We start from the raw sequence: 144179 nt of genomic DNA, 5'->3' as shown, positions 1-144179 counted from the left end.
AGTAATATAGGCCGTGGGTTTAGCTGAAAAACATGAAAATCATCACCAACTCCCCACATAATAATCCTAGATGTATTTCACCACTCAAAGTAACAAACCTTGCACAGTGCTGTATGTAGGTGGTGTTTGTATAGTGTCCCCTCATTGTATTGTGCCAAAGTAGTCTTTGGTTCAGTACTTTAAGCAAAATAAATGAATTATTCATTCATTATTGCTAATGACTTTATAAGTATATCTCACAGCTTTGCCAAGTCCTATCAGAGGCTAATCAAAGCGTAGTCTATATCCTTGACTAGACTATCTGTCCAATCTGAGTTTTCTGTTGCACAACTAAAACAACCTTTTGAATGTACACGTTCCACCAAAACAAGTTCCTTCCCGAGGCTATTTTGCAGCGGCAATGTTGCTTAGCGTCGTCCAAGACGATTGGGATTGGTTTAAAGAAATGCCAATGAACCAGAGCATGTTTTTCTTCCATCTAGGAATGATGTGTGGGCTAGCCAGACTCTCCTCTCCAGACATGGATGCAATGAGATCACAAACACAGGCGGTTCAATGTATGCGTTAAACTGCCTGAGCTCCTGGTCTATTACAGGATGAAGCGCTCAGTGAACAGAGTGGACCTCTGAGTTGAATCTTGAATGGCTTATTTTCCTTGGTCTTAAAGGAATAGAACAGATTTTCAGTTATATAATGCCTTGTAAGTGTTGCATCAGATGATTTGTGTCCTGTCAGACTGAATATCTGTCCTATGATGACCCTTTCTTTGCTCTGTGATTCAGTCAGCATCTGTGCTCCGGGGATCGACCATTGGTGACCCTGCATTCCCCCGACAAGATTATTTTAAGATACACAAAGAAACTATTTCTATTTAGTCAGCTTTTGAAAACATACTCGCAAAAACAATGTTTTATTTTAAAGCATACAAGGGTGGACTAAAATGCAGTAGACTAATCTACAATTCCATGGCCATACAGTAGCTTTTATGTGTAGATATTTGAGGTGCAGAGAGTGCTGCCTGTTGAAGTTTGCTCTTTGAAATATTATGCATGCCAGATAACTTACTGTACATTGATTGATTTTATTCTTTTTATATTTTATGTGCTGTTGGCTTTAATTGAATGTACCTGCACTGTAAATCCTGTGTTGTTGAGATACAGGTGAATTTATTTCTAGTTATAGTGCTGCTGGCTTTGGGTGTTCCTGTGCTGTAAATCCGGTTGAGATGCAGGTGAATGTATGTCCCTTTGCGTTACTGCACCCACATGCACCAAAAATACCGATGCTGGTATGCTTGGAGACACCCAAACAGTCTACGTACCAAAAACCTATCACTTTTCTCTTGTCATTGCGCTTGTGCAATTAGGGCCCTTAGTCTTAAAGGAAAAGAAAAAAGGCAAGAAACATAAAATAAAAAAAAAAGTTTTGCACACATCCAAATGAAAAACTAAATCTGAATGAAATGTGAGCAAAAGTTAATTTATTTCTACAAATCTGGCAAGAAAGTGACATAGCACACACCGTTTTAATTCTTAAAAGCCTTTGTTAAGTAAATGATTGTACAAAGGAACTAATTTTATAACACAGGAGTGTCTGATTTTACATAGGCTACTGTTGCTGTTTGTCCTCTACTGTATTTGTCATTGTGTTCCTGTCCTGCCAAATCTGGGTACGTGCACAAACACACAGATGCTCACAGATGCAAAAACACAGAGTGAAAAGAAACAGTTGACTCATCTCATTCCTAATTCCCTGCTGGCGATGGAGGCAGCTCTCAAGTCACTGAATTTGTTGCTAGAATGTGTTGTCTTTTCAGTTTGGATTAAGGTGAGAGTGAAGGCAGGAGGACGTGCCGGAGCCTGGGAGCTGTCCAACACCTCCTCTGTCACTGACAGTGTTTCTGCTGCTTTTAATCGCAACTCTTTTACATATTCAACACAACCGCCTGTAAAGGAAAGCAGACGCCAGGGCCCTTTTTCTTTAAATGTAGCTTAACTAATTCAGGCTAACAAGCATAGATACGAGGCTAAACAATTCTCATCCAGCTATTTTGGTTCTTTAAAGGCAGGTGGGAGATTGATTTGTAAATCCTGGATGGAGCAGTATTCATATGATTGGCTGAGTGCTGATCATGTGATTGTGGTTCTATGAGGTAGCACACAGGAGAAGCTTTCTGCCAGAAAGGGTTATTTAAACCCAAAGCACAATACTTAACTGAGTAGTTTTGTTGAGAGAATCTATGGCAGAAAGCCCTGAAGGCTAACTTATCCTGTGTGCCATTATGGGTGTATTGAGAACCATCCCAGCATGCATTCGGGCAAAAGATTAATTGATAAAGTCATTTTATGTTCTTGTGTTGTTACTGGTGTCATATATTTGTGCTCCACAATGTTTCCACTGTTTCCACCCTTTTCATCACTGTTTAATACATTTGAGTGTTTAAATGAAAAATTCCCATTTTAATGTCAAATTAAATAGATATTTTCTGGCTTCATTTGTCTTTTTAAGTTCAATTTTTTTTTTTTACTTTTCGCTCACGACCTTCTTAAACTGAATTTGGTTTAGTTTGGTTTCTTTTTTTTCTTTTTTAATTTTGTTGTATGTATAAGTATAGGTGAGTTTTCATTGGGAAAATGTAATTGCAATAATTACAGATTATGTTCTCATCTAAAATCATTATTATATCAACAATCTTTTATTATGAATCTAAGAAAACACGCTATTTGTATTTGTAAGTATCATAAGTACTTTATGTAAGCGGTTCACAGTAAACGGTCTGAGTAACTGTCAATAGGCCTGCCCTTTTGTAGGTTTGGGCTTAAAGGTCCCATGACATGGTGCTCTTTGTATGTTTTTTTTTTACAATATTATTATAAAGGCCTTAGTGGTCCCCTAATACTGTATCTGAAGTCTCTTTCCCATAATTCAGCCTTGGTGCAGAATTACAGCCACTAGAGCCAGTCCCACAATGAGCTTTCCTTAGTATGTGCCATTTCTGTCTTTAGCTGTTGAGGAGGAGGGGGGGGCAAGGTGGAGGGTGGGGGTGTGGCCTTGAACAACTGCCACTTTGCTCGTTTGAAAGCCATGATGACTCTCTTTCTCATGGGTGGGCCAAATTCTCTGGGCGGGCAAAGCAGAGAAAGGGGAGGTAACCTCGCTCCTTATGACCTCATAAGGAGCAAGATTCCTTATCGGCCCATCTGAGCTTTCATTTTCTCAAAGGCAGAGCAGGATACCCAGAGCTCGGTTTACACCTTTCGCCATTTCTAGCCACTGGGGGACCATAGGCAAGTTGGGGGAACTCATATTAATGTTAAAAAACCTCATAAAGGGACATTTTCATGCCATGGGACCTTTTAAGGACGTGTTACTCTGACAACAGTTCCAGATATAAATAGCCAGCTTCAATAAAAATACAGACCATGTCAAATTCAAAATTAACCAAAACATACAAATAACAGACTCATGATAAATTGCCAAAATCACACAAACACACACAAACAATCTGGAGCCTGTAAAGACTATTTTGTTATCCACAGTCTTTTACAGCCCAAAGTTGGGACCCAGATGAATGGGAACAGTGCCACCATGCACACATGAAAGATAACACTAGATGACAAGAACAATGAATTGTTTGTGTAAAAATGCTTCCCTATGACAATTAGTTTCCCCACTGTTGCATGGACATTTGTTACAAACACCTCTAGCTAGCCGAATGTAAATACTACAAGGGGGAAAAAAAGTTTGATCACCATTGTTTTGCACTTGCTTTTTGAGTTTCTCCCAACAGAGTTGAAGATATTACGTTAGATTACTGAGCCCCTCTAAAGTCCAATAGATACACTTAGGGGATAAACAGTAACTTAAAAGGTATCATGATAGGTTTTTTTTCTTGTGACATCTTCAAAGTGAATGTTAGCCCCCCTGAGCCCTTGTATTATCACATTGATGATAGAAATGAGTGATAAACAAATTGCTTGGTAAGCTGTTCATATGATGGCATCAATCCGATGCTTTTCAGTCATAATTGTACTTTATTTCACATTATAAATTGTATCATATCTATATATCATATCAATCAATGCATACATTGTGTTAAAACAAAATTGTTTGTGTAAAATGCATGATTTTTTGCAATTAGTTTCTTCCTTTTTAATTATGGACATTTGGATGCTTGTATTTTGGACCTGGTATTAATGACACCAATGTCTTTAATACACAGGCAGAAAACAGAGTTATAATGGACCTGGTCTGATGTGTGCAAAGGTGTGTGTGTGGTTATTTTCTCGCAGTCTCGCATGGTACAATTTGCAAGTGATTTAATGAAAGTAAAAGACAGTGGACTCAAATCAGAGACTGCAGATTTATCAACATATGTGTTCTGCTGCCTTCAGGTGGCTGCAGGGATTTGATCAACTGAAGGGGAAACTTTTCATACGGTATAAAGCAGCTTTTATACACATCTACTGGCTGGGGAGTGTTTAAAAAAAAAAATGTTTATTTACGTTTTAAGTATTATTGTGTTATTGCTGCTCATTTGCTCCAAGCAGTTTGTTTAAGACTTAAACCTCCCACCCAGGGCCGGATTGGAACTCATTTTCAGCCCTGGATTTTCATGCCTTAGACCAGCCCACTTTACTTGACGAATGACTATATTAAAAAAATGTAATCAAAACCTTAGTATATAAGTCTGCAATAGCGCCCTGTTCTCTACATCCTTGTAATTCGGTGTATTTTGTAAAATATCACTATTTCCAAGTGTTGCTTCACAATGTAGATTTATTAGAAAAGTTAACATCTTAACAACAACCCAATGATGTTGAACAATATCAGAATCTGTTTCTGTGCACTTAAGTAATCAGAGATTAAATAAAGAACAAGATACATTGTATTGCACTTTCTAATGACATCTATTTTTTCCTTTGAATATTTCATAAAACTTTCATAATGGGTCACAAGTAATATTTGGGCATAAAAAGTGATTGTAGCTAATCTGATCATGTTTGCTTGATCACACACTGTGATACAACAGCTTACAGTAGATGTGCCATTCACACTGACAGCAGCTATCCCTAATGCACACTACTGGCTCTGCTTCTGACACTAAATCACATTTTATAAATTGTCATAATTCTCAGCACAAATCTCTCCTTTTTACAAAGCTTTCTGATCAAGTCAAGTCAGTGTCATTATGGTAGTGCCAAATCATCTGGCATCATTAATTATCCCAGGGCATTTTTCATATAGAGCAGATCTACACCACACTCTTATTAAAAAAATTAAGTACCACACCTGAACACCGGCCCTCACAACCAAACAACCAGACCGGCCCACCGGGAATTCTCCCGGTGCTCCCGATTAGCCAATCCGGGCCTGCTCCCACCTGTTTGTGCCTCTCCTCCTACCTGTGCGTCAGGTTCTCTTCGCTGGGCACCAAAATACCACACTGATGGGACAAAGGGAAATTCAAGGCCATGAAAATACCAAATGGTCAAAGTGCGGCCAGAAACAATTAGCCCTAAAAATTGCAAACTTAATTTTGTTGCACACCACTATATTTTAGTCTGTCTATTTATTTTGTATTTGCAAAAAACATGGTACCACTGCATATAATCTTTGTTTGAGGTATGATTTTAGATGCTTCCGACACAGGAACCATAGCTGACTTAATCTAAAATTCCAATAGTGACATCTTAAAGGTACTCTGAGCGATGTCACGCATTTTGTAGGCTACAACATTTTTTCTCCTCACTATCCGTGAGCTGTCGGTCCCCTGAACACACTGTAAAAAAATGCGGTCTTTGTAGATAGCCCAGGGTCCACTAACTCCAACAAAAACAAAGTGGCCAACCTGGACCACAAAAACATAACAAACCGTGTTCCAGCGTTCAGCCAATAACCGACAAGAAGGATTTGGGGGGGGGGTTAGTGTGCTGAAGCACGGAAGGGATCGAGGGGGAGGGGACGGGATGAGGAGGAGGGAGGGGCAAGCTAGTCTCGTTTTATTTGAAAATACTTTGAACGTCAACAAGAATAACGTCACCCAACATTGCTTAGAGCACCTTTAAATAATGCTATAAGTCTAAACAAGACGTGGTTAAAACCAAAAAAATTGAATTTGTTGATGGTCAACCAAGTCGACTTGATTCCTGGCCATATAATTGCTTTATTATGAGGTATAGAGACTGATTGACTCTGACAACAACAATGTTGACAGAGAGTGTGTCCACATTTCACTTTAGGGACAGCGTGTAGGGCCGGGGAGTCTAATTGAATTCCGCATTAGGGTCACACTAAAATTAAAGAACTTGTATCTTATTATCACTCTTGTATTGACACTTTTTTAATGACATCTATTTTTTCAGATTTGAATATTTCATAAAACTTTAACCCAGTGAGCACTGTGTGTCAGGCAGGATAACACAATCCTGTCACAAGTAATATTTGGGCATTAAAACTGTGTGTCAGGCAGGATAACACATTTCACCTCCTGTTCACAGCAATGACCCTCTATGGCGTTATAATCCAGGCTTCAGAGGTTTGATCAGAGTAAGAGCATTATAAACTATGGGAGGTCAGATGGACGTCTGAAAGCAATGATGGCAAGGACACATTAGCAGAGGATTAAACACAGTCTAATCAGTCATATGGTGACAAGAAGAGGAGTACTCCCCTCACACACCATCGTCTCAGGATGTCACCTTTGATAGCTAATTATTGTGTCACACTATTCCCCATGAAATCTCCTTTGCTTTTGTTGTAACAAGTAAAGAAAGTAAATGCTAACCTTTTGTAGGATTTTCTCTCAGACACTGGTATATTACTAACACCGTCCTGACACCTAGACATGCCAAACCTGCCCCCTTATGTGTGAGGTAAAATAAGATTTTTTTTTTTCAGGGAGACAGCCCCAGACCAGACTTAAAAGACAGCTAAGAATCCTCACCTCAACAAACCTCTAGCTCTCGCTTCAAAATGAAAACATACAATTGTGGGTCACATCTCTCGCTCTATTACGAAACGCTCATTGTCACAGCAATTGTCTAAAATTGTAGACTCAAAGAACAGCGTAGATGTTTCATTCTGTCTTGCCGCAGCAGGGGAAATGGACTGCAGCCAATGCTGATATATATATGCTTATTATTTACACCACCTGTGTTTAAGAAGTCAAAACATCCAGTGTGAAAAAGTCCAGAGTGGCAGGTTACTTTGAATAGATCAAGTCATTACTGTGAAATGTAGTAAATTGAACTTATTTGATGTAACATTTGATGTAACATTTCACATTTAAAATGGACCATTTCACACACAATTGTTGTCATTCAGTACTCAGCACCAACTATTCACCTTCAGTTTAGCCAAAGCCCATCTGGCCGTAACGTGAGAGCGGCATTAGTTGTGTTACTGTGACACCTAGTAATCAGCAGACAAACCTTTTCTCAAAAAGTTGACTTGTTCCTGGGAAGTTTAAGTGTGCCTAGAGAGCCTGAGGATTGTGAATAAGGTACCTAAAGCAATCTGTATTTTGCTTTTTGGGTGTTTCATTTGAGAACAGCAAAACATCAGCTTTTGACATCAGCTGCCTGTTAGGAATCGGCATTCCCAATTTTACATACAGGAATTGTTAACAATGTCTGTGATGATTTCAGGTAGGCTACATTTGCATGTCATAAAAAAGTGCTAAAAGTTGCCAGACCTACAACAGCTGATCATTTTGCCTATTAAATAGAACTCGATAGGGTAAAAATTAGAATCATCATCACCACAGTAGAGAATACATGTGCCTCTTCAAATATGGGGTAGTTCATGCAGATATTTTGAACCATGAGCTAAAAGACCTCAAATTACAGTCAGTGTTCACTTTACAAACAAACAAAACAAAAATAGTCTGAATGATGCATTTAGCAAAATGTTTTAATAGTGAAATTAATACTCACTACTCTGTGAATGAAATTATTTCACATACACAATCATTCACAAGGTTTTCACAAGGTTAACACTAGTCTAAATCCACGATGTTCCACTTCCGGGATTGGTCCGTTGCCGTCGGAAATTCCGCCTGGATGTCCCTCTTTTCAGCCGGATGTCCCTCCCCTTCAGCTTTCTTTGTGTTGGCATTTTAAACTCCGGTGGATTTCTGAGGACTATTGTTGACTGCTCCTCAGATCTTTACAGGGTAAATCCAGACAGCTAGCTAGACTATCTGTCCAATCTGAGTTTTCTGTCACATGACTGAAACAACTTTTGAACATACACACGTTCCACCAAAACAAGTTCCTTCCTGAGGCTATTTTACAGCGGCACAGAGGCTTCAACCAGCGCTTAGCGCCGACCATGACAATTGTGATTGGTTTAAAGAAATAACAATAAACCAGAGCACGTTTTTCTTCCATCCCGGAATGCTGTGTGGAATAGCCAGACCCTCCTCCGCAGCGCTGTGGAGGACGGTCTGGCAATGCAAGTCTACTGTAGGTTAATAGTGACTGAAGTTTTAAACAATTGAGTAAAAATTGCACATACTGTATATACATCTACTTTACGCCACAGTGTACAGCAGGACCCATTGGCATGTTTAACAAGATTGATTCCCAGCCAGTGGAGTGGCTCAGTGGGAATAATCCCCTCCGGAGTGCAATTAACTTATCATTGTTAGCCAGAACAACTTGTATAACATATATCCGGGGTGTGTTTGTTTTGGAGTCTTTCACAAGTGTTTGCACTCATGTTGCCTAATTAGACCTCTTGTCAACAGTGGGGGCTTGGTTGACAGCTCTCCTGTTAGCCTTGTTTTACCTGTTAAGTCGGGACAATTTACATCATAATCATGGTTTTAGAGTTTGGTGACATCGTGTACTAATTCCCAGTATAGTTCAACATGACTCGAGGTCTAACTTGCCGGAGGAATTGAAATACAACAAATACAACCAACATTGAAAATGACCATGTAACTTAAAGAAATAACATGAAAAGAACCGTTGAGGTCCTTTTTGTTGGACATAAGGTGGACATTAAGTTCAGTCCATGACACTTTCTCAGATTGCGTTTGCTCTGTGCACATGTGCTGCAATGGGCAGAAAAGAGTGACTTTGAGCTGCAGGCGATTGGGTGTCCATGTGAGTTTTTGTCTATGAGAGTGAAGAGAGTGAATAAGTGAGTGGACTGAGATATCCGAGGGTGAGAAAGAGGTTGTGGAGGGAGGCGCTGGACCGTGAACAAGCCATGAAGCGGAAAGGGAGGGTGATGACTGTATTAGGAGTGAAGGTGCAATCTGTCTAAATGAGTGACTCTTGTCTAAAGTGCTATCGGCAAGGTCCATGTGATCCTGGTCAACAACACAGACCATCCAGTTTGGAGGCATCAATGTGGAGCCAGACCTCATGACCTACCACAAAGGGAAGCCTCTGTGTGGCAACAAGTCGCCCTATTCAGCAACAATCGTCAAGATCAGCTAATGAGCATAACTAGAAACATTCTGATACATCACAAGATGCCTGGAAACCACACACAGTGCCACACAGGACCAAAAATGCTGTGTTAAATTACAACAGGACACTTGTCACATAGATAAAATAATAATGAAAGTCCTTTCATCATTGATTTTTAGTCTGGAAAAGTCCAAGAAGAGTCCAATGTTTTACAAGAGTACAAATACATGGAATAATTTTTTATGATGAAAACCGTATTTGATCCCGATCCTGCATGCCTTCTTTGAGTCAGAGCGAGGGAAGAAAAGGAGGGCACGTCACCTCCCATCATCCGGAGACGTCTTTCTCCTCATAGCACTTACTCTAGAGCCTCCCATGAGTGGCAGAGGGCGAGCCATTAAAGGCCTGCCGAAACACTACTGATAGACAGGAGACAAGGAAAGGCAGGCTCCACCAAAGCCTGTGACACTCTCACACTCACAGCTCTCACTGCTCCTGTCTATACAAAGTGTGTTAAGGTGTAATTTAATGATCTACATTTCATGGGACGCAAGGTATGAAGTTATATAATACATTTCTGTTGTTTGGGTTATAGAGACAGAAGAAAGTGTGAGGGTAGCAGTCAGAACAAGTGAGTGAGTGAGTGATTTACAAATCAAAGGGTAAGACAACATAAAGTGAGTAAGTAAAGGGCACAGCCAGACATTGTAAACATTTAGGATTAGCCCAAACCTAGGTGGGTCCAGGGGCATGCTCCAGCATGAGATCTGACCTTTCCAAAGGTACAAATGCACTATTTTTCAAGCCATTTGAGATAATAGAATAGAAAGGGGGAAACAATATCCTGCCTATTTTACATCTAAGTAGAGAACAAGATGAACAAGAACATGATTTTTGAACTATCTTCATCATTCTGAAACCATAACACAAATTTAGTTAAGGTTGGCTAATTGTCACTTTCCACATAAGGAGGAGCAAAAACTGTCTGATGCAACTATTTTTAAGTTACATCACATATAGGGTAGGAATTTGGCTTAAAACAGCATTACTAAACTTGAAACCTCTTTCTGTTATACTATGCTGGAGTAGTGTTCACAGAAGGACAAGCTGACAAATCTAAATTTGAATCCATGCCATAATAATCTGGGCTGCTCTTATTGCAAATAAAGGAATCTTTATCAGTGTCAAGTAAATGTGGTCTTCAATGAGCTGAAACCATTGGGTATTCAGTGGTGGGGGGAAAAAAAGGTTAGACCCACTAACCTGTGTTCGGATCAGGAGTCTGTCACATTAAACTATCTTCCCATTGAATCCACAATACTTTTGTGAATATCGGGTAAAGACAAGTGTTCCACTGTTGACAATGTAAGGAATGGGGTGTCAGAATTGTATTTGCACTCTGTGTCCCTCCTAGCTTGCTGGGATGATGCTTATTTGTAGGAAATACGAGGAGGGGGAGGGAAAGGTGGTGGACAATGATACGCTTCACTGGCTGATGTACAGTGACAAACTGTCTGCAGTAAGAGGGGAATGTTGCATGTTAGGCAGGTCAACAGATGCTAGGCTGACAGTCAATTAAATATTAAAATCAAGACACTGCTATCATGGATCTGATGTATGTAATGTCTCAGAAACAGATCCTGGGTATGAACAAGAAATATGTTCCTAAAATACAGTATGTCACAGGGACGAGAGATGGCCCGATACCATTTTTGGCTTCCCGATACCGATTCCGATACCTGAACTTGCGTATCGGCCGATACCGAGTACTGATCCCATACCAGTGTGTCATATATTTTATTATGTTTACTAACTGTATACTACTATCCCTACATGGATGTGATATTATTTCTATCTCTGTTGTCAGTCTGACTCAGGTTAAACTTTTTGTGAAACATAAACAATGAATGCCACAGAACTTTCTTTTATTATGCAGTTTGACAGTCATTTATAACGGAAAAAGAACAAAAATAAACTACTTTAACGTAGATTTTCTTTAGGACTTTATTACGTGGTATCGGATCAGTGCATAAACTGCAGTACTTCCCGATACCGATACCAGCGTTTTAGGCAGTATCAGAGCATCTATAACAGGTACAAGAACAAAATGACATGGGGTGTTTTTAATCTACCTTTTATGTGAGTCACGTTTTCAAGCCCACCGTACTGTAGGGATGGAAAGGCTGAGGTACAATCTTATTAGCACAGGCCTCATTTCTTACCTACAGTATAATATCCAATGACAAAACATTTCTCTTTTGAGAGAGTAAAGCTTGAAATGATTACAACGGACATTGAAGTGTCCCAGGAGCTCCTTATGCACTTGTAGAAAGGTGGAAAACCGATAAAATCAATATTTGTTGCCAAAATTGCAATTGATACTGGGTATTCAGCATAAGTCAAATGCAATGTGGTCTTTTTTCTTATTTAAGTGGCTATACTTAAATAGTCTAGTGACCCAATAATAGTTGTCATTTATGCCAGCAACTATTTAATATTTGGCTGTATGTCTTCTTTAAAAAGGGTAAACGAAATACAGGAAGTGCAAAACATTCGCAAACTCAACTCAAGGTGCGCTTACTCACTTGTTCTGGAGCTTTTGACCTTATCACTTCAGCAGATGGAGTTTGCTCAGTTGTCAAATAACTGTAGCAGTTAACTTTCCATTTTCTGAGCATGTTCAAAATAAATTACAACCAAAATCCAAATTTCTTTCATGAAATAAGCTATATTGACTCAAACTTTTTAAAGTGGTCCCCACCTAAATAATCGGCCATTTTCAACCACATTTTTTATATATATATATATATATATACACAAAGCCAAGATGTTATGTACTATGTACAGTGTTACTGACACAGACGTGAAATTTAAATTGTAAACATCAGGTTTTCTGATCAACAACACACTGGGTGTAAAAAGATACTGGAGAGACTAGTTACTGTAGGGACACAACTGTTTAATCCCTTTACATTACCACCATCTACTGGAACATTACAGCAGTGCACCCTGTAAAAACGTGAGCCTAAATATATATTTCAACGGATATTTCACCGTTGGAAAGATGAATAGTGGCCATGATAACAGTTCCACACTGGACTAGATACTGTCCTTTGAACAACATAGACACTGCAACAAACATAACAGCACCAATTGGAAAATGAGAACTTTATTACAACACACAGACACTGTATATCCAGTCACTTTCAACACATGTAGCTTACACAGTTAGTCCTGAAAACCGGTTGCAGTAAATATGAAGCCAGACCCAAGTATCATCAAAAACAAACCACATGCCCATTAACATCTATTACTTCTGGACACTCCACAACATACACAGTAGATCTGAGCATGCCAGACTCCTGAAATAAACAACTTTGCATAATAATGTACTGTACAAACTTCTATTGCATATTGACGTACTGTACAAAACCCAAAAAACTGCCCTGTAATATAACTGAAAAACATTAACCAGGTTTAGGATGCTGTAATTCAGATGGTAAAATGACAGTGGCGTGGAACTGAAAAGTGCATGACACATGGTTGAAGCTGGGCCACAGCCATACTTACATTGACATATTCTAGAGATTCTCACCCGTTTGAGTGCTAAATATGAAAACCTGTGAAAAGCACCTCTGACTCATTTGTGCTAAGGCAACCATGACACTTTTATGGAGAAGGAAGGCAAACAAATCAGCTTTAACAGTAACTGAGCTGACATGTTAACACAAGTTAGAACTTTAAATTTATTATATACACACCATGAAACGGGACCTTCCTGCATTCGTACCATATGGTATTTTATGTGCAGATTAAAACACAAGTTATGGGAGCAAACCACATACAAGGATACCATATATGAAAACAAAGACAAAGGCCTACTGAAATGGTGTTAGTGCCTAATAGCGGATACTTACCCCAAACAAAAGTCAAGGGCAAAGTAAACTCCTAACCACCTTCCAGCGAGGCACAGGTTTTGATCTTGGCTTTTACATCAGCAGCCAATACAGTACAAATACTCATTGGCCACATCATCAATGACAATGCTTGGAATGGATCGACTCTCCAGCAAAGAAATGGGCAAAAGGGTCAATTCACTAAAACCACACATGTACATCGGTAGGAAAAGTGAGAGAATATACTTCAGTTTTTTTTGTTTTTTTATTCCTGCTTTGGGTGAACTGACCCTTTAACACCTCCTCACACACTATGCATAAGATACAACAATTAGCTGAGTAGCAATTGTGATCATAACAGTACATAATTAGCCACTGGTAAAGACACAAAACTAATAATATAAGTTTTAAAAAAATCAGTACCTACATAATTACCTCAGACCATTGCTTGCACAATTTTCCATTATTTTGCATGCTACAGTATTACCACTACCAGGTACTTTGATTGCACCCATTAAACAATAAAAGAAACCCCCAACAGTGGCATAGTAGCACATTTGATCTAAGAGGGAAGATTCCAAACAATTGGTCTGAGGTATTGACCCCAACGAAGGAAAGACTGGCATGTTATAGCATCCAACAAGTAAAAACATACAAATCTGAACTGGAAGATCGCTTGTGTCACAATTTTGGTGAGCTGATGTTATCATAGATTGTAGTGATCCATCTTCTTTAAAATATGTCTTTTGGATATACTAAACATACTTAGAAGTATGAAAATAGATTGTGTAGATTAAATGGATCTAAACTTTTTCCGTGAACACTCAAATTTAAGGAGGGGGCAGGAGAGCAAGAAGAAAAGGTTAAAACAGCAACACATTTACAATCTCAAATTTCATATTTACCAAAAAAACAAAAAGACTTTGTATAAAAAGTATACATCCAGGACTAGGCCTGTGGCAACACCTGATACATGAGCAAAGTTGAAACGATGCAGCTTATCTTTCTATCCTCAGGGCAAAAACACTGTTCCTATGAAACAAGATTCAACACACGCACAAGGCAGCGTTGTGGTGCTGGGGTGCAGGGGAGCTTCTCTGTTTGGAGCGCGAGTTTGACGGGATTCTTCAATATGTACGTTGCTGTGAGGCGTCTTCTGGGGGAAACTTTTGTTGGAAGACCGGCCAAGCAGACGGGGAGGACCTCTAAGTTCGGGGGAGATGTGCGGAGAACAGCAAGACCTTTTTAACGGAGGAGTTGCACAGTCCATTTGGGTTGTAGAGTCATGCTTTTCGATAACATTCACGGAACCCTCTGAGAGGGGAGGGGGAGGGAAGGGGGGGGGCAGTGTGGCCCTCACAGAGTCAACATCAGGTAAGAGCTGTGCTGTGGCACAGAAAGCTGCTTCATACAGCCCAAATGCCTGCTCCGCAGCAGTGGAAGCATTTGCTGCATCAATCTGCTGACATAAAAAAGAAAAGAAAAATGCAAATAAGATGTTATAATTTAATATCATACATTATAATATACATGTATTTATACATTTAAATTAATTCAAATTATGTCTGTCAAAAGCTCTGAAACACAACTTGCTATTGATCAATCTAAAATAAATAAATGAAACACCGATGAAAGCGGTTACAAATGGACAAAGACTAAAATCATGGAAATAAACATAGTTTGACAAACAATATTGAGTTAAGATGTGTTCAAATGGTTCTGAGAAGATTGTAGAGAATCTAGGCAGTGAAAAAAGATCAGTGACTTTCAATTAAAAACGCTGAAGCTGGGTAATATGGGAGGTAGAAGCATTCCAAGTGCTCTCCATCTTGTAGCTATTCACTTTGAAAATATGTGTGTATATATATATATATATATATATATATATATATATACACACACACACACACACACACACAGTGGGGGAAATAAGTATTTGACCCCTTGCTGATTTTGCAGGTTTGCCCACTTACAAAGAATGCAAAAATCTACAATTTTAATCATATGTACATTCTAACAGTGAAAGACAGAATCCCAAAAGAAAATTCCAGAAAATCACATCATATGAATTTATTAAAATTGATAACCATCTGATGAGGAAAAACAAGTATTTGAGTTCTATTTTGGTCTTATCTGACCACATCACCTTCTTCCAGGCCTCTTCTGAGTCGTCCAGGTGGTGAATGGCGAACTTCATGCGGGCCTGTACATGTTTCTTCTTGAGCAGGGGGACCTTGCGTGCGCTGCAGGATTTCAATCCATGACGGTGTAGTGTGTTACCAACCGTTTCTTTTGTAACTGTGGTCCCAGCTGCCTTCAGTTGATTCATCAGTTCCCCCCTTGTGGTTTTGGGATGATTCCTCACCGTTCCATTTCCTGATAACTGCACCGACAGTTGATCTTTTCTCTCCAAGTTGCTTTCCGATTCTCTTGTAGCCCATCCCAGCCTTGTGCAGATCAACAATCTTGTCCCTGATGTCCGTAGAAAGCTCTTTGGTCTTGCCCATGGTGGTGATGTTGGATGCTGGTTGTTTGGGTGTTGACAGGTGTCTTTTATACAGGTAACGAGGTGAGGCAGGTGTATTTGATGTAGATAATTGGTTCGGATTGGGGCTGTGTCTTAAAGAAAGACTAACTGGCTTGTAGGAGCCAGAATACTTGCTGTTTGTCCAGTGGGTCAAATACTTGTTTTTCCTCATCAGATGGTTATCTATTTTAATAAATTCATATGATGTGATTTTCTGGAATTTTCTTTGGGATTCTGTCTTTCACTGTTAGAATGTACATATGATTAAAATTGTAGATTTTTGCATTCTTTGTAAGTGGGCAAACCTGCAAAATCAGCAAGGGGTCAAATACTTATGTCCCCTGTTCTCGCTGTTCACATTACCTTTTAAAATGGGGCCCTATATCAGATTCCAGTGTGAACTGTTTGCGGTTTCGAACTGACCCACATGCGCAAAAGAACAATAAACAATAACACAATCAGACGCAGCACGCTGTTGCACTAACGTTAGGGAGGTTATGGAAGAAGTCAGCATTTTCGCTTTTATTTCAAAAGGTTTGTGTAATGGCAGCCGTAATATTAATGAGCAGGTGCTGAGGAGGAGAAGAATGAAGAGAAAGAGAGCCAAGTTGGCTATTTTGGCCTTTTGTGGGGTTATGGCTGCAAATTCACTACAGGAGGTCGGTGTGACCGGACGACCGATTTGCACGTCAGGACCACTACGGGCCTCCACCACAGTTTCCTCGGGCTCCGCCCTGCCCAGGCATAGTTCACCTAGCCTCCTGAGACCGTCCTGCAGTTTTCCACTTGCAGATCAGTCTGGCATCTTGAGATAGAGAAAATTTGGAGCCGTTTGCCAAACGACCGACCAATCAGCGTTGGTTTTGAGGCGGGTTTAGGTGTGACGCAACGAGAAGAGTCTAAACAACATGGCAGCTTCCACGGATGAGATGAGAGTAGCTATTGCACAAGTTTTATCCAAATTAGAAAGTAGTCCTTCATTGAAAGAAACAAAAAAACGGTACTGGAGGCTTTTCTCGGAGGAAAAGATGTTTTTGCTCTCCTCCCAACTGGTTTCGGCAAGAGATTGATCTGATTGGTTGAGTTGGCCCGTCTATCACCAACATAGGTGGTGACAGACAGATGGTTCATCCAATCAGCTAACCAGTATCTTCGCCCCTTCCCAAAAGTTCTCCAACGGAAAGTTCCCAGATGGATATGCCGAGCAAATGCGAAGCGATCCGTCTGGCGGAGTCAGGTTATAGTTCACCATCTTTCGGGTCCTATCGCACGCGCTCACGCTCCACCTCCCCGACGGTGCGGGCGAGACGGGCCGGTGGTGCCCAACCCTTTCATTTCGCCACGGGGCGACCCTCTAACTCGCGCGCACGTTAGACTCCTTGGTCCGTGTTTCAAGACGGGTCGGGTGGGTTGCTGACATCGCTGCAGACCCGTGACACCTTTTTTTCTGAGCCGATCCCCACCACGGCGACGCGGTTGGGGCGCACGGAGGACAGTCCACCCCGTTTGACAGACGCACTGGGAGCAGGGGGCCCCGCCCCTTGCCCTCCCTGCGGGGAAAGAGGGCGCAGCAAGGTTTATTGAGGTAGAAGTCGCATCAAATCCGCCTTGATCGTTCACACAGGCTGCATTGAAAACAATCAGATCTGGGTCTGATTCAGGACCACATATGGAAGTGGTCTAAATCTGATTTGAAAAAAATCTGATCTGGGCCAGATTTGAGTGTTCACACTACTATATTTGGGCCACTTTTGCCTGCAGTCTGAACGTAGCCTAAGTGCTGACACTTTGAATTGTCTCTTCAAAATGTTGACAATATATTTTAATAAGCCCTTTTAATTCCACAGTCTCCCTCTACTGGCTAAAGTGGGAAGAAGGTTTAAGGTGGTGCTGGTGATGGAAATGAACCATTTTTAATTAACAATGCCATATCATGATTTTTAATTGGTTTTATCTCACTTTCATGAATGGACTTGGTTAATACTGAGCAGCACATTCAAAGAAATAAATTCTCTACAGCTCTCTTATAGCAGTGCAATATCAATACAGCTGTAGCTTATCAATTCTCACCAGCAAAGAGGACCAACCAACCAAATAGCTGAATTTTAGCCACCAGGTTCAACAAGGCAAGCTTGGCTATTCTGCTAATAGATCATATAATTCATTGGCACGTTGATACATTTTTATAACAGTCACCTCACTACCACTCCAGGCATGGCCATCCCTCATGGTCTTCTCCATATATCCCATCTTCTTCAAAAAACATGTCATCATCAGGCTCCTCCTGTTGGCCCCGAAAACAAAGAGTGATTTGTTAAAACCAATGGTCCAATGATAGAAACTGATGGTATGACCTTACATCAACAGCCATCAGCGACTACAAACTTTAATATTTTAAAAAGGACAATTCCGGTCGATTTCAACACGTAGCTCTGTCGTTTGTGGTCACGGAGTGCTGTCAGTAGCGAGAAAAACTAAAATAATCGGTGTTGCCTACACCGAGTTATGCTCCTGCTACAGTTCGCACCCAGGCGGCTGAAATAGGGCAAGTTTTAAACATGCTTTTGGCCTCTTAACATGTTCGAGGTGTCATTACAAGTGCCTAGCCATGTGAACGGATTCCTTCCGAGTGAACACAGTGAATATGACTGCAGTAGATGTGAAAGAAATGCATACAAGTTGTGCTAATTCAGCCAGTGCACACACACCTCCGTTTAGTTCTGGTGAAGTCCACACAAGTTGATTGTCGAACTCATACAATCTAATATTCCAAAACTTATTTTTTTCCACCAAAAAACGATGGTCATGAATTGCCGTGGTTATGTCACTGTCCCAATCTCGTCATCATCCCAAAGCTCCGTCTTCGTCTGTCAGCTGACAGTCTCCACTGTAGCGTAGTTACCCATGAGCACGTGCGAGAACTCAAGCCTTGTTGGAGCTGTACAGGCTCAGTTGTGATGTCAGGCTCCGGCCTATCTATGTTGCTACATAGTCATTACTATGGACATCTCCACGGCAATTCGTGACCATTGGTTTTTTTGGTGGAAAAAATACGTTTTGGAACATTGGATTGTAGGAGTTCGACAATTGACTCGTGTGGACTTCACCAGAACTAAACAGAGTTGTGTGCACTGGCTGAATTAGCACAACTTTTATACATTTCTTTCACATCTGCTGCAGTCATATTCACAGAGTTCACTCGGAAGGAATCAAATCACATGGCTAGGCACTTGTAATGACATCTCGAACATGTTAAGAGGCCAAAAGCACGTTTAAAACTTGCCCCGTTTCAGCTGCCTGGGTGCAAACTGTAGCAGGAGCATAACTCGGTGTAGGCAACACAGATTTTCATTTTTCTTGCTACTGACAGCACTCCGTGACCACAAACAACAGAGCTACGTGTTAAAATCGACCGGAATTCTCCGTTAACAGGAGAAAGTATTAGTACAAAATGACAATTAAAAAAAAATGGACTGGAATATATAAAGCACGATACAGTGAAGAGCAAACAACACACAAATATAATTCAGGATATTTTTCCACTGTCAGAGTAGTCCTGAGGTACTTTCTCCAGCAAGCGACCGACTCCGATTTTGGAAAATATCCAAACTGCTGGATGATTTATATGGTTCATCCTAATGAAACCTTACATATGGAGGATGCAACGATGCTCTGGCACTCACCTGTGGGACCCGACACATTGTGTTATAAGTAGTTCCTGGGAATGGAAGATGGTCCATTCCTGTAGACATGTCAACAACGATCTCATCTTGATGCATAGGGATGGGTGGGTCCCCGCGCACCTGTAGGGCCAGGACAATAACTGTTGTGTTGTCTGCACGGAGCATGCGCTCTTTCCAAAACAGTAGGGCCGTGCATCCCAGCCGGCAGGCGCAAGACATTCCCTTTGGTCCCTGGAAGCAAAAAAAAAAAAAAAAAAAAAAAAAAAAAAAAGAAGGAGAAAGAAAATGAATGATTTCATAAAATACGGTAAATTCTAAAGCTTCCAGGCTTCAACAATACTATTACTTGGGATTAATAGTAAACCACTTCTCATAAGAAGCTGCTGCGGTGTTATTTCTCAGTCCCTCCAGAAAAACGGGATTATGCAATTGCATAATTCAATGCATAATCAGCCAAAGTCCGCATATTTATGCGGGGGCTGCATTTTTTCAAATATGCCGCACCTTCGCCTCATAAATTGCAGATTTCCGCGCAAAATATGCGGGGCTTGCATGATTTCATAATCTCTGCATTTCCGCTGCAAAAAAGTGCCACATATCTTAGCAGAAAGTTAAAAAATGTTGCGTTTATTTCACGCAAGAGCAGCCAGTTTTCCCTGTTGCCATGGGTAACGTTATGAAGTGACGTAATTACGCGACGTGAACATCATCGAAAAGCAGGGTGTTGGGGGAATCACTTTTTATTACTCTTTTTCATCAAACCGCCATTTTTGCAAGTTCCCGCAATTTCATCACATAAAATTGCACAAATATCCCACATATTCCATCGCATTTTTTAAGAAAACGTGCCGCATAATCAAGGATTTTTGCCCGCAACAATCACACAAAAACGCCGCATTTTTCTGGAAGGACCGATTTCTTAATTACAGTACGTACCACCATTTTGTCGTGGCTAGAACACATATTGACCGCATTACTGGGTGGCATCATATTCCACAGTCCGTCACTGCCGAGGATGATGTAGCGATGCCGCTTGGGGTCAAGCGTCATCACGGTGGTGTCGGGCTCTGGGGAAACCACAAACTCCCCGCTGTAGAAATCGTAGCTCCACAGATCCCCTTTCAACAGATACGGAAATATATATTATCACTTTTGGAGCAATAACTAAAGAAAAATGATTCATTACAAAACGCCCAATATAACTGTATGGACACTAATCCTGACAAACAAGAGGGTTATCTTTACCGAGGGACCGGGCCACAGCAAGGAAGGGGATCTGGTCAATGACTGTACTCCTCCTCACAGGGCCGTTATGGGTCAGCCTGGGTCTCTTCCACACAACACGGTTCACCCCAGATTTCTTCATTACACTACAGTCATACGAATAACACAGCGTACGTCAACACAAAGGCAAGTTTTCAAGCTCGACAGGAAATACAGCGACGATGAAAGGGACAAGTGCAAGAAACTATCTGCCCCTCCGTGTGATGTGCTTTGGCTGTTTGACATAGCCACCCTGACCTTATAATAAAACTCAATCTTGAAAAAAATGTCCCGTTCACCAACTCACCTGCCACCCAGTCGTTCAATCCTTTGTTTTTCTTTAGGAAGTTCAGGTTTATGGTCTTGTGTTATTTCAAGTGCCTGGAGCTTGATATCAGAGTCATTTTCTTGCACTCCAACCACTACTGCCGAATCCCCTACATGGGCCACGTACATGTGAACTCCGCGGATCACAATCACGCTAGCTGTGGTGCCTGATGTGCTGGGCAGGCCAGTAACAGTCTTTGGCCACTCCGCTGTTAAGGGCAAAAGATCGATAAAAAAGGAAAAATGATTGTTACTCACTGATCATTATGGTAAATGTTTTTGAGGGAAACACTGTTGGTAGTATCAGCAAGGGCAGTAACACAATGCCAAAGTGTTGATACATTATCCATTATGAAAAACTAGCTATGATTCATCACTTGATACTGAAACCGCAACATGCAGGCTATCAAATACTACAGGATTAGTTTTATTTTTTACAAGGCATATGGTTAGATTTAAGACAAAATTAACACTTATCACAAGTATCACTGGCAGCAACTAGTAAAGAGGGAATCTCTCTCTCTTGCTGGAATGATGTCTGATTTCCACAATACACCAATGGAGGCATAAGAGGGTTATGAATAAGGACTATGATAATTTAGAAGCCTTTCTATCCGGCATTAAGGTGTTAATATTGTCTAGGTCAGGAAGCCTTTCCTCGTCTTTAAAACCATCTACCGCAAGATATGATAGCACGCAGCTTCTTTCTGCATAAACAGGAGTTCAATACATGTAAAAACATTTGCCCACAAAGAGGTTTAGACTCAAACACAGGAGGAATTAAAAGAAGGAGCTTCATTTTATGAAAACTCTGCAAATCTGCAAAACTGGAAGAATGATGAAAATAGATTCCAATAGCCACCGGTCAGAGAGCAGTTTCATAAAGCATGACGACCACATAATCCAGACTTACTTGAGTACATCTGACATTTTTTTTTTGGGAGAAATTTATTTTCATTTTTCATAAAGCAGGATTAAATAGGTTTTGACCCACGTTGCCATAGAAATGTATCGTTGTAGGGCAGTCTCATGCTAGTTTTAAGTCTTCAGCTGAGGCTTAACAAGTATTACATTCTACTAACCAAACTGAAACACCCCAATTTTCTCCCAAATTACAGCACACAGTTCCTCTATACTTGTGTCAGGATCAAGGTCACTGGTGCTCTTCCAACAAGCTGCCAAAGCTTCTCTTTGGGCATTTCGGTTTTGTCCATTTTCCCTTTAATATTGGATCGTTAATATCATTAGATGTGCTGCTGTTTGCTTTACTTGTCTCTTTTCTTCATAGTGAAATAATGTGATCTGGGCATCATGTCGCCGGTTAGTTTTACTGTTGTTACTCCAGAAGACTTTTTACAAGAAGTCCTGCTTCTTCTAGCTAGGTTCCTTTATAAACATGTCCTGATCCAGCGCCACTTTCTACAAACCTTTCTGCAGAAAGATGTGTACAGTATTTCATATGAGAGGAAAATACACTGTGTTTCTGTCATATTAAGAGAAGGATGAACAAAATTCACATTTTCAATAACAGCAGGTTTCAAAAAACCTGAACATCATATTACATTCATACTACCACTGCACTGTTGGAGGAGCAACTTGTGTTGCACAGGGTGAACACAAGTGCAAAGTCATCACCAAAATCAAAAACAAACATTGGAACCTGATATTACTCCCACATTTACAGAAATAATAGGATTTTATAATGCACATACTAGGACTGCACAGCTAAATTAAGTTATTTACGATTGCAAGTTAGCAAAACGTTTGTTTCCTTTTGAACCCTTGATCCACTTATATCTATGCATCTGTGTAGCTAGTGTTGTGATGAAAACATCCCAGTAGGGGTTATGTCAACTCTGAAAGCTTTGTTATGGTCAGATGACGGCTCATTGTGTTCATTTGTAATAGGATGGCTCATTTGGCAGAGGAATGGACATCCCCACACCAGCTGAGTAGGACACTGCGAGATGATCGTAACGATTACGAACAATAGGCAGCAATCAATATGAGGGGGGACATACAAGTAGGCTAACGTTAACTTTGATGACTTACGTAGCTCTTTCCACATTGCATGGTGACAGGCGATGAACCCTTTCTTTAGAGCAGCACACACTTCACTGTGATCCTTCGACCAAAACCCCCGCTGCCTTTTCAATAACTCCCACAGATTCTCTCTTGCGAAATGTGCTGCTTCTCGACCCCCGTGGCCATCAAAAACAGCGAAAAACGCCACAGACCTCCGAGTGTCGACTGCTTGCACTGCGACTTTTTCCTCCGATACCGGTGCACTGTTGTTGCCACTGTCCTCATTTGATAGACTCTCTACCCACACTGCAGAAACTGGGGCAGATTCGGCAGCTACGTTCTGATCGTGTGTCTCATTTTCAGTCTGTTTTGTAGGTTCACTCTCCGCTTTCCCCTGTCCTCCATGTCCCTGCGACTTTGGATAATCTTCCCCTGACGACAGCGACTGCGTCGGCTCGTACTCGATTCTTATATCGACAACATCCTCCATGTATTTCCTCCCACCTTGCTCGGAATATGCACTCATACGAAATATTATCCCCTCGTCCATGATTGTTAACGCCAAACGGTAACTATCTAAGCAATATAAGGGCACATGTAGTTGTTAACCGTAGCTTGCAAGCTAAATTTTCGAACCGATTTTGCCGCGAACGTATGGCCGAAGGCTTCCTTCCTTTTTGTTTATCTTCTCCGAGACGTCCAGCTGTACGTAATGACGTCCTGTTTTTCCACCTATCGACTTTGCAACTACGCATGACACGCATGACTATGCTGCCTTTACTGTCGCTCGGAGAAGTTGGAATTACATGTAGCGATCACATTACAGACCAGTAACAACTGCAAATTGTTGTGAATATGACCCTTCTCATGACTCACTTGATGATATCATCTTCAATTTGTCATAGACGAATCCCAGCTGCTGTGCTATCGCAGTATGGTAACTCAAGAGAACTTTCTAAAATACGCTTAAAAAATGAGAAATTTAGCCCATAACCCCCACCTCCCCTCCCCCAGTATGGCAGAAGGACAGCCAAAGTAAGCAAACTATATTTAAACTTTTTTTTTTTCTGTTGTGGCCATAGACTGTATGGTTGTGACAGCAAAATGAGTCTATGCTCCACAAATATTTATAGACGCAATAGTACAGCTTGCATGCAGCTTTTAAATGTTTGGGAAATGGCCATTAAATTAATTGTATAACCCTAAATTAAGCTAATAATTCAAAACTAAGCTAATGTCAAACCTAACGTTAAGTTACTCAGACATAGTGCAACGGCATGCTTGATAGAAAAGTATAAACACGTGTTTCTTTCTTTACCAAATATTGCCTTAACGTTATTTAAAAAAAATATTTTGGCTAATTTGAAAAGCTGTGGACTTTTAATTGTCAACATATAGTTATGCATTTAAAAAAACTAGCATTTTTTTTTTGCAGTTTAGTTGCCTCAAAGGACTTATTCTGACCTGCTCATACATGACTTGGAATGGCCTCAGGCTTAAACTTGCACCACAAGTGTTTTTACACCTAAACTTGGGTGAAGGTGAGGATAAAGGCCTTCAGGAGGACACGTTGGCATGTCACAGCAGGTAAAGCACTAACAGGTGTAACTGGTTCAATTAAAGGTCCCATGACATGATGCTCTTTGGATGCTTTTATATAGACCTTAGTGGTCCCATAATACTGTATCTGAAGTCTCTTTCCCGAATTTCAGCCTTGGTGCAGAATTACAGCCACTAGAGCCAGTCCCACAATGAGCTTTCCTTAGTATGTGCCATTTCTGTGTCTGTAGCTATTGCGGAGAGAGGGGGCAAAGTGGAGGGTGGGGGTGTGGCCTTGACCAACTGCCACTTTGCTTGTTTGAAAGCCATGATGTCTCTTGCTGCGTTCATGCTACCTCGGAATAACAGGCACCGCCCCCACTGGTTACGTTGTTTTTTTGCCTGGCAGCGTTCACATGGTCGGGATGCGTGTTCTTCTTCTTCTGTTATATTGGCGTTTGGCATAACAACTTTTTGCATGACTGCCACCAACGGTTGGCTGTAGCCTAGAGCATCAGGTGTGTGAAAACATGGAGGCCACAATAACAGAAGATTCTCTGCTGTTTTCTAATGCAAGCATCCAAACAGCACATCGACAGGTGTTTTTTTGTGTTATCTGCAGGACAACGAACGGGAAAAGACACAGATAATGTGTTGTTTTTTTATACATAGGCCTATTTATGAATAATTTTAAACATATTATGTCTGTGTATGTTTATTGGCAGAGGAATTTGTCCACAATAAACAGTTTATTATCATTGAAATATGTTCAGTGAACCAAAGTCGCCTCCATCAAACGTCAGTTGTAAACAACGTGTCACCAACTGGGGAACTCGGTTATCAAAATCCAGCCCGAGTTTCCCACCTCTGATTCCCACAGGACGTTACGTGAATGGTGACGTTTTTCCGATGTCCATGAACGCACGGTCTTTCTCATGGGTGGGCCAAATTCTCTGGGCGGGCAAAGCAGAGAAAGGGGAGGTAATCTTGCTCCTTATGACCTCATAAGGAGGAGATTCCAGATCGGCCCATTTGAGCTTTCATTTTCTCAAAGGCAGAGCAGGATACCCAGGGCTCGGTTTACACCTATCGCCATTTGTAGCCACTGGGGGACCATAGGCAGGCTGGGGGAATGCATATTAATGTTAAAAAAAACCTCATAAAGTGAAATTTTCATGCCATGGGACCTTTAGTGAATGAATTCCATTTAGCTGCTTTGTTTTCAGGGTCCCTGTTGTGAATGCTGGCTCACTGTCACAGCTTACTGGAGCACTGAAACACAATGAGGCCATTGTTAGTGTTATTAGCATGGTTATTAGTAACACCTGTTCTTTTTCTGCAATGCCAAGTCCAAACTCTGCTGTGGAAAGGCCTATCCTGCTCCACAGCCAGTGTCAGAACAGCAATCTCCACCACACCCCGCTGTTGTGGAGGTGTGTCGGCATGTCAGCTTTGCTCTTACTCTTACTCTATATTAGTTTATTTAATGTGGCTTATAAATATATTTTTAATTTGCTTGTATCATGAAACATTTTACACCCCGTTTCCAAAAATGCTTTTAATGTAAGCTTCTAGTCCAGCATTCATCTTAGATCTGGGTTGGGTTTGTGTCTTTTGGGAACTTGTGGCAGGTGTTTGCGTGTGTGCATTTGACATGTTTGATAAAATATCCCATCTCACAGGGGAGGTGCATGGAACTCATTACAGTCTGACCTAATGAACCCTATGGTGACAACCTAAGATACTTTACCCCAAAATTATTTGGAAAGCCTATAAGTGTTTTCAGCCTGATGATTGTAAAAATTAACTCCAAATCAATCTAATTAATTTGACTATGTCATACAAAGCATTCACTAAACACCATGCTTGTTGCTCTATGAATACAATTTAAATTGTGCATGCGATGCACTGTACCTGCGTTGCGCAAGCTGAATGAATGTAAAGCTACGTCTAGTGGAAATTTTAAAAAGAAAAGGACATGGATCATGTTGTGTTGCAGTGTTTAAAAAATACAACACATTTCATAAAAAAACACAAAAAAGAACAAAAATCATATTTTAAGCTGTATTTCTGCAGTGTGTTTGCATGAGCTCTTTATTAATTAGTAGAGTAATGCCTGGTGGAGGCAGTGTCAATCCAATCACATTACCTTAATTCTCCACCATTTCCTCCACTCTTTCAAACAAATTGGACACACATAGTTTAAAAAAGGAATTATCACAAAAGGCATGATGATCACCACATGCATCTATTTTATCACAAGTACAATACAAGGGCTCTCATATGTTGATGTATTGTCTTTATATAAAAACTACTTTCACATTCATTATCATACGACACACATTGATTCATGACTTGACAAGGTAATCATACCTCACAAGTGACAGTGTGCAAGTAGTACAAGTGTGTGCAGTGTGTATGGAGATACACAGTATGTGTGTAATGCATTACAGACATGCCTTTTTGGACTTGAGAGATGTGGTTGTTGAGACTGCACTGAAATATTGCTGTTTGTATTACATAAACGCAGGTGTTGAAGTTCAGAGACATTTATGATCACTACCACAGATAAATGATTGATGTAAATTTACAAGCTAAAATAGATGCATGGTAATAATCAGATGTCTTTCCAAAACTTAAAGTTTTGGTTACACTTTACTTGAAGTTTTCTACATAAGAGTGACATGACACTGTCATGAATGTGTCATAAAACATTATAAACAAGTCATAAATGTTTATGACATAACACTTCTTTTAGTAAGTGTCATTCGGTTTTGTCATGACAAGTTATGGTTATGGTTATGATTATGGTTATGGTTCATGTGCCATGACTGTGTCATGACAGTGTCATGACACTGTCATGTCACTCTTATGTACTACAAAACTTCAAGTAAAGTGTTTTTCTTATTGCAACCTAACAAAATTCCAAAACCTATATGCATTCCTCTCAAGACCTACTCAACTGTGAGCTTTGATGGTGGTTTTCCCTTCTTCTTTCAGGGAAAATCTTTACATCTCTCTCTTGTGTATGAGATAGGTAGAAAGTGAGTAAGAAAGGGAGCGAGAAGATACATCTGCTTTAGGGGAGAAATAGGAATTTCCCACATTATACTTTCCCTCAGCGTCTTCATTCCTTCTCCATCCCTTAATACCCTAAGCTCTGTCCTTGACTTTAACCCTGAAAAGCTCATGTTTAAGTATCCACCCTCTTCTTCATTTTTGTTCGTTCGTTCTTTCTTTCTTTCCTTCTTTTCTTCTTCCTTTCTTTCTTCATTCTCTTTACTGTTTATGTCCATTAATAGTCTAGCCCTCTGAGAGGCCCTGTCTGCACACAGGCCACTATTACAGATGAAGAGGCAAAGTGATTTCCATGTAAATGGTGTCAGAATGTCATTTTCAAGTGAAGCTGCTGAGAAAATGAATTCCTGAAGACGAGAGAGATTACCAAGGGGCAATGACACCTGGATTGCATTCTCACAGATTCCCCATGCAGCTCTTGAATAATGGTCCATCCACAAAAATAGCTTTGTTTGGCTCCCTGCCTGCTGAAGTGTCAGTCAGCCCAACCAAAGAGGAGAAAGCTAATGGCACTCAAATATTACCATATAAATATATGGTAATTTAACCATTTTTTGATATGAGCAAATCACAGTTAAACTCTGTGTGTGTGTATTTGTGTGTCTGTGTGCGTGTGTGTTTTTGTGTGTGTGTGTCTTATCGAAGGCATTTGTTTCCCTAATCAGCATATAGGCTGTTCAAAGTGTAATGATTAATTGGTGATGTAACAAGGTAAATATATCATATTAGGACCTCAGTCGACCTCCGGGCTGGCCATTAGTCTATGTGACAGGTTCATCATACAGCTAAAAAGACCAAGACCATAGAACAGGGCAAAGAGAGAATAGAATCAAGGGTCAACAGGTTTCAACCTAAATCTCTCTCTTTTTTTATTTTTCTAACAGAGAGAAGACACAACAGGAAAAGGCCAATTTCCAACACTTTCAAAGAGGTTAGTGCAGACTCATCATCTCATGCATGTAAGAATTGAAATACATTTGAGATTCTATAGGTTGATTACTCAACTAACTAAAACATTTCAACACATATTAAGCTGGAAACCATCAATACAATTAACTAATTCACCCTGAAAGTTGTATCTCTTATCTGTATAAATATGAAAGTTATATGTTAAGGTGATCTCTGCATATATCAAACCTTTTATCTATCATGCTATTTATGTTCATAAAAGGTCATGGATGGTGGAAAACAAATGATTATGGGTTGATTTTGCAGATGAATGAGTGCAACGAGGTATATTACCACTACATTGTTGAAAACACCCGAACGGAACATCTGTAAAATGCTCTGACTTTACAGATGTTGTAGGATTGAAATAGCAATTATCTTACATTGTGATTGTCCAATGTTTTCTGTGCAAACTCACTAGCACCAGCAATCAACTTTTCCTTTATTTATTAGCTTTAAATTAATAAATTAGATGGGAAATGGGAAAACACAGTCACTTAATAACATTGATAGCAACATGTTTTTTCTACTTCCAGAGTTTGATGTTAATGTACAGCTATCATTCACGGGGCATAGTGTAACAAGTTATTGCAGTAATCATGACAATTACATGATGATGATGAGGTTGAGAAAGTACATGTCAAAGGTGACAAAGAGCATAGATAAATGTAATAAGATACAAAGATAATGTTGCTTCTAAGTTTGCTTTATCAACCTATAATGTTTTATTGTTTGAACACTGAAAGGGAGAACGGGACGTCCATAGAAATTGAGGTAATTTGCTTCACAACAAAACATTCAAGAGATATCCTGCATCCTCCAATGACAAAACATAGTTTTTTTTATGATTGGCTGTCACACACTGTCCGTCTTTGTGTAGCCTATTTCACCTCAGGTTCAAACCGCAAGTGACTTGATCTGCTGAGCAACATTTTTGCTAGAGAAGACCACGTTTCCTCTTGAGATGATTATCTTTCCAATGTCACACTCACCAGTCTGCTCCTGTCAGGGTGATAGATGACCATGATATTGACTTGAGGTTAATTCAAAACCGCACTGCTGGGTTAGATGAAGGATCTGGATAAGAGTGCTGTTGATAAGAGTGCAGTTGAAAAGAAAATTGTTGTGGGTTATATGCCCTGATGCCCCTCTATTGCAGCATCAGACCCTATACATTTCCCCTTCTTTACTTTATACAGAATAATTATAGGTAAGAGTAGCCTACCTAAAGGCCAAACAGCTAAATATGAAAGCTTAACCTCACTGATATGTGTTTGGGTCTACGGTATACTGTGCAGATCTGAGGGTTGCATTGAGTCCCCTGATTTACTGTCAGTAAGGAATGAACATTTGACTCTGGAGGTGAATATGCCTGAACATGAACTAATCTTTCCATAAATACAAGAGTATTTAGTAGACAGGCTTTTGAATGCTTTTTGTAACAATGTCAATGAACATAAAATGGTGCTGTTTGGCTGACATGAATGCAACACAAAATTATAACCAAAGCACCTGCGTATTTGGCTGATGTGTGCAATCCACTGAAACCCTCACACTGCTGGATGGTAGACGGAATTGAATAAATAGCTGCTGAACAGTGTTGCGGATCAATTCTCCTTTTGTTACACACATCATTACACAGAAGAAGATGCATTCATCAGTCATTGTGGACATTGTTTCCAATACAATAAAATAAAAAAAAATAAATCAATTTTTGTAAACAACTATTCATTGGACGTTTGCACAGGTGATCTGGTCATGAAAAATACACAGATGGGTGTAAAGTGGGAGACTTCACACAATGGCAGAGTGGACTGAATAATCTAATATTTATTTTGGTTTATATGTGTTTGTCTTTGCTATCTCTGATAGTGGTGTTGGGTATTTTCCTGCCTTGGTGCCTATGCATGCTAAAGCTCCAGCACCCCCAACTGTATATACCTGAATAGGAATAAGCAGGTAGCAAAAAGAAATGGGCGAAACCCATTTCAATTTCACTCAGTGAAAGAGACAGAGGCTTGTTTTGCTGCAGGTTAACATAGACCCTGTGGGATGCTTTTCTGCAGATTGTGAACCACGATGCAGGGATGTGTCCCTGTATTGCAACAACACACATTGTGATTCTCTACCTAGTGCTGCAGTTAGCTTGAGCTGTGATGCTTCATTTGGAAAACCATTAAAAATATTCAGTACAAATTGTGACAAACCATATCAGCTCACTTTGCAATACAAAGTATTATTAAGACAGACACAATAGAAATGTTCAAAATACATTCCGAATTTTCTCAGAATATACACAACACTGGTTTACCAGTACAGCATTCAGAATAGTCTTGAACTTTCCACATATTAATTATATTAATATATAAATATTAATTATTATTAAAAAAATGACTGAATATTGGAAAATGACGAAAAACATTTTCTGAGAAAATAAAATCGAAATGCTAATCTTTTTGTTGAAATTCACCATGTTCTAACGTCCTTGAGTGTGTGAGATGTCAGGCAATCTGTAAGAGTAAATTGTCTGAGTGCAGCCTTAGGACCCTGAGGATATTGGACCTAGGTTGCTGCAGAGGTAGCTTTGTGATTTGTATGCACCCCATCTGATAGCGTCTCCTGGATCACAGATGGATTATTTAGGCTTTTCCTTCGGCATAGGCTCATTCGTTTGATTTTTTTCTCCTTCTTTTACAGGTCCGCATTGTATCTTCTTTTTTCTTTCTGTCTCTGCTGTTCACTTGGATGCCTCTAAAACACACACTGGCAGCGATTTGGCTTTGCCAGAGAAAAATGGAGCAATAATGCTGGAGGAATAACCTGGAGGGGTAAGTTGTAAAGTTGTACTCTTTCATTGAGGCTTGGTTAGTATCTTTAGTAATGTCACTATTGCAAGTTCACATGTTTCTGGCATAGGTGGCTTCAGAGGGAATTTAATTATTTTACCTGCCCATTGATTCATACAGGAGCAGATGCTGTCCACGTGGTGTGGTGCTGAAAGTTATTTGTGGCTAATACAAATTTGTAGTGAATGTTATTTGTATTTAGATGATTGCATGTTGCCAAACGAACAATAATTGCCGAGTATACCTCTGATGTTTTAGCATTTCTCCTTCCATATATTTACTTTGACTGAAGAAAATTTTAATTTCAAGTCTATTGTATAAAATTATCATATCATTTGTTTTACTGTACTTACGTAGGTTCCAACAAGCCAAAACACTTTAAAGAATCAAAGCTCAGTCATCCATATTGCTGATTAATCAGAATGTAGTGGGATGGGATAGGGTGGCATGCATATACTGAATTACATATACGAAGAATGGATTACACATTTACTTTGAAAATAGGTAAAATGCTTCACAATTTGCAAGGTCTTCAGCTTTCTCTATGTTCTCTGGTTTTAGTTCTAAAAATCCTTTAGTGGTTTTGAAAACCCTAAAGGGATTAAGCTACGGCTGTGTACAAGTAACTATTGCTAAAATTACATTCCAGCAAATCCAAACTCATATCTTAAAGGATCACTTAATCTGGTGGATTTAGTTTATTTGGCTGTACTATCAACTCAAACAAAATGTTGCCCTTAACTGACTTTCCTGGCCAAAAAAGGGAAGCTCTGAAGTTTGTATGGGAACAGTGTGGAGGTATGAATAGCATTAAAGTTGAGTGTTGACAGAGCATTCCCTATTCCCTAATCTGTAAATGCCTTCAAGTGGGCCTGTGGGGGTTTATCAAGGAGAGATAAAACAATGGTTAGCTGCAGTAGGCACCTTGCTGTTCTCATTTGGGTGGTCATCATCAATATTTCCTCCTTTCCTCTTAACACCTACATTCTTTATTAAATGTTTATACAACACCAAACATACTGTTTATTTTCTTCATTATTTGCAAATGCAGCTAACGGCATGTTTAGTGGTCTAAGGTCTTTAATCTGACATGACATCAGGGTCATTTATCCTCTGGGGTCAAAGGTCACTGTCCCTTGTGGCTAGGCCATGGGATCATCTTTTACTAAGACTAGTTTTTCTCCTCCACAATGCCGACTCAGCCGACTATGACTTGTCACCATGAGCCCTGACAGGTGCCTCAGACATTGCCTCTCATACTTTTAATATCCTTTGTTTTGCTCTGATAGCTCCCGTAATGCATTGTAGTGGCAGTGATGAAAGCCTGTATGTGTCTCCCCATCCATTTCCCCAAAGACACAGTCATATGTCAGCGATAACTGCCAGGTGATGATAAGAACTCTTCAGTCTAACATGAGGAGACACTGAGCCTTGTAAAATGTTAAAGTGTGTAATGCATGGCCTTACTGGATTGACAGTAATATATGCAGGTGGTTTGTGTGTTGTGTGTACATCAAAACCGGAATCTGTCTCAGAAGCACAAACCTCTATTCCACATGTACCTCCCTCTGTGGTCTTGATTTAGACTCCAGTTATTGTGCAGAAGACAGTCAGTGAACCATACTTCCTGGCTGTGCCCCCCACTTTCTCTGGTGGTGTTTTACTACAGAGCTGTTGATTACCCATCACATCTGAGTCTACAATGTGTGTACATATTTAAATATGTTTGGCCTTATATCAAAATAACCAATACAATATTCCATTTACAATAGGTGTTTTAGTCATATATTCCTGCAAATGCTACAGGTGCCATGAAATATGTCTGCTTTTCCTTGTGATTTGTGTCCAATGTAAATATGTCTGTTGAATTTAAGTATTTCCCATGTACCTTTTAACATGGCATCCCTGGTATAACATATTGCATTGCCTGTATCTGTCTCTATGAGTACAGGGGATTGCATTTAGGAGGGAAAAAACATGGGAAGGGGGATGCTGAAAGCTGATTCTGTTCACGCTCCAGTGCTTTCTGCAGTATGCAATCTGTCTGCTGTGGTATAGGGGGAGCTCCTGTTCTGTCTTATTGACAATATGTTAGATGGTAAGCTGTGATTATTCCCCAGTAGGCAGAAGAAGGAAAGGGGAATCAGCAGTCCAGTCTCCTTCAATCCGCAGACTCTCCCTATTAGCTCACAGCAGATGACAGATATTGTGCCATTTCTTTGAGTACGGGCATTTGCATGTGCATGTACATGTGTGCGTGCGCATGTTTCAGTTATGAGGATAGCATCAGGTGTATATGACACATTATGTTGTACTTACAGGGTGTGTGCTTATTTCCATTATACTAATACTAATAGGACCAACAAAAAGTTATTTGGAAATGCTGAATTCACTGTACATTTTCTGTCATGTGTTGACTGCTTATCTTTACATAGTGCACCCCTGACTTGGGTTTTGTTGTTTTCACTAGATCCATTCTTTTTTTCTTTTCTTTTCATACCAGCTTTACACATCCTGGTGTGAAAGTTACATTTTTCCACTGCAGTTATCAACATATTACACATACACTTAGGGGCTTTTTTTCTGGTTCACTCATATCTTTTTCCTCCCACTGGCATATTTTTAAATTACATCTTGGATTTATTATGTTTTTTCCCTCTACACCCACTTTCTGCCATTCTCCTTTCTGTATTCACCATAAGATAAGTTAGATAAAACTAAACAATGCAATTTTTATTATTACCACCCACATTTAATATTCAGCACTCCACAAAATGCAATCTTCCTTCCTTATTATGTTAGTGCTACATCCTTGTGTAGATGATGTACAGCATATTTCAATATGAATATTATTCATATTGCATATTATATTACAATGTTAGATTATTATTTCTGGCTTTCACAGCTTTTGAAACCTCAGCATCTTTACTATATTGGCCAAACACTGTAGAATCTCAGTAGAGGTTATTTTACTTAATCACGTTTTTATTGCTGTGTCATGCATACAAATGAGCCAAGCCCACATAATAGAATTAAAATAGAATATATATGTTGAAGATATCACAATTTAAAATTTATCATCTGTAGAACAAAATATTTTAGTATCTCCTTTTAGCCATTTCATGAAAGATTGATACCCAAAATCTAAGCCAAAAAAATTAAACATGTACAATAACTCCTTTTTCTAGTTCATATACAGAAAAGGTAGTTCTCCTTAACTGACAACATATCACTAGTTAGTAGATCTCAATCACAAGTTATTGGCATATTCACAATGTTGGCCATTGGTGTGCATTTCACAAAACAATTAAAGTTGGAGTGGAGTCTGTGGAGTCGGTGGGCACAGGGTGCCAAGACATCCCAGAGAATCTGGCTGTCCATCAGACAGCTAGGATGAGTTGCAAAGCGGTTTGTACCACAGATGGCTGATCAGTACAACTGATTTCCTATTTCTCCCGCCTGGCGCTGTCACCGTGTTTCATTACGATTCCCACTTGAGAGCAAGGGTGTGTTTTATGTTGCGTGTGTGTGTGTGTGTGTGTGTGTGTTTGTAAGGGTGTGTATTTGTTTGGGCGCTACTGGTTTGGAATGTGCAGCAGGTAAATGTGAGCATGTTTGTATGCTGTTTGACTGGGATTATGTATGAGCACATGACATTTTGATGGAACACAAAGCGTACACACAGTTTTGCCGAAAGCACACAGAGAGCATGTTTAAGAAGTACTGTAGAAGCTCACTCGTGTGTTGGAATATAATAGGAAAGCAACGGTGAAGCCTAGTGATCTGCATTCCCTCGGTATGTGTGGATGGATCAGACTGAAACAGACTCTGCGTTTGGCTGCATGCTAGATGGGTTTCAGAGGAAAGTCCATCTGTTTTCCTCTCTTCTTTATAGTGGAATTTCACACAGGAACGTGGCTGTATATAGTTTGTGTGATTTCACTTTGTGAGAGGATCTTAAGAAAGGAGTCTTAACTGATTTGACCATACTAGGACTTTATTAGGCTAATGAAAGTGTGCTCAAAGTCCAATGTTATTTCACTTCCTTATTCCCTACTCACTGTAGAATGACACACAGATTAGTTAATTGTATTGTAAAACAGAAAACCCTTTACAAAAGGGGCTTAATGGGTCTTACATTTATAAGTAATAGAAGCATGAAGCCAAAATAAAAGCAAAGGATGCTGCTGTCTGACTAATGTTGGAGCACAGTGTATACTGATCTTTTCATTCATTCAGCATGTCTCAAGCTCAGCTCACATTTCAACCAAAGTCTATGTGATGTACCAATAAATTATACAGCTGCACCTGTCTCTTGGTTCCAGGTTTATTAAGGCCTTCTGAAAGGCCGGCCAGGCCCATTGGGGATCATGCTGGCTGTACAATCACCCATCACATTCCTTCTCATCAGCCTGCTCTGTGTCAACCAGCTGCAGCCGGGCCACGCATCAGGTGAGAATCTCTTCAATGACCAGACACACATGCCACAGCAATGTCAAGAGTATTTATTCTTTCTCTTCTCTGACTGACTTGATGTGTTGTTGTATTCATTTATTGTTTATCAATAATACATATTAATTGTTTTAAGATTAGATGGTGTTTAGATGACTGAGCCTTAATCTGTCATTAAAACGTGTTGCAAACATATTGTAAAATAATTGCATTAATTCAAAAAGCCTATTTTGAGCTCCAGTTACAAGAGTAGTTTGCACACTGCAGACTTTTTTTCAGTAATACAAAGATGGAAGGACCTAAACAGTTTTTTTTCCCATGCTGTGGAAAAGGATATTTTTAAACAGAATACCATCTCCCTTACGGCAGCCATTCTGTGTGTGGATGAAAGAAAAATGAAAAATATATTTACCAATACAATTTTAATAGCAAGACTTCAGCAGCTCCTAGGTGCAGTTATGCTGTCCTCTTGTGGCTGAAAAAAAAGACACTGAACTCACAATATGTATTTATTTATTTTTGTGTGAAAAGTCCATAAAACAGGGCGTCCCCAACATGCTTTCTGCCTTTAGTTGTTTTTCCTCCAATAGGTTTATTTGTTTTGGATCAAATTGATTTCAGTGTTACAACAGTGTGTGTGATGATGAGACTCACAGGGTAAATAAAGGTCAGGTGAAATCTCCATGGATGATGTTTTAAGAAGATTAATGTCTCATTTAATAAGATTATTAACAACATTCCGCGTCATGTTTGGTTTTAAGTGAAATATAGACATGGCCAGTGTCATAGCTTTGTTAAAGTACTTCTGAAATTGTTGCCAGTACACTAAACATATATATAAATGGTACAGTTATTTTGTCATTATAGTTGTATATGGCTTTTCCATTTGAACACATTTTTAAAAACCTGCACTCCAACATGACAAGAACAAAAAAAAGTTTGAAACTTGCCTTTGTTGCTGCCAATGCTGTGATGAAGTGGTGGCACCCTCTAGTGGTATATATGTAGATAACATGCATGACTATAAGCCACAGCCAGTGTATAAAGCATGGGTAAATCAGGGGAAACTTTACGGTTGGTGCATATAAGCATTTGACTTGTGAATATTGTGCATAATTCACATCTTTCCGATTGTGTTCATCAATGATATGACAATTTTAGTTCTAAACTGTACAAATGTATTAGTTGCTCAGCTACATTTCCATGAGATGTCTGTGATTTCAATCACATTAGATTTTGTTTCTGCCTACACAGAAGCGATCATATTCTTCTTGCGACTAAGACGTTAATGTGTTCATACACTTCACCTCTCTGTGACTGCGTGATTAAATCTGATCACACCTCACGGTGTTGGCGCTCCTAAACTGTGCTTCCAGAGCAACAGAATGCTTTCATCTAGTGGCAAGGGAAACATCATGTATTTTTTTAAACGATCACAAACTAACTTTAACTTCATGAGTCATCGTCTGAATCAATTTAAGTAAAGTGGTTTGTTTTTACAATGTCGAAAAAAAAGTCCATAACTGCTCTGCTGACACAAAGGGTAATCATACACTGGAGAGTAATACAATGTATTCAGGCAACTTAATTAATTAGTTGTTGTGACTTCAAAATCTGCTTGCAGGTAATGGGTGCATTGTTTTTTCGTTTTATTTTAAGTTTGATTACTCTATTCCTCTCTACTCTATAGATTAATGAATAAATAAATAAAAGAACAATCCTGGAAAATGTTCTTCTTTAGTATAGTATAGTATAGTATAGTAAGGTTACCATACAAGCAGGCCTGTTGTAGCCTAAATTGTCCCTTTTCTTCAGCATGGCTGCCCCTTTAGAAGTTCCACAACAATACTCTATCGGTGAGATTTATTGACTTAGGTTCCTGTTCATGGTTAAACTTAAGCCACTTGTGCGACATGTTCATGTCGCACAAGGATAAGTTAAGCAATTTTGTCCATTTTCTGTTTAATTGTATTACCCTCTTGTCATTGTGCCCATGCTAACAGATACAGATAAACACAGAGGGAACCGTGAGGTCATCACCCAAACACCTGCATCTGAGCCAGCGTCTGAACAAGACAACAGCCTCGGATACAAAGGTACAGTCCAAGTGCTAAATGTGATTTGTGCAATCATTTGACACAGTAATCATGCTTCCCTTTAACCAACCAATGGAGAGCTTTGATGTATTGAGGAAGTTTAGATCTTACTGCCCAGCTTTCTACACAACATATCCCCCGCCATTCTTCGGTTTCTTGTCGTACACCATGCTGTTGCAGCCTAATCTAGTGTCAGCAATTCAGCAGAAAGTGTTTTTTTCTTCTGATTTTGTCATTAATCAAAATAACATCTGTGTTATCCAAATATTTATTTATACTTCTAAGCGGCCGGCTTTTTTCCTGGACTTATCTTGTGAAACATTTTTAAAGAAATGTCTGAAATAAGCCTGGACAAAGCCAGCAGTTGTTTAAGTGGTGCTCCAGGTTGTGCTGATTCTGTATTTGTCCTTTGAAAGATACAATGTTGAACCCAATTCCCAGGAAGAGGCCTATGTTTCCTTTTGCTGACTAAGACTCTAATACCACTTAATGCCAGTTCAGCAGCTGCAGACCTCAAGTGCTGTGTCCAAAGCCAACCCAGTTCAATCCCCTCTCCCTTTGCTTTGACATTTTATGGTGAGGGCTCTGACTGGGATGTACTGAGATAGAACAAAGCTAAACATTTAGCAGTTCTCTCCCTATAGCCTCTATGATTTTGGAAGATGACAAAACAAGACTTTCTGCACAGTCTTCCTGACGCCTGGAGCAAAATTAAGTTAAGAAGAAGAAAATGAGATGCTAAAATAATGATGTTATTGGCCTTTTATCTTTAATGGGCAGCAAGAACAATGTGTCTTCTTTTTCTTTTGTGGAATCTCAATCGGAGCTCTTACTGGCTTCCATCTGATGGAGTTTATGTGGAACTAATGGCTGTAAGAGGGATTCTTTATCTTTATCTGATTTCTAAGAAGCATATTTTTTTTCATACCTAAAATCTTTATGGCCCAGAAGGAAAAAAAAGATGACAGTGAGATTGTGAGAAGTTGAAAAGGATGTCCTAGTCTTAACGACTAATAAAACCATCCGGGTAGCTGCCTGTTTGCCAATTTGGAGGGAGATCGAGAAGAGCAGAGGCATGGCTATTGCATCAGCTTTTCTTACTGTGTGATCGTCAAGGTGAAGGCTGTCTCATATTTTGCCTCAACACTTTGTATAACCCTGAGCAACTATATTGATGTACAGTGAGAGGCTCACAAATATGCAAAGATATAAACAAGTGGAGGGAAATGAAAAACCCAAAGAGCTGTCACAGTTAATAGGAAATAGTGGGAGTGGAGAATCAGCATTGGACATAAAAGCAAGAACGGGACACTAACGTAGTGACAGTCACAGCTAATGGCAGCAATGTGTTGCATACACAAAAATCCATACATATGTCTAAACAGCTCATACAATTCACTTGCTCGTGTCATTAAAATCTGCATTTCACCCCTGATATCAGCTACGTTCTGTATTTTTTAACGGACAAAACAGTCAACAGTGACTACTGTAATAAAGGACTAGCCGAGGCCAAGTCTGTGGAGGTTCCAAATTATTTATTCCTTCATAAATATTTTTGGGATTTGGCTTTGTGCTTTTTGGAGATATTTTCTCCCCTGGCTCAGAACCAACTGGAGAGCTACTTTGGAGTGAAATAAATCAATAAAAATAGGTTTCAGTACTTGGCACTGTCTCCTCAAAATCCTAGCCATTTTATGTGCTGTGCTGCCATGAAGACGTGCATGTCTTTGTGTCCATTTTTCACCATCTGTTCCTAGAAATATTGGAGATGCTTTGAATTGTGACCAACTGTGAAATGTACGATAGAACCCAGAACTCACAAACCCTGCAATTAGCTGTGTGCGCTGATCCTGTTGTTATGTTGAAGCCACCCACACATAAAGCAAGAGCCCCACTGTTGAACCTCTATCCTCTTGTTATTTGTGCTTTAGCCCTACTGTGATGACAGCTAGTTTATAACCGTCCATGTTTATAATGAAACTAATTATACAGTCATTACAGGACCAAGACAATATTGTCCTCTACAGTAGGCTACTATGGTACTAATGCAGTAATTCAGTCTCAGCCCTCTGAGCACCCAGAGAATCATATATGGGGATACTATTCGCTTGGAGGAAATGGCAGAGACCCTTGTTGATTGTCTGTAGGGAAAAGTAACACAATAGCAATGTGCGGCAAAGAATACGGACTGAATATTAGGAGACATTGCAGGAAATATAGTATTTCGGTGCCATTGTGTTGCTGCAAACATGTTGAATATGGCATGGGAGAAAAACAAATGCAAGAAGGTAAAGAAAGGAGAGTGGAAGGTGTTCTTCAATGAAAACAAGCAAACAAATAGAGTGCATGTTTTATAAAGGCAGAAATTTGCTCGTGGTGAGACTGTAATTTCCCATATTTTACTGGTTGTTTTCCAACCGTGATGGCTCAGCCTATAGCGCAGGCTCCATTCAGCAGAGCCACCAGTCGTTCACAATGGGCAATTAAAGGATTTGAGGCGAGAGGTCAGGGAGGGCCGGGTAAGTCAACTTTTTTCAGTCTAAATGTGACTTGAAAGACCAGAAGCATCACTGCTTTTTTCTATGCTGTGTTAGAAAGACAGAGCGATTGAAGTTTGTCTAACTGCATAATTATGTATCTTCTCTTTTGTTACTAATTTTGGTTGGACATGTGAAGGGATTTTAAAGTATAGCCTTTTGAATGTAGGAATGATGCATGCACTTAACTTGGCATATTTTTGTAGTGTCATGCAACCTGCCTGCCTATTCCACTGTGGGCTTTGGGATCTCAGTGTAGTGGGCAAAATTAGGACTGCCCAGACTGTGCTGCAGCCCTGCAGCCAGCAGAGGGAGTGCTGACCTGTTTAGACAACACAGGACATTTCTGAGTTTCATATAGACACACTGTATATTGTAACTATTCACTTTAAAGGAGTAGTCTTTCTCAGTTGTAAAAATGTATTTTGTGGAAGTAGACTAGTTCACTCAGGCTATGTGGTTATTACTTCCACATGTTTCATATCAAGACATAATATGTTATGTTAGTCATTTCGTTTCTAATGCCCTCAAAATGTCATTTAATTTCCCAGTGGTATGTTGAGAGGTCAGAGGGTGAACACTTCATTGATTTTTGTCATGGAAAGAAGAGGCACAATGTGTGGATGAAGGGACATTTCACTGGCTCATTAGGAATACAGTATGTTTCCCATATGTGCTGCCTGAGCTGGTCCCTTTAGGTTTTAATAAGGACACAGTAAAAGTGTACATCCCTCCGTCTTGATGAGAGGATGAAAATAGTATAAATCATTCAGCAAGGTAAAATTTTGTTTCACTTTCAACAGTAGACACACTTTAAAAAATTAAGTACACTTTTGGTTTGGGAATTCTGCCGTTTATAAACGACTCTTGTGAAAGTGATGTGGCTTAAAACAAAGCGTTTGATTGTTGCAACCAACTGGATCCATAATAGAAACGGCTTGACTTAGGCCTATGGGACTTGATATTATTCTATTGGGTAACTATAACATCCACATTCCGTAGTTTGCAATAATTATGATGTGTATCAGGCTGCTGTAGACTGGATCTTTTTCACAAGGGACGTGCTTGATGCAAAGCCCAGTGGAGCCTCGTGTTGTGAATGTATCCGTATGCGGTTAAATGGTGCCTGACTCGCAGGAATCTCCTCTGCACAACAGAAAAGCCTCTGACTGGTTAGGAAAACCAAACCAGCACTGAGCGCAGAGACGCGCGGCGCCTCATCCAACCAGCGCCAGTCCCACGAAACCGGGGTAAAACTACACGTTTAAACCATTTAAAGTGGCTGCAACTGGACGCTTCTACTCTTCGGATTCTTGCTCTCCATTCAGCCGCAGAAAGCTTCTCCCGAAGTGGAACTAATAGCGTATCTGATCACAGATGAATTCCGCGAAGTTATCAGCATTTGGAAGTGAGGAGTTTGATAGGAGTGGAGAAAATCCAAGTGGTGTTGAGTGGATTACTTCTCGAGTAGCCCGCAACGATGCCTCCGACTGATCCCAACTCTGATTCTAATAGAAATTCACTCTCCGAGGAGCAGTTCTGAACAGTATTATCTGTATTATTGCGGAGTTCGGGAACTCTCCTCCACACGGATCCCCATCATCGGCTCCGCAGTAGAAGTTGTGATTTAGATGAAATAGACCACAAAGCGCAATCTAACTGGATTTACACCGTTTCCAGTTTCTCTTGAATGATGCCTGCCTGTCTGACGGGGATTTACTGTCTACTGGCATTTCTACAGATTTGTTCAGGTATGAGTTGCTTATTGCCAAGCCAAGCTTTCCTTATGTTTTCAGTATGGTCACTTTCAGAATAATGGCTAATGTCCTGTATAGAAAGAGACCTGGTTTAAATAGCGATGGTGGAACAGAGAGAGAAGTTAGAGGGGGTGATGAATTGGCTAAATTTGATCAGTCATGGCACCCTGCGGGTATTCCGGTCACCTTTTCTCTGTGTAGCCAGCAGTATCTGTATGTGGCCCCTGACCCATGCTGCGTGCTGAAAGTGACCCATTTATCTATGCTCTGCTGCAGTACAGTAAAACACAGCCTTTTAGCAGCTCTTATCACACTGGTGGAAATTAATTGCCACACTTAGTGTCATAAGAAAAAGAGAGAGAAATAGAGTCACGTTTATGTGAGGGCATGTTGTTTAATGTATAACGTTAAAGTCAATAGCATTCCAGCATGCATGCAATGAGTCAAAGTAGGCCATATCGGTACTAGGTTATCATCCTCAGTCCTCAGCGGGTGCATACATTACATGAATTGAAGGTTAATGAGGAACAGAGACACGTTTGCACCAAGGTTCCATGCACTGACAATGTCATGCATTCTGGAAGAAATATTTAGGCTAAATATGTTCAGACTTACAGTACTTATCTTCAGTTTTGAATGTGCCAACTCCAGAATACAGTCCAGGGTGACATTTATGTTGGGGAATTAGGCATTGTCAGACATCATCTGAGACCAGTGACGGACTGGGATCAAAAAACGGCCCTGGCATTTGCAACACACAGGCCCTATTTTTGTTAACAACCTAGCTTGTAAATTAGTAACTCTGCCTTCCGAGTTAATCTTTCCACGCACCTTGCAGCTGCATGCATAAAATAACTTTATCAGTAGTGGCCCATAGGGGTCCATAGGGGTGCGGCCCTTCTGGCATTTGCCCAAATTCCAGATGGCCAGTCCGTCACTGTCTGAGACAAAGAAAAAAAAGCTTTGGATTATGCATGTTGTGTACTAGCTGGATGCTGTGTTTTTGTTAGAGGGTCAAGGTTCATTATGGGAAAATGGCCTAGCATAACATTAATCTAACACTGATATTGCAGGTGGAGGTTGTGGTGCACATCAGCAAAGACAACGTTTTTGTTGGAGTGCCGACAAGATACTTACTTTCCACTAGACCTTGTTGGCTCACACATTTTTCTTTTGCCTCAATCCCAGCTGATGTTAGCCGCTGTGTCCCAGTCAAGCAGCAAAAGGTTGAGGTTTGAAGGAGCATCACAGACATCACCTCCTCCACCCACTAGGACTGAAAAGGCACACTAATATTATGCAGAATATAGTAGCAACTACAGTCACATAGACTAATACTGTAATACTGTAGGTAGCTTCAGTCCAGATATTATATTAGAACAAAATCTTTTATCTACAGTATACACCTGCTGTGGGGCACAAGCTGTTTAAGCCTGGAGGACAGAACCCCCAATAGAGAAATAAATAAAATCTCTCTACCTTATACATGAAAAAAAGTATTTTCTTTTACATATTTTAAGCTGTGGAGTGAATTTTAGACTAAAGCTTCAGCCTAGAGTAGGCTAACAGTGGTTAAGTAGCAATTTTTGTTCATTTTCCAGTAATATTACAAAATGTCAATGCATATTTTCATGAAACCACAGGAAAGGGCACATGAGAAATCTGAATTTTTAAAATTTTTATTTATTTCAAGAGTCCCTCAAATTCCCTACTGGCGCCAGTTTTGTTCACTCTGTAAGACAAAGACAGCTGTCAGTAACATTAGCAATGACCACAGACTGAAAAAAAGAACAATATATTTTCAACACTAGGGCTTTCATAAGTGTCTGTCACTGAGTGATGGCTTTATGTGGCACTGGACTTCTTTTCTTTGACATTGTAGAGGCAGTTTTTTTTCCCCCAAGGTTTTTACTTCTACAAGAGCTGAAAATCATTTTGCCCACTTCAGAATACATTTGGGTTAAATCTTATTCTTGGGTGTGACGCCGTTCTTTAAATTCAACATATTATGACTGTTATTTATGTAACGTTTTCCAAACCAAAAATAATGCACCAAATGTTCTTTCTGTGACCCTTGCAGAGAAGCTGTCAACATGTGGATATAATACAGCCTTTTACCAACTATTTTCTCACATTTCAGTGGTGACTCAAAAAAGGAAACATACTTAGGCTTATCTGTCTACATCAAGAGCAAAAAAATGCGTGACACTAATTTTCCAGTTTGTTGTCACTAAATTTCCTAACTTGGTAACCACACAATCCTGTGCGTTTCAATAGTACTCAAGGATATTTGTGCTGTTCTATACTTTTAAGGAAGTTTTCTGAACCTTCAACATGAATTGAATGTTTATTTGCAATCTGAAATGCACACCTGCCATGAAACACACCCCATTATTTGAAGCCCAGATACAAAGATATTTATTCAATGCTCTTGACCACTCACTGATGGCCCCAGCACTGCAGTTTTTAGCCAACATATGTGAGTTGAAAGAGGCAATAAGGTTTACAGTAAATGTACATGGCACTGGCCAGGCTGAGCCTGCGAGTAGTGTGTTTACCACACCCCCACCCCCCACCATAGATTACAGGGATTTTTAGACATTATATCTGGGATAGCTGCCAGGTTTACATGCCTGTCCTTGAAAACGATCCATGCGTAACAAATTGCAATCAGAATGATTACATGTCTTTTATCCATCCTTCTTTTGTTTAATGTATACCAACTCATCCCTTTCTATGGTATCTTGACTGTAGCATAAACACGTACAATGGTCCATCATTAAAACATCGAGCTCTTGAAGCTCGGCTGTTAAGTGACTTCATCGCACTCACAACTTGGAAACCTGGAACTCCCCTTTGTTGAGAGTTTGCATAATAAATCTGTCAACGATAATTGGATGATACATAATAATCTAAATGATGGCCATTAAAAGCATACACTCATGTCGAGATGGCTTTGTCCCTTTCATCCCCCAGATCTAAATTATACATCCCCAGAGTGATGCTGTGACTTGCAGCGCCAGTCTACCTGCTTTGTTTGATGGTCTGTAAACACTGTCTAAAAAGGAACCATGGGAAAATAAAACAATGGCTCATCCTTTTATGATGGTTGTCTCAACTGTGCTTTCAAACAACAGTACAGGATTTGAAACCCAACCGCTTTGGCTGGGACTGATAGGATTATTATCTTCATCATAACTGTACTAGCTCAGCTAATAACTAGGCTAATTACTTTAGTAATAAGTGACCAAGGCCCTCTGAGGCTTGTTTTACCTTTTTATAGGCCGCCTCGTCCATGTGTTATCACTGGAGAAGTAAGTACAAGAGGTGCTCAGAGACCAGCAGAACACAGCCTAATTCCATCACTGGTGTTGCAGCAGCCCCACAGGGACCAGTTTGATTGAGACATCTGGCTGGCCTGCTGGAGTTAGTTGCACACAGGTCAGAGTTCACATGTACCTACTCATGCTGCTTTGGCGACTGACACTCAATGGCTGCAAGAGGTTGACTGGTGTGACCCAAAATACTGCACAGCACTTGTTACAGAACACTGGACTTTAAGTAATGATGGCTTGATTGGGGGAAACTGGCCTGCTGTGTTAGTCCCTTCAGCTAACAAGACTCCCTGAAGTCTTTGTGGTGGTGACAATGATGAGTGGAGTCCCACCACTAATGATGACCTCTTCGCTATGGATGACGGGGCTGATAGGACATCTTTGCACGTAGGCGATAATTCCTTTGTTTGTTGCATGAAATTGTCAAAGTCCTTCGTTTTTCTTCCTTAGAAATAATGCATCTAATCGGCTTCACTAAATATAAATGGTTGGTTGGAGAGCATCTTCATTATTGTTGTTTATTTCTTGGAAGATGCCAGTGTGAAGGATAGAAATAAGGACTTATTTTTTTTTAATGCATTGAGGGTGTGGCCCATCCTTGCTTCATTCATATTGACTGATAATCTGCAGAAACTACTCTGTTTTTTAAGAAAGGTGCACTGGTTGCTTGCTAATTTAGCATATGTTCTTTAATTCTTTACTGCTGTCAACGCCTCTGGCATATCGTGCTTTTTAGCTTTGAATGGCTTTAAGGCTTTCAAGCCATTATATTTTTCTCACCCATCCTTGGGATCCATTAAACCTGGTTTTAGGGCTATTTCTGGACTTCTTAAGCAGTTTTTGTGTTTATATTTTGAAAGAACACACCTTTACACCTTAAATTATATTCTCATTGTTATACAGAGCATCCACAGAGTCAGATTATGTAAAGATGAGGTCAGGCCAAAGGCATGTTGCTTGACACTGGTGTTTTTGAGGTCATCATTACCGTATACATGCTCATGTGAACTCTGTCCCTCAGGAACTATTCTGGCATTGAAACTGAGAGTGTATCCCTCTTGTCTCTCAAACCCCTGCAGACCTTGCTGCAATTGTTTGCTTCTGACTGAATGTGCATACATGCATATGTAATGGTGTTGGCGCAAGCTTGTTTTAATGTGTGTTTTTGGATTGTGTGCTGAAAGCTGTGATTTGTGATTGCTTCCCTTGTTTACTCACTGGTGTCCTGCGGTGCAATGAGGCCGAACGTGGTTGCCAACGCTGGGGAAGGGAAGCTACTGAGAGCTTTAACAAGCGCCTGCAGGCCTGGAGTTCACAGGTCATCACACCTTCTCAAAGGGAAGCACATATACGTACACACCCCCACACACACACACAAACTCTATATCTATCTATATCTATACTATATCTGCCTGCCCCAAAAAGGTTGCAGGTTCCTTGCCTGAAGGGTCCTCACACCCATACCATTTCCTTTAACCTTTTCTACTCATCTGTGTAAAAATAGAATCACAGCACAGTTCATTTTCACAACCTCTTATTAAAGCACAACAATGTCTTACTTAGGTGCAACAACAACTCAAGCATGAGCTGAGACAAACAATTTAGCAACAAAATGATAAAAACAACTTTAAATTAACCATGCAAGTATAAAATTATGAGGCTGAGCTTAAAATAAAATATTAAACATCAAGTTTCAGGGTCACTGGCACTTCAGTAATGTAATAAATCAAGCAGACACAAATTGCACTAACCAATTAATTTTGTCATTTAAGTATGTGCTTTTTTAAGCTGATAAAATGTGGTTGTGTCCACTGTGTCACAGATCACATCATACTACTGTGAAAACAAAATTAATAAGTAAGAATAATAAATAAGCCTAACACGGACGTAATATGGATCTGCTAAATTAATTTTGTGTCTTGTGCTTGTCACCCAGAGGTGCTGCTCGTAGTTCCTCACAAGAAACCATCCTAAAGAGTGAACCAATTGCCACGCTTATCTGGACAGACTAGCTTCTAAGCTCAGAAATTCCCGCCGGTTTGTGGTTTTCTCTGGGCTGTTTGTACTCCTTAAGGCCGGGACACACAGGGACGAAAATTGTCCGTTGGACACTCTGGCGAGGTCAGTGACTCAAATCTGTTCGGTGTGTCCCGTGCCGTCGTCAGTCTGGGGGGCTGTCGGCCTTCATTTTGGCCGACCTGACATGTTCAGTCGGAGGCAGGGCAGTCGGGACTCACCCGGAAATGGCGAGCGGAATGAGGTGACTACAGTCTCTCAAAATCTGATGAAAATCTTTTAAACTGACCTTTGTTGAGCTGAAATGAAGACAGATTCAGCAACTGCATGGCCTATTTCTCGCTTAAAATGTTTTCAGAAACATGTTTCAGTGAATTATTTTAGTACAATATGAGATAGTATTCTGAACAAGCCGCCATGATAGTCTAGCTTTGAATTTCCGGAGAAAACAAACCCATGTGACGCGTTCGTGCAATCAGCTGCCGGTTTTCATTTATTGGGCAACAATACAGAGTAGCGCCGCCTGCTGCTATGGAGATGTATTACGTTTCTCAAGTCAGAGTCGCCTCAGTGTGTTCCGAGGCAGTTTTTTGGACCTCGGGGACCCGACTGATCATTTCGACTGGCTTATCTGCCGAGGGTCGGCCATCTGGTTGGTGTGTACCGGCTATGAGTCTCCTGTTCTTTATAGTTTTGAGATTTTACAAGTAATTGTGAAGACATCCCACACCTGTGTTTTTGAATCCATCTAGTTTCTTACTCTTGATAATCAAGATATATATGATAGGCATTTTTCTTTCTTACACAATCTCTGAAACAAGTGGTTGGTTATATATGGTCCTACAACTTGTGCATCCATCCTAGCAATGATTGAAGTGCTACATTATTGCTTTCAGAGTGATGCGGTATTCCTTAAGGATTTCGGGTTCGAGAGTAATTGGGAGCATGCATATTTTGAAAGGACAGCTTTAAAGGTTATAATAGTATAACCTCAGAGATGCTTCTTAAGGTCGCCTCTGTTTGTGTCTCCTCTCCAGTCAGGCAGTTAATAATCAATAGAATCAATATGCTCCCAGTTATTTGGCTTGGTAAGCCATGTAACTGGGAGCTACAGATAAAAAAAAGTAATAAAATAATTTTTTTTGACACATTCAGCTGGTTGGATTTTATGACATTTATTTGAAATTCTAATATTATAATTTATTCTGACAGCCTTGATCAGAACACATCTAAACCAAACCCAGTCCTTCACTTGGTTCATTAGATCCCGGTTAGCCTTCCGTGATGATGAAGAGAGTGGCTGGAATCAGCAGGCCAGTGTGAGCATGATGCCCTCAGGACTGGCCGTGTTATTACAGGGAGAGGACCTGCCTAATGTTACCCTCATTAACCAGAGGTGGACGTTGGAATGTCTCTCAAACCATCTAGCATTTTGACATACAGTCTCATTAGCTAGTGGGAGAGCAAGTGGGAGATGTTTGTATTATGTAGGAATGGCATGGTATTGCACAATGAAGATTTAAATGGATATATTTGCCAAGACAGATATTTGTTTACTGGTTTATTCTTAGTATCTAAAGTGAATTTCTTCCATTCAGCATGAAGAGATTTCAATTCCATAGAAGAGACTGTGTTTAGTTTGTTTGATACAGGGATTAACCGCATCCAACAAGTAATATGTTGTAAGAATTAATCATACAGTATGTAACAAGATTATGATATGCCGTTATCTATTCCTTTGTGATAATGGCAATCATTTCAATATCCTACGCTTTTTTGATTGTATTTCACCTACCGTATCACAGTGCTTTTATTAATTTTACTTGCTACTTTTGATGTCTCGCTGACCAGTTCACAAGAACAAATTATCTTTTTTTTTCATCAAGAACTGACACATTTACCATCTGCTAATTCAACTCTAGAGTTTGTGTAAATAAGACACTTCTATGATTAAAAAAAGAAAAAAAAAATGTGCCTTGGATCTGGTTTGTACTTTCTTACATTCCATTTCTCCCATTTCCGTGCTGGGTTACAATGTAGCCGGTGGCCTTCTTTTCCAAGTGCATATTACTAGGAGTTGCAGAGTGGAATGATAGCAAATGACATCTTATCATGTTTTAAAAAAAAAAAAATGCCTCAGGTTAATGAGGGAGAAAGAAGGCAAACAAGTGTGGACAGGGCTAGTGTCCAAGTGTTGAAGAGGGAAATGATGCCACATCTGCAGTCTTTTGTGGCTATGTTATGAAATACAGTCAGTAATTAAGTTATGTTCAGAATATGTATGTATGAACACGGAGATAAAAGGAAACTCCAGACAGTCGTGAATCTTACAGACATTTTATTCCCATAGCCTGGGATTTTCCGCTGCAGTAAGAACTCCTTCCAATCAACCAAATTACCTGCACGTTTTGCTCACTTCAAAATGCGGCTTTACTGTGACACGCAAGATTGGTATCAAGTGTGGAATGTAGCCAGATTGGTAAAGCTGCTTTGTTCCTAACAGTGCTGGTTTGGCAGTGAGAGGTATGACAAATTGTTGCGTTCAGTTTTTTTTTTCCACAAATCATTGCAATTACATTAAATGGTCGAGTGGAACCTCTCTTCAACCAGCAGATCATTATAACTGTTGCCAAGATTTTCAGATTGTACGCTAAGTTTTGCACTCTTAAAGCAATTTATTAAAACACCCAAAGTAACGCTTTACCTCAGAAACACCTCGTACCCTCAAACTCAAGCCACGCAATGTAGCAAACCAAGCTGGAAAGCTGGGCTTTAACTGTATTCCTCACGTCAACAACCAAACCCAGAGCCCCGTGCCAACATGAGATCAAGAGCACCACCACGAATGGAGCCAAATAAAAAGCTGTTCATACAGATACATTCTGGAATTACTACAAGATGAGCAGTTTTAATCACCTTTTTAAAAAAATCTGTTGGAAAAGCGTATTAAAGGTTAAGCTTTTAACTTGTCATAGAAAAAAAAACACTTCAATCCTTCATAGCAAAAACGAAGTGAAAAGCAATTTGTCAAGACGCCCTTAAAATGATATCTGCCCAGTGGAAGTGATTGACACAAGCAGGTTTGCTGTGGAAAAAAAAAAAAGAGGTCAGTATATTATGGATTTCTTACAGCCGATTTTCTTCCGTGCTGAACTCTGACTTCTTGGCTGCTCCCAAGTGTCAATAAAGCGGTGCTTTATTGACACTTGTAGTATTGCTGCTCCCTGCAGGTACTGTTGATAGACTGAAAAAGTATACACATAGTATATACTGTCATACAATGCGTTTATAAACAAAAATCCTGGCTTTATGTATTCAGTAAGTGATTGATATTCCCATCATCAATTTAAGACATTCATCTTTGGAATGGGTGATGTCAAGAGGTAGATTTTGTGCAAGTGCAAGATCTAATATTTTAAATGAAGACAGTATGTCCACCATGGTAGCAATGTGGCACCACTACCAGCTGCAGCAGCAGCTGTGCTTTGATAAGATTTGTATTTGGCTCCTTGGCTTGACTGCTGCCGATGTGAAAGACACCCGTTGCTGTTCTTGTAACAGTCGGACTGCTGCTTTACGATTTGAAACCGTTTTGAGAAACAACAAAAACACAGTCAAATCTTTAAATATATATATATATATATATATATATATATATATATATATATATATATATATATATATATATATATATTATGGTACGCCGTTTAGGAAATTATTATATATATATGTAAAGTTTGTTCATTCAGTATATTCTGACGTTCATTCAAAATATTCTGGCATTCAATCAATATATTCAGACTTCCATTCAATATATTCAGAATAAGATTCATTCAATATATTCAAACTTCACATATATATATAATAATGTCCTAAACGGCATGCCATATATATATATATATATATATATATATATATATATATATATATATATATATATATATATATATATATATATATATATATATATATATATATATATATATATATATATATATATATATATATATATATATATATATACACAATTAGGGATTACCAGAAAATAGCATTAACGAATATATATATATATATATGTATATATATATATATATGTGTATGTTTATATACTTTCAACCTGTTTCTGGTTAATAGGCCTACATTTTATTTGCTTATTAGTCACAGAGTCTGATTGCAAGGAAACACAGACACCAAAAGTAGACTAAGTCAGCAGACTACCTCACACCGAAAGACATTTGTATATGCATTTGTAAAAGATCTTTATTCTGAATAATTTTTTTTGCACAGATGTTACCAAGAAGCACACACAAGTGAACCAGGTGGCAGGCAGCCCAGATAGCTGGACATCAGTTTCACCAGAGGGTGTGATGTGCTTTGCAATTTGCATTTTGAACCAGAAAGAGGAGGCTATTTTTATTATGTCAACCAGAGATGCATTTTAAAGGAATATTTTGACAATTTGGGAAGTTCACTTGCAAAGCTAAGCTAATTGTCTCCTGGCTCTGGCTTCAGTGGTATCAATCTTCTTACTTAACTCTCAGCAAGACAGTGGACATGCTTTCCAAAGTGTGGTAGTATTCTTTCATATGTAAATGTAAATCAACTAGAAGGGTAATACTATGGAGCGGGTATTCGCCTACTCAGACACAGTGGGGCGTATGGCAGAGCTAAGTGCGTTCCATCAAACTCTTTTACTACACAGGTTATTAACAATACCAGCAAAATGTAATGGCTGCCATGTACACAGCACTAACCTATAATCTCCTGTGGCTGAATGCACCCTCGTATTAATGTCTCCTTGGACTATTAAGCTAATACTATGATCGTTTTAGTATCAATGCAATCTAAAGACATCCAGGGGTCTGGGCACTCATTCTGCCACTTCATTAAAGAGAAAGTAATTGAGAGTCAGACGAGTGGTTTAGAAGCAAATCTGAACTTGTTTCTGTGTTAAAATGTCTGTGTGTTTGTTGGTATTGAGATATTGTCTAATACAGTACATGCATATGTCTGTGTCTGCATGCACATTCATGAAGTGGGACTCCAGATTAGACAAAGTCCTGTGAGAGGGCTTCAGTTTTTTCAGATGGGTTTGGTGCTCAGGGCAAAGTCTCTCTCCCTTCACAGTATGCCAGTCAGTTCACATCTGGGCTGCCACTACCAGGGGCGCAATTAAGACTGAAAATAAATGTAGGTCATGCAGACATGCACTTGTGACATGCAATGACGCAGCATGAAGCTAATGTCATATTAATGTATTAACTCAGTGTAATAAGTTGCAAGCCTCAAAGGAGATGAAGGAAACATGATAAAGTACAGATGGTCAAACACACATTATGCAGTCTATTTAACTGAGTATACTTAATACTGTAGACTACATTGTAACTGTTAACTGATGAGAAGATAAGGCATCCGTATTAAATCAGTAAATGCAAGATTAACCCAACGTGGATTTTTTTTTTCTTTAATAATAACCAACTTCATCTTATCCACTTCAGGGACTGTCTCTTTTCATGGCCAAGTTTGACTTTGCACTCAAGCTCCGCCTGAGTGATAATCAATGGCCTATACCGCTGCTTTACTTTCCACTGAACATTTAATGGAGTGAGGATAAGCCTCTCAGATGGGCTGCTGCTGGCCTTTCCAGGCACTTGTGCTTAAGGTGTTTCTCATCACCAATACCGGAGCTAAACTCATCTTAACTGGGCCTATGTCAAAGCAATATACCATATAGAAAAAGCTAAATGTGAAAGGAATGCGGACAGTTATCACACAATTAGGGATTACCAGAAAATAGCATTAACGAAGCTAAGGATATGTCATGCGCACTTGACCAGCAAGCCAGTATAATGTCATGTGTGAGCAAAAAAAAAATTTCAATGAACTGAAGCAACAAATGTTATTGGATTCTTACAAACTGCAGGAATATGGGATTGAATATGCAGTTTGGTTTTGGTTTGAAAAAAGCAAGCCAATACCACAGCTTGTGTCATTGACAGCCTGATGGATTTGTTCTCCAGTTAAAGTGTCCAGCTCGGATGTTTATCGTGTACCAGCAATGTTCTGCTTTGTGTCTGCCCTGCGGACTTCATTGCTCCATTACCTTCCAACTGAGCATTTAACAGCTGACAACCCAAACCAGATTTTCTTTTCACAATATTGTATTATTGCACAGTAAAAAAAAAAAAAAAAAATCAATTTAGAACCTGTCTTCATGAAATTAATATACAAGTAAATATTTGCACACAATTCTGAATGAAGGAGCGTCAAAAAGTAATTTAATGTAAACTGTTAATCAATTATTCGATCAAGAGATAAATAATTGTCAACAATTTATCATTTGAGTCTTTTTTTGTTTAGGGGAAAAAATGTGGATGTGGATTTGCTGCTTTTCTCTGTTTCATGTAATTAAAAATTATTTGAAGACGTGAACTTGGACTTTGGAAAATTGTAATGCCCATTTTTGACTATTTCCTGAGATTTTTAGGACTAAATGATTAATCACAAAAATTATTCACAGATTCATTGCTATCGAAAGCAATCAGTTCTTTTTCTAATTATTTCCTATCTACCTCTGCATCTTGTAATATGCATTCTTAAGCTGCTCGTGTGTTAAGCTTGCAAGCCTATTCCTCCCCACACAGTATCTTGCCCTAAACATCTGGGTGCTGCAGTTGTGGAGGTGTTATCATGTACATGACCTTCACTCTCCTCTCTGCAGACTGCGTCATTGTGTTGTTAGAAAGCTGCCAGAGGAAAGAAACTCGCAGTATTGTAATTAAAGTTTTTCGTAACGTCCATGTGATTAAAATCACATGTACAAAATACAATTTAAGAAGATCAAATGCGTCAGCACAATGTGAGAGAGAATGTGATTGCACACACCTTGTCCTGGCCACACACAGACATAGAAACACACTCACATTCCTTCCCCCACATACTTGAGTGAATGACAGTGTTCAACTGTTCCACTTAATTGTAGTTTATACAGCCTGAGAAAGAATGTCTGGCATTTATTGGTTGCCTGTGTTTTACTTTTCAAATGAATGAGTGTGTATGTTTGGAATATGTGTCTCCAAGGTATGAGCAACACAAATGGTTTCTTTTCCATCAAGTTTGGATTTCTTTTCTTTCCAAAAATGGTAAAAAGTCGCTTTCATGCCAAAAGATAATGAAGAAGATCGATATCACTCTTTCGTTATGATATATATATATATATATATATATATATATATATATATATATATATATATATATATATATATATATATGTAGCCAGGAGCGATTCTAGGATCAGACCTTTATGGGGGCTCAGCCCTTAATGAGAATGTGACACGGGATACAGTGTTTTGCAAAAGTGTTAACCCCCCCACTTGCTAAATCAGTCATTTCATTAGCCGATCATCTCTGAGCTAGCTACTGAACAACAACGTTTTTTGACACTGTTAACAATATGATGGAATTAAACCTGATACAATAATAAAACAGTAATAACGACCAATTTTACACAATTTTCTAACATTCAGAAATTTTAGTTGCTTACGTTTCAATTTGGGTTCTAATCTGCGCCATGAAATGACCAACTTCTTCTTTGGGGACTACCAACGTTAAACTTCACAACTGCACTCCTGCTCTCTCTCTGACAGATTAGATAGAGATTCAGAGCCAAAGGCGGTAGTCTGGCATAACCTCCTCTGATCGGCCAACACTGATTGTTAAAGGAGAATTCCGGTCGATTTCAACCCGTAGCTCTGTTGTTTGTAAATCAAGAGTACTGTCAGTAGCGAGAAAAACGAAAACAAACGGTGCTGCCTACACCGAGTTATCCTCCTGCTAGATTTTGCACCCAACAGTCTTAAACAAAGCTTAAACAGGGCAAGTTTTAAACGTGTTTTTAGCCTCTAAACATGTTCAAAATGCCATTACTAGTGCTTAGCCATGTGCAGTTATTCCTTATATTCCTTGCTGAGGACTTGACCGGAAAGCAGTAATAAACAGAGGTAAGGATTAACACAACTTTTATGCCTTTCTGTCACATCTACTGCAGTCAAATTTGCTGTGTTCCCCCGTAAGGAATAACTGCACATGGCTAAGCACTAGTAATGGCATTTCGAACATGTTTAGAGGCTAAAAACACGTTTTTCTCGCTACTGACAGTACTCCTGATTTACAAACAACAGAGCTACGGGTTGAAATCGACCGGAATTCTCCTTTAACCCTTTCCTTGAGTAAATGCCGTAACCATATTCTTTGTAAATCTTTACAATCATTACCCTAACGAACCAAGCAGGCCTGCCTTATTGCACAATCCAAATTTTCCTTAAAACTTTAATATTGCTCGAACCGACCAGGGTTTAACGTTAACTCAAAGAAAGCAGAAAGTGAGGGATATCTGGCGGAACTATCCCATAAATGAACCGTCGTCGATATATAGACTATGTGCAACAAGAAAGCAAATAAGTGTATTTCCCAAATTGTCGGACATTTCCTTGGGAAATGACCATAATAAAAGGTAATCTGTATGAGGATTTTCACTCAACCTTTGAGTAACAATATGTGTTTCAGCACCATCATTAAAACCACTGTTTTAATGGTCAGCACTATGACCCCGCCCCCAAAAAAGCCTTTGTTTCTTTGTTTTTATTAATCTGTGGAATGGCATTATTCCGTTTCCCTGTCAAGCTATTGAATTGCAAGCTTAATGGTATGTATATGCACAATCAACATTTATGCTGATCATTTATCTGAGCAGCGATGAGGAATCTGCTGAGACAGCTAATCCCTCTTAATAAACACATGCATGAACATTAAATCTTAGTCAAGTCAACAACACAAATTGCCACATAAGGGGGAGGTTGGGGTGGTGGAGGGAGCTTCTGCAGCAAACATGCATTGGCTTGAGCGTAATCATCGAAATACCAGTAATAACTGTAAGGTTATAATGTCTGTGCTGTACACCTGCATGAACATGAGCTGTGAATGAGCCTATCTAGGGAAGCATATTGCAAACAGCTGATCCCAATCAGTCAAGTCAATACAAGCACACCGTCAGTGCTCTGCCTGAACAAACGCTATGCTTATTCTGTTAAAGTTAGCCGGGGCAGATATGAGGTTTATATGCTCATTTTTCTCGTTAATTATGCTTCAATATGAGGAAAGTTAGTTAAAGGTTAGCATGTAGATGTTTTCAAAATAAGTATTTATTTTCGTCTTTTGTGCTTTTGTGTGCATGTAACCTTTTATTATAGAGTATGCACAGTGTTATACAACAGGTCCCTGGTCTCCCTTATATAGCCCCTTTGATGTAGTGCTGAGTCCACATTAGTCAGAACTTGGCCTTAGAAGAGAGGATTTGTTGGATGTTTTTTCTGACATTTCTATATAATCAAATGTGCTTAAAATACCAAATGTGGTGCAGTGATGCACAGCACACACTAGCATAATATCACCCTCTTGTCACATTAATACTTTGCTGCTGCAAGTTAAGTGTCACAGTACGTCTGAGTAAGACGGCTGTCCAGTCTGGGTCTGCGAAGTGTATTTTAGGATGGAAATGACAGCATTTAGTTCTAATTCAGACACAGGATTCATTCTGCAATATTAAGTCATTCTTAATTGATTATTTTTGTGTAATTGTGTACTGGCACTGTATGTCAGGCCAAAAGTGGAGAAGTGCCAACATCTGTCTAACACTTGCTGGCCGGTCTATTTCAAAATGACATTCTTCATTTCTGACTACGAACTAAACATGAAACAACTTCAGTGGTTTACTTAGTTCAGTTGGGATTTACACTGCAGTTCTCTTTGGTGCTGTGGTGGTCTCTTGTGTCTCTGTGTAACTTGTCATGTATGTCTCTCAAATGCTCTGTAAGCCTCCAAATCTTAGTTGTGTTCTCTTGATATCTGCCTTGTTCATCTGGTCTTGGATAACTGTCTGTTCAAACATGTGCTGTCATTTGACTTGCAAGAGTACGGCTTTGAACTCAAAGCGTCTGGAAATCTCTGTCTCGCCATTAAAAGTGTGGGCTGATCCAGCCTATGGGTCACAAAAAAGAAAACGAAACGACTTTTACAGACTGAAAAACAAAGGATTTCCTTAACAAGACATAGCGGTTCCATTTACTGCACACTCTTAAGCCTCCAACAAAATCTGCCTGCTGTTACTAGCTGTGCCTGACTACTACTCTTCCAGAGCAGCACTCGAGCACAGGTAAGCCCACAGTACCTCAGGTGGAGATTTACCATTTCCACAACTGTGGCTCTGGTAGGCTTGGGGTCAGAGTCACTGAGCAAGTTGATTGTGTCACAAAGCTGTCAGCGGCACCCAAGGGGTACAGTGCACTGCATTCTACATGAATACATGTCACCCACTGCTTATCTACTACTTGCTTATTTGGGAAAACCACAAAGAGACAATTATGCACATTCTTCATATAAGTGAATTTGGAGTGTAAATCTGATTTGAAAACAACTCTCCACCAGTCTCCGCTCTCCAAGTGATTGCTTCAGAAACATGTTTATATCAGCAGTGTTGTGCAAGTTTACACTTGACAAGAGCTAGCTCAGTTCACATAGATTAAAATGAACTTGTTATGTTCATAGTTTATAAATTAGAATTTTTAACTAAGTTCACAGTTCACGTTAATTTCTTCCATGTTCTGTTTTTATAAATAATCTTCTCCGAGAGTGGTCGGATGCTTCAACTCGATGTGTCGTTTCAAATTCGTTGCCAGTGTGGCGGACGTTTGGTTCAGCCTTGTTTTTGGTGATTGTCTGTTGCCCGGGCAAATGTTGTTTCCCTCTTTTTAAAATGATGTTTCCCATAGCTCCCCCGTCCGTGGTTAGGGTTTGGTTAAGATTTAGGTAGAGAGAAACCGATATCAACATGGAAACAGTCTTCGGGTGCCGCAAAACACAGTGCACTTTCAATGAACGTGCTCTTTTTACCACGTCCACGCACAACACTGTGTATCAGTGTGTGTCCATGTGTCTGTCAGCCTGTCTGAAGTGCTATACCTTTGGAAAGGATAATGTTTCATACTGAGCAGACAGCTAGTGTGTTCTCAGTGCAGCAAGCTAATTTGATTGTTATATTTGATATTTTCTCTGTATATTTCTTTGGTTTGGTTCCAAACAGTCATAGTAGCCTCCTTTCATGCACTCTAAATACATACAGCATTGTACTATAAATGACACTGAGGTAGGTCCATCCAAGACCACCAACGTTGTAGTAAATTACGCTCATATTTGTCACATGTGTTATTAGAATCTTAGAGTGGACAATTTGTTGTTTTTGTTATCCCCTACCTTCCCCCTTTATCACCTCCTCTCTTCCTCCTCATTTTCCTCCTATAACATATCCCCTCAAGCCTTCTTTTCTAACTCACTAGAACTTACTTGAATAAAATACAAAATACCTAGCTTGTTATTCCAACATACCAAAGCTTTTTTGCAGTTTATTTCTGTACATTTTAGTTGATTCTCTAGAGAGACGCACAGTTGTGGGGAAAACAGACTGTCTACCCACTTCTTTTCTCACTGGCTGAGACAAAACTACACAGACACGCTCCTTTCTCTTTTATTTGTGTTGCTCTGCATTCCCCTTCTCTCTCTAGATCTTCAAAAGACAACACAACTGACTCAGGATAGACAGAAAAAAACACATTTGTAGTGGCACAGGTGCTACAAATGACCTTTGGTGTGTATGTATGTACTCCATTGTGCATCTGTGTGCATGTTTGGCATACTGATTGTATGCTGGCTGCTGGCCCTTTGCAGATAAATCCTGGTCTTTTGGGGGCCCACTTGTAGCGGGCTGATATTACCTTTCTGTAATGCCAGGGAGCTTAGGCAGCTACATGGACCCTTAGGCAACAGCCTAACACAATTAAAAAACGTAGGCAGCATGTGTGACTGAAAACCACATTGGCAACTTTATTTATATTGTTCTGTTATAGGTTCTGTTAACTGGACCCTTTGTAAAATTCTACTTAAATGCAATGTTTACGCCCCTTTTTGCTGTCCAGTTTAGCCTTTTTTTCCTCCATAATTTTCATAATCCCTTCATTCAGGCAACAGGTCTTACTTTTGAGAACCTGGCTTTGTGCTGTTACCTTCCCAGGTTGTGCTGGTGAAGAATTGGTTCACCATATTTGGTCACTACCCATCATGTCTTATCATGACAGACCTTCAAGCTACATTTGCAACGTGCCAGTGCAAAGAAAGGTCTCGCTGGAGCACACAAAAAGGGCCATGTTGTTACTGAGGAGCATTTTTAGGTGGGTAATTACCCGCCTTTCGTACAATTCAACTTTTTGGCAGTTTTTGCATTAATTAGCATGGAGCCTTTCAGCTAGGTCGACCACTTGACAGCATTAAAGGAAAAGCAGACAAAGGAAGCAAATGGAAGGAAAGAAAAAAAAACTGAATCTAATAGTCAGGCAGTAAGAGGGCTTTTAGTCAGACTGCTACTATACAGGTAATATGGAGCTTTTGGATGCAAAAACATGCACAATTCAGCATACATTACAGTACGTAATGATAAGTTTGCACCTCTTATATACAATCACAATTTCCTTTATATGATTTGGGGAAAAGACAGGACATACTGTATGTTCAAACACACAAAACATCCACCACACTACCCAGTGGATAAAATTCTCGCCCATTTCACAATGTGTGAGGTGTTATCTATCTGGGTAAACACTTGTCTGTTTGGGATTTATTGGTTGCAGCGGGAGTGCAGGAGCTCATCACTCTCTTGCACGGTGGTGATTATCTGCTTTACAGGGCCATTGGCACATAAAAGCGTGACCTGCTGAAGGTTGTGTTAGCAAGTGTTTGCAGCAGCATTAAAAAAAACAGAAAAGTTTTCCCCCAGCAATAAAATAGGTAAACAGTGGTTACATGACATGAATCATCATATCCTTCTCTTCTCTTCTCTCTCTCTCTCTCTCTCTCTCTCTCTCTCTCTCTCTCTCTCTCTCTCTCTCTCTCTCTCTCTCTCTCTCTCTCTGTCTGTGTGTGTGTGTGTGTGTGTGTGTGTGTGTGTGTGTGTGTGTGTGTGGCCAGGCATGGAGGTGCAGAATTGGGCCGAGATGGAAGGAATGTAAGATGTGCAGAGGCATTGGAGTTGTGTACCTGGATCTCATTAGGGAGGTTTGCTTTGTCCTCTGCCTCACAGGGACTCATTGTTACACAGTTTCTTTGAGAAGACCAGAATGAATGACTTCTCAACAGTGTAGCAGGGATTAGAGGTGATTTTGTGGTTGTGAGAGCATAGTTGGAGGTATTGATTCGTATTTCTGTGGCTGGTTTAATGATTTCAGAGGCTGTGGTAATATTGGCTCCAAATGGTGAACACAAAGCATAACTAAATGTATAGGTGGAGGACAGAGAGTGATGGCTCCTGTTGAGGATGGGTATCCTGTGTCTTTTGCTCAGAATATCAGGCATCTATTGAAAATACATAGCTACATGAAGACACTTTATCTTATCTTATTTCCCACCATATTTATTTAAAAAATTATAATTTGGAAACTTGTGCCTTTCCTGTATTGTTTACATGTAGTAGCAGAAGTTTCAGGCGCCTTTAAAAGTGGACATTTAAATCAGTGAAATTAACACAGACAGTATCTATAGTATTGTGTTGGTGGAGCCACAGATAACACCATAATCCCATTATAATTCAGCCCTAAAGTAAAAAAAACAACTGTATATAAATATTTCTTTGCAAATACATGTTTTAAAGCTAGACATGTTTTGACAGATATTACTTCCCGAGGATTTCACGTCAGCATTGTTTTTTTAATTTAATTTACAATGCCTCATAGGGTTCCAACTGCTGAAACAAAAGCAAAACATTTTATGAGCGCCATGCAATTGTGTAGTAATTATATTGTCAAACTGGATTATTGGTAATAGGAGCTATAATAACAGGCTGTGTCTAATTCCTTTAGAGCTGCCGCTGTTTTGATTAGTACTACTCTTTATTGCATGGAAGGATTATTTAATGAATTTTACTATGGCTCTTTGTAATGTGCTTTTTGTAATCCATACATACATATGGCAGTAAAGTGTGTACCTGGAACTAATTCTCTTTTCTGCTTTTGTCACCTTTGCACCACTTCCTCTCTAGGGTCTCGTCTCCGCCAGGAAGACTTCCCTCCCCGCATTGTGGAGCACCCCTCTGACCTCATTGTGTCCAAAGGGGAACCAGCCACTCTCAACTGTAAGGCAGAGGGCCGTCCAACCCCCACGGTGGAATGGTACAAAGATGGGGAGCGCGTTGAGACGGACCGCGACAACCCCCGCTCCCACCGCATGCTGCTGCCCAGCGGGTCCCTCTTCTTCCTACGCATCGTCCACGGACGACGGAGCAAGCCCGACGATGGCAGCTACGTGTGTGTGGCCCGAAACTATTTGGGCCAGGCGATCAGTCACAATGCATCACTGGAAGTAGCTAGTAAGTTCTGTTTACATGTTACAGTGCTGAGAGCTTTAATAATTCTGTTAAAAACAATGGAACACCCATGTGCAGCTATCTCTAATACCCAGGCATAAGACGCAGATTTGCAGATAATAATTGTCTCGGCCTCTTTTTAAGCATTTTAATTGATTTCCCAATCTCTTATCCTGCATGATGATAGTGGGGATTTTAATATCCATCTTCAAAGAAAGTCTGAAAAATATTTCCTCAATATGACCTTTAAATACTCTCCTGCAAGTCCTGAAGCAAGGATAACAAAAAAAAAAAAAGTCATAGGTGGAAATACTTTCATCCTCACTAAAATGCATCACAGTCTCATATTTACTCTCATACTTACTTAGTGTCTTCTCACTTTCAAGTTAACCAATTGCATTCATCTAATTATACATGAAACATATTGTGCAAATTTCTTTTTCATTTTGTTACTTTCCTTCCAATATGGCTCATGTATGGTTGAGGAGCAGGTGGAAGTTAACTATGCGACCCACCTGTCAGATGCGGCAGCTGTGTGTCTGCTTTAGTCCCCAGGTTTAAACAAGTGCTGAGTGTGTTCCCAACAGATGACAACTCGCGAAATCGCAGAGCTGTAAGTGTCAAGTCTGTGGTGTTGCCAGTTAAACAGCCTTTCACTGCAGCATGTCTCAGACAGGAATTTGTCAGGTTGCATGCAGCAGCCAAACGTATGTGTCTGTACGTATATATACTTTAGTTAGAGCGATGGAATGGAGCTTGTGTAAAAGCAGACAGAGGGCAGGGGGCAGAGGACAAGGGTCAGGGCTTACGACCATCAGAATAGGCTGGAGTAATAGTGCAGATGGTCTGTGAATCCATATGGGACACAGGTTCTGCAAGACCAAAAGCACTGGAATCCGGTAAACAACATGAGTAAAGACTGCACTAAAAGAAGGAAGTGTTGGTGACAATGGTTAACAACCACAGCCATGCCCTCACACACTGCATAGCTCCCCATCCTTTACTGTCGATCCCCTGCTCTGCTCCGCTGTGTCAGCTTACAGGGCTTTACCCAGGCTCTGTCTCCTGGGCAGATATTTTGCAAAGGTTTTAGAATATATAATACCTCTCTAGTATCCTTTTCACCTTTTGAATTATAATGAAAGAGATGGTCAAACGTATCACGGTAATGCTAGATCAGCACTCCAACCCTGAGAAGCTCAGCCCTCTAGGGGGAGAGTTTATTTCTCGGGAGTTCACTAAATTTACTGTCAGGTTTTAAGGTTGAGGGTAGGGGGAACACAGGGAGGACTTGTTGAAGCTGCCTGGATGAGTTATGTCTCCCTGCTCCATCCTTTAGAGGTCACATACAGATTCTTGGGTCACCCTGGGGCTGGATAGTAAAACCGAACCCCCTTTGGCCAGTGCTGCTGAGTTAGGGAGTTTATAAGAGGATTATGAAGCTGGGGAGTGTTAAAAGGAGGACTGACCTTACTCTATCAATAGACCAACGTGTCACATCATTCGTCTGGTATTGTTAATGTGAAAGTTGTTAATTTTGTGCAGTGTTCTGATTGCTTAAAGGTTGCTTTGACTAAAGGGAACTGTATTCAAAATAATGACTGGGTTTCGAGCTGACATGTTCTAGTTACTCTTTGTGTGATGCACAATAAGCTGATGTTTTTGAATAATTTACTTTGACAAACACACACACAAGGTATCATCATGTTTCACTTATTACGTCTGTCACTCTCTAAAATCCCTCAGGAGATAATACTGTGTGATGACACTCACAATAATAGAGCAGCATCATTTTCCAGTATTAAGAGTAGCCACAATAGGTGTATCATAAGCACATTATTATATTGTAACTGCATCATCAAATGTTATAATTTTTGCCCCTCCCCCCAATGAATAAAAAAAGGAAATAGCCCGCCCCCCATATTTGTAATGACCAGCAAATGCCTCCAAAAGCTAAAAGAAAGCTTATTTTCTCCACTTAATATTCACTTTTAAACCGACTTCAAAATGCACTGAAACACTGAACTCCTCCTGCTTCATGTTAGTTTACATCCAGCAACAGTGAACATAACAGCAGTGTGCACTTCTCTCCAGTTTTTGGCATTTCTGTCTCCTCTGTGCACCATGCACAATTGATCACTCCCACTACTACACAGGTAAAACACACACTGTTTAAGAGACAGCATCCCATCTGCACATGTTGAATATAAACCAGTGTGTTGCTGCTCTTGGTGAGCACCTCTGGTTGGCTGATGTTCTGGTTGTCAGTGTAACAGGCTGGAGGATGACCGGAGATTGTATGGAATTTATTGTGTTTATTAGAAAAATCCTACTTCAATGTTTGCATGCAGACCATACATCCAGTGCGCTGAAGATATAATGCCGTAAGTCAATGCAATGAATAATGTACACTCTGCACCTGTCCCTAAAAATAAACATTAGATAGTCATAATGGTTATGCATGATTGGCTCTCTTGAATATCTTGTCACTTTATATAATATGATGAGTTCATGGACTCGGCTACCTAGGCAGTGAAGCACGTTGACAAAAGTCCCAATGAGCGTTAGTCATTTGATCTTTTATCGACAAAGTAAAAGTGAAAGCTACAGTGGAAAATGAATTACTTATAAAAGCCTTGACTCAATTCCAAATGAATTTACCGTATTATAAGTTTTCCCGATGCCGCTTTGATTTAAGTGAAGTAAGGGAGAGATGATGAAAAATGGGGAGATGGCTGACAAAAGACTGACAGGCTGAAAGTGATGGGAGCAGGACAGGAGTGACAGAGACAGACTGGAACAGAAGAGAGAGAGAGAGGAAGACGTGTCTGTCCTTCAAGGCACAGAAGTAAAACTAGTTTGGAGAAAATTGAGGTGACATGGTAGAGACAGTGACAGATGTAGTATGCGCTGGTGCCTGAAGCATGACCACAGGGTTGAAATACTGCGTAAGCACACACAACATGCTCACAGACGCACATACAAGCACACACACATGGTCTAGTGGAGCCCATTCTGAAAGGGAAAAAGACATATAACTTAGTTCCTATCCAATAAATGTCACAGAAGACACTCAGCATTTTTTTCTGCCTGCAGGGACCCTTGAGGACCCTGGGAAATGAACATATGTCCTATTGACCTTAACCACTTGATTCAATCATGGAGCGCTTTATTGAGGTGAAGGCAAAGTCAGCCTGTGTACTCTAAAGGTTATTGGCTAGTAGACCTGTTTTTAGGTTCAGTAAGGCAGAGGAATAAATGATATTCTTAAACTAATTGGACACTGCCATTTGGTAAAGAAAAGTGAGTCGTGTGGCGGGGCTGAAGGTTAGGCCAGTGGCCACAGCACTGCAGTGATGAAGTAATGAGCCACGGGGAAAGACAATGATACAGCCACATGACAGCTCACGCATGTGAGCGTATATAGAGAAGGAAACTTCCCTGCTGATTATTCAGATAATTTAGTTTTTTATTTACATGTCACACAAATACATTTGCCTCACCTCACATGATATTAAAAGACACAGCAGCCAAAGCCAAAAGACAAAAACACCATTCATTGCATTATATACTTTTGTATATTTTATAGCAACAGTTTAGACTTACTTTTTTCTTTTTTTGAAAGTCGGTACAAATACAATCATAACTTATTATTTGATTTATTTAGGTACATGGTTAAAATATTATATAATTTTTTTGGCAGCTAAATTTATAGATACATGTAAGAGGATTATAAATGTCAGTAATTTAACATGGAAAATGAAGCAGTCTTGATAAGACTTCTAACAACCTCTGGTGCATGCCTTGAAATTTCTGCAAAATTGTAACCCAAATTACAACAAGCCAGATTTGTAAGGCTTTTTTTTCTCGTCTCAGGGTTTTTCCAAGTAAATTAAATGTTTAATATGTGAATAGCCAGCTCACAGTGTTTGTACATCATCCATGTTTAAAAATCAGTTTGTGTTATCTGGATTAACAAAATATTGTGTGGTTCCCAGTAAAAAAAGACAATAGACAAAATCATCAAAAAGGTAGTGGACAAATCCACCTCTGCTTCTTAGACAATTCATATAAAACATACATCTCTATACTGTATGAATATTTCATCATCCTTAATGTAGGCGGATTTGTTTGCTATTCATATCTTTTAAAGGGTAAGCCAGTGGGAGACATATGATGGTGTGTGGTAATAACATGAATGCATTAACATGACGGACATGTTCAATGTAACACCATACTCTCTGAAGTGGATTATGGGATGTGAACAGCTCAGTCACACTGTGAGATTGGCAGCTTAAGGTGGGACCCCTGGTCTGTCTCCCAATCCGCTCCTCTTTGATTGCAATCTTATGTTGGAAACGAGCGGGTGCAGGAGACGTATGTGGCAGCAAAAAGAGAGGCGGATTCTCAGAGGTCACATTTCCCCCTCTGCCTGCCCCTATCCATTAACTAATGGCTCTCCACTTCAAATGGCTGTCACTGTCCCTGACTGCATCCTGTCTGCAGTCACTCTGGATAACAGCAATAAAAGATCCTAAGTGGCAGTATAGTGGGATGTCTAAGGAAAGTTGTCATTTTCTGTCCGTATGGACTAGGAGTGATATTGTTTGACAGACAAACACTGACACATTGTACAGATACCGGTGTTTACTTCCAATTGCCCATGACAGTCTGTGAACGCTGTGCTAGCCTCTTGTTCCTCATCCTGCTGCCTTGTTCTCTCCCAGTTGGCCTATGGTTAGATCAGTCAGTGAATAAGTATCACACTCCTGGGACAGCTGGTTTGTGTTTACAGTCTGGAGACTGGTGCGAGTGAACTGCAAGTATTGTCTAAACAATGTTGGTCGCTATATTCCCCTAGGCTCAGCGTTTCCAAGAGCCAGATTTGTGCCTGAGTGTCAGGACGTAGGGAATGAGTCTGTTTGGCTTGCAGCGGCAGGAAAAAGAGATGGGAAGTACTCAAGAGCATCTGACAAAGACCATATGGCTCCTGGGTGTGTGTATTATCAGAATATAAAGGTGTTCCTATTTTGTGTTTCTTTGTGTACATTGTGTCAACTGAAACAACAGTTGCTGCTTTGACTGGAAAGAAAGGACTGACCTTCACATCTTTACATTCTTTGACAGATTACTGAATTAAACCATTAATTATAACTCCCTTTGTTTTTGTTTTCCACTTTCTCTGGCAAAAAGGAGCTTGTATTTTGCAGTAGGGATGCTTCTTAGCCTTGTCAAGAAAAGAAAAGAAATGTCTAGCTTTATGTGCGGTAATAAGCTGCCAGGCATTGTGAATTATCTGCACTGTTGAAGGTTCCTCTACATTACAGATATACAGCCTTCTTTATTGGCCATGTTGTGCATGTGTGCACATTTTTTTTTCTTCCACTTTTATCTTCTGTGCTCCTCTTTGGAGAATAAGTTGCTGACGAGCAGAGACAGACGTGCCACAGGAGGGAGAAGGCAGCCTGTGTGAGTCAAATCAACAATCCTGTCTATTAATGATTGTCTACAGTATGCCCCTGTGTGCCCATACGTGGGTGACATTAAGCATACACTTTGGGTGTCTCTCACTTTCTTCTACAAGCACCCTCACACCCGTCCAAATCCTGTTGGATATAATTTTGTTGTGGGTGATGTATTCAGCTCTGGTTGTTGCTGGGGAGACACCGTTTGGCTCGGCCCATTTCCCCCGACAGTAAATCTTTTCCCGCTCAGCACTGAACCTCAGTGCCGGTTGCATTTCCCTGCAGCCTTGGAGCAGTAACGCAGCCAGATTTGATCAATTTCCGATAAAACTCAGTGCGTGCTGTGTTATGTTACTCTGATGTCATATGTATTTTATTCACTCTTGCTGATTTGTAACATGGCAAGAGAAACCCCCCAGAGGGCCAAGCAACCAGCACTCGTGTGCTTAGCTGCCGAAGTGTTTCCAACAACTGAAATTAATTAACAGTAAAATAACCATCATCGAGTCACAACTTGCAACAAACCCAGTAATGACATAAACTATGATATGTCTAGTGCGCCCTATACTTTACTTGTGAATTTGTCAGTGTGCAAGTATTAGAGGCTTACTGCATGGTTGAGTAATCCTGCTGTCACTAAGAGAAGAGGGATGGTTGTGCATTTGCTGAGATATTAGCCTTATCCATCCTCTATCTGTCACTCCAAAATGCCACAGTCAACAGCACCCACCAGCCATATGTGTGCTCGGGGTTAATGCTATCTGTCAAAGGTTGTGTCACTTTTTCATTTCAAACTCAGTTTTCATTTGCCAAGGCTATCCGCCTGCTCTCTCAGAATATCTGCTTGGTGTGGTATCATACCACCCGGTAAAAGTTAACTAATTCTATTTAAAAAAAATATCAAGCTCAGTACAACTCTGACAGTCCCTTCAGGGCATGAAAATGAAAAATGAACGCTCACCCAGATGTGCACTGTGTAATTGTGGTTTGATGATTGTTTGTTAGTGTTTATGATTAAAATGCCAACTTTTTAGGCTATCATTAAGCTAATCAAAATTCTTCTGTGATCTAGAAGGTGGACACTTTGCTCTGTTACTGCCAACCATAATCAAATATTCTGAATGAATACCAGACAGCCAAATTGCACTGTAATTCAATACAGTGTTTGTTTTTACACTGTTTTGAAGCAATATAGACAAACATGTCTTTTTTTTAATCAACATTCATTCTTACCTTAACAAACTAGTATAATGCACGAAGCGAAGACTGGCGGGACATAGTTGTTCTGATGGAACAGCTTTCCTGCTAATGTCGCCTCCTTATCTAATTAACAAACATAAGCGCACGTCTTGTCCTGCACCTTAGCTTGAACAAGCATTCAATGGGGAAAAGTGCACTGCTAATGTCAGATAGCTAATTAGCTGGTCAGCTGCAGCATATTAAACACAATGTAAACTTACCTGCACATATCACTTTGGTTAATTTAGATGCTGGTGTTACCCTTACTCCTCACCACCACTGGTAACAACACAAATTCTGCCCATTGCTTGTACGCTACACAAGGCAAGTTTACTTTTTCACTCATTCTCCTGCTGGGGCTCTGCCTGCCAGCTGCTTTCAGTCAAATACAGAAATAAATATTTCTGATATTTCCACCTGTTTTTCTTTCCTTCCTTTAACAAATTACACATTATACAGACATTATTTTGACTCAACAATGATGTATTCAATCTTTAGAGGTTTGCTAAATTCATTAAACAACAATTTGCTAATCAGGTATGTAGCCAACCAGGTGAAAGAGTTTGGTTTACCTGAGAGGTAAAGCTGAATATCATCTGCATAGTTATGAACTAAGAAGCTATTATGAAAATGTATATGGCGACAACCTAATTTTGATTATACATTACATGAAAAACTTGAGCATTAAAGCACGGCATACATAAATAATGTGACTGACAGCTTTTAGAAACATTGCAGGGCAATCTGAGATATACTGCACTTCACTGAATCTCAATACAGTACTTTACAGAAATTACAGCACAAAGAAGCAGTCACAGACACTTGGAATCCGAGATGTGAGCAGTTGCCAGTGCAGCAGCAGAGTATTAGACTGTTTATGCAGTATTGCTCCTACTGCTTACCCGCCACAACCAAAGATTCTGGTATCTTCTCTAATAGGCTGCAGATGTGGTGATTTATAACATGAAGTGAAGTGGGGGACAAAGAGAGAGAGAGGGGTGGTTCCTCAATGGAAGCTGAATAATGAGGTGAATAGTTTCAAGGCACTACAACCATCCCTGTGCCTGCATGGCTGTCAGTTCTGCATCCCCTATTTTCTGCCATTTCCCTCCTCCTCCCCCTCTCCTCCTCCTTCTGGAGCATCGCTTCATCTCTCTCCTGTGGGAATACTTTGGAATGTGCAGACAGGTTTCTGATGGAGCTGCCATTGTTGATGCTGCTTACTGGAAGCTTTGATGACCAGTGATGTGTTCCCCATTATTGTCACTACACCAAAACAAGGGTGTGTCTGTACATTTTCATGTTGACGCTGGCGCTATTTTTTATTATTCAATGTTATTATTATTACCCATGTCAAAAAAAGCTAAAATTATTTAAATTAGATTAATTCTTCAGCACCTGAAAAATAATGAAATAGTGCCAAACATTGTGTGTGAACTTGACTTGTATCACCACACTTCCACTTTAAGGGGCTGTGCTTTTTCTACCCTTTATCTTTTGTACATCAACAGCCTTTGTGATGTTGTCATTACAAAATTCAAATAGGCAATTTCAATATTTTTTCAATTAATTGTGTTGCTATGTGGTTTGGATGTAGTAATAATTAATATTCACAATCTGTCTGTTTGCTTAGCTGGCAGCTTCTTTCCACACCCAGAAAGTAAATTCCTTTTGTCTGTGTTATCATGGCCAATATTTTTCAGTTTTATGTGAGACAGAGACAGTGAGATGACTAAGAGATCTCTTCAATCTACTTATACCTAACAATCTAATACCAGTATCTACAAGCACCATTACAGCATATGTGTACAAGTAGACTTCCCATAGCATTAATTCTCTCAAATATATGTTGAGTATACCATCTTCAAATGCCATGAAATAGGAAAAGATGGAATATTGCATTATGCAAAACTCCTATCCTCTCTGTTTGCACAACTCTCTCAATCTCTGTTTTTCTCTGTGGAAAAGTCCCTTAACTGTTCCTCCCAGACTTCCCAAGGCTATTGCGGAGATATAACAAAGAAGCAGACATACAGACGGCATGAGATGAGGCAGAGGGAGTTGAAGGAGTGGATAAAGCTGAGAGGTAAAGGAAAACCAAGAGACACTGAAGAGGGACTGAAGATAATTAAAAGGATCTTCAGAGCGATATAGCCCTTAGCACTGGGACTTCTCATTCATTTACCCACATATAAATGCCTCTCCACACACATACATTATAACCAGCTAATGCAAATATAACCAAGGATGTGTGGTTTTTTTTGTATATTTATTGAATTTGTCATGCTAAATTTACAACATAAATCTGTGTCTTCTCCCCACCCATATCTTTAATATGAGTTATGTAAAGCATGTCCGGATTCAACTCATTTTCATAACAGCAATCTTCTGCCAATTTATCACAATCAAGCATGAAAAATATGCTATTAGGCTGCTGAAATTATTATTATTATTTTTTTTTATTTTTTAATATATTTCCAGGAGAACAATGCAATAACATTTTTAGGTTCAAATGTCAACTTGGAATATGTGCATGATACTAATAAAACAAAAATGTTTTATGTTTCACTTTTATTATCTATAGAGACTCACAGATGCACACACACACAACCACTTAAAGTTGTGAGTTTACAGCTCATCTATCAGACTAATGTGATTATAATATGTATTCGTAGTTAGTAATGTCATGGGGCTTAGCTGATATTATGTATACTGTTGCAGAGTGATCGATCAGCTTCTTTCTAGTGAAGTAAATCACTTTCTTTAGGCTTTAGGACAATGAATGTCACTGCCACCCTGCACTGATGAAGTGGTGTTTCTGGGGCTTGTAATCATGGCAGTGTTGTCACAGGTCTCTGAGGTCGGAGGGATGAACAGCTGAATTGACTGTTTGACAACCTGTCAGCAACTGGTCGACCACCAGAATAATATGTGTGTCAGTGAAAGAATGGAAGATGAGACAAATACCACCTGTTACTATGTGAATGGAACTGTCTGTCTGGCCACTCATATTCTACTCCTTGCTTGAGGGTACGGTAATGGGGCAGACACTTGCAAAAATCACAATTTATCTGAATCAAAACAGGATTAAATGATTTCAAGGATAAGGGTTTTGATGTTAAACCCCAAGTCTTAACAATTTTACAGTCTGTGGCAATACAGAATCAAAGTGCTCATACTGTATAACCAGTATTTGTTTTCCTAGAGCTGTGGACAGGCTGCAGAAATCATAGCAACCCCCATCATCTCTTTCCCCCCCCAATTCCCCCCCCCACCCCTCTACACACGCACATGCACAGACACATCACGCACACACACACACACACAGGCTTAATGCAATAACGGACTCTGTGCACTAATGACTAATGAAATTTTGTGTTAACTGCTCCTTATGTTTTGTTGTTTAAGTTTAAAACATTTATATTATGGGTAACAATGTGTTTGTAGTCATGGGCATGAGTGAGGTGTGTGTAAGTGGGCATATATTTTATATTTTATCTCATATTTTAATGCTGCAAATTGGACCGCTCCAACAGAGTTTTGTGGTAAAATATATGCAATGACAATAAAGATCATCTATCTATAATTGCTTTCCTCTCATTGATCAATTAGGTCACAACTAGGTCTGTCTATTGGTACTCGATACCTTTAAGGTATCAACATAAATAGTAGTATCAATACTTCTCCAGTCAAACAATGCGTGCATGCAATCCTTTTTGTCGCCATGGTTGAGAATAAAAATGACTATTTGTATGGTTTTGGTTGCAGCTAATCACCGCAAGTGTTCTTCAATTTAATGTGATGTGTGATTTGTCCACTACAAACCTTACAGTGCAGAGATGGCACCATAACGTTCAAAAGTATGGCTATACTACACGCCTCTGCATCCAATGAATATAAGTGCATAAAATGTGGAAGGGTTATTTCAAATGAAGTACTCTATTGATATCTGCACCACTGGTGTTATTTTGTAAATGATACCCAGACTTAGTCACTATAAAGTCAACTTTTGATTCTATTGATTTCAATTGGAATGTAACTAATATATAGTCAGGTTACCCATGTTAACTAAATGTGTGTGTTATGGTGGGTAAGGAAAGTGTAGCAATCAAATTCAATATCAAATGCAGTTAGTATTAATAAATGCACAAGGAGACTGAAATGAAATACAACTAAACTGAGAAAGATTTTTTTTTTTTTACGGAAGTCATGTCTTTGTAATAACATGAGGTAATGACATAAAACATCAGTATCTGTGGAAATAGTGTCTCTGTTGGCTCTATGCTTGATGGCACCTCCATTTCCTAGTGCCACATTATGTGTGGCAGATCAATGACAGGTGCGCTCTCCTACCCTAATGCACAAATTGCCCCAGCGGCACAGTGCTAATGTAGTTTGCTTTTACCACAAAAGTATATTTAGATATTCCAGGAAGACAATTCGTACCCACAAAACAAAACGTTTGAAGAATGCTTTTCCCCTTTGTGGTTTATTTATTGATTGTAGTAGTACCTCAATGTCATTGCATCCAGCCTTTCCTTCCAGCTTTATAGTAGATTATCAATTGCCTACTCAGTTGATGATGTGAGGAAAGACAGACAGTCCCATCTAGATCAACTGATTGCATCATCTCTGAGTGTCGGATATGTTTGACAGTTAGTAATGTTTTGAGTTGTACCATCTGTCAGATCTCGCCATGCATTGGTTAGGGGTACGTGGGACAAAATTAACAATATAATTGATACGGCAATATATTGTTATTCTTCCTTGTACAATAGGTAAAATGATACGCTGCAGCCAAATAAGCTATTTTAATTAATAAAATAAGGGGCTCTAAATAGATTTCCCCCCTCCCAGCGCATGAGTGAGGGATTGAACATAAGTTAACTAGCTGAAGAGGATGAGGTGTTCAACGGGATGGCGGACAGCAGTCCCTGAAAATAATAAATGCCCCAGCCACATTTAAGTCCAAAATCAAGACCTATAGTTGCTCTATAGTTCTGTAATTTTAATTTACAATCAGAAAAAACTGTGCTGCAGAATTGTGCTGTTTTCTAACAGTTTGGAGTTGCAGTGAATAAAGAGAGAAAAATTACACTTAGCCTACTCACAGGCATTTTGTATTTGTTATTTTGAATTAGACCGATATCATGATGTATTATTATTGTCAAGCAACACATTGATTATCACATATTGCTGGATTGTGATATTATTGGTATCGTGAGCCACGTATTGTATCGTGAGGTACCCTGTAATTCCCACCCCTGGCAATGGTACCATTGGATCTGAATCTAGATTTCATCTGACTAGTTTATTGACTGTAACCTGGCAAGTTTTGTATCTTCTCATGAAAGATTCATAGACACTGTACATAAGAAGGATATTCCTTTCCAGTACTATATGTTATCCAAGTGGCCTTCAAGCTGAGCTGGCTAATTATAGGCTCACTGAATGAATTTATAGTGAGTGAAGTGAACTGGGATTCGTAGCTTGACTGATAATTGGATTGTTCGGGTACTGGGATTCCAGAAAACCTTTCTTTCCTAATGGTGGTACTATGGACCTTTAAAAAAAAAAGTGCAATAACTTTCAGGCTGCATGTATGTGCTTGTGTCGGTTATGTCACTGCTTGTTGGTCATGGTTTTTCAAAGCTTTAAATAAATTGCTTCCACAGGCTTATTCAGGATTTCTGCACACAACGTTTACCTCTGCTGTCTGTTTAATTACCTGCTTTCATTTTTGGTACAAACCCCTTCCTCATGGCCTTCATACAGCATATGCCATGAAAAATGTGTTGCTAAAAGTCTTGCACCAAAATGTCGACTGGCAATAAAACATCCACCCACCCACCACAGACACACATCTTTTTCGTCCACTCTTCATTTTGACAATGAGGAGCCTCTCAAGATGAGTGGTTGTTTAATTGACAGCTTCTTCACTAACTGGTTCCCCTCACTGACAGATGAGGAAGTTTTTACACTAATAGCCATCGGACACCTGCATGTCTCGTCAGTTTTTCCTTGAAGTTTGTTGACAGCATGTGCAGAGGCAGCGAGTGCGATGTAGGAACACTGTCAGTCTGATGTCTTATATTCTCGCTGTCACCTCTTCTCTCTCACTCGCACAAAGTGTCATTTATAAATGCCAGTATGCCAAAGCCATGTGTTGGTGTTGTTGGCATGCATTTCTTATAGCATTTGTACCTCTGAAAAACATGCAACAAATATATCATGGACAGAAACTTGAGACATCATATAAGATTTACTTCGAGGTTTTCATACATTCTTTTCATGCATGTATTTTTGAAGCACATTTTATATTCACTTGTAGTTTTGTCATCTTATTTCTCCTTTGCTTCTTGGTTTTTGTTTATCTCAAATGCACAGTGTGCCTCTTCCTGCATGTGTTATCTTTTTAATAAACTGATTCCATAAATAAACTATAAAGTCTTAAGAATTCAGATGAAATATAGTGTACACAGGCGAGAGAATTGCAAATATGGGTCAGGGTACTCATATTTCTCGTTTTCTTCTTTGTGTATTTTCTTTCTGGGCTTTGCTTGTTTGAGTAGAACCTGGCCTTGGGTCTGACTCTCCAGCCTCTCTATCTGCTGCGGCTCTGTTGGCATTGATTATCTCAGACCCGAGGTTTCCACTGTGTGTGTGTGTGGGTGTGTGTGTGTGTGTGTGTGTGTGTGTGTGTGTGTGTGTGTGTGCAAATGTGTGTGTATCTGTTTCACCGTCTCTAGCTCCGCTGCATGCTGAGAAGGCAGATATCTCTAGAGGTTCTGTATTAGAGCGGATAGTGTTGCCCGCCTCACATTGCCATGGGGGATGGAGGTATAGTATTGGCTAGTGGGGAGGGGTAGAGAGGAAGAAATAGGGTAGAGGGCAAAAGATGATAGTATCCATCGTTAGTTAAGTTATAAATTAAATCCTCTGAGTTTCAGGTGATATGAGGAATGCACTTTTCTTGTGCTGGACCAGGACATTGGAAGGGTTGCAACCATTTGTTTATCATTTTTAACGAGAGTTTACATGGTGGAGATATTTCCTCGCTTACTGTGGTATAACTGTAGCCTTTGGTTTTATACATCTATGCTTTGAGATTTATGTCTTTTCTCCAATTCAATGGTGGTGAATTTTGTTCATGGAGTTGCCAAAATCTTGTGTGTATTGTGTAACTTTGGTGAACCGGCCTTTTAACTTTTTTTTTTTTTTTTTTTAGAGGGTAACAGTATAAAGACAATTTCACTGGCAACATCTATTTCCAGAAACAGTGTTTTGTTACTCTGGATAATAGAAAAAACATGCTCTCAATGGTTTCCATGGGGATGATTATTTTATTAGAAAGTAGTTTCATTGAAAACTGGTCAAGGTCATGCTGGTGGGTTATCCAGAGTAATAGGACCACTGGAAAGATATGTTGCTTTGTGTCATTTTTCAATGTTGTGAGCACCATACGCAACATTTCATTTAACCTCCATTTTGTTGGTGTAGCAGCAGAAATCCTGGAGTCTGTTATCTCAGAACATGGGCAAATAAATCCAAGACCATCTGCCGGCCTACCACGACAGCTAAGTGAGAACATGTTTTTGTAATTCAGAGATATTTTCTTTTTACTACTCTTTAATAGTACTATATGTATTGGGAATAGACACATAACAGTAATAGATATTAATGCTTCCTCTCTGAGCATGGGTGTGTAGTGGGGAGCAGCAGCACTGCTAGATGGCTCCAGTACCAAATTGCTTCTGGGAGGTAGAAATGCAGAAAGCTTCACACTCCTGTGAACACGCAGCGGGGAATGTGCTGTACATTGTTTACAGTATACACAGTCTGCCATGTTTAATAGCCCTCCCCGTCACTCCCATTTGGTTTCTGAACAGAACAACAAGCTCACAAACACTGGGACTTTAACAGTCCATGCATGTTAGTCAGTACGCTTCAATTGGCGCTATTAAACATGGGCTACCTTTAGCACAGACACCTACTGGGTCTAATCAAGGGTTTCAGTCCCAGTAAATCTCACTGTTCCTTGTAAATTACTGTAAGTCTACTGCAAATGTATGTTGACCTCCTGCTTTTTATTCAAACCCCAAAGCAGCTGCATATGTATATCAAGCAGAGCGGAATAAAACAGTGCACCCAACAACAAACCAATTAATTTGGACACATGCTGCCATGTGAGACAGTGAATTGAAATTAAGAAAATGGAAGTCAACCATGGCTAGACAGAAAAAATGGTATAATGTGGCTCTCAGTGGTTTGTTTTGTGGGAGGTGGAGATGCTGCAGAACTGAAGCGAAAATGATTAACACTGACCTTGACTGATTCTGTCCTCTACATTTTTTTTTTCTTCATGGAGCCTTTTAGACAGTTAGAAACTTTCTCCTCAGACTGTGAAGGAAAACATTTAATTTGAGTCCACAGTGCCAGAAATGTCTTTCCAGAATAAAGGTTATCCTATCCCTAACTGCTCTCATTCTCATTTCCTCCTATTTGGATCCAGACAATGCTATGTCTACTAAGAGGAAGACAGCTGGAGGGATTACAGTGAGCTAATTATAACATGTCTATCCATAATTGCAGCGGATTACGCTATTATTCATACAGAGCTTAACTGCACAAAATGCCTTAACCGCCATCACATTACGTAGCATATCACACTATGTATTATTCACTATTTATACAGCTGAAACTAAATACCACATTTCAGTTTCAGGAGCCTTGGTAAGGGCAAAGAATAACCAAACCCTATTACCCAATTTCAGCTCTTGTCTCAGTCTGTGACGCATCATTGATGACTCCATTAGGTTTGTGCATTGAGGGTATTGTTGAACAGAAATGAGGAAATGGCACGGCCCATTCAGGTAGCAGATCAATCAGTGAACCTAATTCCAGGAGGAGTGTGTGATTTGACATCTGGGCTGGCCTTAAGATGACAAACAGACACTTACTCATTTGAGCAAATACCAGAGTCTTGATCTGGTGAAGAAGTACCCTCCTTTTCTCCACCCACTCACCCCTTTTTACAATAACAGAAGTGAACACGTGGTTATAAGGAAACTATTTTAAAAAAACAATCTTGGAAATGTGCTTTCTCTTCTTCATTAACTGTTGGCACTGAAACATTACTTTAGTCATGTTTTAGTAGAACAGTGCATGGTCAACCTCACAAGATATGTTAAGGGCAGCTATTAGGTTTTTAGTCAGATTTGAATTCAATTCAATTAAATTTTATTTATAGTATCAAATCATAACAAGAGTTATCTCGAGACACTTTACAGATAGAGTAGGTCTAGACCACACTCTATAATTTCCAAAGACCCAACAATTCCAGTAATTCCCCAAAGAGCAAGCATTTAGTGCGACAGTGGCGAGGACAAACTGCCTTTTAGGCAGAAACCTCTGGTGGTGAGGAAAACTTCCTTTTAGGAAGAAACCTCGAACAGACCCAGGCTCTTGGTAGGCGGTGTCTGACGCTGCCGGTTGGGGGTGTGATGAACAGTGGCAATAATAGTCACAATAAAGATAATGGAACTATGACTAGAAATAGTAGTTGTAGTAGTTAATGGCGTAGCAGGGCACTGCAGGGAATAGCAGGACGTAGCAGGGCACTGCAGGGCGTAGCAGGGTGTAGCAGGGCATAGCAGGGCGCGGAGCAGGACCATGGCGACAGCTGCAACCATAACTTAGGTGCCACCCTAATCCAAGGAAAGCTGCGGGGCAAAAAAACACAAGGACTCCAGGGAATAAGATCCTCAGAGCTAAGTTAGTAACAAGCATTTATGGGACATGGATGCACACAGATTGAAAGAGAGAGGAGAGAAGAGCTCAGCATGTCAAAGGAAGTCCCCCGGAAGTCCCACTCATTGTGGAATAAAACATGCATCCAACAACAAACCAATTAACATTGTAGTTCAGTAACAGGTCACACAGGGATAAGGGGACAGGTAGTAGGTGGTACATGAAAAGAATATTGGCTAAACATGTAGATTCATGTGTCAAAATGTAACAATCCCTGGCCTGTTAATTAGCAGGAGACTGACAGACACAGAAATGTGTCACTTGCGTGGGTTTTAGTGGAAGTGAATGAAAGGCGAAGAGAATATTCCCAGAGCATGGTGCAAGTGTTCGCATGTCCTTCCATCCATCTGCATCTCTCTGTTGCCAGGATGACAGTATGTTGTTTATCAACCTCGCTGGTTTTTTAAATAATCTTTTTAGCAGTGTGTTCACTTTGCTCCCTCCTACATCCTGCCCATCAGTGCAGCTGTCTCCATTCACATGGTGCAGCAAGCCAACCTTGACGTTTTCTTTGCACTACTGCTAAAACCAATTAAATTTACAGCAAAGAAATCACCTGATTACAAAGCTGCAGAGCGCCCCCCCGTCCCACACCCCACCCTTTCCCTCTGGTGTGTGTATTCATGTGTGCATCTGTGTATGCATGCCACTAAGGGCAATGTTAAGAGCAGATCAGGTGGGGACGTGACATACTTTCTGGTTGTGTGTGTGCCTGTCTCTTTGCTAATCCATATGGGCACAGCACTAATTAAATCCAGCGGCTCAACCATTCACACCACTAGCTGCTTGGCACTGAGCGAAAAAATCTGTTGGTGTTTTGCCAGGTAATATGACAAAACCAGCGGGGGGCGTTTATGGGTTGTGTGTGTTAATGACAGTTAGAGAGAAGGGGGTGTGATTGCAGCTGTTTTTGTGCAATAGTGAGAGGGAGTGAGCTGGCCTGCAGAGACGGAAATATTATTTCTAGTGTAGTGTTTGTAGATGGGACAGTTAGATTAGCTGCTGATGATGTAGATGTGTGTGTAAGAGTCAAGCTTTTGTCAGCAGGGTTAATAGCAGAGGGGACATCATGTCATGTGAGACCTCCTAACTGAGTCACTGAGACAGACTGGCTGGCAGGCTGCTTGTCTCTCCAGACGTGGGTTCCTCTCTCAGCAATTTCCAGACCTTATCAAATCTAAACAGTATAAATGTGTGCCTTCCCTCACCCCTGACCCCATCACTCCCTGTGGCTTTCTACGAGCCCCTTCTATCGCCACAGCAAAAACGTATTATTGTGTTTTAAATTAGGCAGCTTTTGCCCCAGATTTATTCTCCTGAGTTCATCCTTTAAATTTTGCTCTCCAGAATTGTGAAAATGTTTATTTGTTATTGTTTATTATTTGAGTGTGCATGAGTGAGTTCACCTGTCTGCAGGGATTTTATAATTGTCCGCTTGATGTGTGTTTCCCAGTAATTTCACAGCCATGGTGCTGATGTTCTTTACGGTTTGTGTGACGGGTATGTGCTTGATTAGTCTGCTGCATGGGAGGGCTAATGTGTCGGTTTATTGGTGTTGTGTTAACAGGATAAAGATTTATAGGGGGAGCAGACCAGAATGTGTTCTGTGTTCCACACAACAGATAGATAAATAAATGGAAATTGGGTCCATTTGTCACTGCCTGGCCTTGTCTGGGCTCGGCGTACCTGTGGAGTGCAGAGCCCAGCAGAGATGTGACAGTTTGTCCCTGTAAGTACATTATCGGGTCGTCTATCACACGTGTCCCTGTGTGCCTCCTGCAGCCCCCTGCACACACTACTACTGGCTTACTCCTCCAAAGGAGATAGAAAGGCAAAGAGCTTTACTTCAGTTTGATTTCCTGCTGTTTGTTCTCAGATCTGTTGAAAAAAACACATCACTGGTTGAGTTTGTTGCTGTAAGCTTGGAAACCACATCCTGAAAGAGAAGAACAATAAAACCAGAAAGAGACAATCAATGCCCATATTTTGCATTGATGTGCAAATTGTAATTTGCAGTCTTTAATTACCGAAAAGTACACAACAGTGTGATTATTATTTTTAAATTAACCTTAGTTGAGTTAAAGTCTGCAGCACATTGTTGATAGAATAAAAAAATATTGGCAAAGTATAATGTTTTTCATTCACAGCATGTATTTTGGTCTCTAAAAGGATAAGATGTGTCAGACACAGTTTATTGAAAATCATATACTAAAAGGCATTATCAAAGGGAGACAAACCACTTATTTGAGCGCATCCTTTATTTTTTGAAAATGCAGTATCCTTTTGTGTCTCAGAAAGTCTTGAATTATTATGTCACAGTAAAACCACAAATACAAAGTGATACTGACATCGTTATGGAACTTAAAAATCAGCCCTGCATGTGGTTACACTTTGGTTAATGTTAGGAAATGATCATGGCTTCAGTTCAAAGTGAATCAAGTGAACATGTCCTGTGGAGTGCTTCAAGTCATTGACTTTTTTGAAATATTTCAGACCACGATTGTTCCCTAACCTTGATCAAGTGCTTTGAGGTTCCTAAACATAACCATTAAGTTTAATCCCATTTTAATCACAAACTGGGATTGTATTTCAGGAGCGAATATTTTATTTTGTCAGAGAACATTTTGCAAATAAATTCACTCCCAACATTTTGCACACGACCATATTACGTTAATTAACGTTTCCTCGTTATGTTGATGAAAAATAGAATCCAGGCGGCGTTATGTTTCTAACAAAACACACTTGCTGTTGCAAATTAGCAGTATATAACCGTCTTTTCTAGGAGACGGGATTGTTTATTCAATTCAATTCAATTCAATTTTATTTATAGTATCAAATCATAAAAAGAGTTATCTCGAGACACTTTACAGATAGAGTAGGTCTAGACCACACTCTATAATTTCCAAAGCCCCAACAATTCCAGTAATTCCCTCAAGAGCAAGCATTAGCAGTGGCTATTGCGACAGTGGAGAGGAAAAACTCCCTTTATTCCCTTTATTAACCACATTTCCCCGGCACAAAATGTGACAAAAAATGTGGCACAAAATGGGGAAAAATCTTCTCATGCACAGTGTAAGTACTGAGTTTACCAGAAACAACAGCAGTTTCTTTGGAACCTAGAAGAAGTGGGTAATTATCATGTTGTGCGATAGCTTCCATGGCTACACGGACAAAGGAAACTGAAACTTCAGTAATATGAAACCTAATAAAATGTAAAAAAAAAAAAACAATGCAGCACAATCAAACCATTATATATATATGAGTTAAAGCCGTCAAATAAAGGAACAAACTAAAGCAGAATCTCACTTAAAAGGAATCTGCACCTGTAGTATGTATTTGAAATATAAGACACAGCTTCATGAAGTATGTAGAATCTCATTGGAGTCGTTTTACTGTAATGTTCAGCCAGCAGTTTTTTCTATTCATTTTTCTCTTCCATTTTTTTTTTCATGCAGAAGAGAGAGAGACGTTGAGGCAGAGACAGACATGAAGCCACAGTGCAGTTGTGTGGTTTCCTCTGGCATTCTGCTGACATGGGATCCATTAGGAGGTTTTGGAGGGGTTGGGGGTGGAGAATGCACAACAGGACCGAGAGAGAGAGAGAGAGAGAGAGAGAGAGAGAGAGAGAGAGAGGGGGGGGAGAAGGAGGGAAGTGACGGCCTAAAAATCAGTGAGGAAAATCTAGCATAGCTGAAAAACATTAAGAGCAGGTTTGAAGCAGGAGAGAAGAAAAAGTAGATGGGGAGGAGCAAAGCCTTGAGAGATGGTGAGATAGCTTAGAGGAAACAAAGGAGATGGGAGTAAGCAGAGATTGAAGTTGGAAGACAGGAAAACACAAGGGAGAATGGAAAAGTGATGAGGGTGAACAGGAGCGTACATGCAGGGAAAGGAAACGAGATGAGAAGAGAGCTGGTGGGGGGCTGATTCAGCTTACTTTGCACTGGTGGAGAATCAAAGCTGCGTGGTGGAGCCAAATGTAGCGCTACCACTAAAAAAATATTCAGGTGTGCACTTGCCTCAACCAAATTGCCAATGACACACACTATTGACCTCATCTTGGCCTGCTAATTTGCTCCCATCCAGTCAGGTGAGTCATCTCAGGACTGACTCAGGATAGGTGCATTTATTTCAACGGAGCATATCCATGGCATACCCCTTACTAATGATAAGGCAGGGTGTCTGTACACACACTTAGTGATCTCTCCTGTGGTGCCCAAATGATACCCTCCGTCCCTGTCATCACTGGAGCCTTTGCACGCCAACTAAACGGGAGTGTCATTGTCAAGGAGATTGAAAACACCTGGAGGCTGGCATCATCCAACAGCACATCAGTCGGCCATATTTACGTGGAATCAAACATTGACAGATGAGTGTTTGTAGCCACGGGGCTGTGGCAGTGTTTGTGATAGGGATTTGCAGAATAACAGAGATGGTACGGTGGAGAACGAGGATAACAGAGGGCTGTATTAGCTTTATTTTCCAAATGTGCTTCATGTAATTACAGATGCTTCTCAGGGACGCAGCTCTCTCACTTTGCTCACTTTTTGAGGAACATTTTCACATGCAAATATCCACTCTCCCGAATTGTGCCTCTGACCACAACATCAAACGGAATGAGCTATCAGAGACGAAACCGAGGCGTAGCATCCAATATCAATTTTTTCGTATAATCACGTTTTTCCCTCTTGCTTTGCATATCATTTCGAGCCCTCTGCTTCTCCCTCCCCCATACCTAGCCATGAACTCTCCTCGTCAGAAAGACAAATTACCCAGTGGGCTGCTTTTTTAGCTGTGCTTTCTGTACAATAATCAATTTGAGGACGAGAGAAAGAGAAGGCTCGAGAAACGTGAAATTATTCATCAGGGTCTCTCAATAGCTGGGCTGTAGAGGTGTGGGGGATGGTAGGGGCTACCTCGTCCTCCGTGAGATAATTAGGGAGAAAACTGAGAAGCAGAAGTAAGGGCAAGTCTACAGGCCTGCAGTGATAGTAAAAAAAAAAGAGAGATGGAGAGTGGTAGGTGCAGACATGGGGGAATCGTAGCCACTCTGAGAGCAGTTTGTTGTTATATTTGGAAATCTTGAGACGGTGTTTAGTTTGTCGTCCCAGCAACAGACCGATACACAGGAGAGGATGGAGGATAGACAGCTGGGGCTGGTGACGAGTGACTGGGAAGTGCAGAGAGAAGGAGGAGGAAGAAGAGCTCTAAAGCGGAGCGTGACTGAGAGTTACCTTCAGTTAAACTACCCAGGAGAAAAGAAGGATAGCGCGAGGAGGGGAAAAATGAGCCTGGCTCTCTTGTGTGGTGGGTGTTTATTCAGAGACCTCTTGTTTCCTACCAATTAAAGGCGCTGGGGACTGCTTCAGAACAATCCTCCCGGTCTCACTCCCTTCTCTCTCTTCACTCTCTGCTTCCCTTCCTCTGCAATATTTGCTCCATTTGCAGTCTTTCATCATTTAAACAACTCACAATGCACATTTCTGCACGTGTTTTTACTTTCTAAGTTCTCCCATCTGACATTTTCAATTATATGTCATTCTGACACACGTTTAACATCTATATTTGTAAAAGAACCCTTCCACTGCATGTAGTTATATGTGGAATAATCTGTTAATGTTTATCTTGTTTTAAATACTTGTATTATCTTCAACAGCCTGCATTTGTTCTGTTCTTATCCATGCCCTTCTCTGTGCTGCTGCAATGACCCAATTTCCCCAGAGGGATCATTAACGTTTCATCTTTCACCCCTCATTCATTTCTCTCTCCATTCATTCCTCCCTGATGCGGCTCGGTCCAAACCAAACAAGCTTGTCGTTATTCTCCATTTCTCTTCCCGGTCCCTCTCTAAATCAGCCGTCTTTAGCGTCTCCATGACTTGAAGGGGTTATAAGTACCAAAGAGTAGTAGTAATAGAGCACATATGATGTATTTGTAGATGGATGTGATCAGTTGTTTCATTTCTGAAACCCCTCTGAAGTTTATGGTGACAAAATGCTTGAAAGGAATGGTCGTTTCATACCATCCATACTGGAGTAGAGGTAATGTGGTGCTGTTCTTATCACATCTATTTGCCTCCGTCTGCACACATCATTATCTGTATTAAACACCTGACATGATGCACTATTTGCCTCTAATTTGGCCAATCATCCATTATATTTTGTATACCTCTATACTCCATCTCTATCGCCAAATCCATCAGGAAATAATGTGTAGGACAGTGTCAAATGCAGCATCTATACACGCCTCGGGGACAAGTGATTTTACAATCTGCACCTGCACTGTCAGCATCTTTCACCGTCACGATAATGTAATTTTCCCTGGTTGAATAAAGGAATTGTTGTGTTATGTTGTGTATTTCACGGCAGACTGTATGCCTGAGATACACATAATATGGCTTGGAATATAATGCCGTAGGTCCCAGATATTTGTGTGAAAAAAGCCCATCATTCTTGGTATCTCTGTCTGAATTTTTATCGTACCGGCACTTTTTTTTTCTTCTGTCACACAGGAGAGCATTACATACCTAACATAGCCTCTTTCTCTCCTGGGCCCAGAATTGTCTCTTAGATTGATGGCAGGGGAAGCACTAGGATACCTTAGGGTACATTAGAATGCAGAACATGGCTGTAACTGTGAGCATATTGTGTGTGATTTGCATGTGTGTGTGTGTGTGTGTGTGTGTGTGTGTGTGTGTGTGTGTGTGTGTGTGTGTGTGTGTGTGTTTGTTTGGATCTAACTTTGCCTATTTTGGCTCCAGCCTCGCCATGAAGACAAAAACATTACATCGCAGTGACTGTTGTGTCGTCTCGTTCAGTGTTACATTCCCTGTAGCTCTTTGTTTCTTTGTGTCTGTATCTCTACTCCTACCCATGCTTGAATGTCTTTGTCTTGCTCACTTTTCTCTTTGTTACAATACATCGCCCTCCCCACCTCCAGCTCTTCCTCATCCTCCTCAACATCGCCTCTCCTCGTGACCCGGGTGCACTCCTCCCTCGGAGCATCTCTCCTGGGTTTTGCTCTTTATTATTTCTACCTCTACCCACTTTGTCTTCTTTCACAAACAAAGGCCAGGTAGGAATTAGGGTAGATTCAAATTAAACAAAGAGCAGCCCACTAAGCTTCAGATTTATGCTTTGTTGGCAGTGTGTAATTGCACATACCCTGAAGTTTGCCCCTCTTTGCTTTTTGTGTACAGTTCATAGAAGTTGCTTATTTAGAACTCAACCTAGCCCTAGGAGAGTTTCCAAACACCATTGCTAAGGTCATACGGCTCAAACAAAGGTTTCCCTGGGCCAGTATACTGGAATACATTTGTCTCAAGGTCTGACTGCTGTCTGCTTTCCACTTCTTTTGTTTTGTCAAACAAAGCCTGCAACATCTTCCTCACCAGTCTCACTCCTTCAGGGGGATTCATTGGCCTTATTAGTGGAAAAATCTTGCAATGTGTTTTTTTCGTCTGTGCAAAAAAAGTAATTGACACACACGTACACACTTACATACACGTTTCCCTCCGCTAACCATATTTTATCTACTCGTTAATGTTCCCAATTACTCTGTCAAACACTGCCAACGTTTTGCAGTGTGGCACGCTTATTGAAATGGTAATGCAACCATCTCAAAGTGAAAGTCTTTAATTCACTGGCTTCTAAGTGGATTTATTCATGACAATTTACTCTTCTCATGCAGGATTACACTAATGACAGGGTTAAAGGGTGGTGCATGTGTGTGTGTGTGGCTTTTCTCTGCTTTTATGTGAGGGACTCTTGCCCTGGAGAGAAAGGGCCACGTTTCTACTGCCTCCAGCTCTCTCCATTATTCAGAAGAAGAGGACTTGATTTGGTTTTGTACCCATTTTCATTGCACTTCCTGCCTTCTAAAGGATTCACGTGTCGTTTATAGTTGTCACTGTTTTTTTTTTGTGAGGTTTTATTTGATTTGAATCACAAACCGGTTAGTGAATTGCCTCACACCTGGAACAGGCCTTAAATGTAATAAAGCAAGGCGTGTGAGCCACAGGACCAGACGGTAAGCCATCTCCTTGCAGGAGGTGAGGTCCCTATGGGGAGGTATTGTTAGTACAGATTTCAGTATGTAGGTCATTGTGCTTAGAGTTCAACAATCCCCAGGTTTTGCTTATGCTCTATTGTCATTTCAGCTGGCTACTGTCAACACCCTGTCACACACCTCTCCGTGTCCCCTTGCCTGTCGCTCATTAGTGCCATCCACCTAGCATTCTCGGTTGTTTGCTCTTTCGCCTCCCATTATCACACCAGACGGAATTCCTGTTTGGTTTGGAACAATAGGTGGTCATATGAATTTATGGCCATTGGTTCATGGTTTACAAAGCGTCTATTTATAATAATAATAATAATAAGGTGGTAGAAGCAGACTCCACCCACACATATACACATTTGATTTAGACTTCAGAAAGATTCAAAGGTTGGCAACTTGATATCTTCAGTGAACGCGTTTTAGAGAACCGTATTCTTCCACATGCATTGCGTGCCCTGAGGAAGGCATTTGCACTGATTGAACAGACCAGGCTGACACTGATATACTTTCTGTTCATTTATTTTTCTTAATTGAAGCTTTTGTTTAATGAAATAGTGAAGCCTTAGCTAAATTAATTTACTTAAAATTGATTAGCATGTTGGAGGATTTTAATGATTGTGTATACTTAGTTGATGCTAGAGGAAATAATTTAAGACAAATACTATTTAGAGCAACTATTTTTAATTTATTTTTCCTTTTATTGTAAAGTAATCATATTTAAGGAGATGCCAATTTAACAAGTGCCCTGTGGGTTTGCTCCCACACTCCAGTGACATACAGGTCAGTTAAAACAGTCTATATCCTTGACTTTCCACTTCCAGGATTGCTCCGTTGCCGCCGGAAAATCCGCCGGATTTCACTCATTTAGGCCGGATATCCATTGCCTTGGGCTTCCTTTGTGTTGGCATTTTAAACTCCGGTCAATTTATGACTATGGTTAACCTTTTCTCAGATCTCTGCAGGGTAAATTCAGACAGCTAGCTAGACTATCTGTCCAATCTGAGTTTTCTGTTGCAACAACTTTTGAACGTACACATGTTCCACCAAAACAAGCGGTACTGCTGCTTTTATCCGGTGCTTAGCACCGCCCAAGACGACTGTGATTGGTTAAAACATAATAAATGCAACAATTGCCCACGTACATGTAGCATGGAAGCCTGTCATTGTTGATTGTCAGAAATGTGAAGTAATAGATAGTTGAGATGCTATAACCCAATTTATTACATTGTAAGCAAATTATTGTAGGAACAACTAGTAGTCCACTTGTATAAACCCCCACAGGTATAGGGGGCTTTTACAAACCAGTGAGGTTCCGCCTTCAGCCCAGTGGCAGAAAACACATAGGTATGATGTCAGGATAGCTTGTATTAAAATTATATGTTGATGTTGCATAATGATAAGGTTAACTTTCATCCAGTAACCCCCAGTTTCCACCGGCTGCATAACGGCTGCGGAACGGCGGTGGAGTCATTAGGTTTCCATTAAAGTCAGTGTGTGTATTTCCACTGGCTGCAGAACGGCTGCGTTCCGACTGCGTTCCAGCTCCGGCGATCTGCAGCCCTCCGGAGCGGATACGCAGAGCTTCTATTTTTGCCGGACGCCGGAGAGCTCCACAGCAATTCAGCACACGGTAGATAGTGTGGGACAGGAAGTCGCGCACAGAAACAAAATAAACATCCGGTAAATTTTCAAGATAAAATACACCGTGCTCACGGCGGATCATATTTCCCTGCTACTACACCTCGAAAACACAGCACAGAGTTGTTTCCCCTCTACTCCTCTGGATGGAAACAAACTGTGTTGGTTTTATGGTTCTGTTCTTCCTGAATTCGTGAGATCTCGTGGGTCCTTGTGACTACAGCCGTCAGTCGTGGCCACAGCTGTGCCGCAACAAATGCGGATCTGGTGGGTATTGACAGACAGCGGAGCATGCAGCCGACACGCAGCGGAGCCGGTCCGCAGCCGTTCTGCATTCAGTGGAAATCCGGAGTTAGTCAGAGCCGTAATCCTGACGTGGTAAATTGGTTAATTGTTATTTATATATATATATATATATATATATATATTTTTATTATTATTATTATTATTATTATTATTATTATTATTATTATTATTATTATTATTATTATTATTATTATTTCTGATATCCAGAGAGTTTTTAATGGATTTGTGAGGTTTGCAGAAGTAATCCTCTGCTGAGTTTGTCCGGGTGGTTGACATTTAGCAGTCTGATCCCTGTACTACTTACCATAGTCAGGCTTATCATTATTCACATTGGTATGACACTGGGCTTCTGTACAGAAGGCAACAACAATGTTGAATCATAGCAATTAAGTAGCATTACACTTTGGGATCAGTGTGGTCTTTGCTATTTTCCAACTTTCAAAAATGACAGTTTACTATATAGCAGGTTTGTCCAGTGTAATGTACTATTTGGTCTCAATGTCAGAGCTTCACAGGCAAAGTGGACTTGCTTTAAGTTGTCTGCTCCAGAGTAAATGAGCATAAGTTATGAGTGGGAATGTTTTCAATAAAAACACTATGTATCCCATAAACAAAGGCTGAGCATATGTAACAACTTGTCGGCCTGTATTTCATTAGCCCTTAATTCTCTTTCAGCCTCTCACAAAGCCTGACGTTGATACCATTTTCCACAGCTCTTAAAAACATCTACAGCACGTTTCTCATTCTTCAATGTAACAATGTAATTGTCTGTACCCCTGTATTTATCTTTCTCATTTGATTCTCTAAGGATTCAGTATTTGCTACTGGTTTTGGTTTAATGCTGTTCCAGCACCTGTGTTAAAACTAGTCATAATAGAAATCTGATCATCACCCTGGGAACTTATTTAGTGTTTTGTTTTTGTCATAAGGCAAGTGAGAGAAAACAAGATGGTTTAGGCAACAACAGGAACTGTGAGTCAACCTTTTCCACTTTTCTTTGATTGACAATTTACCTAACCCCATTAGAGCTGTTTCACCTAGCTCTTCTGCCACTAATTATCCTAAGCTGCTTCATGTTCATCTGTCTCTCTGTATCTGCCCTCTCCTTCATTCTCAGCACCGCTTTTTCGTCATTCTTTTTCTCCTGTCTCCCTTCTTACAGAAGCATAGGATGATTGGAAGAGATTAATATGGAGGTTACACAATCCTTTTAGCTGGTTTTAATGTGTGCCCCTCACGAGTGATATGTTCTGCACGTACATCAACAGGATTAGAGTGTCAGAACATCCGAGAGAACTGATGAACCGGTGCATCCATCCTTACACACACACACTCACACGGCATCATTGTACCCATAAACCCCCTGTCAGAATGCAGTGCCTCTTAATAGGTTGTGTGTATGTCCATTGCACATGTACCATCAATTTCTTCCCACTTTCCTCTGCCTTTATCTTTTGTCATTGTGTTTTTTCCTAGTGCAAAACGTTATATATATATATATATATATATATATATATATATATATATATATATATATATATGTCTTTCTATATGCTAATGGGTATAAGGGTTGAAGAAGAGGAGAAATGGGTAGTGACAAAATGACAATTGTCACAAGACAGCATGAGATAAACATGATGGTATGTGCAAAATAAAACTAAATAAAGTTCTGTTACAAATCAACTTTGGGTCAGCATCAACCTAACACGTCTGACATGAAGATGTGTATGGAGCTACTGCCATGGCCATTACAGAGCTATACACGGTGGTAGGCTATTTGAGTCTAAGAGAGAAAGTGTAATATTTGGCCCAACAAATATTATTACCGGGAGCTTTATCTCGGTAAGTGAGCCCCTATGTTCAGTTAATTGGCTTGCCAAACATAAGATAGATTTATGGCCTTGCATGCAAAAAAGACATGTTTGCCCTGGGACTTTTGTGTGTAATGATTTCTGTGCAGAAAATGAAATTCAAATAGGGGAACTTGGGGAGGACAGACAAGGGTTTTTTGTTTGCTTCATAAGCAGTGTGCGGTGTCTTCTGGATGCAAGTGTGTATTCCACAAATCTCGTGTGGCATAGGTATGAAACTGAGCTAATGCATGTATTCTAATTTGTATGTGCGGGACTGTCTTTTTTATTGGATTTGCTTGGTTGCAGTTCATATTATACTATTGGCTTTGATATGTGCTTGCAAAGGGATACAGGGCCCACTGGGCCTCCTGTGTGAGTGTATGTGTGTCTGTCTCTTTTTTCGATCTATCTGACCAGCTACAGTTCATGAGCCGCACATATTGTTTGTTTCTGTGGAGCAGCTGTTTCTCCTGCAGCTTTCTGTCTCTCCAGACTACATCTCTGTAAGAGCAAGGAGGAGAAGAAGAGTAGGAGGTGGTGGAGGAGGAGAAGGGGGGAGATAGATATAATTAGAAAGGTAGGGGGTAGGGAGAGGTCACGAGATAGATTGTGAGAAAAGTCAAGGATTTTATATCTGCTGGGTTTGGATGATAGTTGTATTTTTAAGGCTAGCTTTAGGTAGAAAAGTCAAGGATTTCATATCTGCTGGGGTTGGACGATAGCTGTATTTTTAAGGCTAGCTTTGGGTATTTATTATATTTATATATTTTCAAGTCAGTGCTCTGGGGTATTTTAGTCAAAGAAGGCTGGTTTGTATTTAGGCTGAAATGAATGTTTTTAAGCACTGGGACACATTAAGACTTCAGGACAGTGTAATAGATGCCAGTACTTATTTTTACTTATTATTACTTACTCTTGGAATAATGTGTTTTAGTGCGGTCTCAGTCCAGAGTGCCATGGAATAGAGAAGGAACCATAATTCCAGCCTCTGCCTCTGCCTTTTTCCATTTTAGTATTTACATATCACTGACATGGTCTGATGACGTCTAAGAAAAATAGTCACACTGTGCCTACAATATTTAAGGAATAACGAGTATATATGGGCAGTCCCATAGATTTATATTATAATACATGTATATATGTTCTAGGTAGCATTTTATTAAACCTTCATTTTTCTCCCCTCAACATTTAACCATTTAGAGGAGGCCAGTGTGTACTAAGTCACTGATTAATAATTCATGGGCTTACGATGAATTTAAAAGTGAAATAGAGTGTCCGTTAAATGGCATTCAATCAGTGACATTCCCTTTTTACTGTTTATGTCTTGTATTACGTTAAAACAGTCAGATATTTAGCTTTTCAAATTTGGGGTTTGTTTTTTATTTAACTAAAAAAAATGTAATCCTCTGGTAACGTGTGGTAGTCATCTTTACGGTATTTCTGACATTTTATTCCATTTTACTGGAATTTTATTTCTGTTTAATGAATATTGAGAAGGTGAAGGTTCCATCCATTTCATTCCTAAAAACCTGGAGGACTGCCAATTTCCTTAAACTCAACTACAACAAATCATCATCATCATCATTGGTCCAAAATCACTACTCGCCTCCTCCCAAGATTTCGCTCTCTCCATCGCTGGACATACAGTCAACACCTCACTGAAATCTTGGTATCATTTTTGATACCTTTGAGCCTTTGCAATAGCTGCCCCACCCTCTGGAACTCACTCCCCATCCACATCAGAAACTTGGACTCACTGAACAACTATAAAAAACTATCCATAATTTACTTATCTTGTTTGTTTGTTTGTTTGTTTGTTTGTTTCTTTCTTTCTTTTGTTTGTAAAGCATCTTTGAGTTCCATGTAAAGCGCTATGTAAAACTTATGTATTATTATTATTATTATTATTATTATTCTCTCACAAAGAAAACTATGTATTATACAGTTGGCAACTAATTATGCTTATCAAGCTCAGACCCTGCTGATTGTAAAAAATCTTTCATTCTTAATATTCAATTCCTGGAGTCAGCAGTGACTTACATGCAATGCAATGGCATGTTTCCTTTCTTTCATTTGTGTTCTGCGTCCGTTTTTTGTTATATGAAGAGTCTGAAAAATTATGAAACATAAAAAAATATAAAACACATCAAATTAATGATGTGGAAATGCCAAAGTGTTGTACTTTCTTCTTCATAAAAACCTCAAATCTGGCTGTAGTCTCTCAAAAGTCATTTGTATAAAGCTGATTGCTAATTGTATTCCTGCACTATAATACGAGTTGGAAGCAGAAGTATGCACAGCTGCTGTCCTTCTTTGGCAAAGCTATAACTGATATAAAACAGTCTGTGCCTTGCAGTAATGTTGATGTTGACTTTGGGACATGCAAATGAGTGCTGTACCAAAATAGTTGTACAGCTGCATGTGCAGTATATAAAAGCATGTTGAATACAAAATGGAGTAACAAAGGAGGGCTAGTTCTGACTGTGGTGACAAAAGGTGCCTCTGGCTGTCTCATGCAGTGATGATGCAGTGTGATATGGTTACTGTGTGTGCCCCATGCTACCCCGTCTGTTGGGTTAGATTGGGTTCCTCTTTGGTCCAGTTGGACTCTGCAAAGAGGATTATTGGAGCTCGGCTGCAGTAGGCCTTTCAAGCTATGGCTCAGGCTCCAGAGGACTAACAACAAGTCAGACACTGTCAGATCCAGGGTAGTGAGGCCAAAGGCAGATGCTTTGAAGTGGGCTATGAGATTCTCATCAGGAGGGATCAGATGAAGGGTGAAAAGAAGACAGTGAGAGGTGCAAAGCTCTAGCTAAACAGGCAAGCTGGGTAGGCTTCAGAGGTGGGTTTCACTGTTCGAAGCCAGACATGCTATGAACGGCTTCAAAAACCTGTGAAATTCATGTGGTGCAACTTGTGAAGTAAAAAAAAAAAACATGATTTGAGAATAACAAAACATGATAGCATACAAAGCCTTAAAATACAGACGCAAGAGTGAAAGAGAAAAATGGAAAGATGAAAGTGAAGTCAAATATTAAGTTGAAGTTTTTGAAGCAGACAGGGAGATACAGGAGAAATATTAATCATTTGACAATCAAAGCGTGCTGAGAAGAAAATGATGTCTGTGTTTTTATCGCAGAGGTAAGAAAGAGGGGTTTAATTTGTGGTGATTGTCCTCTTCTTCAACCTCCCTAAAATCAGGGCAGTCATTGCAGGATGTCCACATTTTCTTAATCAGCCTGCAACATTTAATATACCCATCCAGCACATGTTTTTCCTCGTTCTCACCGTCAATGGAGCCTGGTTTTGCAAAGGCCACTTTCTCAAGCGATTTTGGGTTGGACAGCGGTGTCAGCACCATCACTCCTAGAGAGTAGACATGTCATGATATGTTTACTGATAAGAAGAACTTATGTGGAACTAATAGATGACAAGAAAGGGAATTCCAGAATGTCGAGAAACTGTAGATAAGACAACAGTCTTAGGTTTTGAGAATCATAGGGCTTAAATTTGTGTATGCTTGCATGGTTTTTACTTGGGCATGCATAATTTCTTATTATATCTTAATAAGCAGATACATTTTCCCTCCTGAGAATATAAACAGTCAGTTTTACAAGCACATGTTGCAGATTATTTGTGTGCTTACCCAGCACAATAGTATAACATGCACAAACGGGCCAATTTTTCATTGCCCACATACTGTACACACAAAAACATGCACACTTATGAGAACATTCTTCTCTAACTTTCATAAGCTTCCTCTGCTTTTAACCCTTATCCCTCCTCGCCTTATGTCTTAAACTAACTCTGGCGTTATCACCAAAAAGAAATCTTTAACAAAGGGGTTTGAGGAAATAGTCCAGGCTTACAGATCCTACGGAGACATTTGGACCTCACACGATAGTAAAAACAGATGTGTAACCGGATTGCTATAGGACTTATAAGATAGTATCAGTCAATTAATCAACATGCACACACACAAACACAATAACCGTACACACACACACATACACTGTACACACAATTGGGATGGTCTCACTTTCTTCCTGTCTCTGGTAACCTCAACCGTGTTTTTGTGTCCCACGAGGAATGCCTTTTATCATGTGACAGGCTGGTGTTGGTGGTGGTGGTGGTAGTAGTGGGGAGGGGTCGTCAGACAGCTGTTTCCCATCAGCACTCAGTCAACTGCAGTCATCCAGTTGCAACCCTGCTCAGAGGTTCAGAGGGGCAGAGCAGCAGAGTGGAGCTCAAAAAAGTGCGGGGGCCAAAAATGCCTCCAATTAGAAGGTCATCCCAATTTGTTCTCCCCTATCCACGGTACCCATCAGGCGTCTCTAGCCTGCTTGTCCAGTGTTATGTACAAATCTGTGGCCAGAGGTGAACGAGTTGCCGCCATCTGGGAGTCATTATGCCTTTTCCTCATTGTTTCCTGTCTTTTCCCCCCAACCCAGCTCGACTGAGTTCTGCTCTCTCCATGTTGGCTCAGCTTCCTTGGCTTGTTCAGGTTCTAAGCCCCCCTCTGTAATTTAAGACTGGGAATGGTTAACAGCAGTCACTCGTGCACAGGCGTCTACATTAGCACATGTTGTTCCCCTCATCAGGAGCAGAACTTTTCCGTTGTGTAAAACAAAGGGTTGTTTTCATTTATGATGTACCCCTTTCTCTTTTACACACCCCAATTCCACTTTCTTTTTAGCTGTAATCTTGCAAATGATAGTCCCATACTACAGTTTAAAGCTCTGACATTATTCTGGTTGATTTTGTTTCAACACATTTAAGTATTTTAGAATCCCTTGCCACCAGTGGTGGAATGTAACTAAGTACATTTACTCAAGCACTGTACAATTTTGACGTATTTGTACTTTACTTGAGTATTCAAATTTCTGCAACTTTATACTTCTACTCCACTACATCTCAGATCAATGTATATATATATATATATATATATATATATATATATATATATATTTTTTTTTAAGATTTTTTCGGGGGCTTTTCCCTTTATTAGTAGTAGTGACAGTGGATAGACATGAAAGGGGGAGAGAGATGGGGGATGACATGCAGCAAAGGGCAGCACGTTGGATTCAAACCCGCACCACTGCAGGACTCAGCCAACATGGGGCAAACGCTCTTACTGGGTGAGCTAGAGGCCGCCCCAGATCAACATATACTTTGTACTGCACCACGTTTATGTGACACATATAGTTACTATTTACATATAAAAACATGATGTATAAATATGATATGATGCAGTAATACACTACTGATCCACCCAGTAGTATACAAAGTATGTTAAATTGGCTCCATATTGATGACCTGCCTCACTAAAATAATCTTACATGTATTCATTAATGATAAATGATGTATAATAGAATATTCCGTAATAAAGAAGCCATTCTGCATAATGGGTACTTTTTTTGTTGATAGTTCAAGTACATTTAGTTGATAATACATTTACTAAAGTAACATTTTGAATGCAGGACTTTTACTTGTAAAGGTTTTTTAAGGCTGTGGTATTTGTACTTTCACTTAAATAAAGGACCTGAATAATTCTTCCACCACTGCTTGCTGCTCATCAGAAATGTGCTCCTCCTCGTGCTGTTCAGAGCTTGAGGCTTTACAGTGGAGACATTTCTATACAGTCTATGGTTGAGACAGGAATGAGGGGCCTGTGGCCGACAGAAATCACACTCTTTTTGCAGTGGATGCGAGTGTGCTTTGCAGCTTTCTCAGCAACTTGCCTCAATAGACCTTATAGACCTTTTCCCCGGTTTGAGTAAGGGAGTAATCCCATGAGGAATCCTTGCAGATTGTGTCTGTTATATACATATTATCTCTCTCTCTCTCTCTCTCTCTCTCTCTCTCTCTCTCTCTCTCTCTCTCTCTCTCTCTCTCTCTATATATATATATAGTGGTGATTTACATGGATCGTATAAATCATATAGATATAATAACAACTCATCACAATGAAAGTATTTTGGGCAAGAGTTGGTGTGCTGCTCTTAAAATGTGTGATTGACAGAGCTAGCAAACAACCTTTTATTATGCTTCCTTCAAATGGAACTCCAAAGGTCATATTTTTTACATGGTTCAAGAAGTCTTAAGAATGCTGTTGCTAGGTGACTGAAAATATGGCCTTGTTCCCCTTATAAAAGTGGGGATCATTTTGTGTTTTGTGCATTTCATGCTAGGAACAAGAAAAGGGTAGACAACTGAAAGGAAGTTATTAATGAAAAGCAATTTCCCTGGGCTCTGACATTTTTAAAGACATCAGCATACAGTACAGTATGTCACAACTTCTGAACTCAGTGCTTTCAAATTGTGGTTTGTTCACTATAGTCGATGCTTTCCTGTTTTCTATATGTCCCTTGTTGTCCACTCTTGTTGTTGTTGTTTGTTTTAACATGATGTGATCACTGTTCTTGTCCTTGTCCCTTTGTATATAGTCTGCATATAGTGTCTTTGTATGTATTCATTAATTTGTGTGTAACACCAACCTGCCAGGGGGTCTGCAGATGGAAATTAGCCTAAGGCTATAATCTGGCATATTTACATTTGTGAAAATGTTCATTAATATGTATTGTCCCCTTTTTCTTTCAAATAAATAAATAAAATAAAAAAAATAAAATTCCCACTTGTGAAAGCAGTGAATACCACATCGTTATTATTATTAAATAAACTCTACTCACTGACACAATAAGTACAACCCCATTTAAAGGCACCAACAGTATGAACAAACATTGTAATGTCATTGTCAAATTGTAGTCAAACATTATTAAATTCCACTTTATTGACTGTTGGGCTTTTCTGTGTGTTTTCCAGTTTTACGCGATGACTTCAGACAGAACCCAGTGGACGTTATGGTCGCAGTGGGGGAGCCAGCTGTGCTGGAGTGCCAACCACCTCGTGGGCACCCTGAACCCACCATCTCCTGGAGGAGAGATGGTACCAACTTAGATGACAGAGATGAACGCATCACAGTAAGAGATACCACCTTAACCTTAACCATTACACATCATTCTGACCTTTAAGGAGTGGTTCACACAGAATTGAAATGTTGTCATTACTTACCCTCATGTTAGAGTCAGTCAGTTAGATAAAACATTGATTACCAATTGATACATCCATATGATACAAAACATTACTGTGAGATACTATTAATCATAATGCCTCATGACATTTGGATTATGCTGCAAGAACGGTCACTAGTAAGTGTTGTTATATGAGCTACAGCTGTCATTAATCTTCTATATTAAGTTGTCATGTGGTGTACAGTACACAGCAGTGATGTTCTCTTCATGTTTCGTGTATCCACTGAGCTGATTTCAAACCCAGAAGTGTGTGATTGGTCAGGCCAGCAAGAACAGGCTTCTCCTTCCTTTAACTCAAGAATAGAACTAGGTTTCAGCAGATGTGTTTGTGTTGATTTGTTTATTTGAATGTCTTTGCATACTCCTGGGGACACACAAGAGCAAATTCAAAGCTCATGTTAGTGTGGAGTGACAGGTAGAGTCTCTCTGGGGGACTGTGATGGACAGAGCAGCTATCTCTGATTTAAGGAGAGGCATGGATCAGAGCCAAGGGGAGGCTCCTCTGAGGGAAATACAAAGGCTGCTTTTTGCTTTGTACTTTCTGCGTGCCTGTCTAATCATCTTCTCTATATGGAAATATGTCTTTGCCATGAGAGTTCACTCAAAGACATCACTTACTGTACAGAGACCAAAGGAGTCCACCACAAGTCATGGCTACTTTCCATCTATTTGAGTCTTCACCTTGTAGCCTGGACCATCATTTATTAATACTGATATGTAGATAAAGTTGTGAGTTTTAGATTTTTAGAAAGACTCACACAGGGAAAAGGTTGATAAATTGATTTTAATATTAAAAAAGCAAAGCGCCCTTATACAGAAAAAAAAACATGTAAATCACACTATAAGCAGCTTCAGAATGTGTGTGCCTTAAGGGCATGTAAGGCTATGTGAAGAAGAAAGAGCAGAAATGAAAGCTGAGGTTTCAGTGTCCGAGATGGAGGAGCGACAAACCACATTTGGATTTCTTAGCAATGGAATTGCTGCTAAAAACGAGGAGCGGTCAGTCCAGGAAATAAAAAAGCTCTTGGTCTGCTCTTTAACCAGCTGCTAAAGTTACTAGTGCAGCAGTATTTAGAGCAAACAGTTGCACTACACAACTATAACATTAATCAATGGCATTGGTTTGAACTAGATCATCTTTGCAGTCCTTTAGGAATACTTTACTGGCATCATAACGTTGCCACAAAATTTGATATTGGTTCATCAGGAGACAGTTATTACACAGACTCAGCAGTCCATGTGCCCACAGATGTCTGATGAATCTAAGAAACTTTATCCAGGGTTCAACTGGGTAACCTTAGTCACCTGATTTTAATATGGTTATGCATTTAATAAAAAACAAATTGCTTACTTAATGAAATGGAACACTGCAGTATGGGAAAGATTATGAGCCAATTATACATTTATCCACTGACATTCAAGTAATCCTTTATTATATGTCTACATGTCATAGGTTCCCCTATTTTATATTTGCCCGCTGTACCATACAGCCATTATTAATGTAAATTCACTGTTTTGAATTCATGCAATTATCTATCATGTGCAAATAAGACACAAAAACGATATTACGAAATAAATAAACGGCTAAATTCATGCATCTAGTTTTGGTCCAATAACATACTGTAAAATACTGTTACTGTTTGTCTTACTTTCTAGGATTCCAACAATGATGTCATTTGTCATTAATGGCAGTATAAACACCCCTGTTAGTGAATGCAATGGTGCAATTTTCTTTTTTTTTAGTCAAATATTTTGCATTTACTCTAATTTGAGTCCAAGTATCCAAACCAATCTATTGGATACTGACAGGAATGGCTGAATCTGCAATACCAGTTCCTAAATTCCCCCACTTGCTCCTTGTGATTACTAGTGGTTGCCATTGTGTATGAAAAGTACATAGAACCACAAGGCATACAACCGTCTGTTGAATCTTCCTCTTCAAACCACATTATTTGCAACACATTTAGAATGTCAGCCATAGTTAGGCCACTCTTAGTTGTGATTTATTTGGTGTAGAGTATAAGCTATTTGTGTTGGAAGGTAAGCCTGGAGGAGGCTCGCTCATAAATGAAAGGCTGTTGGTGTCATCTCTGCAGCAGCAATTTAATGATGCATTCTATGGAGAGTACTCACCAAGCCAGGTGCTGTCTGGCATGCCGCTGAATCCACTGCCTGCTTCATAGACGCAGCACTGTAGGCAGCCTTAACCTCTGACCTCTGTTAAGGAATAACAGAGCAGTGCCATCACAGGCTGCGTGTCTCTAGCAGGCATATATGAATAGATCCAGTCCATTTTTTAGTGTGAGTAGGCTGAAAGTTTAAATGAATGGCTGGGTGAAGGTTTCTGATGTCTGGGTGCAGGGAATGGCCTTGGCGATAGTATCATGCCTGCTCACTACAGGACATCTTGCACTGAGGAGCTACAGAATATCAGTGCAGTAGCACAATAAAGACAGCTAGTGTGGGGGCGTCTGGTGGATAGGATATGAAAAGAATGAAAACAGTATGGAGGGCATATATTTTTCACCTCTTTGTTGTGTGTGTGTGTGTGTGTGTGTGTGTGTGTGTGCAGATATAGAGGAGGTAAAAAGTTTGGGAAAGGCAAAGAAGGCTGACTGAACATCTGAGGAAGGTCTGTACAAAGATGCGGTGTCTTTGTTCCCAGGGTTCTGTGCTAATGTAGCACTAGATATGAATTATGTAATTCATAATGGGTGACCTTCTGTGCAGCTTGAAAGGCAGTGCAAATGCTATTCCTTAGATGAAGAGATGCATACAGATGCACACGAGCACAACTTTTTGTTATGCCATCAAGTGCATAAAAAAAGTGTATTTTAAAATTCAAAAGTGTTGTATGCGGGTGGCAACATGCATTGAAGTTAGGACATCTAAAGAGAACACTTTAGCTGTGGCACATTTCATCACAAAATGTACAAATTGTGGCCATAATATTATGTGCGTTATGAAGTGCCAAGTTGCCCACTCTGTACCTCACAAACACAGTGCACATAAGGGTGGTAAGATCTTGTATGAAAACAGCTGTGAACATATTTGTTGTGCTTTTTTTTTTAGATTCGCAGTGGCAAGCTGATGATCACCAACACCAGGAAGAGTGATGCAGGGAAATACATCTGCGTTGGGACTAACATGGTGGGAGAGAGGGAGAGCGAGATCGCCGAACTCACTGTGCTTGGTAACGTTTGCGGCTTTGTAATTGCATTTCCCAGTGTTGCAGTGCTTCACTTAGTCTAAGTACCCTCTCAGTTCACAGTGGTTTAGTTTGCCAGTCTGCAATGCCAAGTCTTTGTCACCGGAGTATAATAACACATTAATTACGTTGATTATGCCGCACTACAATCCAATCTGCCAGCTTTGGAGAGGTTTCCAACCAAACACATGCTAAACATCTACCTCTGCTTCATCCAACGCCGCAACCTCTCAAACCTTTCAGTACAAGAGCTCCCCATGCTACCTCTAACACTCCCAAACACCTCTATTCTCCACCCCCTCTCCATTTATTAGCATTTCCCATCAGAATAGAGCTCTTATCCGTATCACATTGTTAGATGACCTTGGTTGAGGTTGGGAGTATACAGCATAGTGCCTCATAGAGCCTTTCAAGGCTGTGAGAATAACCCTGCTGAATGCAGAAATAGGTCCAAATAGGTTGTTCTACAGGTTGTGCATAATAAATTACTTTGGAGACTAACGGATGATTATCTCTAGAATATTAAATGTTTTCAAACTCTATGATAATTGCAATAATAGATTACCTTGCATATTTTGAGTTTTTTTCTCCGTTTTTGTAGGAAAAATTCTTTAAGGAATTGGTTAAAGTCAGGAGAGCCGACAGTATTACTGGTTAGAGCTACCCTGAAATCAAAAGACAGTATACGATCCATTATTACACTTAGTAAAATAAAGTTTAGATAAGCTTCAGTAACTACACGCTTGAAAGAGGTTGAAAAAATGTACAAGTTACATTTTTTCTTAAGACTAGACAAGTAAATTATGTAAGCTATACAACGATAACATACAAAAAGTGTTGGGATATACTGTAGATGGCACCCTTGCTGATCACATTGACATTTGTGCTTGTTGCTGGTTTGCTGCCCTGCAGAGCGCCCAACCTTTGTGAAGCGGCCCAGCAGCGTGGTGGTGTTGGCTGAGGAGAGTGTGGAGTTCCACTGTGTGGTTCAAGGAGACCCTGTTCCCACTGTCCGCTGGAGGAAAGATGATTCTGACCTGCCTAAGGGCCGGTAATGCACAAAGGCCTTCTATATACGCATTAATTTACCATGCAAACACGATGTTTCCACTCTTTCTTTCATCTCTTGATTGTGTGTGTCGGTCCTGCAACAGATTTGAAATCCTAGAGGACCATACCTTGATTGTTCGCCAAGTGACCTCTTTAGATGAGGGCTCCTATACATGTGTGGTGGAGAACATGGTTGGAAAGTCTGAATCATCCGCCACGCTCACTGTACACGGTCAGTACAACCCGATCCTCACATGTGATGTCCTCTAAACGTAGCAACACCTTCACTTCTATAAACAGTTCTCACACTTTTTTTTCCAGAGCCTCAGATTTCCTTTTAATGGATGAAGTATTTGCAAAACAGCTGCTTTTAAGCCTAACAGGAGAACTAATCTTGTCTTGTAGTGTCACAAATTAGCAGGCAGTGACTTTTTGTTTCCATTATTGTGTCTTAGGCTGCTCTTGCTCTCAGTTTTTTTTCCGTTTTGCTTCCTTGCTGTAGGTCATTTATTGTCAACAGCAGTTCTTGAAAAACAAGCAGTATAGGATATTTCTGCAGTTTGTTTATAGTATGTTTCATGGTAATGTCCTGTATGAACTGAGAAGAGCATGCAAAGTAAATGTTTACATGACTGCAGCAAATGGATTCATTTGGTCTGAGTGGTCTTACCACAATGACACCCTTTAGTTCATAAATCAGCGGCAGGAAATGAACAGGAAGACACCTCTCATAGTTGCACACACAGAGACATATATATAAACACAGGCGGCAGTGACACAGTGGGTGACATGGACGTGAGGGCAGTAGGACTTAATTAAAGATAAGGCAGGGCTGGTTGCATGCTGGGACATGACATGGTTCCAATTACACTGTCTTCCTCTCCCTCCAAAAACCTAAGAAAACAAGCATCAGGGGGAACCATAGCTAATTTAGGCAGTGAATGGAGAAGGGCAGGAATAACTGGCAGATGAGTAGAAGTTGTATTATGGGAGGAAACAGAGAGCATTCTAAGTGAATGTGTGTTTCATAATTAAATCAAAAAAACTCTGGCAGGCGCGATCGTAGCTATAGTCGTAACCACAATAATTTTTACTGACCTAGAACATTTGGTTGACATTAAACAGTTGCCATTTGAAACAGATGCTTTAAACTGCTTTGTAAGGTTTGCACATGTCCCAAGTATGAGATGAAATGACTCTTCAGCACAGCCAAATCATCTGTATTTTTTCAGACAATAAGAAGGAGAAACTGTAATGGAGATAAATGAAAATAACATTGTCTATAAATGATACACGTCTTTTCAGACAGGGTGCTTAAACCCTGCTTTTCTGCAAAACCATGTGCTTTACATTTTTTTTAAAGACATTCTCTGAACGCAAAAAAATGCTGAGCAATAACCGCAGTCATCCTCTCACAGTAGTTCCAAAACCAGCTGGTTATCTAGCCATTCATTTTACCATAAATCTAGTTTACAGATGTCACGGTGTACAGTAGTTCCCAAAATGTGTCTTTGTTTGTGTACTACATTTAGCAGAGCAAATCCCTGCATAGTACCAGCAGTTCCCTCTTCCACTTTCCATCCAGACACAATGCTCCACCTTTACTCACTTGCATCTTTATGTCCTTGTTAGGGGATTGTATCTTCGTCAAAATACGCCTCAAGGCTGTCTGGCTCTGTAACTCAAATCAACAATTACATATACTTTTTACACCTCGCAGTCAACTAGTCTGCTGAGTCTAATAGGGTTTAAACAGCATGTCTTGTCCGTTCCCATTTGGTTTTTGGAAATTTTGGCCATCTAAAGAAATGTTTTACTTTTCATTCCAAAAGCATAATCTCCTTTCATGAAGATCATTTTCAAACTATGCTCAAAAATGTATGAGTATATGTAAAGTTGGTTACCCAAAATAATCCTGCATTATTTATAATGCAGTTAAAATTAAATGAATTATATAAAAGACATCATCATCATCATTTTCAATAAATTATCAGTTTTCTTTCTTCTTCTTTTTTACCTCTGCCTCTTTATATCTGCCTGTAGAAAATTAATAATGCATTAAATGAATATTTTTGATAAACACTATAAGGGAAAATAAACAAATAAACAAATAAAACATTAACTAGGAAAACTAAAACATTAACTAGGAAAACAAAACAAACATTTTACTTGCACCCCCATACTGTATTACTGACTGCCTACTGTTCTTTTTTTAAGTGTGTGTCAATACTGTTGAGTGCATCATTGCAGTTCCATATACCTGTATGTGCCTTCATTGCTCATTACACTGCTCTTTTTTGTGTCTTTTCCCTTGTAGTCAATACTGGTAAGTTGTCATCCGTCCCTCATCCACCATCAGACAGCAACAAGACACCTTGAGCCACTGTCATTGTCCTATCTTCACTCTAATTCCATCCATCAATACAGTATGTAATTCATGCTATGTGTGGGTAAATTAATATATATGTCCTGTTTTCTTTCATTAAAAAAAGGTAAATAATGACTGTTTCTTGCTACATACACACTTAGCCTTTATTCCTTGAGCTTTTCATGCATACTGAGATGTTCTAAAACTGGAAATGATGGAAATGTATGAGGCTGCCAGGTAATTAGCGCCTCATTTCCTCTGCAGTGCCCCCAGCATTTGCCATACGCCCCAGGAACCAGGTGGTGGCAGTGGGCAGGACGGTCACCTTCCAGTGCGAGGCCACTGGCAACCCACAGCCCGCTATCTTCTGGCAGAGGGAGGGCAGTGAGGTGAGATTGACCCTCAGTCTGTCATCATACTAAATGGCTACTCAGTGTAAATAGTGAATGAATGGCTTTCTAACTCTGTGATCTCTGTCTCCTCTCCAGAGTTTGCTGTTCTCGTACCAGCCACCGCAGCCCTTTAGCCGTCTGTCTGTCTCCCAGATGGGCAGTTTGACCATTACCGACGTTCAGCGCTCTGATGGCGGCTTTTACAGTTGCCAGGCTCTCAACATCGCTGGCAGTGTTATTACCAAAGCACTGCTGGAGGTCACAGACTGTGAGTAAAGGGAAGGTGTGATGGCGGGCAGATGGGGGGACTTTTTTTCTGCACCATTCTAGCTGCAATGCATTTGTCTTTTGGCTAAACAGACTACTCTGCAGTTTCGCATTGTTGAGCAGGTCTATAAGGCTACAAACTGGCCTTGGTTGCAGCCTAGTGAGAGCTACCTCCCTTAAAGGTGTGGTAGTTGGCCTTGGTTACTAACTGTTAGGGGAGGGATTTCAGGAAATGTTGTTTACATCATAGGCTTAAAATCTTTCCATGGAGGTTGTGTGTAAAGAGTGTCTGGCCTTATGTCTCTTTCTTCCTAAAATATAGTTTCTCATCTGACAACGATAGTTACGTATTGTAACTCCAGATTCTATGAGTATAGGCGCAGCCCTCTAAGAGCTATCGCTATTGGGTTTATCCCTTCGCTATTGGGTTTATCCTTTCGCGCATGCGCAGTCGTGAAGATTTTCTTTCGCGCCCTGTGCCCTGCATGGTCATCTCTTACGTCCGCAGATACTGTATATTACAGTGGCGGGACCAGAGATCTGCTCCCAACATCAGCATTTTTCTTCAGCCAATGTTGGTGAAGCAAGGTGGCCTGAATCTTAGAGGGTGCGCCTATACTCCTAGAATCTGGAGTTACAATACGTAACTATCGTTCTATTTGGTATAGGCTTCGCCCTCTAAGAGCTATCGCTATTGGGTTAAGGGCAAAGCTGACGTTGTCAAAGCCACCTGCGTACACAAGCTGGTCCACAAGCAGAACGTAGACTAATTCATCTTCCTATTTCCACTGAACAAGATTTAATGAATCAAAACATTATTTTGATGAGAAAAAACCCTGTCATCATCATGAGTAGGCCTACTGATCGTGAGGCCCATGTCATGTGGATTGTGAAAATGTTTTATGGTGACAAAAATTAACATCACAATTAATAGCTGCAAAAAACCCTGCATTCCTCCAAGCCACTCAAGTGCAGGAGGATGGAGACAGCAGCAAAACCAAACCTGACAGCGGATCATCCGCCGGGATTCCACTCCCTCTGGGCTCCAGGCGTGGGTGATAGCTTCACACAGTCAATGAGACAGACGCGGCTCCGAAAGAGTCGCACCTTGTGTCCATTCTCTGTAGTTAACGAACAGCCGCTGTGTTCGTCTGATGTCTGTCGTGCGTAAAACGTACTGGAATAACGTGCGCACCGGGCGAAAGGCAAAGGAGGAGCGCTGTTTTTAGTGACAGCATCCTGAGAGGGGCTTGTGCCAGAGACAAAACCTCTCTCTCCGTAGCCCTCGTGGCAGGATGAAATGGCTGCTACATAGGGTTGAGTGGTAGATGGAGCCAAATCATTATCCACCTATGTTTGGAGGTAGTTAACCCTTCTCCGTGCAATAGCGCTGGAAAGCAGACCAACGCCCTGCGTAACACGCCGTAGTAGAGGGGGCTCTTGCGCCGTGAATAGTGCACACCATGGCAGGGGGCCAGCCTAGTCTCTGCAAGCGTTCCTGCTCAGCGGCCAGCCGCTGGCTTAATACCGGGGGGTAAAAATGTGCGCCTTTCAGTTGTGACAGAGCGTCCTTGTGCCACGGTAGTTGCCAGGGGACTCTAGCAGCTGAACCAGAGTTGGGTACCAGGATGCACTCGATTGACAGACAGATTCTCCTCCTGGATGCGTTCCAGGAGGCGAGGGATCAGAGGGACCGGGGGGAAAGTATATAGGAGGGTTCTGGGCCAGGGTTGGTGGGAGAAGACGCTGACGCCGAGGGGTGGATTGTCCCGTGTGCTCGAGGAAAAAATACAGTGCGCACTGTGTGTTCTCTCATGAGGCAAACAGATCCACCTCCGCTTTCCCAAACCTGCTCCACAGCTTCTGAACAATAGAGGGATTCAATATCAACTTGTTGTGAGAGGGTCCTCCCCTCGACATTAGGTCTGCCGCCCGGTTCAAATAACCCCGGGGATGTAAACCGCTTCGAGGGACAACAGATGACTGTGGTCCCACAGCAGGAGGCTCCTGGCTATGTCCAATAGCCTGGCAGAGCGCACGAACGCTGCTGCTGTAATGTTGTCTGTCCGCACGACGACATGTCTCCCCGCTACCACTGGGGTGAAGTTTTCAATACCTTCAGCACCATGGACAGTTCCAGGCAGTTTATGTGGGGGAGAGGGAGAGGTGGCCATTCTCCTCCCACCACCTGTGACTCACACATTCCTCCCCAGCCGGTAAGGGACGCGTCCGTGCACACTGTCACGTATGACGTCTCTTATCCAATATGCCAGGTCTGACTGAAGAGAAGGCGGGATGGTCAGCATCCGCCACTTGTGGCGTTTAGGGTCGAGGTGCTGAAAATGGAACCACCTCTGGATTTTCCTCATGTGGAGGAGACCCATCGGGACTACCACGTGACTCGCAGACATCATGCCCAGAAGAAGCATCACAGACAGCGCTGACACTCGTGCCCGCCAAAGGGGTCCCCTTCCCAGGCCATATGGGTGCCGCCGCAGTCAGTAACATTACCTTACTTGACTGTCCGCTCGGCTTCCATCTACCAACTTGTGTTAACCAGACGCATAATGTTGCCTATTCTTTTTTTTTTTTACAGTTAAAATAAAATAAAATGAAAAGGACACTGCTGTGGACGTTGTTTACTTCATTAATGTGTTTACTGTGTTAACGGACTGAGGATGGGAGTAGGATTCGGTATTCGGTTTCGGATTTGGCAGAATCTTAACCAGTGAATTCGGTATTCGGCTGAACCCCAAAAATCTGGATTCGGTGCATCCCTTTATTAAAAGGTATTTTTATATGGAAAGTGGTCTGAGGGACTCTCATCCAAAACCTAGGTGATAAAATAACTGTTAATTGTCGGGGGAAAAAAGCAATTTAAATGTGCTTGGAGGCCCACACCGGTAATTATGTACACACAACCAGCAAAGTCTACAAGCTCCCAATTATAAGGCCTGTGTGATCATGAATACATGTGTCTGGGTAACTGTGTACTATGTACTTTGTATTAAATGAATGAAGATAATTGCTTCACGCTCAAAAAGACAGTTACTGCATCTTTCAGTTGTTCGGTACAGCCCTATTATTTATAAGGATAATCTGCTGCTCATATTGGTAATGCATGATGCAGGAAAATGAGAGGCATCCACTCTCTGTTACAGGTAATGGAAATGGAAAAAAAAGATGGGGTCATGTTTTATGTAATTTTTTCAGTGGTCTATAGCACTGCACTCGCCTGTACCTATTCCTCTCTACTGTCCCCTACCCAAAATTCTCTCCATCCCACCACTCTCCTCTCATCCCCATTTGGAGTGGTGCATTTGTATGGAAATAACTGGTCCGCATTACCTCCGGCAGTTTTCACGGTGTGTTTCCATCACCTTTTTTTGGTATTTTTATTTATTTATTTATCTAAAGCCCCTGCCCTCATCCACAGTTTTTTTTTTTTTTTTTTTAATGTAAGAGCGAGAGAGAAGCGAGAGCTCTGTTATCTAAGTGGAATTGTTATTAGTTTGGCTTTCCCGTTGTGATTGGAGCCGTCTCCAGCAGTACCTAATGCCGAAATAACGATTAGTTGCTCTCCGCTGGAGGGGAAAAGTTGATTTATTTTTTGTTCCAATGCCTGCACAGCTACCTCAACCTATTGTTCTCTCTTTACCAATTTTCCTCTTAATATCTCTCACATCTTATCCGTCTTTAGTTTCTTGGCAGCATTTCATTTTTCATTTTCTCTACTTTCATCTTTCTTACTTTTATTTCTGTCTCTCTCTTCATGACTTTGATCTTTTGTCAACATCAGTTCCCAATTTCATAATATACTGTTGACAGTGTATTGTTTTTTGGGGCTTTTTGCCTTTATTTGACAGTGATAGAAGAGATACAGACAATATAAGTATTGTATTGTTATTATTTTTATTGTTATTAATGCAGGAATAGAGAGGGATGACATGCAACAACAGGAATCGAACTGGGGACAGTTTAACCGCTTTAGTCCCTTGCACACCAGACGCTCCTATTGTTTAATACAGTATTAACCCCAGTACAAGAAAGCATGCAGAGCACATGTGCACGTCACCTGAGATCTTTCCGTAAGCTTACTTTACCGATACTGTCCTTAAAATGACACGTTTCTCCAATCTGATGCTTTTAGTTGCCTCAACATGACACCAAACATCTTAAACCTGTTTTAGCTGCAGTGGCAAAACATAAAACACATGTTTAATATGAATAATTTGTGTTTGCAGTATACATTAAATATACTGTAGAAAACTAACATCACAAAAAAAAACTTGAAAACTTCTCAAATAGATACCATTTTTTTTGTCTTGGCTGTCAGGCGATAATGATTTCAGTTTTGTTTTATGTGAGCAGCTCCCTCATTCCACTGTGTGTTGCATTGTAGGACGATGGTGTCCATCATACTCAAAAATGTTTGCATTTTTTAATATACTTTATTTTTTTATGTTTTCAGTGTGAACCACACACATGTTTTAAGGACGAAGTATACAGTATGCAATAAGGCCATCGGGCAAATGTTAACATTATTAGTCTTTCACTTCCCTACTTCTTTTTTTTTTATTAGCTGGATCAGATCAGCCTCCCCCTGTGATTAGGCAGGGCCCACTCAATCAGACCATTCCTGTGGACAGCACAGTGGTCCTGGGTTGCCAAACAGCTGACTTTCCATCTCCTACGGTCCACTGGAAGAAAGACGGTGTCCTGGTTTCTCCCATGGACTCCCGCATGTCCATAGCAGACACAGGATCACTGGAGATTCGCTATGCTAAGGTAGGAGGACTAACACAGGGGTTAGTATTTTACAGTTACAGCGACTGCACTCAGACAACCCACTAATATCTGCCACTGAACTTCTTCTCCTCAGCTGGGAGATACAGGCTTCTACACTTGTGTAGCTTCTAGTCCCAATGGAGAAGCTTCCTGGACAGCATACTTACAGGTGGAGGGTAGGTCACACATATTGAGACATAGTTATAAAGGTTGGTAATACATGCTGAAGAGCCCTGTGTAGTGTACTGTAATGATTTTCTTGGTGTCTCTGTGGCAGAGTTTGGAGTTGTTGTTCAGTCCAGTCAGCCGATAGACCCTAACCTGATTCCCAGTGCTCCGTCTAAACCTGAGGTGACTGACATCAGCCATACCTCTGTCACTCTGTCGTGGAAAACAAACCCCAGTGCTGGTGCAACACCAACATCTTACCTGATCGAGGCATTCAGGTTAGACTTATGTGGTATCCAGCCATCTATCAAGCTTGATGAAACTTCCCTTGCTTCTGTATGTTATCATTTCTTCATCTCTTCCTGCAGTTATACGTTAGGCAGCAGATGGGTGACCCTAGCAGAGCATATAAAGACACAGACCTTTGTACTGAGGAACCTGAGGCCAGCAACTGTCTACCTCTTTATGGTCAGAGCGGTGAATGCTTATGGCCTCAGTGACCCCAGTCCAATCTCTGACTCTGTCAGAACACAGGGTCAGTGTGCGCTTTTCTTTTTTTCTTTTTCATTCCAATTTCAGCTCAATGCAACCATTGTTGCTATTTTACTTCTTTCTTTCCTTTTGTACCAACAGACAGCACTTCCACCATGCAGGGAGTGGATCACAGACACATCCAGAGGGAGCTGGGAGATGTGGTTATCCACCTGCACCCACCAACTGTTCTTTCATCTTCTGCTGTCAGGATGCAGTGGATGGTAAGGGGGCCGTACCATGACGACTGTACTGCACAACGTCAACATTTGTTTGCTACATGTTTTCTATGTTATGTACAGTATGTGATGTGCATCTATGTGATCAAAATAAACTAAACTAAACTGAACTAAACAATGTCAGTGTTAAATATGGGAAAAGGTCAAATGTGCAATTTTACCACTAATACATGCTGTATATCAACAATTTAAAATGAAAACATAGCCTGTGCTGACAGTTTTTATCAGGGATTATTATAGAGCAGACTAACACTCTGATATGTTTTCTCTTATTCTTCCAAGCAGCACAAATAAAAGAAGTGAGCTGTCAATGATGAATGAGCAAATACACTTTCAACACAGCGATCTGAACAGTTCAAGAGGATTTTGCTCAGCTAAAACTGCCTCGTGTGAAATATTTATTTTATGCTGAAATTACATGTTGTTTTCTCTCTAAACATTTATTAGCAGAGAATAAACCCACTGCACAGAGAAGTAAAGAATGTATCTTTAGTGTGATAAATTGTGCCTTGTTCCCAAGACCTGGGGATTTATTTACCAGCATGTTTTATCTGTGTGGAGGCAAGTGTTTAGATATGTGTATGCCTCCACAGAAATATTTTAAGGCAATTATTTGTCATAATTGTGTGGTTTAAATGGAAAGTGCTTCGTCCTCTCTTGGCTTGATTTTAACCAGAGCCATTTTGTGGTTTACAGTGAGAATTCACAGATATGAGGAAATGGAAATCTGTATCAACCTAAAGGCAAAGGGTATTAACTGAGTTTTAACAGATCCTTCCTGTGGGATTTTCACTCCAAGATTAGGCGTTAACCACTTAGATGTATGTTGTTGTAACTCACACACAGATATAATTGTGACAATTGTGATAATAGACTTTAAATGCATCACAGGAAGAAAAAAAAAACACAGTACCATTACACATCTCTTTGATTCAAACCCAGGTGTTTATTTACTCATGGTCAAAAAGGGTCTCACTGTCACATGTTGTGCCATTTATGCAGCATGTTTTATCTCTGCATCTCCACTAGGTCGAGCAGCAGTCCACATACATCCAGGGTTACAAGGTGCTTTACAGGGCATCCGCTGAGCACGGCCAGCCAGAGGGGCAGTGGAGTGTCCTGGAAGTACACACCCCACGGGAGGACGGGGTGGTGATCGGTCAGCTGAAGAGAGGTTCCATCTACGAGTTCAAAGTGCGCCCTTTCTTTGATGAGTTCCAGGGAGCTGACAGTGAGGTGAAGGTGGTCAGGACCTTGGAAGAAGGTGACTGAGAACTTTTGTTCTGCAGTATTAAATACATCTATAAATAGCTGAGAGGAAATTAATAACATTGGTGCAACTCTTTAATTTCCTTCTATTATATATTTGGATGATGATACAAAAGCCAGGTTATTGACAGATATTTTGTTCACATGCACAGCTGTTAGAAATGCAGACCACACCTGGGATACATACAGCATCAAATGAGACTGTGTTTATGTCTGAATTGTTAACTATATCCTTAATTGTCTTAGCCCCTAGCAGAGCACCTCAGGGCGTTACAGTGACAAAGAGTGATACCAATGGGACCGCTATCCTCGTTGCTTGGAAACCGCCTCCGCAACGGGAAGATGATGGAGTCATTCAGGAGTACAAGGTAAGAAAAGAAGGCCCCAAGCCATCTCCTGTACTCTGAATCATGCGTTTTACAGTTAAAATGTACCTTCTCTTGACAGATCTGGTGCCTGGGTAACGAGAGTCGCTATCATGTAAACCAGTCGGTCGATGGCTCCACCTTCTCTGTGCACATCTCCAATCTGGCACCGGGAATTCGCTACAGCGTAGAGGTTGCTGCCAGCAATGGTGCTGGACCTGGGGTCAGGAGTGATGCCACTTTTTTTCAATTAGGTGAGAGTCCTACCAAAAACAGTGTTTGTTTATTGAGGTGTCATCAAACTAGGCGTAAAAGCAGTCAGATCATCCCAGGCTGAAAACTTCTATAATTAAGAAAAGTTTTTTAGCCTTCTTTATACTATACAGTGTTCATCAAAAAATGTATAACGCACCATATTGTGCTTACCCTGCTGTTACTTAGCTTCAGATACCTTTTTTTAACAATGCTCTTGTATCTTTGCTGCTTCATCAGCATGTTTGTACACGCTCTATTCTTCAGTTATGCTTTCTGCAAATCATCACAGTTGTTTTTTTTTTCACACATTATGCCTCTCTTCTCTCTTTCTTCTTTTACTGTTTAGACTCTGCAGGCCAGATGATGGATATCAGTGAGGAAAGAGACACCTTGTCTCAGATCTCAGATGTGGTGAGGCAACCGGCATTTATTGCTGGCATTGGCGCCACCTGCTGGTTGGTCCTCATGATCTTCAGTGTGTGGCTCTACCGTCACCGCAAGAAGAGAAGTGGCCTCAGCAGCACATACACCGGCATCCGCAAGGGTGTGTGTTTCTCTGTTGTGTGTATGTTTCAGAAAGGTAGAGCAATGTATGATGCTAAATCAAGATCAAGATGCTAATCATATAGGCCACGTTTGCGTCTGCAAAACAGGTGTTTACTTTTGTCGGTATATTTGAAGGACGTTATGCTTGTAGAAAAGATCAAACCATGGCACATTGCCACCATTAAACAGCTGTCTTCATCTCAGTGATATTATGAAATAATTTCAGAGGCTGATAAGCAGATCACATTAAAGGGTGAAAGATACTCTTGTCTAATCTTCCTTTGAGACTCCAGGAGCAAATTTGCATTTGCGACTATGCAGACAGTTAAAGGCTGACCTTTAGTCGCTCATTTGTAGCATGTCATTTTCCCTGAACACAGCACAGTTCTTAGAGGCACAGGCCTGTCAAACTGCCATTACCATGTCTGCTGCAATATCAGTGTTATTTTCCCACTCTCTCTCGGACCGCCTGTCACCACCATTAACCTTCACCTGGACACTTGTCAAGACAAAGGCAGCAGCAAGGCAGATGGCATGTGGTTATTTAAATGTTTATACACATCACTTTTTCACATGAAGAGATGTCCATCATGCAGCAGATAGAATATGCGTAAACAAGTCCAAACCTCATACTGGGAGTAACTAAGCACATAGCTACTATAATAGTCAAGTTTTAACATTAAAAATGATTTCAGTTTGCTCATCTTATTCCCCTTCCCTGTCTTTGTCTGTCCCTACAGTCCCCTCATTCACCTTTACACCTACAGGTATGTACAGTATGATTGTTCTGCTAATGTTTGTGGTATTTTATGTATTTAGCAAGTCAGTTATTAGTTATTGTATTTTATTCAAACATCCCAAGATGAAGTTGCCTCCCGTCTCTTGCAAGTCAGTTTTCATGGTCATTTACATATAGAACTAGAAAGGTATGGAAGCACAACTGAAAAATTGCACAATTCTGAAAGGATTTTACAAAAATCTCATCATAGAATACAACAAGCAAAAACACAATGAAGTGATTAAATAGTTCTTGCTCTAAAGTACCTACTGTTGCTACCTATACAGTACATGATTGCAGTACTAGAATGTAAAGATATATGTGTTGAATCAATTTGTGGATTTAGCTGCATATGTATATAATATTGTACCAAGCTCACTAAGTTAGGTTTATTTGATTTAAATAAGATATCTTATGTATTCTACTAGAGTATCTTTATTTGTTTGATGTTTTACTGGTGGTGGAGGAGAAAATGTCTCAGAATCAGTTATGAGATCGGTAAAGGCACAGGCAATTATTTGTGTTGTGTTTCATGCACATCAAACCATAGAGTCAGACTTGTGTATTAAAATGAGTGTAGTCTTTTCATTTTAGATTTTTGCTTATAAGCTCTATCCGCCTTGCATGGCTTCACTTTCTCTGCCTTTGGCACTTTCTCTTTTTGACAGCTCATCAAAGTTTAATGTTTTTCTGTTTCTCTTTCCAGTGGCATATCAAAGAGGAGAATCTGTGTGCAGTGCTGTCAGGTGAGTGATATTTTTGTCCCTTTGTGTTATATAACAACAGGAGAAATGCACTTACATTGTGAAAACACTAGGGGGAGGTGTCTTCCTGCTCCAAATGATAAAACCTCATGCATCCACCCCATGCTCAGAATTCATCAGCATACATGAGAACAATGGGTTTTGATTGACAGCACTGTGGTCCTCTTTGTTGCAGACCTGGCCTTCTCAGCATGGGTGAACCTCTAAACCAGCTGTGGCTGCCAGACAATTGGCCAAATGCATGTGCCAATCACAAGGACTGTAGCATCAACTGCTGCAATAATGGCAATGGCACCAGTGACAGCAACATGACAACATACAGCCGACCAGGTTAGTGCAAGACTGAGCCCATGTCAAAGTTCAGGTACTGTCAGAGTGTCTGAGATATATACTGTATTGTGTGTCTTATAAAAATCAAACAGCTTCCAGCGATGCTGAAGCTTTGTGACTCGTGCTTTAGCTGTGTTCAAGTGCTGCTTTGTTTTATGTTCTCCTCAGCTGACTGCATAGCTAACTATGGAAACCATACAGAAAACAAACAGGGGGGACAGCTTGGTTCTGAGACGGCCATTTACAGCGATGTGAACCTCTCCAACAAGCTCAATGAGATTAAAACGTTCAACAACTCCAACTTGTGCTACGCGAGTCCAGGAGGAGATTCAGCAGCCACATATGAACCCATCCCATACGCCACCACACAGCTCATTCAAGCCAGCATTAAAAATAAGGCAGCCAGTGGTGTCGCTATGGCAGAGCCTCTAGACATGCCCTGCTGGAAACAGCCCCCCAACCTGCCTCCAATACCAAAGGAGATGGCAGCACAGATGCAATATAACATAATTGAGCAAAACATGCTAAATAAAGGTAAAGTAGGGTTACATTTGATTTGCTTTACACCATTTATATGAAAAAAATAAAGCTGTTGCAAATGGTCTTGCTTCTTTGTCTTCAGATCATCTGCAAGGAAGTGAAGGAATGATCCATCCTAAAACTATCCCCTACAGCCAGACCCGTGATCACAGCACAGGAGGCTCACACCACAGCTCAGACAGAGGCAGCAACAGCACCTCAGGTAAGGCCAATGGCTACTCGGTACAGTGCTGAATTTGAATGAGGCAAGCCATACGTCTGTGTTTACCTTGATGTTTTCTTCTCATTTCTCAGGGAGCCAACATCAAAAGAAAGGAACACGGGCCCCAAAGATTCAAAAACATAATGCAGTAAGCTGGGGAGAAGCCCTGTCTCCTCCTCATGCCAATGCATGGGACTGTGATGAGTATAGCCTACCCATGGAAAGGAGGTACGGGGAAAAAAAGACACACAGATACATTTACTTCTATACAGCACACACTAATACACAGACATGCTTAGCTCCTCAGTTGGTTGTGTTGAGGTGGGGTCTCAAAAAGAAATAGCTGCAGTAGTGCACTTCAAAGTGCCCTAAAATATGCACCAGTCTGCACCAAATCTATTCATTTATTTGTTCTCAAGTGACTATGCAGTGAATATAATTAGGAACACATTTGAATTAGAAAAAAAAAATGATTAGGTTGACTGTTTCATGTTAAATTATAGCTGCTCCTTAGCAAACTGTAGCCCTCCAGGATAAAACAAAAACAGGATAAACTTATCAGACTCACACAAGCATAATTGGAGGTATGCTGTGAACACCTTCTGTTAAAACATGGCCTTATTGTCACAACCAACACTTTTAACCAAACTAATTACACAATTTAGATTTGTGTCACTGTCAGACAGTTTGCTTTTGACAGCAGGTTTTATATAATTGAAATTACTTCATAAAATGTTCAATGAACAGAAGGGAAACAAGAATGCATTCAAGAGACGACCAGCATTTCAGCAATAAAACCAGATGGTGCAGAAAGCTTATTGTTCATCTTTGGATGTTTTGCTATGATGGAAATTTGTGTTCTTATGGCGGACCTAGGGATTTGCACTGATGTCTAATGGTCTGTGACTAATGTTTTAGGACTGCCAACACCCCTCATTCCTTTAGCCATTACCTCATGTCCTTTTCTTATCAGTTTTGATCCAGAGGAGAGAATGGAAGGCTGCCCTACTCCACCACTTAGAGGGGCTGCCTCATCCCCTCCTGAAGTGTCTTATAGTCACCCACCTAACGCAACACCACAGGGAGACCTGAGCAATGGCCTGCATGATGGAACCGAGCACCTCAGGTAACCAGATAAAACCTTCCTGACACTGCTTTCAAGCATTTCTAACTGATGCTACACATTTTCCTTTTTGTGACAAGACTGCACAGATTTTTTTTAATTCACTTTCCAGCCAACACATCAGCGGCCACCCTCGCCCTCTTTCCCCAACACACACCTACAGCTCCATACCCTTCTGCGTGGACACCGATGTACAGGAGGAGGATGAGGAGGAAGAGGAGGAGGAGGCAGAAGAGGAGACAGACGCAGAGCTCGCTGACAGTTACTACAGCCAACACCACAAACGGCAGAAGCACAAACACCAGCTGCACCACCCCTCTCCACACAATCTGCTTCTCCATGGGCTGGTGCAGACCCCAGCCTCCAGCACTGGGGATCTGGACAGATCAGTCACAGGGTCCATGGTCAACAGCTGGGGCTCAGCATCTGAGGACAACATCTCATCTGGCAGGTCCAGTGTTGTCAGCACCTCGGAAGGATCCTTCTTTACAGACGGCGATTTCAACCAGGCAGTGGCCTCTTCGCGGGATATTGTAGGCCTTCGCATGTGTAGATACCCAGAGGAGTCAGGTGAGAAAGCTTCTGTGGAGGAAAGGTTTTATTTTGTGTTCAAACGTAGTAGACACATTACACATTTACGTTTCCAAAGAAATAATTGTATTAACTTTGGTAATTCCCTGACTTTCCACTAGCGCCATCATCAGGTAAAGATTTCATTGCCACTGTGACCATGTTAGCACGTTGATGGTAGCATTACCACATGATTGGTAACAAGAAGAAAAAGATAATTATCAAATGAAGTACTTTATTGGTATTGGTGTCACTTTAAGGGTATGTGTTTTGGTATTGGTACTGGCCATAATCATAATCGTTTCAATGATAATCAGCCCTACTAAACATAATGTTCCTTAAATGTCCACGACTAAATAAGCAACATTCAGATAGCCCACCAGGATAAATTGAATGAAAAAAATAATAATAATATGATAGTTATCACACTCACACAAGCATAATTGGAGGTATGCTGTAAACACCTTCTGTCAAAACATGAACAAATTGTCACAACCAACACTTTTAACCAAACTAATTACACAATTTAGATTCTTGTCAGTATCAGCCAGTTTACTATGACAGCAGGTTTCACATAATATAAATTACTTCATGAAATGTTCAATGAACAGAACAGAAACAAGCATGCATGAGAAGTGCAGCTTTTCAACCCATACAGTCTGTGGCGTTGTAGTCTTGCATTGCCAGCCCTTCCTCCACAGCACTGCGGAGGAGGGTCTGGCTAGTCCACACAACATTTCGGTATAGGAGAAAAACGTGCTCTGGTTTATTGGCATTTCTTTAAAGGACCTTGTTTTGGTGAAACGTGTATGTTCAATAGTGTTTTTAGTCGTGCAACAGAAAACTCAGATTGGACAGATAGTCTAGTTAGCTGTCTGGATTTACCCTGCAGGGATCTGAGGTTCAGATTTTTTAGAAAACCAACACAAAGAAAGTGGAAGAGGAGGGAAATCCAGCCAAAAATGAGGGACATCCGGCAGAACCTCTGGCGGCACCGGAACAATCCCATAAATGAAACGTTGTCAATATAGACTAGTGGCGTGGTGAAGACGAGCATGGTGTATTTGGTTGATTGATATGACGCAGTTCAAAGTGCAGAGATGCTTACGTTCACATGATTGGTATCGAATGAAGTAGAAAAAAAGGTATTAAAAGAAGTACTCTATCAGTATCGGTATCACTTTAAGTATACTGGTATTGGTACTGGTATCAATGATCCCCAGCACTATGAATGTAAATGTCCCTTAAACGTTTATGATTAAATAGCAGCAATCCAATATGGATAGTTAGTTTAGTTGGTTAGTGTGAAGACAAAAATAAATCCTTAGGAATTATTTATCAAGGGCTTAAAACTCAGCTAATCTGCATCATCAGGACTGTTTGGGTGTGGTTTTATCAGATTTGATTGACAGGGACATGGTAGCAAATCACTCAACAGTCATCACATTTCGTGACTATTGCTAAATCCTGATTGGTGCTCAGTACATGACATTACGTTTTTCATTCTAAGTCCAGTCCACTTCAAACCAGAAACAAAAGCACGGACAAGTCAGTACACAGTCAACTGTTCCAACTTTGACAGAAAATGGTGTGTTCATGTACATTGCTCACAGCAATGATGTTACATGTACCATTATGTGATCTAAACATTAACTTTTTATGCTAAATCTGTGTGATGATTGCAGGCCGGCGGCACCAGCGGCCCAGCAGCCCCATGTCCACAGACAGCAACATGAGTCCTGCAATAACACATAAAAGACCCAGAAGGCATAAACAGAACCAGTCCGGTCAACAGGGCTGCCAACCCAAAGATATCTTCAATGACGGTAAAGACTGAACCAAGAGTGAGATTAGATATTCACTCCTGTTTATCTCCTAGAAACTGTGACATTTGGATATTTGTGCTCTACTGTGTCCCCAGACTCTTGCATGCCTCTGAATTTTCCAAGCCAGATGTCCCACAGCGACTACAAAGTGAGAGGGGCCACGCTGCCTCGGATGGGCTCCGGGGAGGCCCGGGGTCGACGAGGTAGTGCCGGCACTCACAGGGTCAGGGAGGCTTCATTTGAGCAGAGAGAGAGCCAGGACAAGCACAAGACTCCACTAGGAGGAAAAGGGAGCAGCAAAAGCCGACAGCACGCAGGCACTGGATGGATTATACAGCACACTTTCTAATAAGTGATTGAGTTACTATCCAACTTCAATGTTTTCTTTCTTGTCTCTCTTTCAGAATTTGGGGATGTCCTTCTGTACAGTCGTCCCTCTTTCCCATCAGGTCAAGCTCAGAGGGAGCCTGATGATACTAATTCATCCAGCTTTATGTCATGTGGAGATTCAAGGACCAAACAGGGAGGACAGCTGGCACCTACAGGACAGGTGGAAGAGGTAAATCAAAATCAGGAGCAAAACTCCAGAAATACAATTCTCTGTGTTAGCTATTTAGTGTTTATTTGCCCAAATACACGTCTTTTATTATCTGTGACACAAGTTAACCAACAATTTAAGTAAGTGCAAGGGGGTAAACATGACACTATTTTGTTTTCACAGTTCCTGAAAAGCTAAGAAGCAATGCGAGCACAACAGGGATATCCTACAGTTGCTTCAGACGAAGGACTATGACCTTTACAATATGGGAAAAAAGACTCTACAAATACTGCACAATTCGCTCTTGTTTTCTACTTTAAATTTCTCATTAGGTGTTGGAAAAAAGAAAAAAAAAAGTGCCCTCATGTTTAAGTCTGTGGACTTCAATTTTGATGCACTGTTTATTGTTTTCTTTTTGGGTGACCAGCTTCCAGGAGCCTGAACCGCTGGTTGCTCAGTAAAGTAAGATGAATGCACATTTGATGGCGGTTGTGAGTGTCTACACAAATATTGTCCATGACGACTGCTTGATGCGGTCCATACATGATCTTTGCTTGTCATTCGTCTTGTTATTTTACTGTAATTGATATTCAGTAATTACCAGCCATCTTGTAAATTCTTGAAATTGTTTACTGCCACAGAAGTGCTTCAAACCCAAATTTTATATAACAGTGTTAATGTTTTATAAGTGATGTACATCTTGTATTTGTATTATTTGTCCTACTTTGGTTATAAAAGCACAATCACTTAATTTTATTTTAAGTCTTTATTATATGAATTTCAGTCTGGAGGAACTCAGTCTTTGGAGTTGTGTTAATCATTTCATCAGTTCACTTCAGGCTGAGAAAATGATTGTTGATTGTGATTGTGCATTCAGTTGCGTACATTTGAGCTGCTTTAATTCAGATTTGAACTATCTGTTGTGTGTACTGAGAGAATTGCATGCAGATTCACCTGTAGGAGCTTTTACTTAAACATCTTGACTGCTTTGTTCACCCATTGGGACAATGAAAAACTTGGTCATGGACTGGTTCCATTTATTGTTTTCTCCATTGAGGCCATTTCATTTAGTTCTGTGTTCCCTTGTCCTTGGTCATAACCTCTAGAGCAGGGCTGTACAGTATGCTTCATTTATTGAATTACTGATCATCAATTGCTTACCAAACTAAATTCACTTGTATAGCAATTTTCAATAACTAAAAACAAACAAACTTTAAACTGGAAAAATATCAGAAAGCCAGTACAAAAAATAATATAAAAATGAATATTATCAGGCATGGATGTATTAAGAAAATGTGTATTGTTTATTTATAGTTATAAAGTTACATTTGCATTGTGCTCTAGAGTTGTGATATTGTCCAGCCCTGTTCTGAAAGTTATATATGAAACAAAAATGTCACTCTAACTACTCTGTTTGAATAAATATGGCTGTTCCTTAAGCAACAACAACAACAAACACTTTTAGCTCATTCTTTCAACCTAATTCTACGTTGTGTTTCAAACGAAAAACACAGATTTTCAACCTCAACTAACCTAAGAAATGGCAAAAAAAAATAGCTCTTCAGACATATTGCCAAGGAAATATGGCAAACATGCAAATGATAGTTCATCCTTTCCAACATTTCACTCATGCTGAAGTGGTAACTTTTACAAAACTAAAGTAAGACTTCTACAGCAGAGATCTTCAACTGTTACCAAATTGTGAGCTTGACTGAGCTTCTCACCCTATCTCTAAGGGAGACGCCAGCCACCCTCCTGAGGAAACCCATTCCGGCCGCTTGTACCCTGGATCTCGTTCTTTCGGTCAATGACATATATATTAGCAAATAAAAAATCTGCTGGAAAAACCAAACTCTGGTCAGGCCAATCACATCATTTTTCTGTATGAATACATTCTCCTGTACGGTATAGTATGAAACCGTTGACTTTTTTTTTATTTATTTTTTAACAAGAATAATTACTGAGACTCTGGAGAGAACAACAACTATTAGCGTTTCAGTGGGTAGTTTTTACCACCACAATCAAATCATTTCACCACTTGTGATCAGAGGTAGAATTAATCTCACCATGTGCAGAACGTCGATCTGCTCCCAACACAGCGCCCAGTCTGCCGCCCCCCCCACTGTAGTTTTTAAAGCCTGAGACAGAAGTCAGTGATCAGATAAGAGCTGCGAGCTTCCGAACGCCCTATCCCATTGTGTGCAGAGGCAATTTGAAAGACAACCGATTATTCTCCGCCCCTGGGATTGAGCCCTGCCAATGGTGAGTTCCCAGACCCAACATCTTGATGTGGGTCTGGCTTGTCAGGCTGGCTGTCACCAGGTTTTAACTGAATGTCCTTCAGTTCCTCCCACAGGTGAACCCGCCCAATTCCGTGGTTGTGAAGAGATGTGGACGAGGAAGGCGGGAGAAAAGAAAACTGTGAGGATGTGATGAGACATGCTGTCTAATTAACCTCACTTATGAACCTTCATCAACAGAGCAGCTGTGTGCTGCTGAAAGGAAGGACATCTTTCCCAGATGTCTTTCAGTACATGAGTATATGTGTGAGTGTCAGTTTGACTATTCCTTGACTCACACAGTAAGTGGTGCACAGAGGATTATCACCTGAATCTGCAGAAGACATTTGAAAATAGCGGAGCATTTAGCAGCTACTTATATTATAGCATAGTTATACAGCTCATTTACGCTGCCTTCAAAGGGGCCAAACAAATTAATTATTGCAGGTTAAACTTGTGCCACTGTATGAAATATCTTCAGATTTATGACTCATTTCAGAGGGTCACTTGTCCTGAAGGGACCAGTTTTTCAGTGATGAATCTTTAAATTCTCACAATTCAATGCTCCACTCAATCTGGATACCTGGCTGTTTTCCAAATCCATCAAATATGGATTTCACAACACAACTATTTTCGACATACCATACTATGACTTTTTTTGACATAGTATATTAGGACTTTTTTTTAATCAAATTTTTTGACATACTATACTATGACTTTTTTCTTCACACTGTCCTATGACTTTTTTCGACATACTATACTATGACTTTTCTAATCACTGTTTTGACATACGATACGATGACTTTTTTATCGCTTTTTTTGACATGCTATACTATGACTTTTTATCACTTTTTTCGGCATAGTATAGATGGATATTTTTGACTTATTATACCATAACTATTTGTGACATACTATGGTATCACTTTTTTTTATAAATTTTCGACATACTATCCAATGACTTTTTTCGACATGCTATACTTTGCCTTTTTCGTCTTTTTTCGACATACTCTACTATTACTTTTTTTGACATACTATACTATGACTTTTTTCAATATACTATACTGTGACTATTTTAGAAATACTGTACTGTGACTATTTTAGACATACTGTACTGTGATTTTTAATAAGACCACTGTGACTCAGTGGTTTGCACTGCTGCAAATGGCACCGCAAGTGGTGTCATATTTAGGCACTGATGGATTTGACTCCTGGTTCAATCACCACTGACTTTTTTATAACTTTTTTCGACATACTATACTATGACTTTTTAACACTTTTTTCGACATACTATACTTTGACTTTTATGACTTACTATACTATGACTTTTTTCAACATGCTATACTATGACTTTTCAACATGCTATAATATTACTTTTTATCACCTTTTTTCGACATACTATACTATGATTTTTTTGACATACTATACTATGACTTTTTTCAATATACTATACTGTGACTATTTTAGAAATACTGTAATGTGACTATTTTAGACATACTGTACTGTGATTTTTAATAAGACCACTGTGACTCAGTGGTTTGCACTGCTGCAAATGGCACCGCAAGTGGTGCCATATTTAGGCACTGATGGATTTGACTCCTGGTTCAATCACCACTGACTTTTTTATAACTTTTTTCGACATACTATACTATGACTTTTTAACACTTTTTTCAACATACTATACTTTGACTTTTATGACTTACTATACTATGACTTTTTTCAACATGCTATACTATGACTTTTCAACATGCTATAATATTACTTTTTATCACCTTTTTTCGATATACTATACTATGATTTTTTTGACATGCTATACTATGACTTTTTTTGAATATACTTTACTGTGACTTATTTTATTATTATTATTTTATTAAAAGTTTACATTAGGGTAGATAGCTTATGGTGATAAGAGTATGATTGGAAAACAGAAGGTTTGGTGTTCAAACCTTATGCGTTTCAGAAAGTTTTGAGGTCCAATATAATTCTAAGTGAGAGGGATGAATATGCCAAAATCAAAATGTGTTCAGTCAGGTCAGATAGCTTAAAGTGATAAGTGAATGAGTGGAAGACTCAAGGTTGAGTGATTGAATCTTGTATGTTTCATTAAGTTTTTGGGGCAAATATACTACGTGAAAAAGACTTATATGAGGAAAACATGAGCTGCTGTATCAGGTCAGATAGCTTAGGGTGATAAGAGACTGTTTGAGAGACAAAAGGTAGAGAGTTCATATTTTAGAGGCTGCAAATAGTTTCAAGACCTGCTTTAAAAGAAGTCTTCCTTCCCAACAGTTGTTCTGAATAGATAAATGCACTTTTCAACAACTTTTCTTTTTTTCGACATGCTCTACTGTGACTTATTTATCACTTTTATCGACATACTATACTATGTAAATGTAAATGTAAATGGACTGTTCTTATATAGCGCTTTTCTAGTCTCAACAACTACTCAAAGCGCTTTAACATCATACAGGAACCATTCACCATTCACACACATTCATACACTGTGGCCGAGGCTGTTGTACAAGGTGCCACCTGCTCATCAGATAATCAGTCACACACATTTACACTCCAATGCGCAGCTTGACTATGACTATGACAACTATGACTTTTTTAACATGCTATACTATGACTTTTTATAACTTTTGTCAACATGCTTTACTATGATTTTTATTACTTTTCGACATATTATACTATGAGTTTTTTAGCACTTTTTTATCGACACACTACACTGACTTTTTTTTTAACATGCTATACTATGAGTTTTTTAGCACTTTTTTTCGACAGGCTCTACTGTGACTTATTTATCAACTTTTTCAACATACTATACTATGATCTTTTGACATACTATTCTATGACTTTTTATCACTTTTCTCGACTTTTCTATGACGTTTTCAACATACTATACTATAACTTTTTTTCAACATACTATACTATGACGTTTTTCAACATACTATACTATGACTTTTTTAACATGCTATACTATGACTTTTTATCATTTTGTGACATACTATACTATGATTTTTTTATCACTTTTGTCAACATGCTTTACTATGACTTTTTATGACTTTTTCGACATACTATACTATGACTTTTTTCGACATACTATACTATGACTTTTTATCATTTTTTGACATACTATACTATGACTTTTTTATCACTTTTGTCAACATGCTTTACTATGACTTTTTATGACTTTTTCGACATACTATACAATGACTTTTTTCGACATACTATACTATGACTTTTTTTGACATACTATACTATGACTTTTTATAATTTCTTGACATACTATACTGTCTTTTTTATCACTTTTGTCAACATGCTTTACTATGACTTTTTATGACTTTTTCGACATACCATACTATGACTTTTTTCAACATACTATACTATGACTTTTTTCAACATACTATACTATGACTTATTCTCACTTTTTTTCAACATACTATACTATGACTTTTTTATCACTTATTTTGACAAACAATACTATGACTTTTTTCACCATGCTATACTATGACTGAAGGTTGTGTGATCAAATCTTATAAGTTTCTGGGTCAAAGATACTATGTGAAAAAGACATATATGATGAAAACATAAACTTCTGTGTCAGGTTAGATAGCTTAGGGTGATAAGCAAATGCTTGGGAGACAGAAGGTTGACACTTCAAATCTTACAGATTGCAATTAGTTTCAAGACCAACTTTAAAACAAAGGCTCTTTACCAAATTTATTTTTTTTAATAGATAAATACACTTTTCGACATACTATATTATTACTTTTTCATCATTTTTTTAGACATACTATACTATGACTTTTTATCACTTTTTCTGCATACTATACTATTACTTTTTTATCACTTCTTTCCATAAACTATACTTTGACTTATTTGACATATGGGGGCCATTTGTTAGAGTGTAACCCAAACCAATCAGTAACTGTTTATGAATTCTTTATGGGCTGAAAGAGTCAATAGCATTTCCAGTGTTGTTGCATTTGAGTGTTGTTTTTCTCATCCATCCAAAGATGCACTTTATGGTTTCCTCAGTAGATCCCCCATTGACTAAATATCTTGTAAACAAGCTTAGTAATAATGTTCAGTTTCAATTCAAACCTGATTTCTTTTTAGTTTAGAGGGTACGATTTTAATTTCAATTTTGTTCCATGTTTATTTTCATTATCTGCCCGAGATCGTTCTCGGCAGTGTTTTGGTTTATTTTGTAAAAAGAAAAATAGGTTTGATGAAATCTTAAGAACAGATGTAAAAATTAAAAAACCATGGTATGGTTTACATTTTGTACTACTTTGTAATCTGCAAGTGCCTTTATCATTTCAAGTGTTGTCAATTGAAAAAGAAAAAAGGTTAGTAAGGTTAGTTTTTTTTAACATGCTATACTATGACTTTTTTTAACATGCTATACTATGACTTTTTATCACTTTTTTTGACATACTATGCAATTACTTTTTTATCACTTTTCTCAACATGCTTTACTATGACTTTTTATGACTTTTTCCGACATACTATACTATGACTTTTTTCGACATACTATACTATGACTTTTTCTCATTTTATTTCGACATACTATACTATGACTTTTTTCACCATGCTATACTATGACTTGAAGGTTGAGTGATCAAATCTTATACGTTTCAGTAAGTTTTCAGGTCAAATATACTACGTGAAAAGACATATATGACGAATACATAAACTTTCCTGTTGGGTTAGATAGCTTAGGGTGATACTCAAATGCTTGAGAGACAGAAGGTTGACTGTTCAAATCTTATAGATATCAATTAGTTTCAAGACCAGCTTTAAAATAAAGTCTCTTTCCCACACAGCTGTTTTGAATAGATCAAAGCACTTTTTCGACATACTGTACTATTACTTTTTATAACTTTTTTCAACATGCTATACTATGATTTTTTTCCACTTTTTTTGACATACTATACTATGACTTTTTCAACATACTATACTATGACTTTTTATCACTTTATTTCGACATACTACTCTATGACTTTTTTCGACATACTATACTATGACTTTTATCACTTCTTTCGACAAACAATGACTTTTTCCACATACTATAATATGACTTTATATCACTTTTTTCAACATACTATACTATGACTTATTTATCGCTTTTGCAACATACTATACTATGACTTATTTATCACTTTTGCAACATACTATATTGACTTTTTTGACATATTATACTATTACTTTTTTATCACTTTTTTCGACATACTATACTATGATTTTTTAACATACTATACTATGACTTTTTAATCACTTTTTTCGACATACTATACTATGATTTTCTGACATACTATGCTATTACTTTTTATCATATCTTTCGACAAACTACTATGATTTTTTGACATACTATACTATGATTTTCTATTTACTATGATTTTACTTTTTATCACGTCACAAGACCAGCTTTAAAAAAAGTCTCTTTCCCACACAGTTGTTTTGAATAGATGAATGCACTTTTTCAACATACTATACTATGACTTTTTATCATTTTTTTGGCATACTATACTATTACTTTTTTATCACTTCTTTCCATAAACTATACTTTGACTTATTTGACATACTATACTAAGACTTTTGATCACTTTTTTCAACATACTATACTCTGACATTTTTGACATACTATACTATGACTTTTTCAACATACTAAACTATGACTTTTGTATCACTTTTTTTGACATACTATGCTATGACTTTTTTCGACATGCTATACTATGACTTTTTTAATCACTTTTTTTTCAACACTGTGACTTATTTATGAAAAAAAAGTTTGCGTTAGGTTAGATAGCTTAGGGTGATAAGCATATGATTGGAAAACAGAAAGTTCAGTGTTCAAATCATACATGTTTTGAGGTCCAATATATACTAAGTGAATGGGACGAATATGCCAAAATCATAAGGCCTTCGGTCCGGTCAAATAGCTTAGAGTGATAAGAGAATGATTGAAAGACAAAAGGTAGAGTCCTCAAATCTTATAAGTTTTAGGGTCAAATATACTGCATGAAAAAGATGTTTATGACAAAAACATGCATTGCTGTGTCAGGTCAGATAGCTTAGGGTGATAAGAGCAATCTTGGGAGACAGAAGGTAGACTGTCGAAATCTTATAGATTGCAATGTGTCACAAGACCAGCTTTAAAAAAAGTCTCTTTCCCACACAGTTGTTTTGAATAGATGAATGCACTTTTTCAACATACTATACTATGACTTTTTAATTCAGTTTTTTCGACATACTATACTATTACTTTTTATGACTTTTTTCAACATGCTATACTATGACTTTTTTCACTTCTTTCGACAAACAATACTATGACTTTATCTAAATGCTATACTATAACTTTTTATCACTTTTTCCGACATACTACAGTATACTATGACTTTTTTATCACTTCTTTCGACAAACTATACTATGACTTTTTTCAACATACTATACTGTGACTTATTTATCACTTTTTGCGACATACTATACTATGACTTTTTTAGCACTTTTTTGACATACTATACTATAACTTTTTCTCACTTTATTTCGACATACTATACTATGACTTTTTTGGCACTTTTTTTGACATACTATACTATGACTTTTTTCACCATGCTATACTATGACTTGAAGGTTGAGTGATCAAATCTTATAAGTTTCAGTAAGTTTTCAGGTCAAATATACTACGGGAAAATACGTATATGACAAATACATAAACTTCACTTTTGGGTTAGATAGCTTAGGGTGATACTCAAATGCTTGGGAGACAGAAGGTTGACTGTTCAAATCTCATAGATAGCAATTAGTTTCAAGACCAGCTTTAAAATAAAGTCTCTTTCCCACACAGCTGTTTTAAATAGATCAATGCACTTTTTCGACATACTGTACTATTACTTTTTATGACTTTTTTCAACATGCTATCCTATGATTTTTTTCCACTTTTTTTGACATACTATACTATGACTTTTTCAACATACTATACTATGACTTTTTATCACTTTTTTTCGACATACTACTCTGTGACTTTTTTCGACATACAATACTATGACTTTTTCCACATACTATAATATGACTTTTTATCACTTTTTTCCATAAACTATACTTTGACTTATTCGACATACTATACTATGACTTTTTAATCACTTTTTTCGACATACTATACTATTACTTTTTATGACTTTTTTCAACATGCTATACTATGACTTTTTTCACTTCTTTCGACAAACAATACTATGACTTTATCTAAATGCTATACTATGACTTTTTATCACTTTTTTTGACATACTACAATATACTAGGACTTTTTTATCACTTCTTTCGACAAACTATACTATGACTTTTTTCAACATACTATACTGTGACTTATTTATCACTTTTTGCGACATACTATACTATGACTTTTTTTGCACTTTTTTTGACATACTATACTAGGACTTTTTCTCACTTTATTTCAACATACTATACTATGACTTTTTTTGCACTTTTTTTGACATACTATACTATGACTTTTTCTCACTTTATTTCGACATACTATACTATGACTTTTTTAGCACCTTTTTTGACATACTATACTATGACTTTATTCACCATGCTATACTATGACTTGAAGGTTGAGTGATCAAATCTTATAAGTTTCAGTAAGTTTTCAGGTCAAATATACTACGTGAAAAGACGTATATGACGAATACATAAATTTCCCTTTCAGGTTAGATAGCTTAGGGTGATACTCAAATGCTTGGGAGACGGAAGGTTGACTGTTCAAATCTCATAGATAGCAATTAGTTTCAAGACCAGCTTTAAAATAAAGTCTCTTTCCCACACAGCTGTTTTGAATAGATCAATGCACTTTTTCGACATACTGTACTATTACTTTTTATGACTTTTTTCAACATGCTATACTATGATTTTTTTCCACTTTTTTGACATACTATACTATGACTTTTTCCACATACTATAATATGACTTTTTATCACTTTTTTCCATAAACTATACTTTGACTTATTCGACATACTATACTATGACTTTTTATCACTTTTTTCGACATACTATAGTATACTCTGACTTTTTTATCACTTCTTTCAACAAACTATACTATGACTTTTTTCAACATACTATACTGTGACTTATTTATCACTTTTTGCGACATACTATACTATTACTTTTTTAGCACTTTTTTTGACATACTATACTATGACTTTTTCTCACTTTATTTCGAGATACTATACTATCACTTTTTTAGCACTTTTTTTGACATACTATACTATGACTTTTTTTCACCATGCTATACTATGACTTGAAGGTTGAGTGATCAAATCTTATAAGTTTCAGTAAGTTTTCAGGTCAAATATACTATGTGAAAAGACGTATATGACGAATACATAAACTTCCCTGTTGGGTTAGATAGCTTAGGGTGATATTCAAATGCTTGGAAGACAGAAGTTTGACTGTTCAAATCTTATAGATAGCAATTAGTTTCAAGACCAGCTTTAAAATAAAGTCTCTTTCCCACACAGCTGTTTTGAATAGATCAATGCACTTTTTCGACATACTGTACTATTACTTTTTATGACTTTTTTCAACATGCTATACTATGATTTTTTTCCACTTTTTTCGACATACTATACTATGACTTTTTCAACATACTATACTATGACTTTTTATCACTTTATTTCGACATACTACTCTACGACTTTTTTCGACATACTATACTATGACTTTTATCACTTCTTTCGACAAACAATGACTTTTTCCACATACTATAATATGACTTTATATCACTTTTTTCGACATACTATACTATGACTTATTTATCGCTTTTGCAACATACTATATTGACTTTTTTGACTTATTATACTATTACTTTTTTATCACTTTTTTCAACATACTATACTATGATTTTTTAACATACTATACTATGACTTTTTAATCACTTTTTCCGACATACTATATTATGATTTTCTGACATACTATGCTATTACTTTTTATCACTTCTTTCGACAAACTACTATGATTTTTTGACATACTATACTATGATTTTCTGACATACTATGCTACTACTTTTTATCACTTTTTTTCGACAAACTACTATGATTTTTTGACATACTATACTATGACTTTTTATCACTTTTATTGGCATGGTATAGATGACGTTTTTTGACATACTATACTATAACTATTTGTAACATACTATACTATAACTTTTTGTAACATACTATACTATTACTATTTGTGACACACTATACTATGACTTTTTTAGGCACTGATGGCTTTAACTCCTGGTTCAATCACCACTCTGACTTTTTTATCACTTTTTTCGACATACTATACTATGACTTTTTTATAACTTTTCTCGAAATACTATAGTATGACTTTTTCCGCTTTTTTCAACATACCATACAATTACTTTTTTTACTTACTAGAATATGACACTTTCAGACATACTATACTATGACTTTTTCATAAATATCTAGACATGCTATACTATGATTTTACCACTTTTTTTCAACATACTATACTCTGATTTTTTATCACTTTTATCGACATGTTATAGTTGACTTTTATCGACATACTATACTATAACTATTTGTGACATACAATACTATGAATTTTTTAGGCACTGATGGCTTTGACTCCTGGTTCAATCACCACATTTTTATTACTTTTTTCGACATACTATACTATGATTTTTTAACATACTATACTATGACTTTTTATCACTTTTTTTTGACATACTACACTATGACTTTTTTCGACATACTACACTATGACTTTTTTGACATACTATACTATGACTTTTTATCACTTTTTTTCGACATACTATACTATGATTATTTATAACTTTTTTGGACATACTATACTATGACTATTTATAACTTTTTTGGACATACTATACTATGACTATTTTTGACATACTATACTCTGACTTTTTCATGACTTTTTTCGACATACAATACTATGACTTTTTATCACTTTTTTTCAACATACTACACTATGAGTTTTTCGACATACTATACTATGACTTTTTATCACTTTTTTCGACATACTATAGTATGACTTTTTCCGCTTTTTTCGACATACTATAGTATGACTTTTTCCGCTTTTTTGGACATACCATAATATGACTTTTTTACTCACTAGAATATGACTCTTTTAGACATACTACACTATGACTTTTTTGACATACTATACTATGACTTTTTATCACTTTTTTTCAACATACTATACTCTGATTTTTTAGCACTTTTATCGACATGTTATAGTTGACTTTTTTTGACATACTATACTATAACTATTTGTGACATACTATACTATGACTTTTTTAGGCACTGATGGCTTTGACTCCTGGTTCAATCACCACTCTGACTTTTTTATCACTTTTTTCAACATGCTATACTATGACTTTTTTATCACTTGTTTTGACATGATATACTATGACTATTTTTGACATACTATACTATGTCTTTTTTATAACTTTTTTTGACATACTACACTATGTGCCTAATGCAAACAATGCATTTTTATCACTTTTTTCGACATACTATACTATGACTATTTTATCACTTTTGCCACTCACACTTTCACCCATTGGTCACGGATAATGGAAAGTGAATCTTAAATCTGTCATGGAGGGGTTGGATTTATTCACGAACTTCAAAAAGATTCATTTGAAAGTTTCTTTCTTTTAAATTTTTTATTTACAGCTTCATATGTTGATTTTTATATCATAATAGGCTGTATATTAACGTATTGGGAGAAAACAAGTAGTTCTATGTAAAATCAGACATTGAGCACCCCCATATAGCCAAAATGGCATGATCCTCATTTCATAACACCTCTGTGAAGATTTGACTGTGAGATTGGCTGTCGAATCAGGGTCCTTCAATCGAAGCACTGAATATTAAACTATTCAGGGTCACGCCTAGTAGCTACAGTTGGTTTTCTTCAGTCTGGCTACTGTTCTCACTCACTTTGTGACAGTAGATAAAGTAATTAAATGTACAAGAAATAACCCAAATTGCTGGTTGTTATTATGATGATCTACAATAAGAAAACACTGTAGAGCTAGTTAATGTATAACTTAAGAAACATTAACTAAAAAAATCTTTTATAAACATTGTATTAACTAGGGTAATGTTCAAAAACTTTATAAGCCAAAGTAGGATAATGTATCAATTCTAATATTGATTACACTCAACATACAATGAGCTAATAAGCATTAAACACTCAACAACATATTGATATGCAACATGTTTTCTATGAAGAGAAGATGTCATTCTTACATGCGATTGCTGACATTTTATTACCTTTCATTATACATAATATAATGGATGCATTTATAATGTTTGCCCATTTACAGGATTGGGTGAGCGACATAAAGGTGACTTCAAGTACCTTCAAAAACCATCTTATATGTGTCCTTGTTTAAAAAGGCTGACCTCCTTTAGTTGCACAGCTGTCAGCAGCTGTGACACAGTGTGATCTACCTTTTGTGTCCAATTATCACCTCAAGCTTGAGTGATGTGATATGACTAAATGGTGGGCGAATAATTTTAACGCGTGCTGTGGAAGGTAATGTCCACTCCAATCAACATCGCTGATCCGTGATGCTGAATAAAAAAAGTCAATACTCTTAACTAAAAACGTCATTGTCTTCATTATTGCCTCTGAGGTCATGATTTCATAAAAATGTTTAAATAACTGGAGTGTGCATGGGCATTGCTTTAATGGAAACTTGAATATGCAACATTCAATGTTTTTTACATTATGTTTACTAAGTCATTCATGCAATCAAGCCTCTTCATGAATTATTCCAATGACTTGATTCCAACCAAATAGAATTCTAAATAAGATTAATATGTGTGAGTAATGCTGTTTTCTTCTCTGGAAAACTACTTCTCAACCCCATGAAAGGCTGCCTTCATCCCCTCTTTCTTCTTTTTCTTCTTTTTCAAGGACAACTGTCTACAGTAGGTTATTCACAAACGTTTGCCTTGGTTTCTAAGATACTGTGTATGAATGTGTGTGTGTGTGTGTGTGTGTGTGTGCGTGTGTGTGTATGTGTGTGTGTGTGTGTGTGTGTGTGCTTGTGCTTGTGCATGCTTGTGTGTGCTGCCAAGTTTCATTTTCAATTTTGCCATGTTTATCCAGCAGATTCTCTGCAATCTGTTGACAAAGACCCGGGCCATGACAGCTAGGGCAAATGTGGCAGAATTGCTGGAGAGGCTGACAGAAAAAGTGAAACTGATGGCTGTCAACCCAGAACAACGCTGTATAAGGGGACGGATCTATAGAGACAGTGTGGCTGAGTGCTGTGCTGCTGGATGAAAATGTCTCCTCTGACCTACCATCTAAACCGCACCATATGTCATCTAGGTGTTCAATTTCCTCCCATTATCACACACTCAATCCAAAATATTATTCTGGAAGTCATTGAAGTTTTGGAGAATGGGCACGCTTTTGGCCTCCTGAACAGGTAAACAGGTAATTCTGGCAACAGGATTTTAAACATAATAACATTAATTTAGGATGTGCAGAAGGCACCGTTGCAGAAAAGAAGTCTGGAGGTGATGAAGACATTGATTTGCTTCACAGCAGTGAAACACACAGGTGGTGTCAGAGATAAGCAGCATTTCTCAGCGCTTCCTGTGTCATTGACATACTTGGAGGTAGGGAGGGGTGAGGTGACACTGGTGTTGAGTGAGGTGAGAAGTTATGAGTGGAGGGAGGGGGGCAGGAGTAAGGAAGTGCAAATTTATGATCTTTCTGAAATTTATTGAAGCTGTGTTTGAGGAAGATTACTTTCTCTTAAAGCAGACAGTTGGTGAGGAATTAGGAGGTGTCAGAGATAATGAATCTGATGGTGAGGCGGAGCTGGAGCCAGCAGTGGTAAATTCAAATTTGTTTATGGAGATATATCACTGTCTGTCACTATAAGGGTTGAACCGTAGGGAGGATGTGTCCTACGATGCCAAGAGAGGACTTACTGTGTCAGATGAGAAGGGAATGCTAAGTTGTCAAAAGCTGCACTCAAGTCAGAGAGGATGATGGCATGGCTTTATCTGGCAGCAAGGGGGAGGGGGCAACTTTTAGAGACAAATATTATATAAATTATTTATTAAAAGATAGATGGCTGTAACTAAATAGATAGTAAGTTGAACAAAATCCCTCGAGAGTATGCCAAAAACTGAAAGAAGAAAAGTAGTGCAAAAAAGTACTTTGCACCCATACATTGTGAGGGTGACAGGATGGTGACAATTTCACTACTGTAGTTGGGATACTGCCTCAGTTAAACATAACCGATAAAATCCACAACGCCATCAATGTGTGGTTGGTCTGTTGAATAGTTTTTACGGTGTTTAAATTTCCCTGCCAGACATGTTTTACGACATGTAAAAATAATATGTTTTGAAGTATGTTTTGAAAAATGATTGATGGTTGATGACCTTGTGAAAAATCACCCTAATTTCAAACCCAAAATCAAAAACTACAAGTGTTACACTCTCCAGGGGAGCTTCCAGCAACTACAGTTGGGTCTTGGTTTCAGGATTAAACAGTAGAGTGAGTATCAGCTGAGACCTGGAGACTCTATCTGGATTTGTGAGTCAGCGAGAGCAGTTCTAGACAAAGATACTATATACTAATATCTGCATGCAAATGTCCTTTCTGTATTTAACTAAACTGCCCTCTATCAGAGACCTCCAGTAGAGGCCTTGCTGCTTCATGTCAGTGGCACAATGTGAAGTGGCAACATAAAAGAAGTAGATGAACCAACAGGGTGAACAAGATGAAAATAAATTGGTCACTGAGGGAGACAAAGGCCAGGAGACCACTGGCCTTTGGCGTACCCTCAGGGTAGCTGAGCCACAGAGCAGGACCTGCAGTCCCAGGTGGGGTGCATGGAAACCACCACAGTTTGAATGTTGCAATTAGCCAAATGTCATGAGTCAGAAAACAGCCTTTCAGGGCAATATTACATATACTCATACTGAAAAGGTTGTCCACCACATGTTGGGAACATTTCATGAAATGATGCACCTTATGCAGTATTAAGATCTAACAAAGGAGAGTGAATGGTTCCCTTTCTTCTTCCCTTAGTAGCAATAATGAATATTTGCAGATTAAGATGTTACAGCATTTTATCAAGCCTACTGTATACTGAATGTAAAGTCTGGCTGTTTTGTACAGCATTAAAAGGCTCAATAAAATACAGTATAATGAATGCAGTTAGGACTCTTGCCTGAGCCGCATAATGTGAAAAAACCCACTCTGCAATTCATAATGTTGCTTTACATGCTCCGTAATCACACTGTCTACATTTCCTTTGAAAATATATGATCCTGACATTTCCTATGGTGGTACTTTGGATACTAATATCCTCTATGTAAATATACTAATCATTTTTGCACGTTGTTACATCTTGAACAAATATGTATGTCTACTGTCTGAATTGTGTGTAGTTGATTTTTGTCCATGTAAACTGCAGCCTGTCATTATTATTAATTTATGTTCACCTAGATAAGAGGGTGGTTTACCCTGAGGATTATGTTTTTTTTGCATCCACAATCAGACTCTTGCACGGAACACACTGACTAATTTTGTTTAGATTTCTTTAATTTTAATATCTTCATCTGGCTATTTTAGGGTGGCAAATGTACCTTTATTTTCTTTGTATTACAGTATGTGATTTAGTCAATGTCAAAACCACCAAGAACTATCTTAATCTTTTTTTAAATTTATTTTAGCCAGTTGATTACTAACAAATAAGGAAAACAAATGAAATATAGCCATTTGTTCACGTGTTTAAGCTTTCTCACATTGTTCGTCATTCAAATACTAAATTGAATGCTGGTAATGTGCCCTGTGAATTGCTTTATCGAAAATATGGTCATCCATGCTTTATTGTCATTATTACTACTATAGTTGTGCTTTCCATAGAAAAAAGAATCCCCCATCACAAATATTTCTTTGTAGCAATGTCCAAAGAAGTGAAGCAGTTTGAGGCCAAATTGTTCCCCTGAGTGCTGAAAAAAATATCACAGCAGTAAATAACAGTTACAGTAAACTGCCTTTTCATTCAACCAAAACAACAGCACCCATAAAGTGACCACACCATTCTAAAACCACTGTAAACTACAGCTTTGTAAGATGGAGCTGTAACTGTGTGAATGCAGGTGGAGCCTTGTAATTGGTCCCTGTGGGCTCGGCTATGTATTTCTGTTCTTCCGTTACATTCACATGTACTGCAAGCTGAGTAAATTAGGAGCAGCCTGTGCAGCACTTGGTGGGGAGATTGTGCGGAGGGAGGGGGTCTGGTTCCCTTAATAGGGTAGCCAAATTGTGTCAAAGTGAGTCCAGAATTGACTACACAATACCAATTCCTCCATGTCTCCATAGCGCTTCTGGAAACCCAAGCAGTTGAATTTAAAGCATAAATGGTGGATTGCACACAGTGCCCTGTCTGCACAATATCTGCAGACAATCCTAATCCCTGTCTATCTGTCTCAAGATACAAATATTGACAGGCTGTCCCCCACTGCACATAGCACCTTTTGCACCATGGCCTGAAGCTATCCTCCCCACTGCTGTCCAGATCTATGCCCGGGGAGCTGTCATTCAGAGATAACTGAATGGCTTTCAGTCTCTCCTGGATCCTCTGTAATTGGTCAAACAATAGCCAATGACACAATATATTTGAAATGAATTTGTTTTTTAACATATGGCCATATATTTAAGCAGTGTGTCCGTCAATTCTCGGATGCCACCATCCCCATATGATCAGGAGTGCTTGGCTGTGCGGGGACATTGGTCAACCTTATGAATTGTAATTTGAATTTCAAATATTTCATTAGCTGTCTTTGACAAACAGAGTGTAGTGTACAACACACCCAAAAAAAAGTATCTACAGCTGCTGTATTAAAAAACAAACTGAAGGCAAAAGACAAATTTAATTCAGCAGAGCAACTTTTTGATCTAACAGAGATCTTTAAGTCAGGCATTGTCAAATAACTATCACAAAGCAGAACAAGCAACATATAGACACAAACACGTTCATGTACATGATTAAGAGTTGATCCACTCTCAGACTGGACCAATCAGAGCCGAGCTGAATAGCACTGTCTGAAAAGCATGCATGTGTGGCCTGTGAAGAGAGCAAAAATAGAAAAAGAAACATTAAAAAAATATTATACAAGAACATACTAAATAATATACATGAAAATGTCAGAGAAATATAAAGCATGAATCACGTAAGTCATCCAGAGCACCTCCTGAAAGCAGAGGCATTCTGTATCTGTATCTTTATCTTGTTCTGCTTTGTGATGGTTATTTGACATCTGACAAAGATCTCTGTTAGATCGAAATGTTGCTCTGTTAAATCAAACTTGCTGGGAGCTATCAGTAGTGTGTAGATCTTTTATCTGACTGTTGCCATAAGATGTGTTTGAGAAATAGTATCGCATAAGATCAATATAGTCAAAACAACCCAGAAAAAGGATCCAACAGTTAACAGTGTGAGCCGTTTAAAAGAGTGCTCATGTTGTCTTAAAACCACATTTATCTAGTGTTAATACTACATGGGATTTATAGAATCCCTGGCGGAATTGAATAAAAGGAAGATAACTGTTTAGGAGAAGATGAAAATGTGTTTATTTTACCTAACTATGCAATAAAAAAATTATGTTTTATTTCTTTAAGCTATGTTCATGTTTCTTATGAGGATCTTGTATATTAAAAGGGAAAGGGAAATGAAACCAACATTTTAATTTGCTACAGAATATGATGATATATATATATATATATATCTCATCTCATATGTATATATATATATATATATATATATATATATATATATATATATATATATATATATATATATACACACACACACACAAGATGCTCTAAAGTAGCTTGACAAGTGTATAAAAAGGAACTTCAAAATTCCAAAATGGACTTTGGTGGGTAAATGCAGTGTGTCAGACTTGTAGGCATTGTGAGGAGAAATCTGGTTGGTTTTCACATACACATTTTATTTTGCATCAAAGGATTGAAAAACGGCCCAACTGTATGTGGCTGCGTATTCCTGAGGGCAAACCAATCTGGCAGGTAAAGATTCTTCAAAGGGAAAGCCATTACCAGAGCAATAATCAGAACAAAACCATCCAAAGTGGAAAGACATGGCATCGTGAATCTCATTGGCAGAAAATGCTAATTGGCTGCATTTTTTTAAAACTGGAAAAGGTTTTCAAAAGATCTTCAAATATGGTTGGTCAGAAGTCTACACATCTTTATAAGGTGAAAGTGTAAAACAATAACCATTCAATAGTGTAATACACAAGAACAAATCTAGTATAGTTTATTTGATGTTTAACATCATGTAAACTTATTGTTAAACTCAGCATCTCATTTGTCTTCAGGTGACATCCAGACATTTTGGCCTAGACATTTCCCTTTATCGTCATATTGTCCTTTCAATATTGCACTGGCGCTATGTCACTGTATGTAATTAGAAAAGAATTACCAAAACAAATTATATATATAGATTTTTATTAACATACTCTTTTTGTGAATGGCAGGGAAGCAATACATACCTATTTTCCTATGTCTTTGCTTTGGATATCACAACTGATGTGTTGCTTTGTTACCATAAAACAATGTTCTGGTAACCATTTGCTGATAAATATTTAGTATAATGCATAATAGAATTCCCAGCAACTAGTGTGAAACACAGTTTGTTATATTGGCATATTATTTCCAAGTATTTACCTGTGTTTTATCCTTGCAACTCTCCCTATATGAGTGCTTCTCCAAACAATTATAGCACAGCCAAGTATATATCTTCTGTTTAGGTATTGTTTAACATAGACTTCCCTCTTTGCCATTATGATTCTCCTCCTCAGCTTAGCTGACAATGGGTTTGTGCTTATGTTCACCAAAAACGCTCTGTGCAAAGTACAACGATACAGTAGCTTCATCAAAATAAGCTAACAGTTTGAGCATTAATGAAAAATCATTCACAGTAATAAATCACAAAAGAGACAACATTGGGTTTGGCTTGCATAGCAAAGCAAAGGGAAGAGAAAAACATAAAAAAATATATTTACAAATTATGCAAGTCCTTTTTCATATTAGTCATTTTGTTGTGATTTTTCTTCGTCTTCATCTCCACTGTGTGAATCTTTGTACACCATGTGACAGAAAAAAGAAGCGGACATATAACATACTGTTTACTCTTTTGAAGAGGGGGTGGTGGGGGGGAGGGGGTGAAAATTAACACTGTGAGACTGGTGTCTGTGTCTGTACATGACATTTACAGCTCTGCATTTTTATCTCTCACTTCCTTTGTCTTCATTCTTTCTCCTCTCCGTCTCCCAAACATCATTCTGTGTCACTCGCGGCGAGAAAATCTCATAGCGCTTACAAACAAGGTGTCCAGGGACAGGCAGCAACTGCGGGGAATGATGCTTCACAAAGACTCTGGAAGAGCAGACACAACAAAGACAACAATGTAAAATCTGGGTGGCATTAAATCACCTACTTCACTCTCAATATCTACATCTCCATTTTACAATCGGATGTATCTCACTTTGTATGCAAGCTCGAAATTGGTGAGATTCTACAACTTTCCTTCTTATTGAAAATGGTTAAGCACAATTCTCCCAAATACGCTTTTTTCCCCCCTCCTTATTATTGCATTTAACTCTATTGACAGGTATACATTATATAACTGTATTGTGATGCTGTCACATCTGACTACAAGAGGCAAATCTGAGAAGTCTTGCTTTACACATTGTTAAAGAAGTGACAGCCACAATTTACAATTTATGAATTGCTATAATTATTAAATGACATGGCTTCTCTGTTATTATTTATCAATCAGGGTATATCTAAATAAAACTACAACATGGATTTTAAAAACATTTCAAGAAAGTTTCAGCAAAGCCTGATTATGATTTCTCTGTGCAGATATACTGTAGGTGATATTGCAAACAAATACATCCTCGTGAGGATTAACACCTACAGTGTTCCCCTTTCTCTGTGTTGTTTGTGGAAGGATGCCCATTGTGGGAGGGATCTGTGCCAGGTCTCTTGTGGGAACCCCTACTCAGGGTGGCCCTGTTGGATGTTGTTGTGCCGCTCCAGGAAGCCATATGCTGGCGCTCCAGCGTCGACACGGTCACCATGCACTCCTCAGAGGGGTCTGAGGCCGCAGCTGCCCACGAGCTGTTGATGCGGGAACCCACGCTGTGCAGGGACTTCATGGCCGGTGTGTGGGCTGTTGAGTAGATGGTAGATGAGGGGATTTGGCAATGGATACAAATGAGACTTCATGGTAGAGGCACTTCTTATTGAATTTACTTCAATAGAGGATTCTCTGGCTAATAATGCCTGAGAGGGTAAGAGACTTAACTCACCGTCTGTGTTGGTGTCTCTCCGTCTGGGCAGAGTCCCGACCTTGCCCGTCTGTGGTTTGAGGCCACTCAGCGTTGCCCTCTTGTGGCCGAGGCTATGTGTGCCCTGTGCACCGTGCTCTGCCGAGCCAGAGCTGTCTGAGCGACACTGCTGCGAGCTTTTACCTACAGAGAGGGAGTTAATGAAGATAAACATTGGGCTAAGCCTGCATGAATACATACTGGGTCGAGCAAGACAGAAATGTGATGTGGACATCTAAAAGCGATCAGCCAATAGAAATGGTGTCGAAATCGACAAAACTGAACAAATTCATTACTAGATATTGTGACACGCATTGTCTACATGTGATGACTTGAAAGAAAGATTAAAGATGATTCCCACTTTCCGTCACACAGGATATTTGTGCAACAACTAACTCCATACTACTTATATTTTTAGAGAATTACTCAATGCTTTTTTCAGAAGGCGTCAATAACTATTTTTCTTTGTTGCAGCAATATAAGCAAACCTACTGTAGAACAGCTTTTAAATGTTTTATTTAAATCAGACATCTTGGAAATATGTATTAACAAACAAGCCATTTAAAGGACTAGTGTGGTGCCCCTTGAAAACAAGTTCACACTCTTTACTGCGCTTCCTAGAGTCCTGAGCAATACACCTGCCATGACATAGTTGCATCACCTAGCAATGCTATCATGCGTCATTCGCTAACAGAAAGGGGGCAGAGAATAGAATAGAATAAAACGGGACCAAATTCCCGGACGGACTGTTGGCGTTAGGACGAGAAAGAACATGTCTTAAAGGGGGTCTGGTCCTTATGCATGGGTACCGGTTTGTCATGACGCATAACTTGTATTCTGCTTGCAATATAATTTACTAAAGCTTTGTTAAAATTTAACTGAGCAAATCCTGAGTATTATTTTCTGGTCTATCAGTCAACGAACACAGAGGTAGCTTAAGAAGTGACCAAGTGGAGTCAGAAAACACTGGCCTTTTGAGCCTGAGCAGAATTCGATCATATTTAATCCTTCACTCGCTATTTGGGACCAGGCCATCTTCGCTAACAAAAGCGTTCATTTCGAAAGTTATATTCCTGTTTGAGTTTATTACAATATAACATCTCCAGTCTCTCTGTCTTCATCCGTTCTTGAATGCGCTGTAGTCAGCGACAGAGAGCGAGCTGTTTCCAGCGTGCCGTTTGGCAGTGGAACAGTCGATACACTAAACTGTACATCCGTAACGCACAACTAATAAATATAACATCAGCGGCTGCAAGCATTGACTTGAATGGCAGCGACTGCTTGTGTGGCTCGCGGGGCTCGCGGGGCCTGCTGCGCCTCCGGAACGCCACGTAGATGCTCCCGGTGGAATAGCAATAGGGTAAGCCACTGCCCCCTGTGGAAATACTGCCACCACACTGGCTTTGTTCGTGATTTGTTTCACTGGACTGAAGCTATTTTCTCAATCTGTTCCCACTTGTAATACAACCGCTTACAATATGTGACAGCTAAACATGACACAATAAAAATGTTTGCATTGTATTTTGCCCTGCAATGGTTTATTAAAAGTGTTAAAAACACATATTCTCAATGCACAAGACAATCTCTTAACCTATCAAACAATGAAGTCTAAAAATGGTACAGTTGTGTCCCTGAGGGAGAAGCCTTCAAGTTTATCTCTAAAGAAACACTTTCACAAAGAACCCTATTTATAAATGCATCCAATCTTACATTTTAGACGTGTGGCTTTCCAATAGAGCACTAAAGTTTATTCTATGTTATGGTTTTGATGTCTATGCATGAATGGCTTCAAGTAACTTTTCTGACTGTGTAAATATCTCTTTGACAAAGGATACTAATGAGAAAAAGAAAGAAAAGGTATCTAAGATTTAAGATTTGAATAATGTTAAGCCTACACAAACTTTTACTTTTACCCTGTGGTTTCTACATTACCTTTGAGTGTCAATCACTGTCCCTGCTGACTACATGTTCCTGAACTACTAGGAAATGTCCTAAAAGACAACCACTAGTGTGTGGGGGGGCTTGTACGCATGTGAATGGGCTATTGTACGCCTTGGTCTTTGTTCTATGCAGTGTGTCTGTAGGTGATAGTTCAGCCAGCCGACTGCACAGTGTTTGCTCCCTCAGTGGTCCAAACCCTATTGGCAGACAAGAATGTTGATATTGGACGATTGTGCAAAACCCTTTATGTGTGTTTATGTTAAAAGATGATGTTTTTGAACATGCAATGCCATGTTTTTAAACATTATTTTAGTCCTGGAATATAATATGTCATAATGTTGGCATGGCAACTAAAAGGCTTTGATGGGAAAGCTTGTAGTCATGGTTTATAAAAAAGCCAACATTGTTAGTAAGACACAGGTGCATCCACAACCCTGACCTCCACAAACACACACACACACACACACACACACACACACACACACACACACACACACACACACACACACACAGACAAACTTTGCCTTGCTACATTAAAAACACACTTCTTCCTGCACTGGCACTGAACATCATTATGGGAGTTAAAACCTTGTACTGCAAAATCGGCGAATATGAATGCGATTTCTTGGGCCGAGTGGCTGCAGCTTCTTCAGCTTTATATATGAGGGGGAAAAAGCAATGTGTCTGCACTTTAAATATGATCTGTCCACAGCTACTCTATTTTACATCTGCAACTTAACACATTTT

At 39.4% G+C, this 144179-nt stretch overlaps 3 protein-coding genes across 7 annotated transcripts in view; 1 reads left to right on the top strand and 2 right to left on the bottom strand.

Annotated features, from left to right (window-relative positions):
* Window positions 1-14540: 14540 nt before the first annotated feature.
* LOC114566610 (protein phosphatase 1D) lies at window positions 14541-23860 on the bottom strand. 2 transcript variants are annotated; one of them, XM_028595195.1, is made up of 7 exons: window positions 23174-23860; window positions 21102-21330; window positions 20777-20901; window positions 20468-20649; window positions 19532-19762; window positions 18045-18132; window positions 14541-14783 (listed from the first exon to the last, which is right to left on the bottom strand). In XM_028595195.1, exons 1-6 carry the CDS (start codon window positions 23694-23696, stop codon window positions 18049-18051), a joined length of 1374 nt encoding a protein of 457 aa, XP_028450996.1. In that variant the 5' UTR covers window positions 23697-23860; the 3' UTR covers window positions 14541-14783; window positions 18045-18048. The 2 variants fall into 2 exon arrangements, with proteins under 2 accessions (XP_028450996.1, XP_028450997.1); XM_028595196.1 differs by having other exon boundaries at window positions 14541-14780.
* Window positions 23861-28660: 4800 nt separating this feature from the next.
* LOC114566415 (roundabout homolog 1) lies at window positions 28661-121238 on the top strand. Of its 4 annotated transcripts, XM_028594846.1 has the most exons (33): window positions 28661-28694; window positions 31409-31539; window positions 35883-36009; window positions 38013-38105; window positions 61888-62214; window positions 97397-97554; window positions 100738-100858; window positions 101786-101924; window positions 102028-102155; window positions 104241-104249; window positions 104556-104680; window positions 104780-104951; window positions 109533-109738; window positions 109833-109914; window positions 110016-110184; window positions 110275-110441; window positions 110540-110661; window positions 111706-111940; window positions 112192-112313; window positions 112393-112564; window positions 112912-113109; window positions 113852-113878; window positions 114596-114635; window positions 114829-114983; window positions 115152-115517; window positions 115606-115725; window positions 115818-115953; window positions 116699-116851; window positions 116961-117418; window positions 119104-119244; window positions 119340-119561; window positions 119649-119803; window positions 119966-121238. In XM_028594846.1, the coding sequence occupies exons 3-33, from the start codon at window positions 35928-35930 to the stop codon at window positions 119978-119980; spliced, it is 4815 nt and encodes a 1604-aa protein (XP_028450647.1). In that variant the 5' UTR covers window positions 28661-28694; window positions 31409-31539; window positions 35883-35927; the 3' UTR covers window positions 119981-121238. The 4 variants fall into 4 exon arrangements, with proteins under 4 accessions (XP_028450647.1, XP_028450648.1, XP_028450649.1 ...); XM_028594847.1 differs by lacking the exons at window positions 28661-28694; window positions 31409-31539; window positions 35883-36009; window positions 38013-38105 and adding an exon at window positions 41553-42393; XM_028594848.1 differs by lacking the exons at window positions 28661-28694; window positions 31409-31539; window positions 35883-36009; ... (1 more) ...; window positions 61888-62214; window positions 97397-97554 and adding an exon at window positions 100233-100297.
* A 19113-nt stretch (window positions 121239-140351) lies between these two features.
* The window catches only part of LOC114566562 (roundabout homolog 2), an 87728-nt gene continuing 83900 nt past the window's right edge, over window positions 140352-144179 (bottom strand). The window contains exons 24-26 of the mRNA XM_028595115.1: window positions 141474-141635; window positions 141080-141334; window positions 140352-140535 (exon numbers count right to left, since the gene is read on the bottom strand). Of these exons, the coding sequence (XP_028450916.1) occupies window positions 140534-140535; window positions 141080-141334; window positions 141474-141635 (419 nt within the window). The 3' untranslated portion in view covers window positions 140352-140533. The remainder of the gene's footprint in view (window positions 140536-141079; window positions 141335-141473; window positions 141636-144179) is intronic.

The sequence above is a fragment of the Perca flavescens genome, chromosome 13, assembly GCF_004354835.1.
Source record: "Perca flavescens isolate YP-PL-M2 chromosome 13, PFLA_1.0, whole genome shotgun sequence".
NCBI classification, from domain to species: domain Eukaryota; kingdom Metazoa; phylum Chordata; class Actinopteri; order Perciformes; family Percidae; genus Perca; species Perca flavescens.
Note: the sequence above shows the minus strand (reverse complement) of the source record. Positions and strands in the feature narration are given on the sequence as shown.

Excerpts from the sequence above, each read along its gene's own strand:
- LOC114566610 (XM_028595195.1), bottom strand. The coding sequence starts at position 23,696 with ATGGACGAGGGGATAATATTTCGTATGAGTGCATATTCCGAGCAAGGT. Across the intron at positions 19,763-20,467 it reads CTAGCCACGACAAAATGGTG|GGACCAAAGGGAATGTCTTG; the intron begins GTACGTACTGTA and ends TTTTGCTTCCAG. Across the intron at positions 18,133-19,531 it reads CAATGTGTCGGGTCCCACAG|GAGGAGCCTGATGATGACAT; the intron begins GTGAGTGCCAGA and ends CGGGGCCAACAG.
- LOC114566415 (XM_028594846.1), top strand. The coding sequence starts at position 35,928 with ATGCTGGCTGTACAATCACCCATCACATTCCTTCTCATCAGCCTGCTC. Across the intron at positions 110,185-110,274 it reads TACCTGATCGAGGCATTCAG|TTATACGTTAGGCAGCAGAT; the intron begins GTTAGACTTATG and ends CTCTTCCTGCAG. Across the intron at positions 116,852-116,960 it reads GATGGAACCGAGCACCTCAG|CCAACACATCAGCGGCCACC; the intron begins GTAACCAGATAA and ends TTCACTTTCCAG.